The sequence below is a fragment of the Centropristis striata genome, chromosome 14 (genome assembly GCF_030273125.1).
Source record: "Centropristis striata isolate RG_2023a ecotype Rhode Island chromosome 14, C.striata_1.0, whole genome shotgun sequence".
NCBI lineage: Eukaryota > Metazoa > Chordata > Actinopteri > Perciformes > Serranidae > Centropristis > Centropristis striata.
In genome coordinates this window covers 15,574,608-15,696,503 of record NC_081530.1, presented here as the reverse complement: position 1 = coordinate 15,696,503, position 121,896 = coordinate 15,574,608, and the positions used below count along the sequence as shown (strand labels likewise).

General features: G+C 37.9%; 5 protein-coding genes, 1 long non-coding RNA gene and 2 other non-coding genes across 10 annotated transcripts; 3 read left to right on the top strand and 5 right to left on the bottom strand.

Moving 5' to 3' along the window:
* Positions 1-327: 327 nt before the first annotated feature.
* calcr (calcitonin receptor) lies at positions 328-63,736 on the bottom strand. 2 transcript variants are annotated; one of them, XM_059349647.1, is made up of 22 exons: positions 63,578-63,736; positions 32,872-32,939; positions 29,912-30,059; positions 29,515-29,622; positions 26,425-26,498; positions 26,155-26,314; positions 25,928-26,038; positions 25,703-25,815; positions 23,336-23,408; positions 23,113-23,223; positions 22,807-22,919; positions 21,305-21,470; positions 21,113-21,223; positions 20,803-20,915; positions 18,375-18,466; positions 14,992-15,118; positions 10,490-10,643; positions 9,605-9,665; positions 9,358-9,424; positions 8,643-8,861; positions 8,092-8,133; positions 328-2,900 (listed from the first exon to the last, which is right to left on the bottom strand). In XM_059349647.1, the coding sequence occupies exons 2-22, from the start codon at positions 32,914-32,916 to the stop codon at positions 2,679-2,681; spliced, it is 2,430 nt and encodes an 809-aa protein (XP_059205630.1). In that variant the 5' UTR covers positions 32,917-32,939; positions 63,578-63,736; the 3' UTR covers positions 328-2,678. The 2 variants fall into 2 exon arrangements, with proteins under 2 accessions (XP_059205630.1, XP_059205628.1); XM_059349645.1 differs by lacking the exons at positions 32,872-32,939; positions 63,578-63,736 and having other exon boundaries at positions 29,912-30,883.
* On the top strand, positions 30,052-62,615 carry LOC131984719 (uncharacterized). Its single transcript, XR_009395586.1, has 3 exons — positions 30,052-30,084; positions 61,783-61,962; positions 62,047-62,615. It is a non-coding gene; the product is annotated as an uncharacterized LOC131984719 (long non-coding RNA).
* An 11,867-nt stretch (positions 63,737-75,603) lies between the features above and the next one.
* Positions 75,604-77,698, bottom strand: tfpi2 (tissue factor pathway inhibitor 2). Of its 2 annotated transcripts, none has more exons than XM_059349761.1 (5): positions 77,571-77,698; positions 77,165-77,335; positions 76,721-76,900; positions 76,222-76,395; positions 75,604-76,035 (listed from the first exon to the last, which is right to left on the bottom strand). In XM_059349761.1, the coding sequence occupies exons 1-5, from the start codon at positions 77,641-77,643 to the stop codon at positions 75,953-75,955; spliced, it is 681 nt and encodes a 226-aa protein (XP_059205744.1). In that variant the 5' UTR covers positions 77,644-77,698; the 3' UTR covers positions 75,604-75,952. The 2 variants fall into 2 exon arrangements, with proteins under 2 accessions (XP_059205744.1, XP_059205745.1); XM_059349762.1 differs by having other exon boundaries at positions 75,604-76,032.
* Positions 77,699-77,934: 236 nt separating this feature from the next.
* Positions 77,935-79,596, top strand: gngt1 (guanine nucleotide binding protein (G protein), gamma transducing activity polypeptide 1). Its single transcript, XM_059349764.1, has 4 exons — positions 77,935-77,986; positions 78,722-78,806; positions 78,934-79,032; positions 79,252-79,596. Exons 3-4 carry the CDS (start codon positions 78,937-78,939, stop codon positions 79,375-79,377), a joined length of 222 nt encoding a protein of 73 aa, XP_059205747.1. The 5' UTR covers positions 77,935-77,986; positions 78,722-78,806; positions 78,934-78,936; the 3' UTR covers positions 79,378-79,596.
* An 853-nt stretch (positions 79,597-80,449) lies between these two features.
* Positions 80,450-105,845, top strand: zgc:85777 (uncharacterized protein LOC405871 homolog). The gene is made up of 9 exons (XM_059349759.1): positions 80,450-80,669; positions 87,635-87,755; positions 94,273-94,402; positions 97,469-97,575; positions 98,052-98,219; positions 99,079-99,252; positions 99,723-99,884; positions 104,184-104,334; positions 105,472-105,845. The coding sequence occupies exons 1-9, from the start codon at positions 80,469-80,471 to the stop codon at positions 105,560-105,562; spliced, it is 1,305 nt and encodes a 434-aa protein (XP_059205742.1). The 5' UTR covers positions 80,450-80,468; the 3' UTR covers positions 105,563-105,845.
* A 177-nt stretch (positions 105,846-106,022) lies between these two features.
* Positions 106,023-110,001, bottom strand: bet1 (Bet1 golgi vesicular membrane trafficking protein). The gene is made up of 4 exons (XM_059349763.1): positions 109,792-110,001; positions 109,447-109,553; positions 108,682-108,738; positions 106,023-106,737 (listed from the first exon to the last, which is right to left on the bottom strand). Exons 1-4 carry the CDS (start codon positions 109,808-109,810, stop codon positions 106,582-106,584), a joined length of 339 nt encoding a protein of 112 aa, XP_059205746.1. The 5' UTR covers positions 109,811-110,001; the 3' UTR covers positions 106,023-106,581.
* Positions 110,002-112,632: 2,631 nt separating this feature from the next.
* Positions 112,633-112,704, bottom strand: trnae-uuc (transfer RNA glutamic acid (anticodon UUC)). The gene has a single exon. It is a non-coding gene; the product is annotated as a tRNA-Glu (tRNA).
* An 834-nt stretch (positions 112,705-113,538) lies between these two features.
* On the bottom strand, positions 113,539-113,610 carry trnae-uuc (transfer RNA glutamic acid (anticodon UUC)). The gene has a single exon. It is a non-coding gene; the product is annotated as a tRNA-Glu (tRNA).
* Positions 113,611-121,896: the final 8,286 nt, after the last annotated feature.

Below are 121,896 nucleotides of genomic sequence, written 5' to 3'. Positions count from 1 at the left end.
AAGAGTTGAATTTAAGAGCTGATATCTAGCCATTTTCCATGGTTTTCTTGATCTTGTTCTTGGCTTATATATATTTTTTTCCATGACAGTATATATATATATATGTATATATATAAAATTAATAAGCCAATCTTTACAATGTGAACTTACAAGCTGTAACAATCAACTCCACAGCCTTATTCTGTGTGACTAAATGTGCAAAATGTGTCTTAGCGTCACTCTATAGGTCCATGAAGAAAATATTTTTTAAACTGTTCTTTAATATCTCATAACGTCTCATAGCAATCTTGTTCCAGTTGAAGACGACGATGACTAAAAACCATCATGTATATAACGACCAGACATGAAACGGATAATAACAAAGTAGCACCCATAAAATGTAGTGAGTCTGTGAGTATAGGACTAAAGCTGTCATCTCAGCCAAATAAGGCTAAAGTTATTTTTGTTCAAATTCTGTTGTGAGCAAATCCTATAAAAAGGTAAAGACCAACAATTACGTTTTGTCTGTGTATCTGGGTATAGCTTCATCTTCCATTGTTGTACCATAACAATCAATAACACATAATTGGGAAAAACCAATCAGTGTCCTGTGAGGAGCGACTGGCAGCCACACACAGAGGCGACTGTTTGCTCATTAATCCGCAGCTAAAAATAGTGCCCAACAAATGAACTATTTACCCCCCATTTTAGTAATGTTGGCTAGGAACTACAGTGCCCAAGTGTTTCAGAAAACTACTTGGGTTTTAAAATGTTTTTAAAGATTTTAGGTATCGTTTTAGGTATTAATGGGCTTGACTGTGAGAGCCACAGTCGGGATTGTGAGGTTGGAAAGTTCTGAGAGACGCACTAATGCATTGTTGGTTTTGTCTTTTAATGGGGTTTAATAACATAATAAATATAGAAATTCCCCAGCCTTATACTCAAAGATGCTCCTTCTTCATGTCTTTTACAAAGAATTTAGTTTTTCAACCTTTTTGCACATAAACAATGAGAGGCACCAAACTAATCACAGCAGTCTGAGCCAGCTAGGGGCTTTATTGGCTATACGCTTTAGGATGATTAATGTTTTTTTCCCAGCTGAATTTAAATGTCTGCTGATAGATAAGCAGTTTAGAAGCTCATTGGGCTTCTAAGTAACTTTTATTGATACATTTCAAGACACTGAATTCCAAGTTTTGATTATTAAAATGGTGATGACTGAAGCAAATTCAAAGTGGTCTTTTGTTTGACAATGACCATTAAGACTCTTCACTCTAAACCTCTAACATCCTACTAGACAGCTATGACGAAGCAACAACAAAATGACAATCGAGTAATATGAGTGTATTGAGGACAAAAAGTACATTATTTATGTTTGGTGTCTGATCAAGATGGTGAGCAGGATGTGAACATGCCTTTAAAAGATACATTTGTCGACTCTTTCCTTTGCCCTGGATTCTCATTCATACCAAATGCTACAAAATTCATGAATAAATATGCACAGAGGACTGAATGTCACTTATTCAAGAAAAACAAAATAGATTAAAGGCATCGTGAGCGTGACAAAGGATGATTGTGAGTAAAATCGTAGAGTGCAGCTTCCACGCTGCAGAGTTTGTTTGGCAGACTCATTGGCACAACTGATGGCAAACTCGACTCGTACTCAGTGAAACAACTCTTGTGGCTGTTCAACCTCAAAATAAAGTTTTTATTTATATATATTTCTGTGCACTTAGCTTGTTTTTGCTTTTTAGCCCTGTGATGTTCGGCATCGGCACAAATACAGCAACTGCAAAAAACAACAAAGCAGTTGGGAGTGCAGCATCACAGGACACACACTTAGCACGTACTTAGGAATTGGCAAGAATAAAATATCAATAGAAAACAAAAATAAAATCCTTTTAAAATATTTGAACAATTTTTTTTTCAAATGAAACGTGGTGAACATACATTATGTACACAATTCCAGAGCTTCAAGCACAGAGGGCGTTTTTAAATCTGACCTCTATCATGGCACATACGATCAGGTTTGTGAAGTTTGTTGCGTGTGTGTGTGTGTGTGTGTGTGTGTGTGTGTGTGTGTGTGTGTCTTTAGCTTCAGGATACCACATCTGTGCTCAGCTGGACATGGTACACCCCTTCATAGCTGTGACCAACATACAGTACCCTTTGGTATAGGTGACGTTAGGAAGGATTGGTTCTTCTACTTCACCTTAAGAATCATCATCATAACTCCATCAAAAACATCATCCACCTCTACCTCAAGTCCGTCACAACTAACATCATCATCACTGATACATTCAGTGCCATCGAAACGCCACCACCTTCATCACAGTTGCTTCCCTCTCCACACCACCGTCACGGTGAGCGCGCTCACACAGTTTTAGCAGCTTTAGGAAGTGACACACGTCAAAAGCAGCTCTTGTTTCATGCCACAAGTTCTTGACATCAAAGTTTTCAGAAAGCAGCCGCAACAGCAATGTAAAGTAAAATGAAGTGTCAGCCTTGTAGCTAATCCATCTCCGTCTTGATGAGCTCTTTATTTGTGGACCCGTATCATTGTCCGGCTGAACAAACCAGCATCAGCCTCTGAGATTGAATCACTGAGATCTGGCTGGCATTTCTTACTGTACATCTCAAAGGATCTTCTTCTGCTATTCCCACGACTACTCTCGTTATCCTCCGTGCGGCTCGGTGGCTCAAGCAAACGTCTCTCCTGATTTTAGCGCCACCAGTTCGGAGTCCTCAGCGTGGCGCCCGTTTAAGTGTTCGCTGTTACAGTCATGGTGATACATGAAGGCGGGTACCTCGGTGATGGAGGTGGCTGTGTAGGACGTGGAGCGCATCGAGCAGTGGTCCTTTCGTCTCTGACCCCACTGGGTTTTATACTGCATCCACTGTCTCTTTAGAGCTGACTGCACCTGGATGATAAACAAACAAAATAAAAGAAATGGTTTATATCATGATCAGCATCTTTTTAAAACACAATGCGTCCAAAATCACACACTATTCACCACATAGTCATTATGTGGACTATTGCTCTTTGCTTCTGTGTGAATAAACTGTTACTGTTAGATTTACTGAACTATCAGTTACATTACATCACTACCTGACAGCCTCCTTGCCAGTTGGAGAATTGCTCACAATAGTCGCGTTTCCATCAATGAATTTCTATGCACATTTTGAAGATTCGCATGAGAAAAACTTGATGGAAATGCTTGATGCTTGATGGAAACACTCGCTTGAGGTGTTATTTGTCTTTTTCAAAAAATAGTTAATGCACGAAATGGAAGAAGGAAACGTTTTTTTTGAATATGTTCTGAAGTAACGAACATTTAACTCATGACTTATCAGCTGTTTCCGCTCTGTCGGTCAAGACAAGCTGACCAACAATTTTAAGTTTCCAAAACAAATTTTATAATTTTTTCTCTCTTGCTCAATCCATTCTTCTTCTACTGTTTACTGACAGAGTAGCCTACAGCAATACATCACACTGCCATCTTCTGGGTAAAGTATGTTTATGCAGCTTTGTTTATTGGTTCTCAACCAGTTGATGGAACCGTCCCTAATTTGCATTTTCTTTATAGCGACATTTCAAAATTTCACTTTAAAATTTGCTTCAACTTTAATAGAAACATGGCCCATTTTTACCTGTGCCAACCTTGTAGGTTTTGTTTTTTCTTCATCTGTAGGCGTACTTTAGCAGCATTTCACCACATATCGTATGCAATTCACATACATTGTACTATTGGTTTGTAACTAGGGTTTTGGGAATACTAAAAAATATATCATACATATTTAAACATACTAAGCATGTGAGTTTTTAAGTCAAAACCATAATTTTCTTGCTTGCCCATGGTACAAAATGTCCTAGGTAGTTTCATCACTCTCATATAACTAACATTACTTTTTGCCTCTGCTTACCACATCTCAGTGCTAATGCTGTCATTTTTAGTTGTTTTGTGCTTTTAGTTGTCCAAGTTGTCACAAACATTTATCAAAACTCTCTGATCTGCTTCGACCACGAAATGATTCCACCAGACGTCCGATTTTACATGCAAATCACAGTGCGGTTACAGTGCAATGTGAGTGAGGGAAAGCCCATGTAAACACCATCTTGTGACAATATTAATCCAACCAGCGGCGATCTCAACCGATGCACGCATAATTGCTGCAGCATATGTGGATCACTCAGATTTCAATCATGTTAACAGATGCCAGTTATGAAATGTAAACACCAAAGTCACATTTCTTGGAATGTGGCCAAGTTGTGCACGTGGCCAGATAATCATGCAATTTATATTGAGCTATATGTTGAAGATATAATCATGTAAATGCATATTAATTCTCCCCGACATCTGTCATTCGCAGCTGCTCATACGAGATATCACAACAAGTATCCAATTTATTTCTGTAGGATTCAAATATTTTGCTTGCATGATTTTACTAAATCAGAATAATAAAAAAATGTCTTAAATGTGGGACAAACTTCAAATGTTTTCAGAAAACTCTTCTGCTTAATTCCCCAGTAAGATGGTAACCTTTTCAGAAGTTTATCACGCTTCAGAATGACAACAAAAAAACTTTTCACCCTCCAGAAGCCGAAATGCCTGAGAGAACTTAATGCTCCAAATTTTACACCCCCTCCCTCAGTTCACCTACATTACCAACAAAGTTCAACAAAAAAAGCAACTCCTCATGGCCACCTGCTGTGCATTAAATAACTAAAGAAATGCCAAGTATTATAATATTGCAATTAATGACACTTCTATTCTCACGTCAGACACACCTACGTGCCTGAAGAGTAAAACATTTTATGTTTTTTAGACAGAAATTAGCAAGAACAAACATCTTTTTAATGGTGACATGTTCTTAACCTTTAGTTAGTTGTGTGTAATCTGGTAATATGTAGCTGTGGTATTCAAGCACAATTAAAAACTGAAATGCTAAAGGCCATAAAGTAACTCCTACATTTTCATCTAATCATCTGCATCTGTCTTAAAGAGGGGCTCGGCGGGGAAAAAAATGTTAAAACCAACTTTAACATAGCATCTTGTTTGAGACACAGATCAAGGTTAATTACTGTTACAACACTGAGAAGTTTTATAATGAGAACCAGCAGGTTTTACCGAAGATTACAGAAAACAATTAAAAAGAGAAACACTTCTCAATTATGTTGTGTTATGTTGTCACACGTGACCTTTGCACTTTGTGACAGATGACACCGAAACAACAACAAAGCTGTGGGAGTCACATGGGAAGAGAGCACATTTGTCAAACTTCACAAATTCACCTACTAATAAGGATTTCAAGGAGCTGTGGAAACCATGTTCTTGTTATGTGTGTGTAAGTTGGATTGGTGTTCTCAATTAAAGCCTAAAGCTCATTTTTGCCCTCCCTAATGGTTAATTAATTCAGCCCTGCTTACACGCTTGTATATTGTTCTAGATGGATTTGTTGTTTTGTAAATAAAATGTTATAAACCGCTTTCCTTAAAAGGGAAACACAAACCACATAAAATAATTTTATTCTGTAACCCCATAATACTCCTGCAATTACTGAGGGTGTATTAATGATCTAATGACATGAATTATGTCAGTAATTGTTTGAAACAAAAGGGGAGCCTGTGTGTACAGCTCGCATATATAACGTCCCATCACAAAAACAGCATGAAAGCTGTTTGTCTCACTGACCTGACATCACAATGGCGCCATTGAAGAAACAAGGCAGGTCTGTGCAGTTTGGCCTTGAAATCAAAGAACAGAATAGAAACCGGCCCCAGAAACCCGTGTCCTGATTAAGGGAGCTGAATTGGTCTTTATGCAGATGGAGCAAGCAAACCCTCTCATTCACTGGTGATAGTTATTGCTGGTTGACCCCACATCACCCTGAAATTGGAAGCGTCCTTTATACACATTCGCTACACATTGTTTACATTGTTTAAAAACACGCTGTTGCGTTCTGGCTGCTCATGTATGCACTAATACCTGACCTATTTTCCAGGCTGAGCTCCACAGCCGATCGCTAGTTCCTCTGTTCCAGACAGCTCGTGCCGAGTATTTAAATCTACGGCTCTGTCAGTTTTTGCGTCTCTGCCCTGTTTTCTTCTCATGCAAAAAGCCTTGTCTCAATAGAGAATTTCACTTGTTATTTTGAACTCTAGCATATTAGTTTTAAACACACAGAAATAGTTGTCTTTAATTGCCCGCAGTATTCACGCCACCACGGAGACCTGCTAAAAGAGCCTCATTTAACCTTGCAGCATGCATTGTTGCTGCTTTGCTTTGTGGACACCTTGAGCTTGAAAGCATCTATCACACAATGAGTGCTTGGAGCCGAAAGGTCTCCACAACACCATTAACCCCAGATCGGGGCTATCTGGCTCATTCGTTTGTGTTTGAACCAAGTTAAGGATGCTCGCAGTCAGACAGCTGCAGACACACTTAAAAAGGCTGACAGGAGGACTTGAAAGGAGAGTCAATTTCCAGCTGGGCTTGGAAACCACACAGTCATTTATAAAACGTGTCTTACTGTTCACCTGACATGACCCTTCAGCTTTGACTGCCGCAGCATTCGATACGTCCCAGAAGAGACGGGCAGCACAATGCTTGATAACCTGTTACAATTGGACTAATGACAGATGTAGCATCTCTGTGAAGTTACAACTATTTTACACGATGCCAAAACCCAGCTTTGAGTCTGTGTATGGGTCACTTCTTGATATGCTATCAGGCACACATGTAAGATGCCAGAGATCTGACCTGGAAAAACCAAATATGAAAATGTTTTGCCTGATGGATTCTGTTGTCTCCTACTTAATGTCATAAGCAATGAGCGGTTTTACTGCTCCATGGCTGAACAGCTCCCAGAAGAACATGTGCAGGTTGACTTTTATAGAAGGTCAAATTTGCTTTGTCAAAACTACAGGTTGTTCCTGTCACACATGACACCAAAAACTGAACTTTTTCATGAAAACAATATCCTTTAAGGAATAGTTCAACGTTTTGAGAATTTCGCCAGTTATGCTTTATTGCAGAAAGTTATAAGGGAGGATTTTACCTCTTGTCTGTCAGTTAAATCTAAAGCTAGAGCCAGAAGAAAAGCTTAGCTTAGCATAAAGACCTCAAAGCGCCTGTCCTGGCGATATCCTAACTTACCAAGTACACCAGCCAGCACCTCCATAGCTCACTAACTAAAGAAACAAAATATAATGAGTAATTTGTGAGCTTTAGAGGTGCTGGTATAAATTTTTACCATTGGAAAGAGCAAGGTTAGCTGCATCCTCCAGCTTCTAACCTTATGCTAAGCTAAGCTAATTGTAGACTAAGATAATAGTTTAAGTTCTCTTTAAGTCTTAACATTACCAGAATGTTGAATTGCATTATTTGTAATGAACAGCAGGGGGTGACTCAAGAATTCTTTCAATTTCAATTCTTTCAAACTTCAAGAAGTTTGAAAGAATTGTATAGAAGTCTGAGAAAACAACCCTATTTGTCACTTGATTTATTATCTCAGCAAACATTTTTTATAATAAGCTTATGGTCTCAGTCGCTAGTTTCAAGTCTTCCTTAAACCAGCATGATGTTCATTTAGTAAGTTGTGGTCCCATTTAGAGTAAAATAGACAATAATGCAAAGGTATGCTTTAGAGCGTTGCTACTTTATGGTGGATACTATTGTCAGTGTCTTGGAACTTTGGCCCTTTCACAGTAGGTTTCCCTTTAACTCAGCTCCATCCTCATGTCCAAATATGGTCACTTCTGGCTTCAAAAAACAAAGATGGCAACAGCCAAAAGGTCTGATCTTGTTGCAGTGATACGTCTGATCAGAAAAGAAAAAAATGTTTTGTAAAACATTTCCAAATGTAAACTCTATTTAGTCTATTTTAATTGATGTTTACACAAAGTACTGTTATCAAAAAAAAGTTTTGAGCATTTTCTGCGTTTATTGTTAATTTTAAATATCTTTTAAATTGTAGTAATATTTTACTTCTCAATGTGGAGGCTTTAAAACAGTAGTCCACAAATCAATGGATGACGTCACCGTGCATACATCCACTTCTTTTATGCAGTCTATGATCTGTTATATAAATAAATACATGAAAAGTACTTACCTCTCCGTTGAAGAAGCAGAATATTGTTGCCACCAGCAGTCCCTTTAAAAAGCAAAAGAAGTAGACCTTTTTTAGGTAGTGAATAAATTCAATCCAAGAACAGAGAATATGTGTTGAAGCAACATTATCCCATACAGTAATTGAATGAACTGACTGCCTACCTGGGAATTTCATGGCCTGTCTGCCTGTTGTTTAATTAGGTGCCTAACTGGTAGTTAAATAAAGTTAATGGAGTGCCTAACTGGTTCTTTAAAATGTAATTCAGCAGTGAATCACATCAATCAATCACAACAACAACGAGGCAGAAAACAAGCATTTTATGGGTGGGAACCGCCAAGCATGCTAAACGTCTAAATCTCAAGCGTGACAGGAGCTGAGGGCACTGACAAGTGTGGGCTGGGATAATTTTTGCTTGCATACTGATACTGTTATATATTTTTTCTATCTAAAAAGTAAAGCAGCATTTGTTTTTTGCTTTTTCCCCACCTGAACTGAGCTTTACCTGGCTCATTCTGATTAATGTAGTGTTTAGCTGTCAGCTCAGTACCTACCTGGTAATGCATGAGTATGTGCATGATGTACTCGTAGACCTCCCCAGCGAGGCGGTTCTCTGGCCTCCAGGGGAAAATGACAAACTGTATTCCCAGCAGAGGCACCAGGATGAGGGTGGCTCTTACTGCCTTCATGTACATGTTGGACTCTGCCCGGTGTGTGTCTCTCAACTTGGTCACCAACACTCTTATAATATTTAGTAGGAAAAAGAGGTTCACCTGTAGAGAGTAACAAAAATTTAAAAAAGGAAACAATAGTAACTAACTTGAAACTCCAAGCCAGTTTTTAATTTGATGATAAAAGATATAAAATAAAAAAAAGATAAGATCATAATACATGTAGAATAAAAATATAGAACTAGTTATCCTCATTTTATCTGCTATTTGTTATATTTGCATTTAAAATTCTTCACTGAGCATGATTATGTCTGAAAGTTTAAAAAAAAAAAGTTTTTTTTTGTGTGGTGGTGGGCTCAAAATGTTGATCCAGTAAGTCAACGTTAAAAAAATAATTTTCATGGCCTTATAGGTGAGCTTGTGCTGTAAAAACGATACCAACATGGCATCGTAAAAATGAAAAGGATTCGAAAACAAAACTCCAAAGGGCAACAAATTAAAACTATTACAAAAATAACAAACAAATAATCATATATTTCACTCTGAGATCCATCTATACATCCTATGTTGTGTTGAAACAGTGCATTAGCAGACTTACAAGCAGCGCTGCCACTATAGGACCGTGGACCGCGTAGAGCAGATGGGTTTCTACACTCATCCAACAGCTACAGAAGGAAAAACATATCAGTCAGTGCTGTCTGCGGCCCAAAATACACACACGCACACACACATGCAAAAACATGCACATGCATGGATCTGCACGCTCGCGCTCTCAGCCACACACAGACGAGCACGTATGTAAACACCTCCTGTTTATTTGCAGAAGTTTCTGGAACATTACTCACTTGTCGTCAAAATACTTTTTCCTTGCCACGGCGTGGATGGATGCAGGCACTAGAGGAAAGCCTTGGACAGGGGGAAATGATGGCAGGCATATGAGGTCTTGAGTGAATTTAGGGAAATTCATTTGTCATTTATGCAACAGTTAAAAGTGTGGTTAGCTTAGTCAGTCATTTTTTGTCTCCATAAAATAAATTATTCCTTTACAAATATACGTTGTATATATTCTTGGAAAGGCTTTTCTGTTATTGTTTTGCTCCAACCGGAAACACAACATGGTGTATTCCTGTAACAATCCTGTTTAATTTGACATTGTGTCTATTAAAAAAACACTCAAAGGAGTTTTTACTTTTCATCTGGATATAAACACACGAATCCATGTACGGCCCATTTTCAGACCTCATTGAGGCCCTGCAGCATATCGGCCACAGATGGATCTTACTGACTGGCTGCTCTCCATACACACACACACACACACACACACACACACACACACACACACACACACACACACACAGCACAAACTCACTCAAGGTTATCCTCCCATTTTTAATGAGTACCATCCATTTAGTTCCACCACCTACTTGTTTGACAGACTGCACCCATTATTCCTGTTTTGAACAAGGTGAAAAACAGGACAGCACTAAGCGACAGGAGGGCCTATAAAGCTGTCAGCATGTCCAGGCTGAAATACTGTATGATGATCCGGTGGATACGAATAAACTGCTCCTTCTAGATGGTGCTCTGTCTTTCTGAATTGTTTTCAGTGAGTTTTTGAACTGCGACTGACTCAAGCAAAGTCATAAATATAGGTACACGATAGGATACAGTCCGATAATGGACAAAAATAGTGCACAAATTGTGTTTTCATCAGATGTCAATGGACTCACCCCAGCCCAGGAGGTAGTACCAGTGCAGATGCTGCTCCTCTGCAAACACAGCCACCACGATGAGCGTGTGCAGGTAGATGCCTTCACACAGCATCCAGAAATAATTGCAGCCCAGCATGTACATGTGGAAGAAGTGTAGCACTTTACAGCCAACCTGCAGAGAGAGACAAAACAGGAATATTTCTTATATTACTATGTGTATAAAGAGACCTATTCAGTTGATTCAATTTAAGCACTCCTGACATTATCTCAGCAGGACACAAAAACATGTAAAAGGATATTTCTGCACTCGTGGCACAAATTCATTAGCTAGTATTACTATCTGCAGACAGAGATGATGCTTATTTATTTAGCCCCTCTGGAGTTGGGCTGCGATGGCTTGGTTGGGATGATTTTACTTTGCATTCTGAGGGTTTTTCTGACTTTACACAGGGAAGTGAGAAATCATGTTTGGCAAGTGCATATTAGTATAATATAAAATAATTTTCTATTAATGCATCCAGCTCAGTGTGACATGTCCATTTTAGGTTTTCTGTTGTTTTGATCTGATTATTATTATTATTTTTGACTTTGGTAACATGTAATAGTGTCAGTCCTGTCATTCCACGGTCCACTAATGCTATAATTACTGAGCAGCTTGTGGATGCACCAAAAACTATAATTCTGCTAATGACTGCTACATACTGGCTCCAATGAACCCCACTGTGTGCACAAAAGTTAATACTAAGTTAATGTCACTTTTTTTTGAGACTGAAAGTTTTTTTCATTTCTTTAGAGATTTGTTCAGGAGACATGATTTTGGACTTAATTGTTGGCTGCTGCTTGCTCGTCCCATCTCACATGGCTTCCCCAAAGTTGGATTATGTGGCTCCAATAAAAGCCAAGTTAGCTGCAAACCAAATAAAACATCCATCTAAAAACGTATAAGTAATTTAAGTAATTGCTACAACAATGTTTCTCTTCAGTCACATGGTCACAACTTAATCATAAAGCACAAAATCATACTGTATGGTATTGCGACAAATGGTACCTCCCAGGCTTTTAAAACCTGTGATATTTTAGACAAAATCTTATGTGAAATCTATATAAATAGTTTAAAATGCATTGATTTTTTTTAGACTAGATTGACTAACATGTTGAATATCATGAATGAATGAAGTCTAAAATCTCAACATTTTTCTTTAAATAAACTATACTAAAATAAAAAGACCTGTTTAACTATTAAAATAAAATATAATTGAAACTAAGATGAGACTAAAGTATCCAGACGTTTAGTGAATTAAAACTTTATTTAATAAACACGTAGAGGTTGACTAAATATGATGAAAACTAGGACATTTGACCCAGGACTAAGACTTAATAAGTAAATAAAAATAGCCAATGACTTTAACGCTACTGCACATTAAATAACTAAATTATTATTGTTTTAATCTTGAATATTTGTTCTCGGGTCTCTCTCTCAGATCTTGATCACCTTCTGGACACATGCTTATTTATTAAAAAAAAAAAAAAAAAAAAAAAACATGAACTAACTGTCTTATTCTGGCCAAACAAATACTTAATTGATTATTTCCCCTAAAAAGCATACTATATAAGGACAACCCTAAATGGAAAAACCCTTCCTAAGAAAACCTTTTTTTGGTAAATTTTCCCATCAGTGTTTTTTGGTTTGTAGACTTGTGTTAAGAGATCATCCTGTGCAGCCACAGTATAATTCAAAGATGCTGGCACTGCTATAAACTGCTGCTCTCAGGGGTCTTCTTAGCTCAAAACACATAACTGTCTTTCACTTCTAAACTTTTAGCCATATGTCTCTCTCTCACTCTCCTGAGTTTCCTTTTCCTCTTGAGGAATCTCCAAACAGACATGGCCTCATATGCAGCAGAGCGCCCGCTCACTTTACTAATTCACAACTGTTTTGCACCTCCGCAAACTGAAGTTCGTCTAAAGTTACCGACGACGTTCTGCTTTACAAATCAAGCGGCTATACATCATCTAGATGTTTCTCATGTTTTCAGCCTCCTCCCTGGTTTGACAGAAGCTTTGGGGATTCAATCCCCCACACTGCTGGCAGGCTAGAGCAGACTCTGTATCGCCACACCAGAGAGAATTAAATGAGCTTGTATTCTATGTGAGAGCAAATCTCCACCACAATCCACCTTTCCTAAATCACCAGGGCAGAAAACAGGCTCGTAAGTCTCACTTTGGCAGCAGTAAATTTCAAACTGTTTCCCAACAGACACGCATGAAACCCAACCAACGATGCTTGGGATTTGTTTTTATGCATCATCTTGAAAAAGCGGGGCCACGATGACCTTTTTTTTTCTTTTCTTTTTTCAATGCTTCAGCGAGTTAGCACAATTTGACAGTTCTATGTCAGAAAGTATCATTTTTTTACACAAACCTTTTTTGACAAACAGTGAGGTTTGATAGCGAGCCAATGCACATTGTGTATATATTTCTTCACATTGATGATGATGGCTGTCATGCCTGGCTGCTTCTTGGATACATTCAGAGACGGGATGTGAATAAAGAGCCGCGATGAGCCAGACAGATTTGGTAAACGCTTGAAAAAGAAGCAGCAGAATGGAGCCCAAACCGAGCCGGAGACTCCGCTGCCTAGTGGATGTTTCTAGTTCTTTGTTGGGCCAGAGATGCTCCAGCTGAAAGCTGGCTGAGCTCTAATGGGATTGTAGGCGCTGTGAGCCAACTTCTACAATCCTATCTGTTGTTTCTTTAGAGCACTTTGATCATCTGAAGTTCTTTTTTCATTTTGTTTTTGCACATTAACATACTCGGAGGATGAAGGTTTTTATTTCTTTTATTTTTTAAGTTTTAAGTAATATTCTGACACACTTTTTTTTATTACCTTCTGGAGCCTGAATCTGTTTAATTTGATTCAGTTCTACATAAAAGGAAATATATGGTCTTGTTTTGGAGTTGGAAAAACTCTACAATAACATCTTTTAAGAGGCAGCAGGCACCAAGTTAACAGGTTTTCATTAATTTTATTTCCAAAAAGGAGTGCTCCTTGAAAAGTAACATATGAATTTATGTTCAGGCCTGATAGTGAGGCATTCCTACGAGACAGATTTATCATATCCACCAAAGCAGACCTCGGGGTTTCAAAGAATCCACATAATGCATTCAGTGTGGCTCCAAAAACTCTTTGACAGGAGAATGTAGAAGAGAGAAGAAACTGTCCGTTGACCGTGTAACACTGCCAAGATGAGCCACAGTGAGGTAAAAATACTAATTAGGATGTACTTAAAGTCTGCTGTACAAACTTTTAAATATTTAAAATACAGAGCAACTCCATTTAACATTCACATCGCCTGGCCTTGCATAAGCAAATTAATTTTAAAAAGTTCATCGAAACTCTGTTGCATTTTTATCTGGTTTAGCATAAATTGTGAATGCATTTGTATCTCATTTCAAAACAGTGGAACTAATCCTCCTCCTCACACTGTATTCCCCTGAGAAAAAATTGTTATTCTTTTGGTTTTCCAATAACTTCTCATCTAGTGCCATTATCAGGCACAATAGAGCCCTTATCAGAACACATCACTCTAGCGTAACACATGATCATGCGCCCACATCGGTTGAAGAAGGAATCAGAATGGGCTTAAATTAACGAGAAAACTTTAATGACAGGAAGATTTGTAATTTGCAATCAAAGTGGCACCTGAAAACAAATATTCAAGATTAAGAGTGATCATTTTGTCACTACATGCACAATACTGTTACAATAAAATAGTTTTGATTATTATTTATTTTTAGTTCTAGATCCTTGTTAGTTTTCATCATATTTATTCAACCTCAACCTAATTTTAAATCACAATTTAGTTGACTAAAAGTCTTAGTTTTAATTAGTTAAACAGTTAATTATTTTAGTCTATGAAAACTGTTGACATTTTACTCTTTTTAAGTCATTAGATTATATTGAACTTTCTTGAAATAGTCCCATAGGGGAGGAGTCTTTTTTGCTTGCTAGTTTTCTTAGGGATCACAGTGTTTTTGTTGGCGGTCTGTTTTTTTGAACCGGCATTCACGCACATTGTCAATGTTTGTAGACAAATAATTGGTCTATACTTTAGTTTATCACCAAAACCTGCTAAAAGAAGGACCTTACAGTAACACTTTATAATCCATCCAGAGTTGTACACGTCACGGAGTGAATACAAATATTTTGCAGTGGTTGACAGTCACTGTAATGGCGGGTTGTACAGGATGTCCATTTTCATGCATGTGACAATTCTCCCTGACCAATCAGTGGTCTGCAGTGTTTTAACTCCATCCCCCAATATCGCCTCGACTGCGGTGGTACCAAAAAGTCACCGGGTACTATGCACAATTTTGCTAAAAGGAGTCCAAGAAAAAGTGATTCACATTGTAGTATAAATACAGAATTTGTTTCCATCCCCACTCTGGATGTATGGCAGACTTAACTGTAACATTTGTGGTAGCTCTTGTGGTAAATATTGATCAGAATCTGTACATACCGGGTTTCTGGCCACCACTTCAGGATTATTAACCACTCCTATGAGGTAGATGATGGTGAGGGCTGAATTGAGCACATAGGAGCAGAAGAGGTTCTTGTGCAAAGTGATCCTTTGGCAGCTCAGACTCCTGCAACGTACCAGGACATAATGTGACAATTAAAAAAAATAGCCTCTATAAATAACAAATAAAATCAACACATTAAAGAAGACAAAAAAACTTGCAACAGCTGGAGTAAAACCTGCCTGGCGGGCTAATTCGTTGTAGTTTAATGAGGTTGTCAGATGTTGCTACAGTCTGTAAAATATCAAATAAGTGGGATCTTTCATCTCCCAATTCTTTTTTGTTGGGGGAAAAAAAGCTTGGGATCAATGAGCTGGATTGCCTCTTAATGTTCTGTACTGTGTGCTAAAACGCTGTTAAATAATGCATCACAGATCCCAAGGGTTGTCCTCATTACCTTGCTTTGCCACTCAGAATTAATAGCATTATGAAATGCTCAACAGTCAAAGTGAAATTACTATTAGAATCAAAATCGTTACAAGTCCTTCATATCCACTAACTTTATTGCTTGTAATGGTTAAATAATGTTTTAATATCCGGGCAGCCATCAGATGTAGTGCAGTTGAATGAAACCGTGAACCACTCAGAATAAAGCCTCCTATAAATATGTCCTCTGCAGTTTAAGAAGTTATATCCTTTTATTGCTCATGGACATTTTATCTTTGTTGAGCCGTAAAACCCCAGAGACTCGTGAAAAGCAGGAAGGGCGCTACATTTCCTCAAGCCGGGACACAGCAGCGTAAACGACTTTCACCGTCTTATTCAGAGGCCGCAGTTATCTCCGACAGAGAAAAAAACAGTCTCGCTTTTGCTCCAGACATAAAAGGAAATGCAGGAGCTGCTGAATGCTTATAAACAAGGATTTTATCTAAAAGGGGATGTCAAAACACAGACTGAATCCGTATGGCAGCGATGATCGGACCGCCGCAGGTCCTAACGTCTTCGAGGTCGGCCACGTCTGTTTTTCCACGGCAGGCTGGAGTATTTTTATCTGGGAATCCTGACAGTGTTGATGTAGAGTTGTAAATAACAGAGTAGTGCAGCTGTACACCATCGCATACCACTGTAAGCTTCACATCTGGATCTTATAATACAAAATTAAGCCTCCAATATTTACAGTGTAGGGTCTTAGTTAAAAAGAAAAATCGACAAACTACTTTGGAAGCCAATATTTTTGTTAATTTATTGAAATCTTAATTTGTCTAGACTTTGATCTTGATGAATTGTGAATGCCCCGCTGAGTTTTTGTGTAAGTGAGTTAAGAGCTTGAATCTCAGCGGGTCATGGGGTTTTGCAATAATGCACCTGCCCTAAACATGGCCGCTAGATTTACGAGTGTATATAAAACTTTGCAGCAAACTGAGGGTCTCTTACAAGATCTGTTCTGGATAACAGCTGCGTTTAGGAGGTCAACACCCTTCAACACGTCAACGTTTTACAACCGAAGCAGTCATGAACAGGACAAACAATGAAACCTTTCCAAATATTGTTACAGAACATAAAGTTAATTTTCCCCCCAAGGCTCCATTTTCTGGTTTCTTCACAGATTAATGTAGAACCATAAACACTTTCTATGAGGCCCTTGTCTATAATCCAGTTAAAACATACTTATATTGCATCATGATCATCTTATATTACTGTATAATTGTAATTATAAGCAGTCATACAAATTAATAGTGCACATTATATAACATTTCATAATGGCTTCTATAAGTATACTTCTTAATTGTTGGTCACTCGTTGCCATTTTTTGCAAGCATCATAGCACATTATATTTTTTTATAAATTGAATACATTCTAGTCATTTTAAAATACATTCTAATCACTTCCATTATGCATTTGTGTGCTTTAAGTCATGTAATAATGAAATCCCTGCGGTGTAGGCAGATATAACACATTACAAGCTAGTTTCATGTCACTATATATTGTATATATTGTATATATCTATATATATATATATATATATACATATATATATATATATACTATATACACACTATATGTTGTCATTTCTTGCCTTTAGTAAGTGGAAAACAATTGAATTCTATGCAAAAACAACATACAAATCATTGTCAAATTAATGTATTGTTTAACAGGTCATGATAGGCAATGTGTTGTCCATTTTGACAACTTCAACCTTTTGATGATGGAAAACTGAATTATGGACATTTAAATTTCACTAATGTTCACTAACAAAGACTCAAATTACACAAATTATGAATAATACCTGAAATAACTTCTACCTTACCTTTACTGTATATAACAGGTCATAACAAACAATAAACTGAGTAATGGTAGGTACTCCAGTTTAACACAAAAGAAACTCAGTCTGAAGAGTAAATTGACTCAAATTATACACATAATACCTAAATAATTATACCTTATAATTATAGCCTATAATTACCCTATAATTATGCAGTGCTATAAGCAGATTTTAACACATCGGTGAGTGATCAGAAATTATGAAGTAAAATTATATTTGACCTTTAAAGTCTTTCTGATTATTGTTAAAGCATCATGAATATTTATGAGTATAATTATGCAGTTTTATAATGCATTACACGTATGTTTATAACACATTAAAGACATGGGAGTCATAGAGAGTGTTACCCATGACCCTTACTGCATCATTAAGAATAATATCAGTTAAGTTCCTTCCTAAAAATAATCTACAGAGTTTTAACAATGTGCAGTCTGCCTCAAAATATCACAGACATTAAGTGAATATTATACCTAATCTCCCTTTATCTGTTTTGTTATTTTACACTCTAGCAAGTTGAATTTCAGCAGCAGAATGTCTCCTATAATTGTGCACTTTTTCCCTGTGGGATTAAGCAGTTGACAGGATGAACAACCTTAATGAGCAGTGTGCTCAGGTGCACATGTTTCTAATAAAGTGCCAACGCATTCAATGCTTTTGAATCCTAAATATCCATGAAATATATGTGCAGCACAAGGAAACCCAAGTTGGCATGAAATTAGCAACAGTTGAGTTGTGTATAAATTACACTCGGTGAAGCAGCAGAACTGTTTTCAGGTCGATAGTTTACATTAATTTGTGACACCAGCTAAGAGTAATCCTTTTCTGATTACTGTAATTAATTTAAGCTCATTTTTTAAAAACACTTAGGTCATGTTACTTGCCCCAGAGCAGCTCTATGAGTGAATAAACAATTAGTTATTTTGGTTGTATTATAATATCTGACATAAGCACTCATTATAGCTGAGATATTTTCTGTGTGGCTCTAGGGCAACTGTTAAAAACCACCCTGAATATTCTCTTCCACTACATTGTGCAACATCAAACCAGTGAATTCATTACCTGAAGTAGAAGAAGATGGCCAGAGAGATGAGCAGGGAGGCAATGGATAAAGCGTGACCCACAATTGCCATGTAAAACAGGATGTACGCTGACTGTGAAAAATAAAAAAAGATAGAGAAAAGGTTCATAATTACTATTTGAAAGATAAGTAGGTGAAATGTAATCTCTATGAAGTGCCACATGGTTCTTATTAGCATTTTGTGGCCTGAGAATAAACAAATAGTTTGCCTTTTCACACAAAATTCAACATGAACTAAATAAAGTGACATCAGTGTTACATTTATATTTTAAGTTGGACACAGCTCCTGATAGGGACAGAATAAATAAATAAATAAATTATGATGTTAGTGACAGTAAAATGAGATTATAAAGAGAAATGTGGCAGTCAAATCTGAGCTGACGGTGTGGTCCTTACAAGAGCTGAAGTTGGCATCAGCCTAGTCTTATCAGGCATGTTTATTTTGCCTTATTTCTCTTTGGGATCATACTGCTGAGGCTGTTTGTTTTCAGAAGTTTCCTGAAACTGGAAGGTTGAGTCAGCAAAGATCAGGTTTCTGTGGTAACAGATGGAGCGGTTGATCCCTCATTCTGATCGATCAGCAGACTTTTAGTCTTACTTTCAGGTTTGCCAGCACAGCTGTGTAGTACGCTGACTGGATGGAGACAAGACAGAGTTCTTTGTTGTTGTTTTGTAAGTTGCTGTTATTTGCAATTCACAATTTTCAGATGGGAGAGTCGGGTTTCCTTCGATAATCGTGGGGTAAGGACTTTTTTGTCAAACTCGTTGTCAGTAAGATAGAGGGTGACTAATCATCAGTATAAAAAAACTGGAAACATTTGCGAAAGGAAAGCCAGCAAGTTTGAACTAGCAAAGATGTCTTAGGGGGCCTTGGGTTGAGGAGTGGAAATGTTGGTTTTGTGCAAGATTTAGATTGAAGTGACATTTGGCACAGTTTAGTTTCACATCATCAACCAATTACTGTCATCATCATGTGGCATTAAAACATAGACAAAGAGTTATATGTTGCATTAAAACATGAGCAAAATCAATTTCAGTTGTTCAATATTCTGTTTCCGAGGCTATTTTCCAGCAAACACATTAATGACCTCTTGCATCACAGTTGAAAGCAAAGTGCAAGGTTATTGGTTGAAAAAAGGATGGAAATGAATGGGAAATTTAAGGTACATCACACAAAATTGACTAACCTCCTGCAAACATTACAACAGTATAGGACAATTTTCTGTTAACACATACTATGAGATATAATAGGTTGTAATATATATATATATATATATATATATATATATATATATATATATATATATATATACAAATCTACGGAAGCCCAAAAAGGCAAATGGGAAGAAAAAAGTCCAGTGATCCATTTTGTTTTCTCCATTGGGTCAAAAACAGGTTTTGTTCAATTTCTTTAAAAAACAACAACTTGTTTTTAATTATTACCATTAATTTCTATTTTATTTATGCAATGATTTATTTTTTTGTATGGATCATTTTCTAAGTGTTTGTTGTTGTAATATTCATTTTGAGCCTCTGCACCATGTTCTAAATGGGACTAAAATCATTTATATATTTTTCCACTGGAGGGTTAGTTTCTCTATGCACTCAACGCACAAGGTTTTGTGGACAAAATTAGCAGTATAACAACAAACTCATAGAAATATTATTAATTAAAAAACAGTGGCCGTCTGCCTCCTGTTTTTACACATTATATTTTACAGGAGCTTAAAAGGGTTATCCTGTTCTATCATGTTCTAAGGTGTTAAATACAAGAGAAAACAATTGAGACCACTTTAAAAATGGATGACCAAAATCTTTTTTTCTCACTTGCCCCTGAGGACTTGCATACCGATCTGTGAAGTGTTTAAATGAATTGCAGTGCTGATTAAAAGTCATGTGAGTAAATGCTTATTGTATGAGTATCTCTAATGTCCATTCTAGCAAAAATACTGGACTAAGCTTTAATTGTCCTGGTCTGGTTTCTGTGTGTGAGTTGGTACGGCAGCCTGGTGCTGCTGGAGATAAGAAGGTTGTTAATATATGTGATGGTGTTGACACAGGGTTATTTAGGGCGACTTCTCTGCCAGACATTTGTGTTTTATGACAACTGTATAGCCTGAGCTACAGACAGCTTGCATGTTACTTTCCACTTCTAAATATTTCTGTGGAGCTCCGTATAGAAGAGTAATGTGTTTTGGAAATAAAATGGCTGTTAATATTGGTGTCTGGTACAATATTTATGGGCAACTACGTCAGACTACATATTTCCAGTTTCCACAATTTCTCCTACCTGCCCACACTCCAAATACCAGAGGAATCCATGCGAAAAAAGAAAATATTATGCTGACCCATCACACTGTGACCACCATGTATTAGATCTATGATCGCAGGCTATCTGAAATAAATTACCTTCAGCTTTGATTTTGTGTTTTCGTTGCAAAGTGTGTAGTTGGACCAAGTCCTGTTGGTATCAGGGTGGCGGAACCACTGCCCGTTCTCTCCACAGTACTTTGTGGCCTTTTCTGTAAGAAACCATTAAGTAATAAATGCATATTCACATTCATACAGTTGTGTTCATGTATTCAGGTTCTGTTAGCCTTGGTAAATAATTCATCCTCAAAGCAATTAATGTTTCATGGTTGTTGAAAAAACGTCAACAGAGTGTCGGGTGAACTCAAGACCTTTTAAAAGAGTGACTCTCTTGAGTCTTTCCGCTCACCTGTTGGGTCAAAGTCGACAAAATAATTGGGACAGTTTTGAGACGTGTACGTTCCCACCGGAGTGTCGTCCCAGCACAGCCAGCCATCCCAGTTCCGACTGCAGTGCAGCCCTGCAGCACCGACAGCGAGAGTTAAACATCCGGAGAGGAGAAATAACCATGATGAGTCTCAGGAGTAGATAATATCTCTACCTGATTTGTTGTAAGGTGCATCTCGATTCATTTTCTCGAAGCATTTATACTGGCTGTCAAGGATTTTCTTTCTCACAATTTCCTGTTCTTCTGGGTTCACCATGGGGCTGACTGTCGCCTCGTCAGTAGACTCTGCCTCAGTGTCCCCCAAGAACTGCGCGGCTGCCTTCATTTTAGTGACACACAAGCACACACACATTCACAGAGTCGTGATTAATCAGGATGAAGCAATGAGCGGTGAGGCTGGGGGACAAAAAGCATCACACACGATTTTGCAAATTTAACTGTTAAGTAGAAGAATACTTCTGTCCTGTATTTCTTATGTTGACAGTGAAAGAAAGAGAGAGAAAGGAAGGAAGGAAGGAAGAAACAAAGAAAGAAAGAGAGAAAGAAAGAAACTCCTCTGTATTTTTACAAATAAGTATCTCAACAAAGCTAATCATATTATCATATATGACTCCTTTTGGTTGATTGGACTGTAACATAACTTAAAAACTGCAACCTTCCTCAGCACAGGTCACCTACAGCAGCAACAGTGTGCAACATTAGCTTGCTAACATTGTTGCTAGCAAAATAGAAACTGAGTGAATGTGTTAGTTGACTCGCCAAATTACTTCACTAACTTCATGAAACTCACGTTTTTATTGTGACAAAGGCTGTTGATTTTAGCCAATAATAAAAGATGTAATGGTACAAAGCAAAATAACGATTGCTTCCTACAAGCTAAGAGCAGTGCAAGGAATGGCATCCACCTAGCTAGTTATAAACTCAGAGGTGAGCCAGCTAGCTGTAACTTAGCTCGGCTGCTTTGTAACATTTTCTGATAAGGCAAATGGCAAGCTAATTATCGTCAGTCACCTTCAATCTTCACATCACCGTTTGACTGCAGTTCACTTAACAATTAATTAAACTTAAACTTATTAATAACAAGGTTTTTCTTAAAAGTTCACATAGTACCTTTAAGTTTCACTAACAAAGACAATATAATAGAGGTGGGGGAAACGATTCAAACGAAAGTTAAGTTCAATTTGACTGAATACTTTGTTGGTCAGAAATAAAATATAATTTATAAATAAAAAGACTGAAGTGTGAAGAGTATTTTCTCGTATTTGACAAAACAATTCTTTATTTAATTTAATTTTGTGGACACCAAACACAGTTAAACAGTTAAGTCCCAATATTGTATCACAATAATCACCATATCACAAAATGTTTCGTATCTCGGGGCTTCTGGTGATTCCCACCTCTACAGTATAAGTACAATTATTTGTGCCACAAAATGAGTCCAGTAAATTCTTCCAACTAGTATTTGCACATCTTCCTATCTGGCGATGGGTTTCACATCCTCCATGTACGGCTGACCCTGTGCTATTTGAATGATCTTGTCCCAAAAGTGCAGAAAACCTCAGTTACTGCTAAGCTTAGTAACCAATAATCACTATGCAGAATCTGTACAATAAATATTAGATGCATTATTATTACACTACATTAGAATACATTACCTTTAACCTCTCCTTAGTGTTGACAGCACAGAGGGTATAATTGGTCCCAGTCTTGTTGCTCTTTGGATGCTGAAACCACTGGCCGTCTTCTCCACAGTACTTAGTTGCCTTTTCTAGGAGAGAAATTATGTGATGAACATATATGTTACACTCCAATTTGCACTCCTCTTAAAATCTGTGCTGCTGTGTCTTCAAATATTGATCCCTTTCAATTTGCTAATTTATCCTCAAAGCAACTTTATAGCCCATCTTTGAATAAAGGACAATACGTTCAGGTCAACAAACAAATTTTGGCACACTGCTCACCTGTGGAGTCAAAGTCAAAAATATAATCTGGACAGTTTTGGGAGGCGAAGGTTCCTGCTGGAGTGTCGTCCCAACACAGCCAGCCGTCCCAGTTACGACTGCAGTGCAGCCCTGCAGCACCAGCAAAGCCACAAGAACATGATGACAGATGGTTAGAGACCTCTCAGACACACTATCATTAAACCTCTCAAACAGAGTTGAGTTTCATTCAACAGATGCGTACCTGATTTGTTAAAAGGTGGGTCTTGATTTCTTTTCAGGAGGCATTTGTGTTCATTCTCAATCATTTTCAGTTTCTGAAAAATAAATAAAAACATGTTTCAACAACACATACTATTGTTTTGTTAAACTGATAGCTAGCCAAAAGCATGCTGATAATTCCTCTTCAACAATAATCCTCTGTAGCTCAGGGTCAAACTGTCAGGGGAAATTTAGCTATAATTGTTCAGATGAGGGCAGAGATAGAGGGCTGAAGTCTCACTGTAATCCAATGAAACTCGGTAGGGCGGAGTGATGTCAGATGATGGTATAATAATTGGCAATATTGAAAAAATAGTGTAGTGCCTTTTTTATTTTGAGGAGGAGCAAAGGCACAAGTAGAATAATATTGTTACAGCACTGCCAAAGCGTGGTGCTTTGATACAGGAGGCCACTGTTCACAAGCTGTTTCCAAATCATATCCACTCATTTGAAACGGCTTTGGACAGCACTCTCAGACAGCGTCGTGCTGATGATAGATGTGCCAAATCAGAAAACATTCATAAACTGTAGGTCATTTTAGATAGCAGTGGTAAACAGCCCATTTTGTTGAAGTTGGAGGACTCATTGCATGGACAGACAGAGACAGACCAACTAGAGAGGTACTGTTACATTTAGGAAAGTTAATTAATCAGAATATACAATTTACTGTTAACCAACTATAAGACTTAAGGGGAGACGCTACAGGTGAATAGTCATTTTTTAACCTATAGATATCCCAATGAAACTTCCCCAGTTTGTTATTTACATTAAGACTATATTTTTTGCACTTTTTACAAGTTTTTTGAAATTGTATCTTTATGTATGTCAATTAGGTGTGAACTAATTAAATATGCCCCAATTTGCATACATTTCCAAGACAGAAATCTGAACATTGGATAAAGCAAATTTCAAAGCTATTATTTTATTTTGTTGATACATTAGAAATTGGGATGTCTCCTTTTATCATTTCAACAATGGTAAATGGACCTGCACTTATATAGCGCATTTCTAGTCGCTTTGCGACCACTCAAAGCGCTTTACACTACAGACTGCGTTCATTCACCCTTTCACACACACATTCATACTGGTGGCAGAGGATACCCTAAATGGTCCCCCCTGCCACCATTCATTCACACACCGATGAACACAGCATCGGGAGCAATTTGGGGTTCAGTATCTTGCTCAAGGATACTTCGGCATGTAGGCTGCGACAGTCAGGGATCGAACCACCAACCCTTCGGTTGGGTGCCAACCGACTCTACCAACTGAGCTACAGCCGCCAATCTTAATAAATATATAGACAAACCCCTCTGTAAAAACACAAGACACAGCAAGAAGTGTGTGTGTGTGTCAGACTGACCTAAGATTTTCTATGTGGCTTGTGCATGGCAAGAAGGTGTGCATCCATTCATTTTTCAAACTATCATTATTTACGTAGGATGTGTACTGTTTCCGATTAGTTAGTGGCGCTCCGCCCCATTGTGTGATAGGCCTACACCTGGTCAGTAACACAATTCACTCTGGATTTCCATGCCTGACTCATCTCATCTGTAAGTCTATTTAGCCTACCTATCTTTTGGAGTTTTAAAGTGCGCTACAAGGTTTGATTTTCCAATAATATTCAAATAGTTTCCAGCGAATATGTTTGTGCTGGATGGTGTGCGTACCTTATTAAAAGTTTTATGGAGTTGCAGACGTTGTAGTGGTCTGCATGTAATTCACTTCTTATGTTGCATATATATATGTATATATATATATATATATATATATGTATATACATACATATATATATATATATGTATATATATATATATAGATAGATAGATAGATAGATAGATAGATAGAGATAGATAGATAAGTAAAAGTAAATACAAATGAGATGAGCATGTGCAATCACCCATGCATTTTTATTGCAGTAGCTTTTTAAAGAGCTGACAAAACCAACACCAACAGCTACGCAACATATGCCAATAAATAGATATCTGCCGATGCTGAACACAGAAACAACTTTTCCAGGTAATTAACTGGGACTCAGTTGTTTGTCTCTTAATGGCCAACAGTTAATGATCTTTAACAAGGGTCTTCTATTGTTCAGAAGAAGAAAAAAAATAAATTAACATCCCTGATTACAGGTCAAAATGATTATCCTTCACCAGCTCAGAGCACCACTGGTCTCTGCAGCAGACAAATTTATTGTTTTTTCTGCAGTCACAGTGCTAACTTTAGTTCAGACTAAATTGATGCACTTTTGTATCCTAAAACTACTTTGCACTGCAGTAATGGATAATGCTTCCATTATGTCCCTAGTATTGTACATATAGACGGAATATTGAACCTGTATGTACTTTACCCTCAGTCTCCTCTCATGGTTGGTTGAACAGAGTGTATAGTTGGTCCAAATCCTTTTGGACTCTGGATGGTGAAACCACTGACCATCATCTCCACAGTACTTGGTTACCTTTTCTGGAAAGAACAATTATGGGATTAAGTCCAGTTTCTTTAAATACAGTCAACAGAGGATTAAAAGTGATTCCATCAGGGCACGGTAATATGATACAGCAAGTATTTTGCTTACCTGCTGAGTCAAAGTCTTGAAAATAATTGGGGCAGTTTTGGGAGGCGAAGGTTCCTGCTGGAGTGTCGTCCCAGCACAGCCAGCCATCCCAGTCACGACTGCAGTGCAGCCCTGCAGCACCAACATGCAAAAGCATGTTTACAGGCTTCTTGATCAAAAGTCCAACATAAAATCTCATAACGTACAAATCACGTTCATAATACACCAGAATTACTCATAATCACTACCTGATTTGTTATAAGGTGGATCCTGCTTCATTTTCTCTGAGCATTTCTTTTCGTTCTCAAGGATCATTTTTTCCACAACTTCACCTTTTTCTTCAATATCCCCTGTGGCCTCTGTGGTCGGCTCTCCAGCAGCATCCCCTAAAAAAGGGGGGACTTCCCTCTAAGAAAAAAAAAAAGATAGTTCAGCATGAAATTGAGTGTACGGAGCAGCTGAGACTGACTCAATCTCATTCTCCCATCACTGACTGGGAAAAGCCAGTAACTAAATACCTCTAATTTGTGCTGACAAGTGGACCCAGTCTCGATCCAGTTACCCAATTCCGCACAATATTTGGTCACTTTTTCTGCAAAGAAAAAAAACAATTAATGACATAACCGCATCAATGATTACCCCGAAAGCTCCATATACAGTATTAGATTACTCATAGGCACATTATTGCTTCTATTTTAGGTTCGTGTCCAGTAGAGAATCTCTGTTCTTTGCTCTGTCTTTGTTTTCCAGCATCATCCCAACACATAAATCTGTCCGTGAATCCTGGCTTTACTGACCGACTTTGATTAATTTAACTTGGCCTGCATCATCAAACATTATGTCAAATATAAAATTCCCTCTTTGGGGAAATCTTCTGGCAAATTCTCAGATATCAGGCTTTAAACCACATGTACTGTAGACCCATGACAAGGCTAAGAATAAGATCACATTGGTCCTGACAACAACAACCGTTGCCCGACTGCCTAGTCTTCTGCGACAGCTCATCAACTGTTCAGCATCAACATCCAACTGTACGCCTCCTCCCCCCAAAGCCTCATATCAACAGCATCAGCTTTCACATAAGGAGCCATAAGGGGACTCTTAACATCACAGGCATTTTGGGACTATCCTTTACGAGCCATCTCTTACAAAAACACCTCTCTCTTCTCATTCATATTCTCTCTCCCCATCCATCTCCCTGACTCAGACGTCTCTGTCTTTTTCTTATAATCCCTCTTTGCTTCTCTTTTTCTCTCTATATACCCTTCAGTCCTCTCTGTCCTCTCCCTCACCCCCTCTGTCTCTGCATCATATGGCATCTCCTAAATCAGACTTGACACGACTCTGGATTTCTTCAAGTAGACATAAACGAGCAATGCATTCCTCAAAGTGAACAGAAAAAAATGCTCAGGCTGTAGTATACCACAATCCAAACATTAAGTCTGCTTACATAATCAGTTTCCACAGTCAATTTCAATACAAATTACTGTCTGTTTTCATTCAGCCTGATTGGTAAAACACAATAAGCTGCTGATTTACTTTGTATCCAGTTTATAAATCTGTTATACTGGCTGTCCTTTGCACTCACTCTCCTGTAATTCTTTCTCCACTGTGGCATACAGAAGCAACTGGGATTTCTTTGCTATGAAGACAAATGCTGTGTCTATTCGCAGACTTCTGTACTTACACTTGCTCTTTTGAGTTCACAAGTTTGACAATAAGCAGTGCACTATGAGTACCCAGATGTTGCATGCAAAAGACTTAAATAGTTATGTGAGGAACGCCGGCTACTTCTCAGTGTAAAAGGGCCGGATTCTAGCTTTAAGCACTTCACACAAAGTATCGCTGAGCCTGAGGGGAAGGTCAGGAGTTCTGCACGTAATTGGTCATAAACCAAAATACTGGACAAATTAAATGATGGGGCTAAATAAAAAATGAAGGGATCACTATAAAAATTACCAAATTACCAAGAAAATCTCCAACCTAAACGACAGAATAGAACATTTGTCATTACCAGCCATAACTACATATTTGAGCGTTTGTCAAAATGACCCTTATGAGCGTTTTGCGGATCACGTTGTTCTACAAATAGCACACATGTCATTATACATTTGGCTGCAACAAAAGCAGTTGCAGTTTCGGTGAATTTAGGCTAAAAACCACTGATCTAGGTTATAACACCTTACTTCTTGGTAAGGCGTTATAGAAGATAGTTTAAACAGTAAATAAATGCACGTAAATGCCGAAAGTGAAGATAAATGTACGTAAATGCCGGAGGTGAAGTAGTGGGTGACGTGAGCCATGGAAGTTACGTAAACGACGCAAGTTAATTTTTTTAACCCTGTTGTCCTGGGTGAAAGTCCGGCATTTATTCGAAAAAAACAAACAAATGTATATGTCCACCCAGTGGCAAATTATGGTAAAGGTAAAGGGAAGAAAATCATGATATCCTATGGCCCTCTAACCCTCTACTGGTTCAGTAGATATTGAGATATTTCACTGAATAAGTTGGAACTTTGACCTGCTGGTGCCACTAGATGAAATATTTAGGATTCCCCCTCTAGGCATCAAAATATCAGTACCGCATTTCATGACAATCACCAAATAGTTTTAGTCAGGACCCAAGTAATGGACTGACCAATAGACGATAATTCACATTAGAGCCACTAGGGTAGTTGACATGAACCTCTAAAAATAGCAACATACAGAGCATGACTTACTGAATAGAAAAACCCAAATAAATGATGTAACAATGCTTATTGTTGACATGTGATTGTTCTCTGGGAAGGGCAAAAGCTCTACAGCAGAGAATTTGGCAGGTTGCCACTCCTTCTAATGATGGATCAGGAAATCTTCCTTATATGAGTAAATATCTTCATGCTGCTCAAAATGAACCATAAATGCATAGGAGATGATGCATAAAATGCAGTTCCAGTACATTATGCACCCTGGTAGGAGGCACTTGCATTAAGGAATTGATCATTTATAGTAAATGATTCCTCGCTGTGGTTAGATTTTGTGGAAAAGGCTCGGCTGTTGCAGGGAGTGGAAAGAATCTTAAACATCTTAGCAGTAATAGGATTTCTGCTTCGAGGAGTAAACTCTCCTTAAAAATTAAATGGACATTAAATCAGATGTAAGTATAAGGAGGAGGTTGGGGTGGTGGAACAGCAGAGAGATGATGAATGGATTTAATTGGACGCTACTAGTCAGTTAGTAACCACACAGCTCACAGTCAGTGATTTTTAAGCATGAAACAGTGATGCCAATTAGTTGTTTAATTACATTTTAAAACCATCTAATAATGTTATTGCACCACTAAAATACTATTATGAGTTGATAAAACAAAAAAAGCTAAAAACTTTGAATAATGAACCAACTTTCCCCTGACTGTCACACATATAATACAACATAAAATCCTCCAAGCTTTCTGGAGCCCCATGCAAGCCGGCTAGCCTTTTTTTTGTCATATAATCATCCCCATGACCTTTGACCTCTATCACACAAAGAAGATTGGATCATTTTCTGTGTTGTCTGCTGAACTGAAATTAAAACGTTCAGAGAGCTTGTCATTGTCTATTGGTGCGAGAAGTGCACATCTTTCTTACCAGTTGGGTCCAGGTCAGGATGATCTGGACAGTTTAGTGTTACAGACATCCCAGCTGGTGTCTCATCCCAGCACAAAAAGCCATCCCACATACGCCCACAGAACGTACCTCGAGGAAGGAAAAAGGAAAAAAGCATATTGACTATTTTGGGTTATTACCAACACAGATTTTCTACCGTGCAGTTTTCCTCATGCAGTATAAATGTCATTTTCCCGAATTCTAAAAATGGTACATTTGAATATTTCTGCATACAATTGCCCATGGAAGAGACCCTGCGCAGTTGGCTCACCCACGGGCAATAAAATGTAGCATGCAAATATGTTCTAGTCAGTATGAACTTGAAAGGGAACATAATATGTGCCCATTAAGAAGCTGTAAAATTCTTTTGTTCTCTCACCAGTTCTGTTTTCTTGGTGGTCTTTGTTGGACAGCTCAAGACATTTATATTGACCCAGACTCATCGCCTGGCCCTGTCCGTCTGTCATGCTATGTCCAGGCCTGAGTGATGGATCTGAGATTGACTCAGCGCCTCCTGCCACACTGCGCTGTGGAGACAACACGACATAAGAGGTGAGAGGAAGGGGAAAGAAAACATGTCTCATACTGACTTGGAACACAGTATGAAGTGCAGACAGGAAGATGTTCCTGTGTGTTTTGTGCTCTGATCTACATTTCTTTGACTGTCATAGATAAAGCATAAATATCATCTTTGAAGACAAGGTTGGCTAAATTTGTAATACTTCACAGCTTTATCATGCTTAGATAAAGACACACACCCTTATATTTGATAAGAAATAAAAGGGAAAAACAAGCATGCAAAGTTTTTGGGGCTTCTTCAAAGCCGATCTGATGAGGATTTTACTCTGCTTTGAAATTCTACTCACTCGCTATTCATGTAACTCATTAAAGGGAGAGAAAAAAAAGTTAAGCAGCTGATTTTTCTCCAAATGAATCTTATCTACGCTCCATTGTTTGTATTTGGAGGTAGCATTAAAAATGAAGAATCTGTGAAGAAGTGTGAAATGCTGATTTTGATAATGCTGCTCACTGAAGGATAAAGAGCCCATTTTGCTGTGACTTATCTCGCACATTTTTGGGGCTGAAAATTAAGCCCCTCAGAGTGCCGGGCTCATGCACTTGCATTTTCTGAATTATTTAATGAATTTTAATACTTTGCCTGGGAGATTGTCTCCACATGTCCTATCACAGTTGAGATGCAAACCTCCTACCTCTGTTTCATTGAGGAGGCGAAAGGAGTTCTCATTAGACCATTCTTACCTGTCCGGTAAGAGCTTGTAAAAGGCAAAAAATATACAGAAAAAAACTACTTTTGTGAGGATGCCGATGTCCCATGTAGCAGTTTAGCAGCCGTACATATGATGTCACTCCAAACATTGAAGTAAATGACGTCATACATACGACCACCAGGCCACCACCAATATCAAAAGATGATCCTCACCTATTTCATTCATCCATCTTCCTCGATCAACATAACAAGACCACTCAATAAAAAAACTACAGAAAGCAGAACAGCGTGGATACAAAACCGTTGGCAGGGATACTGTTCTGGACCTCAATTTCAAGCTTGATGCTGAACAGCAAAGGAAGTTGAAACTTGCACTTCACACTGACACCGAAGAATAGTGAACAGACTGTTATTTCACGATGACTCATGAAAGACCTTCTTTTTCTGCAGTAAAAGCTTTCAGAAAAAATCCCAAAGAGAACACGTCCCCTGTGATTAATGCCGACATCCCTTAAGCCTGTCTGGAACAAGATGAATATCGGCTCTGAACTTTGCAAAATTTAGAGCCATGGTGGTGGAAATACCATTCATTATAGGATCCTCATTAAGCCAATTGGTATGTTGTAATCTGTAGGGAGAATCCATTAAAAGGGCATTTCCAAGTTTGATTTGTTTCATAAAAGAATGACCCTTTTGTCAGGAAAATCAGTATATTTTTGAATGACAGAGCATAGAGCCAAAAGGTGAAATAGCACATTTGTGTTACAACCTCATTATTGATGTAATTTCTCAAACACTGTGAATATGACTCAAACCTCAAAGATGATTTGAAATCAGATGATAGGTGCCTCAGATTAAAACTGCTCATTTGATGGGCACAAACCAAAAAATTCCCACACCCTGAAAATAAATACACAAAATGAACATACAAACAGAAATACATACAATATGCTTTATGCTTCAATATATGTGTGCGGTTGTGGCATATTATCTCTGGAATCAACACAACTGAAAATGTTGTTAGATGCTCAATTATGCATTATAATCCCTTTAAAATATGATGTTGATTTGGCAGAGACTTTTATTTTGAAGGTTAGAGTTCTCCAAGTATTTAGAATTCATTATGGTTATAAATATGTGCAGTTTATTGGCAAGAAAGAAGAAAAATCTGATAAACATAATTTTTATAATGAATAAACCAACACTAGTTTAATTTTCCCTTTGGTGCACAATGAAAAAGATTTTGAGATATCTAAACAACCAAACACTAATTTGACTTAAATTCACTCACACAAAAAACATTTGTTAGAAAAATAAATAAAAGTAAAGATATATATTTTTTAAAATCCCTTTATATGTTGTTATGTAGACTTTCTGCTCTTTTTTTTCAAAATGGGAATATATTGTGTTTAACAGGAAGTTTATTATTATTTATTTTTTTCAAATCATATGCATTGCACTTCTGCTAGCTTCCACTGGAAAAATTATGTTTTTATGTCTTTACATTAATCAGAAGAAATGTGTTGAGGCATGTGTGTAGCAGGGCTGCACTGTTCATGGTTTTACTGTCACAGAAAGCGTTTATGAAGAGAGTCTGTGAATGCATTGTTCTTGTACAGGTTAGGTTATATTGTTGTCATATTTGGTGCCCAGCAATAAATTGCTGACAGGAAGCAGGACATTTTGTCCACAAGACAACACAATGTAGAGTTATAAATAATCTACAAATGCACATTGGCTTTTAAATACAGGTAAAATTGTACACTGACATTGTACACTGTATGTCATCTGCATAAAAATGATCACATATAGTAACACATGCAGACACGTGCGGTCATGGATCACACACTCTCTTTTGGGTCGTCCAAGTTTGTAATGAACAAGCTGAGCTAACTATAAACTATAATTATCAATTATAAATGGTGAGTGAAAATTAATCATGAGATTTTTTGCTGAGAAAAGAGGGGCACTAGACCACAACACATTACATGTCCACTTAATGAAAATTGAATCCTATGATTAAACACACGTGCGCTGCATATATAATGGGCACAAAGAGAAGAGTAAGTTTACCTTACGGCTTTTCCTTGAATTATAAAATGAGAGCTTACCGCCAGGAGAAAGCAGAGGATCCAAAGGGAGCCAGCTAACTTCATATCTTCCTCTCACAGGCGAATCTCTAGAGAGAGAAGAGAACGACAAGTTAAAAGTATCAGAAAACAAGTTGTCTACCGTGAAAGTGACTGACTGAACAAACAGATGGCTGTTTCAAATCAGGATTATGGCCTCTCAGGAGAAAACAGCAACAGCAATCATTAATCTGAAATGCAAAACACTGCAGCAAAGGCACCGCAGTTTGTGGCATTTCACATTTTCTATGTGTGTGTGTGTGTGTGTGTGTGTCAGAGAGATAGAGAGACATGAAACAATAGCATGAAAGGGAAATGCTATATTGTGTGAGTAAGAGGAGGAAGAAAAAAGACAGACACAGTCAGACAAAAATAGTTGATGGCTATTAATCATTGTTTGCAGAGGCTCCGCTCTGCAGGACGGCAGCAGGAGATCTGCCAGTTACTAACTGAGTGCATGTGAGATTAAAAATTCACTTCAGGTCTCTTTGCTTTGGCTCGCGGAGTCCCTGTTGGAAACCCATCAGTCTGCAGTTTGAACAGCAAGGACGACCTACTGGTAGTTGTCCACACCCCGCAGTGGCTCAGGGGGCAGGCTTTCCAGCTGATAGACATGCATGAGCAAGTCGTATAAGTCCAGCGAAGGTTAGCAGGATTGATGGTATTTGTTTTGGCTTTCAGACGCACACTGATGGTAGGCTACTTAGGATGACAAATATACATGGGACTGCATCTGCCAAGAATTTAAGGCCAGGAGTGCTGATCTCTGACCAGAGATCCCTTCAATCTCCCTCAAATTTCTCATTCAAAATTAATAGTATGATTATTATCAATAACGTGAGCCATATGTCACCTGTCTTATCACTTTTTATTGTCTGTCTCAGGCCCAAATATAGACCTACCAGCTGTATCATTTGCATAGCATAAAGTAGAGCTGAGACTAAATGAGTCCATTAATCTGTTAGTCAATTGACAGGAAATTAATCAATAATTACTAAGTTGAATAATTGTTAAGTCATTTTTTAGAGGAGAAAATGACCACCAATGGCTGATTTTTGCTGCTTTTCTCTGTTACATGATAGTGAACTGAATATACTGTGTTTGTAGGACAAAACAAGTAATCTGATTACATCACGTTGGCTGGTTGGCTTTTTCCACTATTTTCGAATATTTAAATGGGTCAACTATTATTTAAAAAATTAATTGCTTCTATTAATTGCTTTTATTAATCAATCTAGTTTAAACCTGCATTTTCAGTAGTAAAACGGGAAATTACCCACCTCCCCATTTGATTTATTACCTCATTAAACATTTTCTTAATGAGTTTATGGCCTCAATCACTAGTTTAAAATCATCTACAATACAGCTTTATGTTCATTTTAGAAAGTCAGGTCATGGCTACCATGTGATTGAAAGGTCATTACCATATCAACCTGTCAATCAGGATAGAGCCATGTATATGTGTATATATATATATATATATATATATATATATATATATATATATATATACCATATATATATATATATATATATATATATATATATATATACCATATATATATATATATATATATATAAATAAAAAAGTAATTTTAGTGCCTATTACTGTAAACCTCATTTCCAGTCTGAATTCGAATCTCAGCCCCAATGTCAATCGTTGTGTCTACTCAGCCATTTTCAGCCCCAACATGCAAAACTTTAATCAATAATTCCAGTATGACCAATCATGTCAAATACATTAGGCCTATATCTTCCAGCATGTTGGAAAGCTCACTCACTGACACAGAGACAAGTCGACTGCTCCATGTCTCTGCTTTGAAAAGAAGATGGAGAGTAACACAAAGAAGCACAAAAAAACACCAATCTAACACAAAGGATAACAGGAGGCAGAGGAGGGAAAGAATGGATCCCAAAATGGCCTGTAGGAAGAGAAGATCTATAAAAACCATCATTACGCCAGAGCAGAGTTTCACACAAGTCAATTATCAACTAATCACCTCCGGGTTTGCATGGGCATGTGGATTTGTCTAAAAGTGGGGGTGTTCTCTGATGGAAACGTGTTTCTACAAGTCAACAGAGACATATCAAGACAACTGGCACAATGGCTTCTTATGAGCTGCTGTGGAGTGAGAGATTCTATAGATCTCACTGTATTGTTGAGGACAGGGAGAAAAGTGACCATCCACTTAAAGGAATAGTTCAGCATCATGGGAAATGTGCTTTTTCACTTTCTGCTGAGAAGATTGCTGCCACTCTGACGTTTGTACACTAAATACGAAGCTAAAGCCAGCAGATGGTTAGCTCAGCTTAGCAGAAAGACGAGAAAGAGAAAACAGCTATCCAGGCTCTATCAAATAGTATTTTTCAGCATTATAACACCCTCTCACTCCATCAATAATACATTTACTAACGGCAAGTTTCACATTTTAATACCTGCTGCACATTTGACAGCTATATTTGACTTCCAGCGGGAGGAGGTGTGCATTCCTTCTACAGCCATGTCTTTCTGTCTTACCCTTTAGCTCTTCGTACGTCTCTAAACATAGTCCCAGGAGCATTTTGCGGGCCATTAGGTCCAATCTGATATGATCAGCAAGACTTAAAGCATGTGTATCTCATTTAGGAGACAAGACCCCATAAAGAGAAGACAAGGAAAGGCACTCAGACAGGATGAGTGCATAGCATACATGTAAAGCTCTCCAGTCTGCTGTAGATCAAGTGAAAATTCAATCAGTTAAAACCGGGGATTTGAAAGAATCAGATTTTGCCTCATTAATTACTGCTTAGATTCTAAAGCAGACACATTAATTCCTGCGTGGTGACTGTAAGTAAAAAGAGATGACTGTGAATTGAATTAGTGTCCTTGGACAGACATTGCTTTAGTTTGAAAAGCGACTTTTCCTCCCTGGAGTTTTGCACTTTACAAACGTACATAATGAGTGTGTGGCTGATCTTACATATCTTATCTCAATGTACATTCCACCCGTCATCTGCCTCCATTATCTCTATTCTCTTTGGTTGTCAACTGCGATAGCAATCCTTTTAAACTCAAGTCTGACACGAAGTACATTTGTACTTTTGTTTGTGCGAAAAACTACAAGTTTGAAAGATTTTTGAACAAAAGTACAATTTGGGCTATTGCCTTGGGCCTTCTTTTGTTATTCCCATAATCTCTATAAAAACTTAATCAAAGTGTTCTTATTATTTTTATTAGTGTTATTATTCATGTGTTTTTCACCTTGGTCACACCCCCTGTTCCTCTGCCCTCTTTTTCTAACTTTCCGCCTTATCCTTTCTTCTCCCTCTCTTTTTGTCATCATTACATCCGTCTGACAGCAGCAGACAGAGCCACCCATCTCTTCTCTTTCGTCTCGCAGTGAGCGGTCACAGGCACGGTGACAACACAGATTTGTGCTGACATCACAAAAGTGATGGACGATGCAGCAGCTCCATCTCCCAGAGCCCATCAGTCAGTCTGCAGGGAGCAGCCACATGAACGTGATTTGGCGTCCCATTACAAATGAGCTGGATTACAATGCAAGCTCAGGTGGGCTCATTTGACAAATGGACAGGTTGTGGACCTTGCACACAAGGCTGTCATATAATTCTTGTCTAAAGAGCAAAATATTTTCCCTTATCTACAGGCTACATAATCTACAGCCTATGTTAAAGGGATCCTTACTGCTTACTGCAGCAGAAGTTTAACAACTCTACAACAACACATTCATAGTCATGCTTCCCATTTCAGTATGTAATTTAATGCACAGCATGTCATGTCCTCCTGGCTGTGCTGTCAAAGACATCAGGGAAGGCATCAGGTGCCTTCCCTGCCTGTGTGGCCTTCTGGGTATAAACACAGGAATATTAATGATGCACATGTAATATATGCATATACAATTCTTATCTGTGCCCAATGCATTTAAAAAAAAGAAAATGATCAGATTTATGTAGTTTGAGCACATTTTACTCTAGTAAAATTATATTACTTTAGTAATATGATATAAATGTTGTTTTCAGACACTTCTTAGTAAATCAATAAACACGTTCTTAATTGAGATAATATGGCTGATTTAGTTCCGGACAAATCCAGCTACTTAATGAAAACACTGATAAGAAAACCATAGAAAAATCCATATATTTCCATTCTCATTGATTTGAACTTTGGGCTAATACATGGTCGCCTGTAAAGTTGGAATCATTTTGTCATTGTGAAATGTTTGGTAGAGATTGATTAGTAAAGTTTCAAGATGATATAGCCTACACTTTATCTGTCATTAATTAATCACATTGTCACAATCATTTTAGCAAAGAGGTAAAAAAAATATTTTATTCCTACTTTATGGGTGACAGTGTACAACCAGATTAATAAACCCATTTGTGTCTGCAACTGACTTTTTTAATATAATTTATGTGTTCTCTGGGCTTGCCTGGGCACACATTGCAAGACATTTTCCAAATTGGTCAAACTGACTAGATTTGTTTTACTAAATCTAATCTTTTGGCACATGGAATTACTGTTTGGCAAGATATTTTATTTATTTATTTTTTTTTTTAGGAAAAAAAAACGTTGCAATGTGCCCAAATACTATATAATTCGAAAATGTCTGTATCTCAGAAACTACAAGGAGCACAAGTATTTGATATCAATGAACCCATAGCAAGCTGAATATCGAAGATATGCATACATTTGTAGTGTAAAAAACAAATCAGAACAAATGTTGCAACATTTTTCCTTATCACACTTAATACAGTCTGTGGGGACCAATAGGTGAAAGGGAAAGCTATAAAAGTATAAAGAGAGCAATTTAAAGCAACAGCTCACGCATTTATATCAGCATACAACATGAAACATTTTGTCATCTTTATTAAATTATTTTCTCGCCAGTTATTTTTTAACTAGAAAGTAGTCACATCGTTTTTAAAACTCTTCTTAGATGGTGCATTCAAACACACAATCTTAAGCCTCAGTACATTCTTTGTATGGCATTAATGTTTGCTTATGGGTTGATGTCGTCAGAAGGCTTGAGCATGTGAATATAACAAGCACTGAATTAAATCTAAGGCTTTTATCCGGCCAAGTATTAAAACTATGATATCAGAGTACCATGATGGTGGAGAGATTTTTAAAATAAACTACATTATCATATATGACTTCGACAAAATGATGGATTATCACAACTTGTATAGTGGATAGTCTATTCAAGGAAAAAAAAATTTTACTTCTTCCAAAGATGATTTTCTTTTTCTTATCCATTCTTAGTTGTTTTTCAAAGGATTATGAAATGGAATATATAATAATCTGAACCGGGGAGACAAGAACTTGCCACCTGATTTTTCTTTTCTAAAAAAAAAAACGAACATAAATGAGATTTTTTATTCAGTTTGCATTTTCTTTTGTTCATTTCGTTAAACTTACACTTTTTAACTTCAAAATATTATCTTTTTCTTTTTTTCTCTTTTTTTTGGTTGACTTCTAATTTTGAAAAAATAATGGATTATCACAAATTGTACGCTGAAAAAAATCTGTTTCAACTCTCCATAAATTGATGGTTAACCCTTAATAGGACACTCATTGAAATACTTGAAAATTCCAAATTTCAAATCTAGAGAATATTGGAGGATATTACATACAGCCAGAATGTGGACTGTGTAAAAAAAACAAAAAACATATGGACCCGGGGGAGGGGGGTCAAATTTTGAGAAAAAAATTTACGAGATTAAAATGGCAAATCTATGACAAAAAAATGTGCAGATTTCTGAGATTTAGAGTGGTGAATCTGTGAGAAAAAAGTTTATTTTCCACCCACTTTTTTCTCGTTAATCTGCGACTTTTTTCGCACAGATTTGCCACTTTAAATCTCTTAAATCTGCGACTTTTTTTCTTGTAGATTTGCCACTTTAATCTCGTAAATTTGCAACTTTTCTCTCTAAATATTAATTATTATTACAAGTCACTGAAGAATAACTGTTTGTACGACTGTTTTTCTTGCAGATTTTTTTTCAAAATTTTTCATTTTTACATTTGAGGTCAAGGTCAATAAAGTTAATATTATTATATTTTTATCATACTGATTGGTCAGAGGTCATGGTGTGATGACACCATGATCTTTGCTGATTAGCTGGAAGAAATCCATGTGGTTCTACGACCAAACAGAGAGACATGGGGACCTCATTTTGGATATTCGCTAAAGTTACCAAATATAGTTCTTCGCCTGATAAAGGGTTAAATAGAACTGAAATAAATGACAGCATGGCTTCCTGGAAGTAGATAATCAATCTTAAAACGTGTACTATTTTCTGTTGGCTGTAGTTTAGAGGTATCATGATAAAACGGATATATACGTAGAAGTGCAACAAAATGTTTAAAAATAAGTAAAAAATGTGGACCGACTCGGCTCTGAGTCACGTTTTGAAGTGAGCATATTTCTGTGTTTGAGTCAAGCTCGGGTTGAGGTGAAACAGGTAAACAGTGCAATCGCTGAAAGCTCTGCAGCTCGACCTCTTTCATGTTTTTTGGCATTATCATCCATCTAAAAATACACCAAAATGCCAGTCTCTCCAATTAAGGTAAAAAGAACGCGCTTCCTCACATGCATTTACCTCCTCCTCCTCACCCAAATCCCACTTTTGTCTGCATTCTCATTTCCTCTCTGGTCTCTTTTCTCTTTCACTTCCATATATCTTCTGCTCCTTTAATATATTTCCCCTCTAACCTCGTTTCTCTATCTCTTTCTCATCCACCCTGTCTTCGCTCCAACTACCTCTCTCCTTTCTCTCCCTTCCTTCTTCTCCAATCTCCCCCCTTTAAAAGCTCTGCCCTCCTTCCCCTTTCCAGTGGCTTGTTTCTCTCCCTTCCTGGCTGCATTTTCAAGCCTTCTGCTCTGACTCTGGGCAGATTCAACACATTCATCAGCTAGCACATCCTTTAAACATTAAACAGGTTCCCGTTATGGTGACACATCATATTTTCAACTAATCTGTCTGTGTTCAGTCCGTGTCCTTTTATGTGTTCTACTGTATATGTAACCAAGCAATCAGACGAGACACAGAACTACTAAAATCATAAAACAGCAGGAAAGATTTTTTTCTTTTTGAAAAAAAAAATTGGGGATGGTCTATAAGTGGATAGGAGACCAGTAACAACACATCTGGAGAGCTAACAAACCACCACTTTCGGATGTAAAAGATGTTCTTCTTGATTTAAGTTTAACCAGCTGTGTTGTCCAAAGTTAGAGATTAATGGACTTTTAATTTCTCGGGGGATAAATACAAAATGCATTTCAAGTTGGGGGCTGGATCGTCTGAGGGCAGTGATCCCCGACCAGGGCTACTTACAATTCTTGTACAGTTAAAAGGGAGTATGGTAATGGTAGAGTAGCTCTGCAGTTTTCATACTATAGAAATAATGTAGGGGAGTTGTTAGGGTGCACACCACTTAGGTGCAAATGCCCTGAACAGCGAGATCCTTGATCGATTCAAAGCTGGCTGGATAGTGTGCTGCATGTCATTCCTCAACTCTCTTTTTCCACTGTCACTATCACATTATTTGATTCAAATAAAGACATAGAATGCCAAAAATATCATCTTCAAAAGGCAAGACCTTGCACAGTGATTAATATTTTATTTCAATCCTCCTCTTGACTTAGAAAAAGAACTGCAGTACCCCTCCCCCAGTATCTGAAAATAACTAAATATGTTTATTATGTCATACTTCTGGCAGCCCAAGTGGGCTTCGACTAAACCTACTGGGAAAAAAAATAGACTAAAACTTAATATTGACAATTGCACGGTTATAGATGTAAAAATATACATTTTTAACATTTGTTTTCAAATGTATTCAAAAGCACACATTTGGAACATCACAGATGGTGTTTTTTTTAGTTCTTGAGCTCATCAATAAGACCTGCAAAAGTAAACCACTGTTTTATAGGACCTGAAGACCGAGCTGAGCCTGCATCTCCTATGACACAGCCCAGCCTCACACATTGTCGTCCTAGAGCAAAGGAGGACTACATTTCTTGGACATATTCAAATGTGCCTTTGAAAGGCCTTGTTTAGCATACCAGAGAATCCGGCACCGCTGATTCAGCACAGCTGTAGGCGCCTGCCGTTAATAGAGATTTAGAAAATAATGAACTTGTTTTGCTGTGTCAACTTCTGCAAATCTAAACTCATTTTCCACATTTTGCCAATTTAGGCAATTTATGACTTGATTTATGCTTCTTTTTTTAAAACCTCATTGCATGTTGAGTTTCTCTGATGAGGCCTCAAGTGCTCAGCAAATAGCCACTCACTCAGTTAGTTAGCAATGGCTCAGCACTGAACCAAAACAATGACACTCATAGCCCATCAGGCAATGTTATTGTTTAATAATGCTTTTGATATGATGAAATAAATTAGATATTCATGCAGTCTGTTGGCTTTATTTGTAAAAGCCCATCATAGACACAGTGATTACTTTTGAATGCAGAGTTAGTGGCTTATCGAGCCTTGAGCATAGACTGTATAAATATGGTGGACACACATCACCCATTGGTTTGTGGACTCAAGGTTTCGAGGCATTAAGATTTGCAATTGTTTGTCACCATCTTGGATTTTTGCAAGCAGCACATCTGCAGAACTGATCAGGATCGTAGACACTAAATGATCTACTAACACTAATGCTAGCTTGGTTGTTTAGCAAGCAGGCACCTTAAGATGAACAGCCAACTCCCTAGAATGTCTTTTAGTCCAGCCAAGACACTTTCAATCAACCACAATGTTGCAATTAACTTCCGTTGACTGAAACCCCCCTGTGAAAGGGTCAAAATTCTAAGACACGAACACGCAGTACACTGTGGTAGCGACTCGTTAATCACAAGGCAGCCTCGCTCTAAACCATTCCCTGTTTTATCATCTATTTTACTCTAAATGCCACCGTAACTTATCATGCTGTATTGAAGAAGACGTGAAACTAGTGAGTGAAGACATGAACTTTTTAGGAAAGTGTTTACTGAGGTTATAAGTCAAGGGTCAGAAGTAGGGTTATTTTCCTATTTACTTTTATACAATCTGACTTATTTTTGTAACCAGTGGAGTCGCCCTCTGCTGGCCGTTAGAAAGAATGCAAGTTTAAGGCACTCAAGCATTGACTTCACTTTTTTAGACCTAGAGGTTGTTGCTTGGTCTTAATCAAAATAACAATGAGTTTCCCTGCTACAATGAAGCCTGATTTACTGTCTTAGCATCCTAAAGAGCCAAAGAATGTGTTGATGGTTGACCAGTGGAAGTCCAAATACATTTTGACAGGGAAATTCATCTCCATGATGAGTAAACAAATTAAGATGCATCTGAATACACAAAGCCTTCATAGTCTGGATTGATTGGACCGTTATCTCCTCCAACATAATATGATTCATCTTCAGGAGGTCAGCGTATTTAATTGCAGACACAGTCTCCCCAGTTACATGCAATGCATTCTTAAGCCTTTTCATTCTCAAAATTTAAAACAATGATTACCCTCCAGTGAGTGCACAAAATTGATTTTTATTTGAAGCTGTGTTGGAGGTCACCAGCATGCATGCCTTTTATTAAAAGCTCTGGCCTTAAATAGACATTTAGTGCTGTAACTCACCCTAAAGGAGCTATATCGCCTTCCAGCATTCAAGCTCAAGCACGTCTCTCAAATCCAGCCTGTTATTCACCAGTGAAGTGGCAGCAATATGGTTAGGGGCGCTGAAGCAAGAGTGCATTGTGTGCTTCACTGTTCCAGCTGTTCAAAACAAGCCTACTGTAATAAGAGGACTCTCCCTGGCTCTGTGTAAACAGTTGATTTATAACCGATCTCTAACGCCATGACATCCTCCATACTTCCTCTGCTAGACCTGAAAGGAACTGAAGAGAGAGTGGCGGAAAGAGGTGAGAGACGGAGAATAAAGGGTAAAATGGATAGCAGTCATAAGCTGTGTTCCATCAACAAATTTTGATGCACATTTTGAAGATTTGCATGAGAAAGGCTTGAAACACCAAAATAACAAAGACATTCAAATATATTCTTAAAAAAATCTTATGCTTGATTGTGGTGTTTTTTTTTTCTCGTTTTTTTTAAAAAGTGAATGCGATAATCGGGAGATGTAAACACTTTTTGCGAATAAGTTCTTTCTGCTCTGCCGGTCAAGACGTGCTGAAATGAAAGAACAATTATAATCCCAATTAAATCTAATTCCCGAAGACATATTTTCTCTCATGGGTGGCCAAAGTTGTCCGATAAGCCAACCTATTTTATATGTTTTTATTCTTGCTTGCTCAATCTCTTCTACTACTGTTTACTGTCGAATTAGCCTACAGCAATGCATTATTCTGCCGTCGATGATGAAAGTACGATTGACACTACATCATCGGCTAACGCTAGCTAGCTTGCTTGATTAGCAAGGGACAGTCATTATTCAAAATGAGCAGTCTTAGAGCGTCTTTTCGCCCAAACGAACACTGAAACAGACAACAATGGAAAGTTGAAGGAGACTTGAAACTCACAATGAAGAACATAAAGTCATTATGAAAATGTTTACTGAGGTAATAAATCATGTCATTCAGAAGTATGAGCATTTTCTTATTGATTTACATAAAAACAGACTTGTTGTTGCAACCATTGGAGTCGCACCCTGCTGGCCAGAGATTATGAAGGTTTAAGGCACTTGTGCATTGGCTTCACTTTCAAGGCCTGGAGGTTGCAGCTTTACGGCAGTGTAGCGAGACTATGGTGGATATCATTTCGCCATAGTCTAGACTTCCTCCAGATACATTGGCCCTGCCTTTCATTTTTCTTTCAAATGGCATGGGCTACTTTCAAATACTTGAAACATACATCACATGTAAATTGGTGTTATTCAGTGTTCGCCAGGCAGACTCATGGGAGCCATCTTACCATTTCCTTCTCTCTTTTTTGACCACATGGAACATGTTGGACTCTTCAGCTCCAACAGCTAATAATTCAGCTGTGGTTAATAGTCTCAGGTGTGCCCATGCATCTTAGGATAACTGCTTTTTTAATGTTAGGTAACATCCCAATGTGAACATGGTTTTTCCATTTCTGTAACATCCCTGAATGAGGCTAAATTTGGCATCACAGAAGTCTTAGCAATCTGTCTGGAACAGTGTCTGTCTGGAAAAGTTGTGTTGTGTACTAAATATTACCTGCCATAATATCTCTCTTTTTCTTTACTTTATGTCTTCTGCAGGACAACCTATTATTTAAATCCAGAATTTCAGAAAGGGAAAATGTAGGACAGAAGGCAATCACAGCAGCAGCTCTGAAACTAGCAGTTATTTACTGTCTGGCTGATGGACACTTCATCACAGCAAATATTTGGCTACATGAAATCAACTCATCTGGTTGGTCTGTAGGCCAAACAAAAGTCTGCTTAAACCTGCAAAAACAGTTTTTTGAGGCCATCCTGGGCAGAAGCCTTTAAAGATGATACATACATCCTCCCACTGCACTACTGCACTGCTAGCAAACAGTTGCAGCTGTTTAGATATCCAGCAGATGTAGGCCATCTTTCTGATCACCAATTCCAATATTCACTCCCCTTTTTTGCTCTAAATAGGGTCTCTACTGACTCCTGAGGGAAATATCTGGCTTAATGCTTCATTATGTTCACTAACTAGATGCTAACTTTGTCTGTCTGAGATTTGATACTGAATAGGTAGCATACAGTGGGCTTGGAAACTGAAAACACCTGCCTCCTGCAGCTGAAAACAGCGCTATGAGATCATTGCGACTGAGCAGTAACAGAAGGAATTGCAGAGTTATAATTCTCTGTGGGTTCATCACCATGAGCGCACCACCTTTTACAAAAAAGCTGATTATGTGCGCTTTAAATTGAGCTATAACAATAACTGAAGTCTGGACGAAGAATCGTACTTGATTTCCAAAAAAACAACCTTCTTTCTGCACTCAATTACATGCTCCATATGCATCCTGGCAGGTCCTGCACCCATTATACTCTGCTTTTTGCAAACTTCTTCCACTCTTCATTTCCACTTCTCTTTCTCTGTCTGTCTCTCAAGGTTACAGTCATGGTGGTCTTTGCATTAATCTGCAGCGGGACCACCAGGACTCTAAAGGCAAAAGATCCAGAGTATCCCCATCTGTCTCCAACAGCTACCGCTGTCTGACCAACTTTTGTTCATTTACACAAGCTTTTTCTGTTCTCTTTGTAAATACCATGAAGTAATACTCTTTACACATAACAATGTGGCATATCACTGTATGGTCCATTTGCTTCACATATCTTATAATGAAAGCTTCACATGATTTATGGCACTAAATGACATTTAGAGGGAGGCATTTCTCATTGGCATTGGAGAAAGAAACCTAAAGGATCACTCCACAGATTTTACACAAGGTTTAGTTTACACCTCACCCCGAAGACCTCAGTTGATTCCAGTTCTATACATCACTGCTGCATTGGTTTTGGAAGTACAGTACTAACTGAGTGCTTCTTCAAAATCTTACGTGTACAATGCAGTGTCATTCTAAACAATCGGTGACAAAATACAGCCTTAAACATAACCTTATAATTTAATCTGAACCTTTTGTTGCGGAAAAAAAATAAATCCAAATATCAGGTTTCACAAGTGTGTCTGACATAATCATGTTTATCTTGCTGAAATTATGGGTGTTGTTTCCACAGTTAATCAGAGATTCTTTCATTCACATACTTCCATTCTCCTAAAAAGCTTTGGAAAGTTTCTACTCTATTTTCGGCTACAGCAGAACTGCACACATAATCACCTGCTTTGATTTTCCCGAAGCAGCAAATCTGCCAATCAACGGAACTACATCATTACAGAATATAATAATCAGATGTTAAACAGTGTCAGCCATGCAACCAGCCTGGCTAACAAAAGGAAAACACTGACGTGATTACTGCTTTCAAAGATTCAGCTGATTTGCATTCAGGTGATTAATTCACGCTAATGTCATCGTATCCCAAGGGTCGCTGCTGAGATGGTGTTTGATTAAAGGCTGAGTTTCATGCCAATATTATCACTCTGATTCTGGAGCAGAACGGTATTAGGCTGAAGTAGAGAGAACTTTTTGACTTGTAGGAACACTGCACATTGAAGAAGCTTTTTGTTTCATAGCATCATTTAACAATAAGCGATCACGAGGACAGCTGTTCCTTTAATTACAATGCAAATCTGCATTTCCTCGACACATGCCATATGGGAATCTGAGGCGTATACAGCAGAGTGCACGACCAATAGTAACAAAGCCTGTGCTATAAAACTGCATATTTTGAGCACATTGGTATACATTTCACGCTACATAGTTGATGATGCTTATTTCCAATCAAATATTCTTGCAGGCTAGACTGTCACTAAACATGACAGGCTTTCCAATAACTACAGAGACCACTCAGCTGTGTTGCCAGGTTTATTGAGTATATCAAGTCTGTTATAAAATCCCCTGAAAAACATTTTCTCCTCCTGATACCAGTAAACAAATGAGTCTGTTTACGAACTCAGGCTTTGTTCTGTCAAATGAGCTGCTCCCTCTCTGACACTGACATCTTCCCGCTAAGTTTTTGTTTATTTCCTGAACCGATTAGGTGTCACTTTATACTCTCCATCTCTTCAGGTGCTTACAGACATCTGCCACTGAATAGAGGGTATTTTCAGGGGATCAAAGTCCTTTCATCTGGCAACCTTTTCCTCTCTCTCTGCCTCTTGATTTTCTCTTGACATTCCACTGAGTGTACATCTCATCTGTCAAGCCAACCAATGACGTTTGTTTGTCTCATTTCCCAAAAGCAGAGAGCAGAGGACAGATGGTGTGTGCTGTATGACCTCTCCTAGGCTTGAGCTCAGTGTTACAGAGAGGGGAAAACTCCCCTGGACTCAAAACACCTCAAATTAAATTCTAGAAACTGAAAGAATAGTTCGAAATTTTAGGAAATATGTTTATCCCTTTTATTGATTAAAGTTGAATGGGAATACTGATCAACTCATGTCTGTCATTTACAAAAAAATAATTATTGCTTTAGGTGCTAGTAGGTGGATTTTGTTGCCCTTGGATAGAGCCAGGCTAGCTGTTCCCCCTTGTTTCCAGTCTCTATGCTAAGCTATGCTAATTTTCCAACATGTTCTAATGAATCGTTGATTCTTATCTTACGAAAACTTATGCAGTTAGTATCATATCTTATAAAATATTACCATTCTATTTAACATTGTGAAACAGTTGCATGATCATTTTCTTAAGCATTTGACAGTCGCTGTTTGAAACGCTTTGTTAATGTTGTGAAACAGAACTACATTGATAGGTTTAGGCCCCAACACTATTTGGTTATGGTCAGGAAAAAGGATCAGGGGTTTGGTTGAAACAAGTACTTCCATGCGTAATTTCTGGACACAATTATGTAGGTATCATAACATGCAATATATCTATGTACAGAAATTAATTTACAGGTTAACTTAAAATAACAACCTTGACCTTACCCTCAACCTTACCTTCAAATGAGGCACAAACAGTGTCACCAACTAGGTTTATTTTATATAAACGGCCTTTCTTGTTCTTTATACTGTGCCGTCTCATTTTTTACTTTCTCGCATCAAAATTACTGAATAGACGTATTCCCTAAAATATCTGAAACATTGTCATAAATTAAAGAAATTGGCCTAGTAATTGAAAGTAATAATTTCCTTCTTCATCCACTTCCTCTTCCTCTTCTTCCTCTCAGAAGACCTAAGACATTTAAACAGGCTAGAAGTGAATATAGACTAGAGTTTATGTCCTCTTGATGTCCATCTGGAGATTCTTGGGAATGCTCTTTTTTTCCCCAGCTTCCCCTTCCTATTTCAAACATTTTAAGCCCACGCTTGGCTTTGCAAGTTGAGTCCTCCAGAGATCCTTTGCTTAAACAAGATTAAAGTTTATATCGTTACTCTGAAGCACCACATCGAAGGCATTACTAAATGATAAAAGGGATCAAAATGCTCCTGTATGAGCTGTAGAGAAGAAGAGTGGACACTCTGTACAATATGGCAGCTTGCCGAACTGTTAGCAGAGAAAAGGTGATACAAATCAAAAATAAAAGATAAGCCCCTCTGGATCAAGGGTCAGAATCAGACAGAAAATAGATCCCCGAGGACAAGATCAGAGACCCTGGGGGTAGAGATCCAACCTAATCCTGCTACTCAATCTCAAACTCAAACAAGACAGTTCAAAAAGCATCAGAATTAAAGGGCTTATTCAGATGGAAAACGATCTGCACCTACTGGAACAACCGATAGCACTAGGATGTGAATGGAGCAACCATTCTCAACCATAAATCAGGCTAGGTGGGAGGAAATAAGAAAGAGGTTGACAGAAATAGCTGTTTCAGCAAGCAAAGCTAAAGCACATCGGAGACACACAGCACAGTCATTTGAGTCAAGGCTCAGAGGGCATATCAGTTCAGCATGATCCAATAAGACTGCAAAATAAAGACACATGCACATAGACACACTGGGGGGAAAATCCATTAAATGGGATTTTCATAGGAAAATCTTTAGCAAATATGGAAATATGTTTCCAAGAAACCCAGGACGAATTTCCCAAAACCAATAGACAGTTAACCTTAACACAAAACTTCTACTGTACTGTAAATATCATTACTGATAGGCTATGCCTGCAGGAAAACAAGTCACAATGCCAATGATGTCCATAAATATTGGGTTGGCAAAACAACTGCAAAGAGGTGTATAATACAAGTTAATCAAACCACAATATGCCGGAAAGCAACTTGTCCACAAGTAACTAATGTGCAGTAGCCTATTTTATTAAGTAAACTATATGCAAATGACTTGAGATGGAGTGGGGAGAAGGAGGACGGAGTGTTATCGAGCATTTCTTCTTCAGGCTGTGTGAGAGCAAATGTGAATGAGAGGGATTATAGTGTCTCATTCTGTATGTGTGAAGGCAAAGCATAAGTGTATCTATAATTATGCATTGGCTGCATTTGTGTCTGATTAAATTCCAAAGTGTTACAACCTACTTAACACTCATATAAACACATTGGTGGTGCCAGTGTGTGCATGACAAAAAGAGAGATATTAAGGAAGTCAGAAAGCATCACTCTCACTCTTAACCCTCAGGAGTTAATCTATTTATTGAAAATTCACATGTTTTATTTACAGTCATAACTTTATTTATATATGATATGTTTACAAGCTGAGGAAGCTAGTTAAAGGTTGCAATCATAGGAGCTTTCACAGTGTGCCATTTATGTTTTTAGACCATTTTTAAATTTAAAATTTAAAATGTTATTCCTACAATGAAAACTAGTACTATTTTTAACACCTTTGTCTTTTGTTTGTATTTTCAGTTCCTGGCAGCTTTATACTTTGTTAATTAAAATAAAAGGAAAAATCTGACTGATAGCCAAGTTTGTGTGGAGAAAAGACAGCCATGCATGTGACATAAGGACAGATTGAAAGATGCTAAACAGAAACAGAAATGAATGCATAGGAAGTTGACAAATTTGAACCAAAATCTCCTGGACTTCAGAGGTTTAAGGTCTTTACCAAGGTGGTGTGACTAATAAACGCCACAACAAAAAAAATGCAATACTCACCTGCAAAATTTTTCTCATCAAAACCATTCATACCAGCCGCTTTGCAAATTTGCAACAGTTGTTCAAGAAAGGGTTGAAATAGAGACATCCTATTGACCCTGAGCCGCGTCTAGCAGTCAATTGTCAAGCCAATAGTCTAAGCTATACTGTAGGAATTTTATTGAGTCTCCTTTGAGCAAAATGCTAAAAGTGAATTTGAGTTTCCTGCTTCTGCGGGGTATTTTATGTCCAGGACTTTTATTGTTAAATTGTCAAAGTTTGCCATCTTGGCTCCGGAACTGCTGTTTTTCATTTGTTTTATAATATTTATAAGTAACTTGATCGATTGATGCCTCAATTTTTTCTTTTTTTCTGAGAAAGATCAGAAAATTTACCTTACTGCAAAAAGGAAAAAAAAAAACGATGTTCCTTTTAGCTACATTCAATTTGCATTCTGTGCGAAAGTACTTAAAAAATAAAACAACAAAAATAAAAATTAATTCACAACAATAGCAAATGAAAAACAGCTATTTAACAAAGAGAAAAATACAAAATATATTTTATAGTATGTACAAGTAAAGAGTTACAGATATTCACTTTCAGGCTCCTTTTTAATGTATAGTTCATGTCAAAAATATTCCATACTGTGACCCCTCTGTTCTGTCTTCTACAAGCTCAAAAGTCACTGTATTTACTGTATATATATATATATATATATATATATATATATATATATATATTTTTTTTTTTTTTTTTTTTTTTTTTTAAATGTTGTCCGTTATCCCATATCATTTCTACGCTGATGACACATTTATTTAGTTCTAAAATCAGGCAAAGCACATAATCTTCAATCTTCTTTCAAGTTGCCTTGTGTTTTGCTGGATAGCAAAAATATCTCTTAATATAAGTGAGACAACATGCTGTATCCAGTTTTTTTTATTTGGGACTCTGAAAATCTCTGAAAGTTTAAACACTGGAAGCACCTTGTGGTAACCTTCTGCACAGCTTAATTAACACTCACCACAAAAACAACAAATATTTTTGTGTCATGGTCGCCATGTCAACCCCGCAGTCCAACCAGCATTACTTTCAGTTCTGCTTTGACCTAAACCTCTGATTGTTGTTTTATTCTATGTTGAATTAATGAGCAACAATGCCCATGACCAATTCCATTGTGCTCATATTGATGCAGAGAAAACAACACTGTTATGAAAATGTCATTATAAAATGTCAAGTCTGATTATTGAACACAAAGGGGGAGGAAAATAATCACTCGGGAAACGTATAAACAAGAAAACGGTCTTCATGACAGAAGAATATTTTTCTTTCAAATTTTATAATAACAAGCAGAGAATTTTTTAATTATAGGTCATTGAATTTTGAGATAATTATGAAGTCAATAACAACAAATCATGCCTGATGTACGCATACAGCTTTTACAGATGCAAAGTGGTGACAGCAGAATGATACCTGGGAGTAAAGACGGCTACCATTGTTTGCCCCAACCACTTTTTTAAACACACACACACACACACACGTCTTTGAAAGACTTCTGCATTTATTCAGCTATTCAACTGAATATAAATGTCACCCAACAAACATTTCATTGACATATTTCTTACTTCATGTAGTTAGGGCATAGGGTCAGAATGTTTTTGTCTGGCGAGTGAAGGGCAGAGAAACAATACAGAAACTTTTCAGAAATGGTAAAAAAGGAAGAAAAAAAAAAGATGTTGACTTTGATTGGAGCAGCAGATAATGACAGGCCTGAATGCTGCTGCCAGAGCTGAATTACCTGGAATAAAACCGAGCCATTTGATCAGGTTCCCAAATCATTAAGACACTTTTTTTCTTCTCCCTCTATAATAGATCTAATTCAATCATTGAGGATGGAAAATATACAGTTCTACTGCACAAGGATACAGATTTCCAGATTTTATTCACTCTACATGTCCAAAGTAGTTTGTAAAGTTGATTGACTTTCTAAAAACATTGATTAAAGGTGCATAGTTTTGACCTTTTTCTGAATTATGCCTCAGAGTCTACCTGGTGCAATATTTTCACACTGCATTTGCTATTCATTAGTGGCTGCTGCTAAACGTAATGTAAAATGGGTTATTCCTTCACACCCTGTGATTGGTTATGCTCCAGCACTAATAGTAAAAACCACATTAAACTGGCTTTAGCAGAGCATGGATTATTGACTGCAGTTCAGAGCAGTGGCGATAACAAAACTCTATTTCATGTGCAAGTAGCCGCCTCCTTAATTTTCCCACATTCATCTCCTCACCCATAAGGAATAGTTTCAGCTGCAAAAATACTAATGGTGTGATTCTAACAGATATATTACACAGTCTTGAGATTTAGCCTAAACCTCAAAATGTTTTGTAAATCTAGTCATGTATATAAATAAAGGTAAGACATTTTGTGAAACATACTTGATGAGAAGAACACTCCATCATTTCAGAATGTTAAATGTGAAGCTACATTAGCTTACTTTAGCATAAAATCCTCGAAACTGAGACACAGCTAATCTGGCTTTGTCTGAAGCTAAAAAAATCCACCTACTAGCACTTCTAAAGCTCATTAGCATGTTTTATGCCATTTGTTTATTAAATTTATACAAAGTTTGTAACAACATGTTCTTATGTTATGCACTTTTGTCAGAGCCAAGCTAGCTGTTTCCCCCTGCTTCCAGTCCGCTAAAATAAGCTAAGATAAGCTAAGTGTATCCTGGCTTAAACTTCAAGTTTAACCATCATATTTGTCTTATGCAAATATATATCACATGACATATTTGTTTTGTTTTGTCGGTTTTCAAGTTAAAAGCTTTCTAGTCCCCTTCTGCCAGTGAAATTAATTACAAAAACACTGTCAAAATTTGCTTTTGTTGCTGAAGGGCTAATCTCATGCAGTCAGCAGCTCCAAAAAACATTGGTTTTATCCAAAACATTGTTTGGATAAACTGAATCACAGTTTTTCAGCTTTAAAACTTTTTTGGGGCAAATAAATTAAGATTAATTTATTTATTAAGATAAAGTACAATATTTGCCTCAAAATGTGGTGGAGTAGAAGTATAAAGTTAAATAAAATGGAAATACTCAAATAAAGTATAAGTACCTCAAAATTGTACTTAAGTACAGTACTTGAGAAAAGGTACTTAGTTACTCTCCACCACTGCAAACCACATATGATACTATATGCTGCTCTTTGATCCTTCAAGTTCTGTAGTGGTGAAAAAGAGAAGACACGTGTGTGTTGCTGTATGAAGTATGTCCACTACAATCCAGATATATCAGTCACGTTGCTTTCAGGGTACACTCAGCCAAAGAATTAAAGATGCATTAGGTATAATTTCTTCAAAGTGATGGATGTAAGGACTGTTTGGAAAAACAGCAGCATGAATACTTCATCAAAAGTCATTGTCATGCAATATCATGCAAAGGCAATTAATTAAAACGTTGACTCAGACTAGCTTGACGTCATTGCTCTAAAAATAAACTAGATAATTAGGCTTTATTTCAGGCTTGTTTTCAATATTCTGTCTTTGCATTTGAATTTCTTATTCCAGAGAATAAACCAGGGCATCTGTACAATGGCGTTCTGCCTGTGCACTCATTTGGTTGTTGAGTTCCAAGTGGTTTATCACGACCCAAGTCCTTATCAGCAGCGTCTGAAGGTATTCTCTTTCACATGTGTTGGCAAGAGAGGAAATGTACACTGCTGGCTACACGCCAGTCCACATGCTCCTGTATTAACACACACACACACACACACACACACACACAGTCACGTATATTCACAGAGGTGAAGAGAGTCTCCCATTTCCTCTCTGTCTGATACCATTACCATTATCTGTGCCATGCTCATGGCAACCATTTAGAGCCCAGGAAGAGTCTGGCCAGCAAAGTACACTGCAAATTGCCCCACTATTAACTAATCAGGGTGCAGAACATCAGGTGCATCAGTGCATCTACCACTAACTATCACAGCCAGCCTCATAACAATCCATTAAAACTGTAAAAAAAAATAAAATAAATAATAATAATAATAATAATAATAATAATAATAATAAATTAAGTTTCAGCATGAAGACGTGCTCCCACAACACTACTTTGTGTACATTTCACTTAATAAGTACCCAATTATTTATTTAGGAATAATTAACTATTACATACCATTACCAGTATTTTCTTTATATGCATTATGTATAGCTGTAGTTTTTTTTACTGAATACAAGTTCTTTAAATCATCTACATAATGGAATCATGCTTACTCAGTGTTGACTTAATATGACAAAAAATATTTAATATGTAATAAATATGATTATGACTAAATACTGCTTTAAAAACCAAGATGTTTAGGCATATTCATAACTACTTTTCCTAGAATTTAGGGGAAAAAAATATGTTGAAGACTTTGACTGGCCAACACTTCTATAATAAATACTTTTTTTTTCAAATGTTGTTTTTTAAATGTCTTTCTACAGCATTGTAAATTTCTCTCAACATTGTATGGCATATTAGATTTAATATGCCATAAAAAATTACAATCCTGATAAAAATTAAATTGAATTTATGTGTGTTTTTAATGCATAATTCATATTTAATTATTTTTATTTTATGGCAAAAACTATGAGCATCTGCTGTGATTAAAAAGTGGCTTATGAAGTTTAAATGTATGTATAATAAATGTCACAATTATTTTTATTCTAACTTATTACAATAATTATATGTAGTAGTAATTTTGCTTCCAGAATGTATTGTCCTATTGTAATACATTACTGACTTGTTACAAATTAGGATTTATATGACTTGTAATTAATTACTTATTTAATTATTATCAATTATAATCATGATATAATCAGTTTAACATTACAGTTTAAGAGTTACAATTGTCAATTTAACTGCAAATTAACTTCTCTCTTATTAACCAATATATATTTAGTTAAATTAACTTAATTGTATTGAATTTATAAAATCTCTTCTCTCCAGTATATTGAAATTAAATTCCACCCACAGGTCTGTTTTTCATATTAAAACGTTTTTAATTATTATTAATTATAATTTATTGTTTTCCTAAGACATGACAAACATTTTTATATGGCTCAAATTTCTATGCCTGAAACTCAGTATTTATATGTTTTTTTCATGTATTTTTTAAAATTTAAATATTATCCTGATTCCAAAGATAACTTCCTCAAGTATACGGTTTTATTCTCAGCTCTTTTTTCTATAAAGTCACTTTCATCTGCCACTTTTAAAATAACATTCCAAACAATTTTGAATTTGCATGAACAGGAAAACATCCCCCTCAAGATCTTAAGCGCCAGTTCAGAGTGAAGAAAGACGGCGACAGATGGGCTGAGCCGAGGCCTACGCTGTCATCTAGGTGACTTACTATACGGCACTCTCCACCCCCCCACTCTCCATCTGCAGATCATAATTCACATCTTAAAAGATAACCTTGCTTTTTCAGCTCCAAAGAACGAAATAAATAAATAAATGCACACATTCTTCCGCAGTATGCTCTTAATTATCGCTGTGAGGGAGAACCCTTTCCCAGGAAGCCTCCCCCACACAACCTTTGCTCCTCTTTCCGCATTAAATATGTTTTTCAAAAGAATTTAAATTTTCTATCAGTTACTGAGTCAATCGGGCAGAAAAAAAAGAGAGGAAAAAAAAAAACAGCAGGCATTTATGTATCCACAAACAGCCTGACACACATCAAACTGGAGGCTGCAGATTTGTGTATTATTTTCTTAGAAAGTTTTCAAAAAAGTTTAAATTCTGAAGTTGTAAATGGGAGGAAATCAGGGAATGGATGACATTAACTGACCATCATAGAATAGTAAAATAGGCCAAGATCGATGTGATTGCAACAAACTATGCAAAGATGGATATCTGCATGCGATACAGATCCCATTAGGATACGCCTTTTGTCCTACATCGCTAACTCCCACTTGCATCAATAGGCAATTGGAGAGGAAACACACTGCAGCTGAGGGCTATGGGAAAGCAATTAAAGAAGTATTTTGTCGTTGGACTTCAGCCGAAAGCAATTCCCTCCTGGGCACAGTGTTCCTAGTACGCTCTGATGGGTCAGGGGGTGGGCTGTGTCTGGGTGCTACAAGCTGTAAACAGACTGAAAGAGAGAGAGGGATAGAGAGAGAGAGAGAGAGAGAGACAGAGACAGAGACAGAAAGACAGGCAGAGGGAGAGAGATGGGTGCTGTTATCACAAGTACGCATGGTAGCCTGCAGGAAAACTAAAATAGGAGCTCTAGTGTGACCAGAGGGTAGAAATTGAAAGTGGTTGTCATAAACAAAACAATAAACATTCAATTAACATTAGGAGTGATAAGAGACACACTGAGGAAGAGGGAGTAGGATAGGAAGCAAGGAGAAATAAAGTTAAGCAGCAACTGCGAGCGGAGAGCTTTTGAAGAAGAGTGGTTATGTGAGAAATCACTCTCTCTTTGCACAACAAGCCCCTGAAGCCTCATTCTGATGCCCCTGAAGCCCTCTCATACCCTCAGAAAAAAGAGTCCACCTGGACCGCTCTACTTCTCTGACTCACTCTTACATCGAAGGGCATGTTTGCCATGCAAGCAGAGTTTTATTACAGTTCCTCACTCTGGAGTTTCTGGATGTCAGATCTGTTACGTTTTTTGTAACATTTATGACGAATCCAGTCTAGCAGATCAAGGAGAGGGGGAGGAGGAGTGTGTAATAATATCCAGAATCATAGACATCATTGCTGAGGCTGTAGAAAGAGCAGTGTTTGAAGTTTCAAAGATGTTATGCAGAGTGTGTTTGTGCAAATACCACTCTTGTTGTGACAAATGGTATGGAAATAAATGCTCAAGATTTGGTGCTTTTTCAACAGCTTCAAGGTTACATCTGACTTAAAAACATCTCCAAATTCTAGGGAAAACGGCCTAATGCAGACACCAACAAAAAGAAAGTGAATGAGTTTTAGAAAGAGGAGAAAATCATTGTCCACAACCTTCAAAGTCAGCGTAACGGCTTTTCCTGGGTGCCACCAATCAATCATAGGAACCTTAATGGGGGGTGTTTACACCTGGTATTACAGCTGACCCTGTGAGTGGTCTGGTAGTCTAGGGATATTGTAATAAGTCAGAATTACCAATGTCTCACAGCACACACACACACACACACACAGAGCTGCCCTTGGAGGGAAAAAGTAAGCTACATTAATTACTGCCAACCACAGCAGGATTTGCTTTCCAGCCCCCCTGAGAGTGAGGCTGTCTAACTGCAGGGGGTCTTCTAGATGGACCTGACGTGTCACTAATGCTGCTGCTAGATGTCTCTCTGGGCCCCAAGATGATTTCTGAACTGTACTGTCAAAGCAGCTGCGTAGCACTTCAAAAGCTGCACAAACTAAAGTGCAAAAAAGCTTGGCTGTTTCCGAGCTGGGAGCAGGAAATAGCTTTAGAGGGACAAGCAAGTCCATTTTGTTACCTTTGGGCAAACCAAGGCTGTTTCCTCTGTTGTCAGTCTTTATGTTCGAGCCATGGCTGGATTGTGAAATAATCGGCCCCTGAGCAAAAGGCCCACCTCTGCTACATCCCATTATGAGTCTCTTTGTCGTTGTTTTCGTCTCTTTGTTGTCTCTTTGTGGTATTTTTGTGTTTCTTTGTAGTTGTTTTTGTCTCTTTGTGGTCTTTTTGTGTTTATTTGTAGTTGTTTTGGTCTCTTTGTGGTATTTTTATGTCTCTTTGTAGTCTTTTTTGTCTCTCTCTGTAGTTGTTTTGGTCTTTGTGTCTCTTTGTAGTTGTTTTGTTGCCTTTGTTGTCTCTTTATGGTCTTTTTGTGTCTCCTTGTAGTTGTTTTGGTCTCTTTGTGGTCACTTTAGTCTCTCTGTAGTTGTTTTGGTGTCTTTGTGATCTTTTCATGTCTCTTTATAGTTGTTTTGTTCTTTGTGTCTCTTTGTGGTCTTTGTGTATCTCCTAGTAGTCTTTGTCTCTCTCTGTAATTGTTTTGGTGTCTTTTTGGTCTTTTTGTGTGTTTTTTTGTAGTTGTTTTGGTCTTTTGGGTCAAATTGTAGTCTTTTTGTCACTCTGTCGTTGTTTTTGGTCTGTTTGTAGTCTTGTCTCTTTGTAGTCGTTTCGGGTTTCTTTGTGACCTTTTTGAGACTTTGAGTAGCATTTGTAGGTGCAGGCCAGGGGGCCATTGACACTTTGGGCCCCTGGACCTGTACCCCAGCTATATACTGTATAAATCTCACAGACTTGACAGTGGCAAGATCTTGGTGACATTTTCCCATGTTCACGTTTTTTTTTTTTTTCTCAAATTTGTCTTCTACGTAATGCAAAATACATGTTCTCATTAATAAAAAGATCACTATCTTCGCAATGACAGATTGCAGGCACGTATGCAGACAGATGCATCAGCACAGTGTGACAGAGCCAAATCCGGAGAGTCAGAGCCAAAAATATTCCAGTGCGTCACTCTAAATGTCAGTGTTTATGAAAAAAAATAAGCATGTGCATATCTGGAGTGATAATCTAGACACCTGGCTGGTAAACAACAAGGGAGATCTAAGGTGAACACAGACAGAAAGGTAGAGAAGCAGCAGCTGATTTTAATGGAGATTAAGGACATCATGAAAAGATGAATCCTCTTTTTTTGCTGCTCTAAAATTAAAGACCTTGAATTTTCAGCCAGACCGACTTGAAACGCTGAATAAAAAAAAACTGTTTTAACTATTAAAGAGGATGTTTTTTTTAAACAAGCCATCACTCTTCACATCAGCTCTGTGATTCTGTGTGTCTCCCCAAGCGACAGAAACCGATCAGGGGTTGACACTTTGGCATGGAATAACCCCTCAGGAAGTGTTTTCCAACCAAGGACGGAAGGGGGAAGCAGGTGAAAAGATTTAGAGTAAAAGTGGGAGGATGGAAGGAAAAGACAAAAGAGCAGGATAGACTGAGAATGCAATTAACTGTGAAGGACAAAGAGTTAAAGGACAACAACAGAGGGCAAAGATGAAGAGAGGAGAAGACAGACAGAGACAGAGAAAATGAAATCAAATAAGAGAAGGCAGGCCGGTGTATCAGTCGGGCTTCAGATAAACACAAGAAAAAAGGTTTAAAAAAAGAAAAAAGAACTGAGACAAGAGACACTCTGAAGATGAAATGAGATAGGTGGGAAGTAAAGAAAAAAATGCCAGCAAACAGGCAGAAAAGCAATGCAAATATTGACAAAAAAGGATAATAAAAGTGAAAAAAGAAATCCTGTGAATGGAAAAAAAATGCCAGCAAGATATAGAGAAAAAATGGACATGTCATTTCTTGTTGCTGACAGCAGAAAATAGAAGTGTGGACATTAGCATGCTAATTGGATTCTTTAGACGTGTTTGTTCCATTTACTGTCAAAGTCACCCAGAAGGATAAAGATGAGTCTTCTGTCAGAGGTTTTTTGTTTTACAGTGTAAGTATATTGCAGATCTTGCCAAAATAAACCTAATAGTTATCTCTGAAACAAATGAGTTCACTATCAGCATTAAACATTTAGCACTTCTTTGTTTTTGCCAGGAGTCACTTGTTAAAGGAAGCCTAAATAGAAGATTTTGGATGTTTAAGAGTGTTTCTTAGCCTGGTGGATATGTAGGAATCATTCTGAGGAATTTAAGTTGCATTAAAAGCCCAATTTAGCAGCTGTAAGGAGGCTTTAATCAGTCTTTCACACACACTAACAGCTATTCCAAAAAGAGCTACCTTAACGGTTAAAACAGGAACAGTCCATTAAATTATAAAAACCCCAGCCACATTTTTTTTTTATCCCTTTGACAAATTGCTTCTTGTTTCAAGACCTATAATGTGATTTTTAGGACCATAGGGTAAACCTGCAAGATAAACACTGTAAGCGTAATAAAAGTGAGATGTGTGACTGCACGTTTCTCAGCTCTGCTAACAAATCTCATGATTTCAGACGGGGAACCTTCGATCAATCAAGGAAGTATGGGAGCACGGTTTGCTATTTGCTGTGCAGCTGCAGCGCCTTTGAGTAGCTCTGTCGCAAATTAAATTCAGGTATTAGAGGAGGGAATGATGTCACATGTCACTGCAGACACAAAGACATTTTTTATGAAAATGTCAAACTGTCACAAATGTATCTGTTTGTATCTCTGTAATTGTCAAACACACAGACTACTCATGCGGTCTCTGATGTGTAAACCTCCGTTTACCAAGCCAACGGCCATTCACTCTATTCTAGCACCACCTATTGATACTACTATAAGAAGTGCTGTAGATGCAGCACTATCTGCAGATGTATCACTGCAATAAATATGTAGAAAAATCATATTTGCGTCTTTTTCCTGGAGTCTTGAGTGAGTCCAGTCCCAAATCAAATGCGGCAAGCTTTTAATACTCCAAAACTGCTCATCCAACCACCTGCACTTGGTAAACAGCTCAGCCGGGCAGAGATAACTGCAACAGATGACTGTGAAATTGAATTTTACAACAGCAGATCCCCTTGTCTTCATGGAAAACCATAAACAAGAACGCTTGCCTGAGTAAAGTTCATATCTGACTCACTCAGAGCACCCAACATGAAAGATGGACAGAGTTGTGCAGAACGGCTCCAGCTGCGCTGCACATATTGCAACACTTAAGTTTAATCGCAGCCTATAACCAGTCCAGCTCGTTTAATAGTTTCAGTTAAGTCAACTTGAGCGTCTCGTGCTACTCTTTTAATGTCTTTATCGTTTTACACATGCCCAGCTGTGTGCTGCTCTATGGTAGCATGAGATGCAGAAGTAAAGCCTGACCTCTGGCTCCTACAACACGGTCCAATTTATTTTGTAATGGAAAAGGTTAAACCACACCCTTGGATCTGTCTCAGCCTGATGTATGGCTTGCTAGCATGGGAACTAATGTGTGACATTTCAACGTTAGTCCAAATTATGCAGTTTCTCCGAACATTCAGCCCGGCTCCTCTTTCAAGGTTTGCAGCACAGCCAATGTAAGTAGTTAATTGCATGACAGCAAAATTGTCCTCAGTATTCACCAAGCTTAAGACAGCTCGGGGTCAAAGGAGAGGACTTTTCCACATTGGCAATTCTGGAGCACAATCGTGTTAATTCATGTGATTCTTGATTCCTCTGATTTGCCAAGGGATCAGTGAGCAGCAGGATAAGAAGCACGATTTATCAGCCAATATTGGCCTATCACTGACATGTCTGTATATATCAGTATCTGTATTTATGTGTCTATGAAAACATATTTTAAAGAACATATAATGCAGAAAACAATGCATAGGGGATCTTAAAAAAGAGATAGATATTTTTATTTATTTATTTTATTTATACTTCATTTTTTTTTAAATTAGCAAAAAAAAAAGTCAGCAATTGGATGATACTGAACATATAGTACTGATGTTTGTTCTCTATTTTATTTTTATTTTGTCTTTATTTAAATGGTGAGAAACTGACTGATACTGAACACATTCTGATGTTTTTATTATATTTATTTTATTTTTTATTTCTATTTTTCTCAGAATTTATGTTTATAATTGGTTGACAATGTAATAAATCGTACAATGTATACATAGTGTATAATAATGTTAAATATTCTTGTTTAGTTTGTTTAAGGAAACAGAATTCTGAGTGCATTTGTATAGTGATATTGGTGCAAAATTGGTGTATACTCCACATAGAAAATGATTCCAGGTCAAAAGGGCACTGTATCTGCTGCCATATCAGTTATTGGACAACTTTCTTCCTCTTTAAAATCCGGATTAGTATCGGTCTAAAAAGATCCCGTATTGGTAATGCGCTTATCTTACCGAATAAATTGAACGTCTTGTTCATGAACACGATGATAATGATGCCCAGGCAGAAAAAAGAGTGACATTTTGGGTCACTACATATAGTACGTAGCTATGAATAAAACATGGACCATTAGCTTGATTAATATTGGGGTATAGGAAGCAGTGGATAGTCTGCTGACCTTCTTTGAGTGATGGCTCTCAATTGCATGATTCGGTGTGCGTGTGTGAGACAGGGATGGAGAAAGAAACTGCCGTGCAAGTGTGTGCAGCTGTGTGTGTTTGTGTGTTCTTCCGTGGCAGTTGCTCTCAGTGCAACACAATTACAGGAGCATTGTAGTCCAAAACCCCGAGAGCACAAAGATGCTGCACAACATCTCTCTCATTCATCCATTTCTCTTTCATCTCGCTGTTCCTCAAAAGCTTGGACACCATTGATATCAAACACACACATTTTAATTTGTGACACAATGTCCCTCCTAAGGCCTGTCTTTCCTTTTTCATCTCCTCATGCAGACCTCTTGCTCCTGTCCCTTCAAACGTGGTGCAAATTTGCCGCTTGCTGGCTCGCTCGCTCACACGTCCCCGACCAGACCGACAGACACCATGTGGGGATGATGAATGACGAACTTATCTCTGAGACTCAGAAGGCAGCCAGACACGATGAAAACCCAGCCCAACTCACTGCAGGGCTCTGTATGTATCTCAGCCTGCCTGTCTGCACACATCTCTTCATTGCTGTCTCTCTCATTCTGTGCCGTTTCTCTCTTTCTTTGACAGCCTCGCTATGTGTCTGCTGCTATTCTTGTCTTCATCTGAATTGCACAGTATGTGTATATCAGTATGTGCTGAGAAGCTCTTGCAGCCATATCAGCTTCACTCACCATTGCCTCTATTAAACCCCTGAGATGACACATGCCATTACTCCAAACACGGTTACGTAAACACAAAGGAATCCCCAAAAGAAGAATCCCAATTTAGCCGCAGACATCTTCAAGGCAGGCACTTCAGCTTTATGCTCTGTTTCTATGCCACAACTGCAGACTGAACTGAGGCACGCAGCATTCGGCGATGATTTTGGCTTATTTTGTTTCCGGATTGCGGGCCGGTAGGTCCATGAAGGAATGCTTATTTTCCCTTACTGTGAATTTGCTTAAAGCTGTGTCAAAAATTCTCACGGAGACGAGAAGAGAGAAGAAGTCCTGGGCGGATCTGGCATGTGAAAATATGATATATAACTTTCTGAGAGGAAAAGCAAGCAGCTTTAACCTCCTTCTCCTTCCAGACAACGTGTGGCAGTGTGATTAATACAGTGCAGAAAGGTTGCATGCATTGACCTTTAATCTGTGTCTACCTTTGTGCATTGTGTGTTAATGATTGCTCATTTGTGTGTGTGTCTTAGTGTGTATCCATTAGCTAGTAAAATTATATTTATTGCTGGGAAAGTAACAGATGCCTCTCCATTTTTGTTCTGTTAATTTCTCTGAAGAGAAGCAGGAGCCTATGTGGCTACAACACAATTGTGTGTGTGTGTGTGTATGTGTGTGTGTGTGTGTGTGTCTGTGTGTCTGTGTGTGTGTGTGTGTGTGTACACTGTGTGTTTATGACATATGGTTTCATCTACAACGCACCCCTTTACATCCCTTTGGTTGAAAATAAGAAGCCAAGGTGCCTTATGTGCGCAGTTTTCACTATTATGAATAAATACCTCTATAAATTTGCATTAATTCACAAAAAAGTACCCAACCTGCTTGTTGTTTATGTTGTTTATGGTCTTCCTGCAGCTTTGGTGAATTTAAACGCCCTGTGGATCACTGCATTTTGCAGAATTCCTTCAGGAGAAGCCCAAAAACCACTGAATAAAATTTGCTGTACGTATAAAGCACGGACCCATTGCAATTCTAAATCTACGGAATACTCTTCTCAGCCTTTACTTGAGTTTTTTATTTTTACCATATAAACAGAGCATCACAGACAACTGTACAGCACATGAGAATGAGTCACATTCTGCATTTTCTCCCTTGCTTAAAATAATCTTGAGCTAAGCTGGTGTTTAGAATTAAACACCTCTTCCACAAGCTACACAATAATAATCCTTTTACAGCATAAACACAGGAAAGTGAAAATCCAATTGGGATTGCGTCAACAGTCACGGTCATCCCATGCAAAGAGGAAAATGTGACACAAAATAAGACAAATTGAGATTTAAGCTATGACTGACAAACTGAAAATGTGACCCTCTAAATTGACTAATCTGTCCATCAGTAGTAAGTTAGAGAAGTTTACATTTAAACCTCAGTGAGTGACTTACCTTACTTGAACAGATTTGACAAACAGCAGCCCCAGTGAGACAAACAGATGCTGAGGAGGTTCAGAGAAGCCCGCTGTTGTCCGTCCTCGGAGACTGCCTCGCAGCTTCTGCGCTCCTATTTAACGCAGCGTCAATAAAAAACTTTTTCCCCCATCCACGGAGATAAAACCCATAATAAAAATCAATCAGATGGCTGCTAGTGCCGCGGCTTTGCCCAGGTGTCTGCCTTTTTATGGGATGGATTAATGACCGGCGGTGCGCGCGGTAGAGGAGCGCGGGGCAGTGCGCCGGTCTGAGCCGTTATGAGCGGTGACAGTTGACTGCCCGGTAATCCAAGTGCGTCTAACTGCCTCCCGTTTACGCGGACGAGCGTGAGGTGGTGGAGCTCCTCCTCGTCTTATCTCTGTGTGTGTGTGTGTGTGTGTGTGTGTGTGTGTGTGTATATACACTAACACAGCGAGGGAGGCAGCCTCTCCATGGCGTGCGTGCGCTCGGTTTGGACACTGTTCTGGACTCCGGAATCAAAACAAACACCATTATGACAAATTATAGTAAACAGGAATATAATATGATTTGCCATATACAATATCACTAATGGTCAAATGATTTGTAACAAATTACATAATATGTGGTTTGGTTATCAAACTGATTATCTAATCACCATAGGCTTATTAAATGCTTCTTTCATATTTCAGTCCAACAACGTTATAAGCTGATCATTTTTGGGTCAATTTATATTATTATTTCTCTGCAGATAACATTAAAGACCCCATTAAAACATGTTTTATGACATACAAAATAATATGCCTGAAGTTAGAACTTTTGACTGAAAAATTCAATACAATCATATTTATATTAAATATCTATTTTTCATATTTAAATGTAATTAAAATAAAAAAGAGACTTAAAAAGTTACATTATAAATTAAATATTTTCTTACAATTATATACACTACTTTTTCCAGAAAATCCCCCCACAAAACTAACAAATATGTGAATATTTTTGGTTTTAGACTTTAAACTGCTGGACAAAAGATGTCTCCCACTTCACTGAAAAATCATACTGGACCATGATTGACCTACACTTGAGTCACTACATACCGCGTAAATGTAGACCTCTTAAGATTTAAAGGTTCCCTGAGTTTTAAACCAATAAACAGTCAAACCAGGCAGCAACCTCCTGATCTGAGCAGGGAGGCAAACCAGGAAGTGCCTTAAGCTGCATTCTACCAAAAATTCCAGCAGGGGGCACTAAATTTGGCTGCAAAAACATTCTGTCCATTCATTTCAGTGCAAAATGAGAAAACTTCTCACTTGATTTATTACCTCAGAATTTTTTAGGACAACACTATGGTCTCAATTGCTAGTAAAAAATCTTCTTCAAGACGATTTGATGTTAATAGTTCTAATAATGGCCCCATTTAGAAGAAAATAGAAGATAAAGGATCGTATGATTTGGGGCGTGCCTACCTTTGATTGACAGGTCACTAACAAGATGAGCCGTCATCAGGAGAGAAGCAGAGCAATGCGTATCCACGTGTCAATAAAGTTATATATAATGTTATATATATATAAAAAAGGATGTTTACCGGTTTGGTCTCATAACTTTGACCCTTTCACTGTATTTTCACTTAATGACAGTTTATTTGAACGTTTTGTTCAGTAAAAATGTTGTTTGTTTGGACTAACAGACACTCCTAGGAGTCACTGTTCAGTTTTCTGTGGTCAGTAACATACATTTTGTTTTTGTTTTTTGCTAGCCAAAACTAACATTGTTAGTTAACGCTAACATGAATTAGCAGCGCTTTCGCTCAGTCAGGTCTCCGGTGTAGAGAGGTGTGTAGTTCAGTGTCATCAGATCCCTCTCGCTCCTCCATAGTCCAAGTACTGTCTGCTCCCCGTATCGGAAACAAGATGGCGACACAAGATGGCGATGAGTGTAAAGATGAACTCATTGCTTCCAACGGGCAGTCCACAAACCAATAGGTGACGTCACAGTGACTACGTCCATTATTTGTGTACAGTCTATGAGTCAAACCAGTGATGTCACACTATTCCACTGATTACCAGCTGGCGGTAATACGCCAAACGATGAAGCAATGCACCAGCAAAGACAGGGAAGAAGAAGACCACAAGTTTGTAAACATGGGGTATGTAGGCTAATAGTATGCAAGAAAAAGATTTAGTATGTCCAGAATGTCAAATGAGTTTAGAAATTAAGGCTACAAGCCTGCGAGATGCAATGTGCATATAACCACCAGGAGCAGTGTACCGGTGTATGGGACGGTATGCCCGTGCGCGGTGGAAAATGATGGATGGGACGGTGCAGATGACAAGTCAACAGACATCTGAGCTGGCTAAGCAATTTTATCAATCACCTTTTGCCTTTTACTCCACCATGATCTGATAATTAACACATTACACAATGCACATTCAGAAGCTCTACTTCAGTGTTTTATTTGAGACCTTACGCGGTCTGAAGAGAATCCACGTATGCATGGTTCAAAAGCAAGAATATTTAAGCCCTAAGACAGCACAGATGACATGACCTTATTTATACATACTGCATGCAACAATATACACTTTGTAAGGGCAGCTGCAGTACTAAAAGTAAAACATGTGATTTAGAACCCAGAAATAGATGTCAACAATGCTGGCTTTAAAGCACTAGTGAAGAAATCAGCTGTTCAAATGTTTAATGAGGAAGGAAATGCTCTCAAGGACACACACAATGTGCTCAACACTGAATGTAAACATAACTTTTGTTTGTTTGGAAAAAAAAACACTCCACAGGGCACCTTTAAGGTGCGCAAGAGAAACTTTCCTCTGTAGATAAATGTGAAAACAGATGTTTCATGTCAAACTAATGTTATAGTGGAGGGGAAAGCCAGACCTCAACCAAAGAGTAACTTTATAGTGGCACCATTATCAGCAGTGGGCCCTCCAAAATAAATGTGACGATAATTCAGGCATCATGAAAAAACAGGAACTTGTTACACCAGTATGTCTTCAATATTGTGACAATAATTGATAACTGAGAGCTAACAGGAGCTTTAACTCATCACTTCTGTTTATGATAACTCATATCAACAAAGCTTCAGACCAAGATCTCAACTTGAAAATTGATTGTTGCTGCCAGATGTTGTCCAATTTCCAAGTTTCATTTTCACATTTTTTTCTGCAGATTTGAGATGGATACATTTAGTATAAGTCTTTAGGTGGGATATTATTATTACTCTGTTTGTTTGTTTTTTATGAAAGTGTGATGAAAAAATAGATGACTGAGAGCATAAAAAAACTCAACTAGTAGATAGTCAACTAGTAGACTGATTTTTTATTAGAAATCTGTTAATGTGATGCCTTGTATCATGGATGGATTTTAATGGGCCTGGCGGGCATAGACCCAGGGGACCAAAGTTTCAGGGGCCCCTCTAACCTTCACCAAAATGTGAAGACACACACTAACCAGGAAGACTCAAAATGACCACAAAGAAACATAAAACAACTACAAAGAGACGCATAAATACAAAGAGACAAACCTACTACAATGAAGTGCAGAACAGCTGCAGAGTGACACAAAGCAACTCAAAATGGATGCAAATTGACACAAAACAGCTACAAAATAACACAAAATGACAACTAAGGGGCAAAACAAAAAAAAACAATTAAGACAAAAGATACAAAATGACAACAAGAAAACATAAATCACAACAAAAAGAGGCTTGTCTGTTCTCAGGGGCCCATTTTCTCATTATCTGTCCATGCCTGGTAGTCAGATGTGTTCAGTATACTTACACAAACAGGAAGTGTTCCTTATTGTTGTCTTTTTGTTGCGCAACTTTCTCTTTACATTTAATTACAACAAAATCAGCTGTTTGTCTGCAGTTCCTGCCATCCCAAATTTAACACTAATTTGTTGTCATCTCACACACACACACGCACGCACGCGCACACACACACACACACACACACACACAGACAAGTCAGTGCATGTTGCTGCATACTTGCAACACATTATAACAGTGGATGACATGATGAGGCTGTCATCCCTAAAGCCAGGAGATCTGCAAACAAGCAGTGCTGCCTTCAAACCTGCAGAAGAGACAGAACATCCAGCCGGGGGGAGGAGAGGAGTGGACAAACACAATCTACTTAGAAATGTTAGTCATCTTCCCTAGCTGCTGAAAACAACGCTGCCCTTGTCAGGTATGTTTGACATGCACGTCTGCACACATAAGTTAATTAGATTAACTCTAAATCATGCTTTATAATGAAGAACGTGACTCTCCAGTAGCACTGATTTCTGGACTGGGAAAGAGAATCAATTTTGTCAGTGACAGACTTTGCACCTAAAAGTCATTCTGATCATGCAACACCATAGTTGTACCATAACTCCCTCCTGGTCACATTTGAAGTTTCGCTGCACATGTGGTTAGAGGACGCTTCCATGAAAAAGCAAGTCGTCTTCGCTGAATTCCCTCATTATGGTCAGTCGTGGCGGTGATGATGGAAGTTGGGGGATGAATGAGGAAAATGGAGCTGGAGGGACGCCTGTTTTGTGGGACATGCTGTGATGTGAATCTAGAGTATAATGATGCTGGAGAAAAGGCCATGTGTGAGTTTGGTGCCAGTGTTGGCTGTGTTTGTTCACAGTATGAATTTAATAGGACGTCACTGCATCGCATTCTGGCATGAAGGAATGTGATTTTTATTTTCCTGGAGGACATAGTAGCAACAAATGAGGCTGGAATGATTGTTAGTGCTGAAGGTGAAAGACGGTGCTTTGCTTCTGCTAATTTCTACATCTATTCAAAAGCGATTACTGAATATCAACTGAGAAACAAAACCCAATGTAAATTACAATCATAGTATATTTCCATTGAGTTTGCACACACACTTTAAAGGTATGTAATTTTGTTCAATTATAATCATAGACTATATAAACATCACCCATTAGTTTGGCTAGTTTGGTGTTAAAGATGTCGCCATCTTGCTTTATGTCTGCTGCCATCATTGGTAAATGGACCTGCACTTATATAGCGCATTTCTAGCCGTTTTGCGACCACTCAAAGTGCTTTACACTACAGACTGCGTTATTCACCCATTCACACACATTCATACTGGTGGCAGAGGCTACCCTAAATGGTGCCACATGCCACCATTGGGAATTCATTCACACACCGATGAACGCAGCATCGGGAGACTACTTCTCACTTGATTGTATTGTATTTTGGCTTCAGTATCTTGCCCAAGGATACTTCGACATGTAGGCTGCCATGGTCAGGGATGGAACCACCAGCCTTCCGGTTAGTGGGCGACCGCTCTATCAACTGATCAACAGCCACCCTTGGTTTTTTTAAACTGGGAGAGACCATATTTGGACTGTGGAGTAGCAAGGACAGGTAGTCACGCCCCAAAATCATACCCTGCTCGTATTTTCCTCTAAATGGGACCATTATTTACACTGTTGGCATCATATTGTATTGAAGAAGACTTGAAACTAGCGATGAGACCACAATGTTGCCACGAGAATTTTTTCTGAGGTAATAAATCAAGTGAGAAGTCGTCTCATTTTGTATTAAGATAGATAGGACCGTACTTCTTTTGCAACTTACAATTAGTGACCCCTGTTGGACAACAACACCAATGTTATATATTTTGTTGACTTGTATACTTACATTATCCTAAATGTTTCCAACAATTTGGATATCCATAATTTTAATCAGATTTATTTTGTCGTAGCCCCTCCAGGAGATCATCCATCCTGGAGGGGCTACCAAACAGCAAACCAAACTCTTTTTGTAAAACTGCTTTATTCTGTGTTTGAACCAGTTTTGATCACCTGGTCCGTTTGTTTTGCGGTTTTGCGACCTCTGTCGATGATTCAGCTCTCAGCTAAATTATAAGCACTGAAGGAATCCTAACCCAATGAAGCTGGCAGCAATAACAACAATGGTGATGAAGACTCCCATGATCCATTGTTATTTCACGTCATCACCAAACTCCATCATTTGTTTTTGCTTTAATTGAGAAACATCTAGCAGCAGAAAATTACATAATTTTTCTTTAAAGGGTAACTTATTGGATGATAAGTGAATGGGTGAAGTCATCAGGGAGCATTTTTTACAGTTCGATTCTTGACTGACTCTGTGGGATTACTGAGTGCTTGTCTGTGACATTTCATTCATAAATGTCTGCTTTTAATGCAGGCTTCCAGCAGTGAATCAGGAAGTGTGCCAGTAAAATCACCATGGTTGCTGTCGTCTTTAGTTTCTACAGAGCAGCTTCACGATTTGTCTCTAGATGACATAATCACTTTAGTCTCTCTCACTGCTACTCAGCTTCAGCAAAGATTTAGCTGTTAAGTATTATTGAAGTGACATTTATGAATTCTGTCTCTAGGGAACCTTTAAGAAGATTAAAGCTCCTGCAATCAATAGTTTTGTATTAACAATCTATCAAAAGACTACAGTTTCTACAGTTCACTTTCACTGCTCCTTTATGCCATTTCCAGCCATGAAAGGCAACTTGTTTGTTTGTTTGTTTGTTTGTTTGTTTTTTATAACAACCTTACATTTACCCATTTTACGCTACTTTCCCAGCAATAAAAAGTAGATAGACAAAGTTAGCAACTAGCTGGTGAACATAGTGGAGCGTGCAGCTACCAAAGAAACAGATATTTCCCTCAGGAGTTAATAGAGTGCAGAAGTGTGAATATTGCAATTACATTCAACAGATGGCCAAAAACACAACTCCAAATGAATGATAATGATGCTCTGTACCTGCTGGAGGTGTAACTGAGCAACTGTTTGCTCACAAGTTTGCTTCCTTGTGGCCCGGTCGTGATTCTTATGCATGGATTATATTGTTTAATATCAATTTTCTTTAGGTTTTTGTTACAAAAATGTGTCCAGAAGTGAGTCAGAGTCATTGATATTCTTACCAGCAACCCAACGCATTCTTATCCCAATTCATCAGATATCAGTGCTCTTTCACGGCCATGGGTGTGTGATCCTGACGCACACTGAACCCTTTCGCTTCGATTTTGGATTTGTCTGGAACAGTGTGTCACTTTCAGCAGTCAAGTGTTAGGACTGGCCAGGACTCCATGCTCACACAAGATACCGATACTGATACCTTATTTTTTTTTTTTTAGATCTTATCATTTATCATCCAATCAGGCTGCTATACAGGGTGGGTTTTGCTAAGAAATGCAGTGGGGGCATGTCCTGGTGGATCATCGGTAGAGCGCAGACCATTACGGCTTAGTCCTTGAATCGCAGCTGCCCCAAATCCAGCTCGAAGCCCTTTCTTGCATGTCTTCCCCTCTGTCTCTCCTTTCACTGTCTATGTCTACTACGATAAAATTAAGCTGGAAAAGACCACAAAAAGTGAAAATAAATGCAGTGGGATTCATCATCAGGTGTTGGGATCTGCTGATGTGCCGTGTCCTAGACTGTTGGCAGGTTTGCATACACTTGTAATGAATCAATCAAGCTTAAAAACAAATGGGAGCTTCCCCAATATCAACAAAAATGCAATTATTATCCAGTATTATTATTAGTATTCAGTCATCTATTACAAGTCAAAGTCACCTCTCAAATCATCAATACAAAGTTAGTCAAGCAAGTCTCAAAGTGCTCAAATATTTTGACTTAAATCAAGTCATGTGCATCTGATTCCCCTTGTCTGCAACTGCAACTTTGGAAAATACCCAAGTTATTGTATTAGCTGTGTCATCAGTAGGTCCGTATCATTTTCACACATCTGTATTCCAGTAAGTGTCTGCTCATATCCTTAATCAGTCATCAGAAATGCATTTAGTATACTTTTCAGCAGGTTTTTCAGCTCAACCCTCTCGTGGGCCGCATGCGGTGGGTCAGCTTTCATAAATGTAATATATATTAAAACCCCATTATTAAGTCGTAAATTAAATTGTGCCAATGTGTCACGGTGCCAGGCCTGCAGAGAACTGCTGAACGGGAGCTTGATATAAAGTATTTAACCTCTGGGAAGCTGGTAATTGAGGCGTACAGGAAGAGGGATAAGCTTTATTTTTTAATTATTTGTATTTCAGTGCTTTTCAACTGTGCTGAAAGAAAAAGAAAAATCATCACCTGGCTTAGGGGGAAAATAGGCATCTGAATTTGTTCGTTCTGCTCAAATCACTTTTAATCTTCGAAACCTTGATGAAAAAGGATCGTGGCTCATTTGGGGGTGAAAGCAGTAGGTATATTTACAGCTATGAGTCATGGCTGCTGTGCAAAACAGATGGTATTGTCCAACAACAAGAGCACAGTGTGGTTGTTACAGTAAATACATGTGGAAAGAGAGCAGGATTTGGTCAATATTTTGTTAAAACCAACTCTTAGTAAAAATACCACAGAAACTGAATAAATTAGTACTCACATCAAAATCAATTGCTGCACCACTATCATAAAATTACATTTGGATGGGTAGTGTAATGACCATAAATAAACATATACTACATGCAGGCGCACAGGCAAACTAATCTCTTCCTCGTGGCATCTCTCTAGAAATTAATTGATAATCTACAAAGGCTTCCAAAACGTCTCAGAAGCAGAAGTACGGAGATGTCTGACATGTTTAATTATACAACAGCTCTGTGTGTTTGGCAGCCAGATGGACAGAGAAGAACAGCCCACATTCTCATCACCAGACGCATCAATCTTAGGTGTGTAAAGGAAGGGGTGGGGGACGGAGATGTTCCATTTTACCCGACAGAGGGTGATGGATGTTCGGGAAACTCTGATGCCATGTCGGGGAATGACATGTTTGGTCTACAGTTTAAGAAAGAGTAAACTCTGACGGACAAGGACTGAATCTTAAAATAAAAGTTCACTGAAATTTAACATGCAGTATGTTACTCCTGTGGCCAGAGTTTAATTTCTGTCAGCACACTTACAGCAGCAGCAGCTTAACTATTGCAAGATAAATCAAACAAGTCAAGTGGTAATAGAAAAACATGTATTACTTGAGTGTTTTCCCTCAGAATTTTCTATATCTACTTTTTTTTGTAAAACACTGTGAATTTAGCTATGAATTAATAGGAAAATCTGTGAAGAAAGAAAAAAAAAATCTGACTTTGGTAGAACTGGTTGGTACTGCTAGATAAATCATTTATTTAGTGGACATATATAACATTTATAGGCCTGAGTGCCCACATCCTGTTATTCTAAGTTTTCATGAGCAATAACAAGGTTACCCATCAATCTATAGACAGGGCTGTTTTGTTTGCTGATAATATCATAAATAGCTATAATGGATTTCCTGTTTCTAGCATTAGGGACACACATTGGACAATATTGACTTGTCTGAAGCAAAAGCAATATCATCTATGTTGTTTCCTTTTGAGGAGCTGTGTCTTTTAAAAAGTCAATTACTGCCTGAACATCTTCCAGTGTCAGTCTTCCCAAGATGAGCTTCTGGTTCTGTGCCCAAACAGAGAGGAAACTTGTAAACCATGTAGCAGGATCTCCACCCGGTGGTTTTAATAGTCCCGTGTTGCCAAAAGCTGTGAGAGCACTCTTAGGCAGTGCTCTATTCAACAAGCCAGATCCACCCACAGAAACAGATTGTAGTAGAATAAATGCTGCTGAGTCAACACCTGAGCTGCATGGCGTGGGAAACATATAGTGACTACAGGTGGCTGCGAAATCTGTTGTCTCTGCAGTTCACTAGTTTAATTAAGGCAGTCAGAAAACAAGCTAATTTACTTCCAGTTTTGGCATTATACAAGCTTTTATTTTTGCAAATAAATATAATTTATTGAACACAAAATAAAAGTGTTGCTTTTTTGATGTTGCTAGATGTCTAGATCTGCCACCAGGGGGCGTCTAAGACACTCCTCACATACACACAGTATGTTCAAGTCCCTTAAAAGCAGTGTGTGTTCATTTAAATATTTAATTAGCATACTTTATCTCCAGCAAGGGACACATATTCACCATTAACTTCTTGCTTATTAGCATGCACATTAGTAGCATAAAGGCTGTTTATTAGTCATTACAAAGGAATTATTAATGCTTTATTCTGCATGACCATATTCACTTAAGAACGGGGAACATATTCTGAATTATCTAGAGTTGATTTAGAGTTATTATGTTTTATTAAGCGAGGATGACTATTCTTACTGCCGCCTTATGATGCCCATACTGCAGAGCATATTTACATCGTAAGTCAGGTAAAAGTCTCTTATTTACTATTGATATGCAGTAAACGGAAGGTTATTGAGGGAAAATTGTTAGATAATGGCCTAGTAGTTCTAGAAAATGATCATATAGGATAATAAGTGCTTTATAATGACTAATAAAGAGCCAATATGCAACTAATATGCATGCTAATAAACAACTAGTTATAAGTGCACTCAGCAGTACACAGGCGTTATACATCTACCTGCTTTAAAATCAGGATTTTATTTTGCTAACTTTTTCATATCAGAAATACAAAACAATATTACTGTCTGACAAACGGTCAAAGCATCCTAAATAGAATTAATCTCATTTTAAATGAGACGCATGCTTCAATATAAACGTCCATTAATCACCATTGAGAGTGAGGGACAACATTACCCTGCCTAATGCACTGTGGCTAATGAAATAACCAGAGCAGGATCAATTCATCTCAAGCCCTCTGAACTACACCAGATCTTTGGCAGTCAGTATTATATTGCTGTTCATTAATGGTCCAAGATAGAGCTTTGTTATAATTAAAAGTTAACCAGCTGTGTCCATTTATAGCATCTCACACATTTGTCATGTCTGTTGGTGATTAAAATAAACCATAAGACTATGTTGCTGCAAGGTGTAATTGAACTCAAAACAAAAGATCTGTTTGCAGAATGATCAGGTTTAGTATCACCTGCGCATAAAATATGCTGTACTGCATAATGCTTCTGACATGTGCTGGATGAGCTTTAAGCCTCTTTCGCTTTTCTGCTTTCTACAGCTTTTAAATATAATATTCCTCGTCTTTTCATTGGTTGTAAAGTTCAGGCAGCGAAGAAAAGTTTACCTCAAGGAGGAGGAAGTCAAAAAAAGCTTAACCTCAATTCCCCCAAACCACAAGTAGTGATGATTTTAAGATTATGTGGCTTTGAGAAGCAGAGTACAGACAGACTGTGAGGATGACATCCTCTCTCATATCGCTATCGAGTAGGTGATTTAGCTTTGCTTCTTAATAGCAAAGGGCCTAGCCAGACGTATTACCTTTTATTGCTATTTATAGCCAGGCCGGATGGGTGAGCAGTTTCCTTTTGATATCTTCCATAAATATTTATTGTCTGAAAAATCACACAGTGCTTCAACTATTCTATTATAGGAGATGGAACAAAGCAGAGATTTAGGACAGGCAGGATCTTCACACAGAAAAGAAATTTCTTTACAAAGAAATCTGGTTTCTCCTGTGGAACATATAGTATATTATCTGAGAATACTGGTATTATTGATCAAATAAAATATATGTGCATACATTAGCTTGCATGGATGTATTCTGGTTTGTACTTATAATTGTTTGTGTATCACTATAATTACATTATAATTGCTGCAAACATTGTTGGAAGCTCATTATTCATATTTTGTAAACCTGCAGTTTTCTCTCCTCTAAACATGCAGAAGTGTGCTAATGAACCTGCCACGGTTGCGCTCGCTTCGCCATGATTGCTTCCTTCCTGATTCAAGGCAATGCTGAAGCGACCGAGATAGGCTCGAGTGCGTTGCAACGTATTACCAGATAAGGAGGGAAGACAGCAGCATTAGTAAGGAATGGAAGAGGCCGGGAGATAAAGTGAAAGTGACTGTGAGAAAGGGAGGGAACCAGCCAAGCCTGTTTTTTTTTGGCTGCAGTGTTGTTGTGCTTTAGTTAAACTAATAAAGACATCTTTGAAGGTTAAATGCAAATTCTGCGGTGGTTGATGAAGTTGTAGAGGCACATTTTGAATTAGCTGGTTGATCAAATAGCACACAATCAGCAGCACAAAAGTACAAAAAAAAATGCCACAAAAATTCATAAAATTCTGTTTATTTTTATTAAAAAAATGTGCTTATAGACAATACAAAATTTCACTATCATAATGAATTACTTATATAAAACATACATTACATACATACAGTATCAAAAATACAGTCAGAAACATTAGTGCAGTAGTAACAAACTTCAGCATACAGTGAAATCACATTGGAAGTTGCTCGTAAAGCATTTCATACAGTGGAAATGTGTGTATGTGCCACAATAACTCCTCCAGTAACAACGAAGAAGAGCTCGTCAACAATTTTGGCATTTTAAAAAAATGTCTGTTTATTAAGTGTTAGTTTCCATTAAGGGCTTGTCCAAGTCAGAATCCCTGAGTGGCAGACGTCTACGCCTGCAAGAAGTTGATGCGTTTATTTCTATTCCGTCTCATGCGACGGACTTTTCCTTGGGTTGAGTGCTTTTTCTCTGCTGGAAACAAAAGTGTACAACAACTGATTAGTATGATTACCTATGATTCTAAACTCATAATTAAGCAAATATAACTTTCTATAGAGTCAGATTTTCTTTAATTTCCCCTGATATTGGATAATTTGGCGTTTAACTTCAGTTACAGGCTTCGCTGTGGATAGTTAGAGATTCACCCCACTCACACACCTTTAACACACACGTCCATGCAGCTCTGCCTCGAGACAAAGTTGTTGCTGCTCCCGCCACAGCCAGAGTAGATGAACTCCTCGCACATTTTAGAGGCTTTGTTGTAGTAATAGCGAGGGATGGATGCTGAACACCTCCCTTTGTCCAGAGGGTCCAGGCACAGCACAGGAACAGCTGTAAAACAAGACACATTATGTTATAAAAGCAGAAAGATCAGAGGTATTTATTGCATTCTTATAAAAGTAAAGTAATAGTTTAATCATTTCCTCTTAACTGAAATTGTATTACCCTATTGTGCATCCTCATAAAGGCATGATATAGCACCCTTTTCACACATACTGACTGAATGAAGGTCTTTCTCAGTTGTACCACTAAATTACATCTAAAATGCCATTTTTAATGACAGTATAATTCAAATGTATGTAATAAAATCATGTATCCTAGTGCCAGACAGCATCATTTCAGGATTACTCTAACATGTCAGAGTAAATATACTCACTTTTTCGTGGACTGCAGTACTCCTTGCAGGAGGTGAGGTCCTGGAAGCGGTTTGAATTGCCCTCGCAGCCTCCGTAGTAAAAGGACTCGCACTGCATGGTGGTCATGTTGAAGAAGTAGCGGCGAAAGAGGGCCCTGCAGGGTCCCTCCTCTTTGGAAAACCTGCAGATCTGGGGAACCTCTGGAGGGTAACAAAGACAAAATTTCAAGTTTAGATTACATCAAGTGGCATCTTGAAGCATTTGTGCAACTTTTGCAAAAAAATAACCAACTTTAACAAGACTAGAATCAAATATACATTAATTATTTTCCTTATAGTCAAGGTACAGTATCAATAACACAGAACACCAAGAGTAAAACCACACCTAGTGTACATCCTATAACTTTCAAAGGTGGACAAGGTCCCCATTATCTTAAGTGTATGCTCTTGACATTGAGAACTTACTTGGGATTCTGAAACATGTTTTGTGGCACGCCTGATAACTCTTGAAGTTATTGGCATTCCCTTGGCACCCTCCATAGTAGAAAATCTCGCACTTTTGGGTGATAGTGTTGTAGAAGTAGCGTTCAATTTCTCCTCTGCAGGGTCCCTCGTCCACTTGAAGGAGACACGAGCCTGAAAGCAGCAAAAATAAAAGTTACCATACACGAAACCTCCACAGAAAAAAAACGGGATTTAAGATTTAAACATCGCTGCGTTTAAGAGACGATCTATGGTGCCAGTGGGTCTTAACCGACTGTGGTCTTAACGCCCGAAGTCATGTGATGGACAACAATAGCAAAACTAAAAAGTGTTTAAAAGAGTTCGGTAAATGACTGAATGACGGAGAAAAAACAAGCTGTTAGATTACCTTTAGGTGCCAACGCGAAGACGTTGTAAAAGGAGGAGAAAAGAGTAAACAGCGCTAATATGCAAAACTCCATTGTGCAGCTTTAACTCCAGTCTTTTCCGCTTTGCCGACCATCCAGCCACATCCACTTTTATAGTTGACTGAAGTGTTTCCCTGGGGGACTTTAGGGGCGGGGATGTAATGACTCATTTTCATACTACACTGCAACTAGATTGCAGTGGTGATTAATCCATTTTTTACATCAGACAGGCTCGTTATTACGTTGTTATATTGCGTATAGGGGTGTTAATGCAGTGACTAAGGGTAGATTTAACCCACAAAAAAAAATACCATGAGAGAAAGTTGACTTCCCTCAGGCTTCCCCGGACACTGAGGATGATGATGATGTACAGGGATCCAGTAACTTCAGTATCACTGTAAGTTTTCCAGAACTCTGTTGTGAAACATTAACACATCCAGCCTGATCCAGCCTGCCACCTTACCATCACACACCAGTTTGACAGGATCCAACACACACACACACACACACACACACACACACACACACACACACACACACACACTTTCACTCAAAGCCCTGAAAGCATTGACGCCTACATTTCCAGCCTTGTGTCATTGCTACTTTTGTTTTGCTTAATACTTGCAAGATTCTTTGAAGGGAATTAGTAAAGTATTGCACCACTCAAGGTCCCCATTTATTAGGCTTGAAAGCAGCATTATCTGAAAACACCAGGAAAGCTTTTTCGTTTCACATATCTGCATAATTCGACCCCACTGGTTTGCTGCAGCTGTTATTTTGGATGTTATTGGGAAAACTGCAGTGCAGTCATGTTCAGAACAATGATGTGTCTCCACCTTGACAGGTGGAGGCTAAATACAGATTAGCCGTCTTATCAGAGTGACCTGATACATGAAGCACCACCCCTTAACCCATTTCTTAATATAAGAAAAAGTCACACACAAACAGCACAAATCCAAATTTAATCTGCAATATACAGTAAAAACAGCTTCTTGTTTGACATAAAATTCAAAAGAACACAAACAGACACCTGTGGGATTCACCGTCCTGTTTGATTTACTTCACATACTGGCTTGATCATACAGTAGGGTCTTGTTCTAATCAGATTAACAGATTAGGATTGTTTATGCAGATTACTTTATAACCCAGATTGAGGGAGAGGAGAGGGATTCTTCAGCAGGATTTCAGGGGTGAAGGACTGCTCCCTGTAAGCATCCGTAAGTGTGTTTCTCTTCTTTTAATTAAGTATCATGAAGAGTGAGACAGAATCCCTCTAAATGTTTTATCAGTCATGTTGCACTGAAGATTTTACAAAAAATGCTGAATGTTTCCTGTTTTTGACAGAAAATGCCGGTCATAAACGTAGATGACCTGACGGACAAGGACAAGGCTGTAATGGAAGTAAACCAACTTAAAATTGAAGTGAAACTTGAGAGGTGGTTGGTAAGTTGTTGGTCTTTTTAACTGGGGATGAATATGTCAGTGTCTATATTGTTATCGAAGATACCAGCAAATGACTAACGTTTTCAGACTTTCTTCGTGTCAAGTAAAAATAATAATTGTCAACCCATTTGAAAGTAATTGTACCAATTACCAGGAAGAGCATTTGAACTGAATACATTTCTGGAGAATACTCTTAACACCTTTGTCTGATTGCTTTAGACATCTAAATGCTGTGAGGAAATCAAGGACTACATTCAGTCTGGAGAGGAGGAGGACATCCTCGTCAAAGGCATTCCAGAGGACAAGAACCCCTTCAAGGAGAAAGGTGGCTGTGTCATCTGCTAGACTGGACCTGAGGAGCTTTTCATATCTCTGATTAGCACCCAAGGACATTCTCCCTCCCCTCTTAAAATGGATTTGCAGAATGAGAAGACTAGAGGGATATAATAAAGATAAAATTATTTAAAACTTCCCATGTTAACAATTCCCCATCTTCAGGCCAGATTTGTAGCCTCATAATTTGATTCTTTGAAATTATGCAATAAATAACAATTGTATTGGCAAGGATCATGTAATGCTTCTCTCTCATGTGGTGTATATAGTCTGAGCAAACGGGGCCATGTGTTGTTTCATACAAAGAAACACCTGTCATTAAATGTGCTTGTTTATAACTCAGCCTGTCTCCATCGTTCACTGTGGGAAAATTTCAGACAGAGTAGAGAAACGGATACATGACTCAGTTTGCATAAAATGAGTTTCCTTTTTTTGTCATTCATTTTTATGGGATCATTAACATTTTGGATACTTTTAAAAAAGACCATTGTGTGAAGATTTTTTTTTGGCAGTTGTCCTTCTCTTTTCTGAATAAGTTTTATATTTGTTTTGCCTGGAACACAGTAAAATGCTAAAAAAAAAAAAAAAAAAAATTGTCTAATGACCACTTAAAATGAAGCACGTCTGGTCATGATCTTTTTTCACACATTGCATGTGTGTGACAGGAATTCCATCAAACTTAATTTTACTTTTTTAACCGATTCATTCAGTGATTTCATATAATTTAGGAGTCCAAAGGGTAAAACTATCCAGTATTTCACGATAAAATAGCAAAGATTAGAGAGAGACAAACAAATATGGACTTTTGTGTGGAGAGATTATGCTGTTTTGCTTTATTTCTTATTCAATTCCCCAGCGATTCAAGCATGCATGGATAATTGGTAGAAGGTTTTTTGTTGTTGTTGTTTTTAACTACAGGGTTACACATTTTCTATTTGTTTAATGTCGGTATTTCCCCAGATGAAAATACCCGTTGGGAATTAAACACTACCAACATTTACCACCTGGATTAATATTTTATCCCTTTAGGGAGGCCAAAGGTTCCCAAAGTGGGTCACATGAACAGCACCACCGTGCGCATGCGCAAACATTAATAAACAGATATGGCGCTGCTTGAAGGAGCTCTCCGGTTAAACCTGCTAGCTAACAGCCGTAATTTCTACAAATTCACCTCATGTGTTGGTGTCCGGCCGTTGTCTGACCATGCGTCATCTAAACCCGTAGCGTCCAGTGCCCCAGAAACCGCCAGTGACCATTTAATCTATACACGAGAGCACTTTGCATTGAAGGAGTCCCTCAGAAAGGTAACAGCGATGCTCACAACACAGCAACCTTTGGCGTTTTCATGATAATAACAAGGCTGTATTTTGGTTTGTTTAGCCGTCAACAGGTAGATGTGTTAATACCCCGATATATTGCTAGTAAGCAACAAAGACATATCGCTTTATATAACTGTAAGAAGCAGCTGAGGTGCGATAAATTAAAGTGGGTGAGAGGTCACTGCTAACTTGTTAGCTATACAATTCTCCCTGAACTGAACTGTGTTGATGTTTTTGCAGAAGCTGCTCTGCATTATAGCTTCACTAATGACAAACAAATCAACAAAATTGTTTTGACGTTGGTACTACTATTGTTAGGCTGTGTTAATGCATCTCTACATCCTCAAATTACTGTACAAGCCTATGTGTTTGTATTTCCTGCTGCCTTAGGTTATGTGAAATTGGTGAAAGAGGATAGCAAGACAGGCTTCACTGGTTTATAATACCAAACAGCCTCTGGCTTGCGTGTTTACATGACCCATCCTACACTCCCACATCCCACCTGATTAATGTCAGCCCTGCTTATGTCAACGTGTGCAGCATCTCTGCTGCTCCTGCAATGAGATTATCTAACGCTATAGTTACATTTGTCAATTCATTTTTTTTTAAACAAATTGATTTATATGACAGGAATCAATGGGTGACTGACTGGTCTGGATGCACAAAACATGTTTATCTTGAAAAATTAATATATTTAGCAGCTGTGGTGTGGAGATGTGGCTCCTTTGACACAAATAAATGTCAATGCTGCAACACTTTGCTCATTTGTGGCTATTTGTAATAGCATTGATAGTGGCACTGGCAGGACATCTGAGGTGATGATGGCATTCAGATGAAAATGCCACTGAGCCAGTGGGGAAAATCAATGTAGTTTGGCCATCATCTTGTTTTTCTAGAAGCCACAAATCTTTTTCTTTATCACTTTTAAGAACTCTCATTCTTCCTCTGGCCATTGACTTTGGCAGAATCAAAATTTGAGTGGCATACTACAACATTTTCTGCCATTTTTGTATAAAAAGTACTTTTTTTCATCAACTATCAGAATAATTAAAAGATATTCAGTATAAAAACAGATTGTGTGATATGGGCAAATGTTAAAACTCCAACTTTCCTTTGTAATGATTTTAGAACGGTATTGTTTTCTATGAACTCTCTTTAAAAAAAAACCCCTGACATATTCAGGTTTAGAGATAATCATAAATTGCAGTAGCTGTTTAATTTGAATGTGTTAAAATTAGCTTGCTAATTTTGCCTAAAAAGCCTGAAAGGGAAGACAAGATGGACTTTTTATTTACTATTAGCCCCAGTTTATCCAGTGTGGTATCATAAATAGATTTGTTATGGATTTGTGAGTTCTGTGAGTTCTGCAGCCAACTTTACTCTTTATTGAGAAAATTTTGCAGATATTCCCTGAGCGAGAGGTCTTACTCCTCTTTTCAAAACATGTTTTCTGTTTTTCAGCCTCTTCTACTTAAACAGTCTGAATTGCCTTTTTTTGGCTTCAATTAGCAATTTTCTGACATGCAGAGCTTTGATTTTTGAAGAGCTAAATATCAGCAGCTGCAAATTATGGTTGTAAAAATTCAAAGCAAGCATTAGTAATCAGCATGACTCAGTGAGGATACTTATTGCTAGACAGACATTGGAGACAGGGACTGCAAAAAATAAAAACGAGTGCCTAATTTAAGGCAGGGAGCAGAAATATTGCGGTAAATGGAGGGAAGCTCGTTGTGTGACTAAACCTTCAAAAGGATGCAAGGAGGTTGAAAATAAACGGGAATAATAATAGCACTGGGAATAATGGGAAGGATGAAAATGTGAAAAGGAAATGCAGAACAATATGTTGGTAGTGCAGGAAAGGGAACTTGAGGCAGTGTGGTTTATTAAAAGAATACACTGTAGGATAATGTGTTTATAGGTTGTACACAAATGGGGTTATAGGAAATCCTTTAGTGACTGTCCAAGGTCAGACGTTCATGGTGCCAATGTTTCCACTACCAGTTTTCTGTTAGTGGGTGGGGAGTGTGTAGGGCCACGGTTGTCAAGGTAGCTGTGTGTCGCTTCATTAATAGATGAGACCAACAACTTCCCATACTGAGAAATTAGTCAGGCTTCCAGTCTCCCACATGAACAAACCACCAAACCATCCAAGGCTGCATGTGTGGAAGGTCGACTTCTGTCATTAATGAGAACCAAAAGCCAAAAGAGATTTCCTCAACACTTCTAGGAAGAGGCTCCTCATGTGCAGCCCCCCATGGTTTCAGACTGGGATTTCCCCTACACACTCACTCACTCACACACACACACACACACACACACACACACACACACACACAAACAAAACAAAGCCATTGTAGACAGAACAACATTGCTGTCCAATGGGCTGTAATTCTTGACTTGCTTCCAGTAACACATAACCATTTTTCATCCAGTCTGACAAAATTACTTTTTAAAGGCTTTAATATAACTTTCTTTCTGCAACAAATGACCAGTATTTGTCTTGAATGTAACATCAGCAGGGAACTCTTCAGCATCTGTAGATTTTTCAGAAATATTTGGCTACAGGTGTCACCAACTACTTAAGAGGCATTTTTGTCACTTTCTGAAGTAGGGGTGGGATAATTGATCAATATCACAGTTTACCATGATAAAAAAGATTATGACTGGATGTTTACTGTTTTCTTGCCCAACCTTGTGATAGTTTATGGCTATTGCTAGCTGGAAAGACTACTTTGGGACAAGTTTTATATTTTTGCCATAAAGGTCTGGAGCTATATCCAGTTTATGCACTGATTTGATCAATTATATGTCCTAGTCCTGCCGTTTCTTCTTCATTTACAGTATATTGTGATGTATCCTAGACTGACTGTATGTCATGAATTGCCGACTTGATAACACCACAGTTATTATTGACAAAAGGGTTAAGAAATTTGTATCTATAATCTTGCAGTATCGTTTGCTTTTGTTTGTGGTATGGTACATTTACTGGAAGTGTATCTATGGTCCCAGGGTCCTATGTCCCCCAGCTATTAATATGACATATTACAGAGACCTTTCAAGGTTTCAAAAGTTCAATTTTTGTTAGCCTGCATCAATATGTTGAAATCACCCAGCCACAGCTTATTCCAACTGCCGTTCTGAAACCTACACCCTTAGATTTGTAGGGAAGACAGTTTTTGTAACATTAGACATTGATGACTCGATAGTTGCTTAACCGATTATTACTATTCAAACTGCATTTGAACCAGAAATTTTATATTTAAAATGTAAAGATATCCCTCACCAAAGTCTTACAATACTGGTTTATACCAAGAGACACATGCTCAAAACTCAATACAAGGCTAGACTAGACCTTTTGGCATATAGGACTCTGGAAACAACACTTTATACATAAAATAGCCAGTAGTAATGTATATTGGTCTATTGCTTTTTAGCCTCTATATGTCAATAAATATGATATATATCCAAAAATGTCAGCTTCCGATTTTAAAGGGACAGCAATTATATTGCAAAATCTGTAATGGCTGAGAAATTTATATTGCCTTATAGTATATGTAGTCATATTTCCCAGTTGTGGTGTAGTAGTGTACCAGCGGAAACACTCCTGACTGGACGTTTTGAAAGACCTGATGTGCAATGTTCTTGACCCTTTCCTATTAGTTGACAGTTCGGTGATGTGATGTGATGTGAAATTTCTCTGGTATGCAACACAAATAGTCCACAATAGAGTTTTAGAATCACTCCCTAATGACCTTTATGCTTCCCTTTCCAGCAGCTAGTACTCATCCCTCCCTTTCCCTCCTCACGATTTGAACTTTGCACATGGATGAGTTTATTGCAGGCTAAAGGGGACCAGTACCTGCCCCTTTATACAGTTTAGTCTTGTGTTTAACTCTGTGTAAGTTTGCCTGATTTTGACAGATTCAGGTCCAGGCATGTGTCCCATATATCTGCTAAAAGTCTGTTTTCTGTTTTGAGTGATAAAAACATGATGTCCATGTTTTCCATCCGCCTCGTACTCAGATGTTTCTGAGCCAGTGTGTTTTGCTTGGCTGGTTGAGTGGTCGGCTGGTTTCGGTTTGTGTGTTTTGGAATGAGAAAACCAGTGTGCATCACTTTTGCAATCCTGGAAAAAACCTGTGAATTCTTCTTCAGTACTTTGTTGTTTTTTTAGTTTGAATGGTAAAACATAGCCCTCATTGCTGGTTCTGCCTTCACTCTCAAGCAGATATTTATCCAAAGCTACGTGAAAAAAAAATCAAATAGTGTTTATCGTTTTTCACAATCCGCATTATTGCACATGGCTCATTTAACTTCTTTCATTGGCTGAGGCTTGAATTTAATGTTTCCTGTTTTCATTATATGCCTCTTTTGTTTTTATCATTACTTTTTATTGGCACTATTTAGAACATATTGTACTAAGAAGAGAAACACATTTGTGAAGCAGATAGTCATGGGCCTGTTGAAACAATTGCCCATTAAAAATACTCAGCATTAAAGTGAATAACACCAGTACAAATGCTGTTGTAGTTGTCTGTAATATATTTGTGAACAAATGCAAATCCACTTGTTGGAAGACATTTTTAATTTAAATTGAAAAGCACTCAGCAAGAAACAAACAAGGAAAGTCACAGCTCATTCTTTTTTATATATGTTTGTTAATTTATTTGGTTTAAATGGCAGGTACACTGCCTAATATCAGCATTTGTTGTTGACATCCTGTGCACTAAACACTTCCTGTTGACAGAGTCTTCTTTGTGAGGTACAATTGTTAAAAGAATCTGCAAGATGCCACATGAGCTGTAATCCACACTATAGATCGGCAGCCTATTCTCTGTGAGTTCCCGCAAAAATAGCACTGTATGAGCGTCTCAATAGATTTGTAAGTGCTTCTCCAGCTGTGGACCACTTCCAGGTGCTCCAAATGAGTCACGGCACCAAGGTTCAACTCATTCCAAAGTCTATTTCAAAGCCAGGTTGCTCTCCGCTCTTCACTCCCGGCAGATATTTTGGCTATGACTCACACAACCAGGCACTAGTGATAAACACTGATAACGCACAATGCTGCTAGAATATGGTGTCAAGAGACAAAACAAACTGCTCTCACTGTTGAAGAATATTATATAAAATTGTGTGACGAGATTACCCAAATCCATTTGTTCCGCTCTTATGAGTTCATTACTTTGATAATTTTCTATTTAACTTTTTTTTATTGTATTTTGGCACTACAGTGAAAGCCGCAGAAAGGCACAACTGAGTACACTAAACTAAATAAACTAATATGTTTATTTATCATAAGTAATATCAATAATCTATTATTCAGCCTAGGGCTGTGCGATATGGCCCAAAAGTCATGTCCCGATATATTTAGGCTGAATATTGATATACAATATATCCCGATATTTTTAGCGCAAAGTGAGAGCAAATGTTCAGTCAAAGTTAAAGCCAAATATGACATGTAACAAGAAGTTTTATTGACACCGTTTATTAAAGTAAACATAAATACTGTATAACAACAGGAGTACCTTTTTTTTTTTTTTTTTTTTTTTTAATCAAAGCTCCATAAAGTGCACATTTAAATAATAAACTATCTTAAATAAAAAAAAGCTTATGAAATAAAATAGGCCAATGTTTTTCTGAAATAAATATATTTATATGAGAAAAGAATAACGAACAAAATAACTAAATATGACAAATCCTAGTAAGGGCAGCATTTATATATAAAGAAAGAAAAAAATGTAACTATATCGATATATTGGATATGGTCTAATTCCATATCACATTTAAAAATATATAGATATATATTTTTATATCAATATATCGCCCAGCCCTAATTCAGCCATGTTAACACATATTTTTCTCATACTGTGCTGCCCTAGAGAAAACCATTTCTTAACCACAGCTGCACACTGTTTCTTTTTCTTCTTTTTTCCAGTCTTGTGTATATAATAAAGCCATCCTTCATTTTCAGGCAGTTGTGTGTCCCAGGCTCTGTGGCTGAAGAGATGAAGTGGCTGCTAACCCAAAAAGAATGCCATTCGTATGGGTTTCAGTACCGAGATTTATTTTTGCATGCTGTTCTAAACATTACTTGTGAGGTTTTTCCCCCCTGCCAAAAATAAAAATGGTGGAGGAAACACTGAGTCATTAAAATATTAGCTTTCAAATGGTTGAATGCAAAGTTTTCGAATATCAGCACAATATTGCTTCAGTATTAAATGATCTGTGTCATCCCTTAAAAACCCATATCCCCAAACCCTTGTGTAATTTGCACTCTAAGTACCACTTTGTCTCACCAACATCACCAGTGAATTTTGTTACAGATTTGTTTTTAGCACCATTTTTCTGCTCCAAAATGACACAAACTGGGATTGAGGCCAAACTGCAGCCATTGTTTTATGAGCCTGCAGCTTGTCATATTGTAAGTGTCACTAGCCATGCCTTGGTTATCAGTAGGGGACTGATAATATGTACATATAGGAAATAGCATGCCATGCATACTGTCACTGTATTGTCATCATTATAGATTCACCATGTATTACATTTTCCAGCCTGCTCTCTATTCATTGATATGTAATACCTTATCTCGCTGTCTGCTGGAGATAGATTACATAGTTTTAAGTAGAAATGTGCACCGCACAGCAGGAAACCCATGTATGCATCACAGTCATTGTGTGTCTTTTTTCCACTCATAATATAATCTTCTTCGGTGTTAGTTATGAGACAGGAGATAGAAAAGCAAGACTGTCATTTGTTGTTAGAATCATATTGAGGTTTTAAAAAAACGCCAGAAAATCTGCTGCGTTTACATATTTCTGTTTGCATGTAAACATATGCATAGTTATGCTTAAAATACACCAGAAAAATGCTGAAGATGATATCATGCACATTTTTATAAACACACAGAGATAAATTGATCCTATCTCTCCCCTGTTGTGTTGTTGTTTTAGATCATCGACCAGGAGATCAACCCTCACGTGGATCAGTGGGAAGCCGAAGGGAAGTTTCCAGCCCATAAAATCTTCAAGATCTTAGGAAGTGCTGGCTTTCTGGGAGTCAACAAACCCGTTGGTAAGAGTGTTAGATGATCTGTTCTTTTAAGAGGATTGAATTCAAAAAGTAGAACATTCATTTCCATACACACATGAAACAGACTCCTAGATCAAATTTACTGCTGCTTTTGTTGTGGAGTTTAGCTCGATGTTACCCATTAGAGTGAAAGAAAGAAAGAAAAGAGAAAAAGAAAGTCATCTGAATCTTTGTTAGGTCTGTAATTGACTACCAGTGCTTGCTGGGATAGGCTCCAGCCCCTGAGACTCTGAAAAGGAATTTCTGGCTGCCTAAATGTGAAATTATTTTGTTTTTGTTGAAATCAGAAACAAATACAATTTTTCCACCCCAAAAAATAGTTAAAGGTTTAATTAATCTAGTGGGTTAGTGCATTATCTGAAGCAGAGCAATTATGGAAAGGGTTTGTTTGATTTAGAGACCCAAAGGCCTTTTTTTTATATTTTGGAGGAGATTTGTTTTCCTGTGAAAGGATCTAAGGAGATAATAAGCCTGCTGAGAAATGATAATAATTGTCATATCAAGGTGCTAAACCTCACGTCCTGTTGGAAACAGAAGCTATTTTGCCTGATTGGATCTTACTGACAATATTTATATATTTGTTTTAGAATAATAATCTCGTAGATTCTCATATAAATTAAAGTCTCTAAGGCACTATCAATGAATGAAGGTTCTATGCACATTTTGAAGACGCTTGAGAAAAGCTTGACGGAAACACCAAAATTTGCTTTAAGTGGTTTTTGTCTTTTTCGAAAAAATTGTTAATGCGCTAAACAGTAGATGAAAAGGCCTTTTCTGAATAGGTTCTGATGTAGCGAACATTTAACATTGTTTTCTCTCTCGCGCGCAATCTCTACTTCTTCTGTTCACTAACAGATTAGCCTACAGCAATACATCACACTGCCATCTTCTGACCAAAGTGTGTTTATGCAGTTTGTTTATTCGCTCTAAGGCAGTTGATGGAAATGTCCCTAATTCGCATTTTCTTTAATGTATCATTTTAAAATTTCGCTTCAAAATCCGCTTCGACTTTAATGGAAACACAGCTCCTGTATTAATGACATAAAAAAAAATGCTCTTGGGGTGTTTTGAGGGCATCTTTTGACACAGACTTTAGTTCATTTGTATTCTTGGGCATCTTAAACTGTAATCCATAAAAATATGGCCACTGATTAATCAGTTGTGAATCCATCTACATGATATATGTTTTTGGGATGTGCTGGCTATGCTGCCATCGCAGAGATAATGATAAATCTGTAACATCTGAAGAAAAAAGGCCCCTTGCTTTTAACGACACCCTTCTTTAATCCAAGAATACAAATGAAAAACAGTCTCTCAGAAACATAACTCAGGTTGTGGTTAGAATTTGTCTGAAGGGATAGGTGGATCGAAATGCGTCCCGCCTGACCAGCTCCGCTTCAAGGAGCGTTTGGCATTTCTTTTCACAACTGAATTCACTTTCCATTCATTTTCTCTCAGTTCGACAGCCATACATTACAGTTGGTCTGGTTTAGAATATGCTCCCACTGCGATGATGGGTGCTGGTGTCACAGCAACATCCCACAACAGCTGTCTGCTACAGTATATCCCATTTCCAGATGTGTACCCAGCTGTGTCACTGCTGGGGTGGGGGAAAAGGCAGAATAAGAACTCTGTAGTACACGACCACAGAATAGTCATGGTTGTGATGTGTGATTCATTCTGAGTAAAAGAAAAGATTTAAAGGGTGATAATCAACAGCAGAGATCTAAAGTTCCAAATTAAACTGCATCCAGTCACAGTAATAGATCAATTTATCTAAATTATTTCGCCATTGCTCAGTTTTTGTCTTTTACTTCCTGCGATAACATCCCTGTGATAAAAACAGCTGTTACTGCTAAAAAAGAACAAATCTGTGAATAATAATGTTGGATGCTGAGCTCTGTGGAGAAGATTGCACTGCAGGTCTGTAGGTCAAAGAAGAGGGAGGGCGGGGGAATTAAAATGTGCTGAGTATGCAGGTCTATAGCATTAGTTGGCCAGATTAGAGAGGAGGAGGAGCCCGGCAGAAGACACAATTAATTATCAGGTGGTAGATTACCTAGGTTAAGTATATAGAAACAACTGTCAGGGTTTCATGCTGCAATTTAATCAATCAACCTCATATACTTACACAGCTTATAGTCACTGATTCTAGTCTTTAAAGCTAAAAATATAAAAGCCTCCTAAAAAACGAGTGACATTTCAGACTATTGAACCTAATGGAGAGGCTTTGTAATGTATTCAAAAAGACTGTTGCTCTTTTATCCCTGAGGAATCTGGCTCCCTCTGATAAGTCTCGCTGCATTTGGCTTATTACTTGCAATAATATTATGAACAACCAAAGTTGCTGTGGTGCTATATGTCTTGGGAAAAGTGTGCAGTTGGAGTAACAAGAACTAGACATGTTGATTCGCTGCAGTGCTGACTAATGAAGCAGACTGGCAAAGAATTGTGCACAGGGTTAATTGATTTAGAGGCTCGGATTACAGGAATGGGAATGGGGATTTAGGAGTCTGTTCAGTGAAGAAATGATTCATCAGGTGGAATGAGAGGAGAATTCAAAGCCAAATACAATAAGGAAATGATGTTGTACAAAGAAAACATGTTCAGGGGTGCAAAATTACAGGAAGATACAAGGTAGGACTCTTCCATGGAAGTTAACAGGAGTTAGTGACGTGAAGTGTGCCATGTGGTGAGTAAACTAGCTTGCCAGTTAACTGAGCTGTGTGCGAACCTTTTTATAAAGAATGAATGGTGAGAAATGTAAAACTCCTCATTTATCATTCTCAGTCAAGCACTTCAGGCACTTAATTTCTACATGTGATGAAAGTGTGTGCTTAAGAATGCAGTGCCAAAAAAAAAATCACTCTTTTTACATGGTGAATGCGGCCATTTTTATATTTCATGGAAATTTCCCAGAAATATTCCAACAGTTTGCAAGCCTAGTCATGCAATATGTGGTGGGATAAAATAATCAACTCATAATATAACTAACCTTATTTCAAGAATTATCTGGAATCAAGTCTAATATGTCTTGTTTCAAGAGAAAGATTAAGGTGCTTGGAGAACAAGAGAAATGACGTCTCCTTGTAGTTAGAGTTGGGATAAAATTCTGAAATTTTTCATTGTATTGTGGGGAATATTACTTAATTTAAAAATTGTTTTTTATTCCATAAATTATCGTTTTTATGTTGTACAAGTCATATTGTAAAACAATCTAAGGGGTGCTCCTGGATTAGGGGTTAAGAAGCTGACCCTGAATTGCAATGTCCCCCATTTGAATCTGGCAGAGGACCTGTTGCATTTCATTCCCGATCTCTACCTGTCATCTCTCTCACTACTGAGTAAAGGCATAAAATGTCCCCAAAAATAATAAAAAACAAAACTAATCTGAGCCTAACAAATGGACCAGGTCTATTTCTTGGCACTTATTGACTTAGAGCTGAGAATGGATTTAATGGATTTTTCCTAGGCAACAGCATCAATGCTCTTGTTTACACCTTCTGGAGCCATACAGCCTGTTCCTTTATTTAATCCACTGACAAGAACACTCAACACTTATTTTCAAGGAAAGGCATTATTACCTTCAGAACATGTGAACAGGAAGTTTTCCTAAGGCCACTATGTTGAGGAAGAAGACAGGGATGACCCTTGGCTCCCTGCCTGTTTTCCTGTGCTCTGACAGAGAGGTATCCGCGGTTCACACCATGGCAATGGCCTCTCATCTCCTGCCTGACAGATAGAACCTGGCAGCCTCGGTACTTTTCCCTTTTTACTGGATATTTTTGAATGTTTGGATGAATAACTCTTGGAGAGACTGGCGCGTCCAGGCTATTTCCTTTCTCTCAATTTCGACTTTCGTAACACTATGATACATGCATTACACTGTTTCCTCTTTTTAATATAAAAATATTACTAACACGGTGACTTTGTGGATGTTTTATCGTACATTAAAGTTATGGTGATGCACGCTTGTGGGGGTTGAGTAACAGGGGCAGTTACGTTCGTATGTCCACTGCAGTAATTGTTGCAGAATGCAATGAGTTTAAACCAGTGAATCATTGGCCCTCTTTCCCTTGTTGTCCTCCAGGGAGAAGTGGTTTATCATCAGGTCACTGTGTTGCTGAGCACATAGAATAGGATCCTTCTGTTACTCTTTCCGGCATTGCCAGTTTCTGCCTCTTTTTTCTCTCTCAATCCTTCAATATGTGCTTCATATGGAGCTCCACCCGATGAGAACCTACACTGAGTAACATCTGGTGTTCAGAAGACACACGTGTGTATAGGATTGACATTTGTGACAGAATTCTGTTTGTTTTTCTTCTGCTTGCTTGTTCAACCAGACAGCCTGCTGTTTTGCTTAAAGCGGGATAAACCTTGGTGCTTCCCTTGGTCCACATTATCCACCGCAGGGTTTCCAGTGCTCGGAGACTTATCGCTGCACGGCTGCACCTGCTTCCTCTTATTTTTGGCTCCCCCTCTCCCTTGTTTGCTTGTCCCACTATATCTCCCTCTTTCTCTGTCCCCATTTATTTGACCCTTTTTTTTTCTCTCCCTGTCTTTTTCTGACTTTCTGCCAGACTGTGCTTTCCATTATTTCGATAATTCGTCTGGCAGGTGATATTAAAATCACTCCACAAGATTTGCAGACCGCCATGCAGTAAATTTGCTGATAATTATTCATTGTCACTCAGTGCTAATATCCATCATCCAGTAGCTGACATAGTCTATTTAGTCATGGGAAAATTGAGCATCAACCACTTCACAAATGTTCAGTCTTGTTCCTTTTGGCTGGCCGGATGTTATCATCAAGAGATTTGTCCTAAATGAATAATTGTCAGGCTGCATTTGCTTGACCAGTATGGGATGATGATGTCCAGTTTTTTGTGCTGCAGAGAGACCACTCTTTTGCATATTGTTTTATTTTGAAAGGATCCACATGTGTGGTTATGCTTAAATTACTTTTAGAGAAATGCGGTGTAAAAGCGAACACATTAGCCAGCTAATTTCATGAGTAGTGGACAGAAAATTGGCCTTTAGCATTAAGTATATTAGTATAAAAACCAGCCTATTCATTTCATAATAGATGTTGATGATGAAAGGCAAAAGAAAGGAAATGAAAAGAGATGGCTCTTTATGAGGAGAACTGACACAAAGTGGGGTTTTAAACATGTTTTATAATGCACTGTTCAGCTCCATTAAGGACCTAAGGTCTCTGCAAATGCCTCCACTGCCAGAATGGAGAAAATAGACATCCATTTTTTGACTTTTCCAGCAAATGGGTTGTTTAAGGGATCAAAATCAAGTTTGATATACTAAGCAGAACAGATGAGATGACAGTGAGCCGTATATCGGCGCCATGCTGCTGATCTCCCAGCAGTGCTCTTTACACATTATTACAGATAGTGCAATTAATGATAACATCCTGTAATTATTTTGAGTGCACACTCCGATGCCAACAGATCAGTTCTGAATGTTATGTGTCTAAACTAGTGTGTATGTTTGTGTACAGAAACATGTTAAACAGTGATTTTATCACAGAGGAGACTGAAGGGAGACAGGGAATTATGGATGCAAAGCTAGTTTAAGGCTACTAATGTAGTACTGGGGTGTTTTTTATCAAAGTGACATTTGTGAGCCGTTCTTTCTGCATATTTTAGCTGACCAATAAAGGTTCACATTTATTATCAAGTGTTTTATAAATTAGGGATGCACCAATATATCAGCTGAACATCGGTATCGGCTGATATTGGTCTTGATGGCTGCAAATCATCTGCAAATAGGATGACATTCACCGTTAGTTGGGCTGATGTTTATCTGTCGCATCAATTCGGCTAAATGTTGTGTTGGTTATTCATAGTCGGACTCAAACAAAACAGTCCTTTAAAACAGTTCAGTCAGACAACTCAAGGTGAAATGTTTATTGCAATAGTAGAAAAAGATTTTCATTTGTCGTCTAGACTCCGACCTCATCACTCCTCACAGGCAATATACATAAAGTATTGAGGAGTGATGAATATGTATATTCACCCCCAGTCGGAGTCTGCAGGTGAACAGACAGGCAGAGGGAGAGGTGGGGGATTTTACAGCTTAAATAGTGAGGGTGTGTTTTAGTGGAGGATGTATGAGGAGTGAGGCATGTCCTGTGTATTTAGCAGAGCCGCTCGAGTTGCCTGTCTGAACTAGCCCGCACACATTGCTACATTTATTTTTTTATATGAAAAATGACAACAAAAACTAAATAAACAATACCAGCAAAAAGTCAGCCTTGACTTTTGGCCAAATTGTTATTACAAACAAAGCATTGTCCCAGAATCTCACTGTTGGTCCATCTCTAGTACAATCCTGATGCCAAAAAGGTTTGGACACTGTAAAATGTAAATTTGAAAAAAATTATAAATAAATAAATTATGAAAAAGTAATCCAAACGCAATAATCCACACAATGTGCAGACAAGAGTCAGCAGTAGCTGAAGGACTGTGTGTTTTGTCCCTTGCAGAGTATGGAGGCTTGGGTCTTGACTTCAGCTACAACATGGCAGTTTCAGAGGAGCTGGGCAACATCCGCTGTGGAGGAATACCCATGGCCATCGGTGTACAGAGCGACATGGCTACGCCTGCGCTGGCCAGGTACAGTCCCAAACAATGATGTTGATGTTAATTTGTTTAAGGATAAATTATTGTTCCATAACCGAAATCCAGTCTTCACTATTCCCTTTAAACACATCCCAGCAGTTTGGGTGGGACCACTTTATTTTATTTGTGCATTAGACTGACATGAAGGAATCTGAATTAACCTTAAACCCTAGCCTGGCTAATGCCAGACTATATCACAAATGAGATCTAGTCTGGCAACCAGCTATTCATTTCTACGTAGAGGAGGCGTGGTTTACGATCCTCCAGAGCCGTTTATTGGGCGCTATGAATGTCTATCAAAAGCGTCTGTATGTAGCTTTTAGCCAGTCGTATCAGTTATATCAGATGACAAGCGACAGAAATTGATGTTTACGTAGCCAGACTAGCCCATCTCTACTTTGAGACTAAATGCTCAATTCTGCTTCTGCAACGTTTTTCTGCAGCATGTTCTGTCTCTGGCTGCTCTATAGTTTAGGCTCACAGTCTACCGACAGTGTTGGTGTGTGTGTGTCTGTGTCTGTGTCTGTGTGTGTGTGTGTGTGTGTGTGTGTGTGTGTGTGTGTGTGTGTGTGTGTGTGTGTGTGTGTGTGTGTGTGAGAGAGAGAGTGTTGCTTGCTGCTTTGCTTCTCCAGTTCTTGTTTTCTGCAAGATTATTTATTTTTACGCCTTATTTCCCCTCATGTCATTCAGCCACACACATCCACTTATTTTATGGGCAATAGACAAGCTGCTGCGGGTCTCTCTGCGGCTCTGCTGTCCCCCGGCTCGTAGCGAGATCACTGGCGTTACAGCAGTGAGCGGTAGCGGGGCTAGTTGGTAGATTAGGCTTTTGCCAAATCGTGTCGGAAGCAAGGCTAAAACATCCTTTTTCGTGGTGAAACAGGAGTGTAAAGTCAAATGTTGTTCTTCTTTTAAAATAAACTTTGGCTCTTAACTATCTAGAACACTGTCTAGAAGAAATTCGTGTTTGCACACCCCTCCAAATAAAATGGTACTGACATGTTTTTATGTTGAGGTACATTTTGTTTGCTGCCATACTCTCCCTCCACCTTCGCCTCTTCTTACCAGAAGGACAACAACTAATCAGTGATTCAGGCAACAATATCTGCTTTGTGCTTTTTTTCCCTATGTGCCCAACCACTAGCGCCACTTGTGTCAGAGCTGGAGCACATTTTCAAACATTCATCCTACATGGGTGTGTTTCATTCTGAGGTGATAAAAGTGCTTGTATTGCAACCCCTGGCAACAGGCGTCACCCTGTTTAACATGCTGATAATTATTACATTGTGTTCTACGTATGAGTTGTTAAAACAAATTCCCAAACAATGGTAGAAGCACCTAACATTTACAGACATTTACTTCATCATTTGGATCAGTTCTTCAGTAATAGCCGTCTCCAGCTTTTCTTAGCTTGTGTTTATTTTACTGCATTTGTATTGGTCTGTCATGGACAGTGATTATGTTACCAGATGCACTCAAAACAAGTAGTGAGTTGCACTGAAAGCTCTTAATGTGATGCAACTAATGAAACCTATTTTTATACTGCTACAAATGCTATAAGCTTTCACATCCATATTGTGTCTACTACTTCTTCGGCCCACAGCTAAATAAAATTAACATATTACCACAGTGTTTTATACAAAGATCTCTCAGTTCTGACTATCTAGTTATGGCAAAGCAGTATAAACTGGGAGTAGAGTTTACAGTAAATCAAAAAATTGATTATTAAGAGGTATTGTAAGACCACCTGCTCATGCAATGCTACTCTGACAGCACAGTGGCAAAATATTGATATTATAACATGGTATGAAATTAGATGTCATCTTTGGATATCATAACCTAAATGTTTCTTTTCCTGGTTGCAAAGGCTACATTGCAATATTGTTATCAACTTGCCAGACTCTTAATTTTTTTTTGCGGTGACTCACTTAATCTGTCAATATATCAATAACAACAATAATATCTAACTCAACATTAATGTTTTGTTGTTTAATGAAATAATTGATTGTTCAATAAAATAATTAAAACTTGATAAAGTTCTACTTACAAATAAATATGTTAAAATGTTTATATTTATGTTTTGAGATGATACAGTTTGTTTAAATTACCCCCAATTTCCAATTAAATTCACATAAATTCCCATAATCCCCATTCCCATTTCCGATTTGGAATATTTCCAAAATTCCCTAACTTAACTTCCCATGGAAAGTTTCTGGAAATGAATCGGAAATTTTCCACCCCTTTGCACCAGTACTGATAACTGTTTATCAGAAATCTCATTGTGAAACCACCGAAAGTCATCCTACAATATGACTGCAATATTGTCATTTATTAGGTATTTTTTATCAGCAATATTAAGGCACTTGTTAAAAAATGTTGTTTTATTTTTTTGTGAAACAACTGTTTCACCTCGGGTGCTTTTTACTGCATTGTGTAACAAAGATATTTTTGTTGGCCAACATATAAATATGCAGATATAGGCTTAACTCTGACCAGCTAAGAATAATAGTCATCTTGTGAGAAAAAAAGTCTGTTCTACAGCCTTTTATGAAACTACACTCCCTAGAGGGAATGTGTATTAATATCTTGGGTAATTGTTTGTCTCACCCATGTAGAGCATAGGCCTGTTGTGTGATATCTTGCTATGAAACAGCTGCTGGTGGTGACACAAGACAGAATGCAGTGAAATAGACAGTAGGAGTCTCAGGAGCTTAATTAGGGGATCTACAGTAGCTTGCAACGAGGTCTAAGTGCTAAGAGAGCAGCCAAAATACAAGGATACCATGGGAGCTTCAGGGAAAGACTCCCTCCTCTGTCCCACTGGAACAGTAATTGCCTAAAACATGGCAGTGTTGTTTTAAAGCCCACAATCCACTGCTCTGCCTTGCTGCAGTTACACAGTACAGTTCAAGAGTTTCACACAACTTTTACAACACAGTTGCCTGAAAATAATTTGTAGATATAGAAAGTATTGTTTTCTAGTATCAAAGAGTAATTGCTAATTAATTGTCACTGATAGTTAATTTTTTTTCTTCTCTTTGTGTATGTGTGTGCCTGAAGGTTTGGTTCAGCTGAGCTAAAGAATGAGTTCCTCCTTCCCTCCATCATGGGGGACAAAGTGGCCTGCCTCGGAGTTAGCGAAGTCGGAGCCGGCTCTGATGTCTCAAGTAGGTCTCTTCTTCATCATCTTCTGGTCATTTATTCTCATATCATTTCCTTTTTAGCTCCTGAAGGACCATTTTGAATGAACTCATTCTGCAAAAGTGATTGAGGAGCCAAAATTACAGCAGTTTTACAATCTATTTGGCGCTGATATTCTCTCAGGAGGGAAGCATGGTGTGCTGAATGCGACATATTGCATAAAGGCCGAAGTTCACCGCCATTAGATTTCAACACCTTTGGCTTCTTTTTTCTGGATAAGTGTGTTTGACACCTAAGACGAATAAGGCAGCTTTAGACACAGAGAAATATCTTTGGTGAAACTCCCTGCTCTTCAGTCTTTTCATTTAAGGGCAAAAATTGTGTTTCTTGGATCCGTTGAAACTTTCCATTTAACCTTCTGTCCTGAAACTCATCTTCCCAGTTTTCTCTCTCTCTCTCTCTCTATCCATCCATTGACACACTCCACCACACACTGTTTCAGGTATCAAGACCAAGGCAGTGAGGAAAGGAGATGAATATGTGATCAATGGGGGAAAGATGTGGACCACCAACGGTACCCAGGCTGACTGGATGTGTCTCCTCGCCAACACCAGTGACGGGGCCCCGCACAGAAACAAATCCCTCATCTGTTTGCCCATGAACCTACCAGGTAATAATTATAATAAATACTATTACTTTTATTTAAGAAAGCACTTTTCAAAAAGACTTACAAAGTGCTGTACATACAGTTAAAAAAGCAAACAGTCAAGAAAATGTGACAAAATACAACAAAAGATAATGAAACGAAAGTAAAATCATTAAGAAGAAAGTCTTCAAAAAATGCCTGTCGCCTTTAGTTATAAGGCTTGACGAGGGAATGGCCAGCAAAGACATAGCAGAGGAATTCAGGTTACATTCAGGGTCTTAGGAGGTCAGGAGGTGGGCTTTATATTTGAGAATTTATATTAAATTTTAAAACCTAGATGGACTGGGAGCCAAAGAAGTGATTTGAAACTTGTGTGATGTATTCTCTCCTGGTTATAAGTCTGGCTGCAGCATTTTGAATCAGCTCAAGTTTTTTTTTTTTTTTTTGTTGCCATTAGGAGAGTGTAAAATAGAAACCAAACTGGGGTGGAAAAAAATACAGGAATTTCTGTCTCTAAGTTCGTGGCGGATAAAAAAATTTAAAAAAGACCTGATGTGGGAGTCAGTTCAATATTTGTGGGGTGATTTCCCAGTGAAAGCAGAAGGCCTTTCTTGAAAAAACCCCCACTTAAGCTGAAAATGAAACTATGTAATTGACATTCATCATTTGCGATTCAAGTACATTTAAAAACCTTGAAGCCCTCAAATATATATATATATAAGATTCTGTTTTTTTCAGTTCTACTCAAATAGAAGTTTTATCCAAACACCCTCTCTGCAGAATGTCTGTATCCGTTCCGTCAGTGGAGTTTGTTATAATTAGTGTGCCTTTGCCAAGTTGCACTATGACGTTTATTTCTGTTTTCCTGTTCTTCCCACTGTAGGAATACAGATCGCTCGAAAGATTGATAAAATTGGCATGTGGTCATCGGACACAGCCGAAGTGTTCTTCGATGACGTTCGTGTGCCCTGCAAGAACCTCATAGGCCAGGAAGGCATGGGCTTCACCTATCAGATGCTTCAGTTCCAGGAAGAGAGGCTTTGGGCAGTGGCCAATGGTGAGTGAGCGTTCCTGTTTTATCTCCTCCTCAGTCATGTCCAGTAATCAGACTTCACCTTTTTTTACTTCATTCTTCACCCTTTCCTCTGTATTTTGTCACAAGACCAACCTCCCACTGAGCTCACTGTAAGTGGCAGTTTTTTCAACAAGGGGCTTATTTCTGTTTAACAAGAATAAGGGAGTTCAGGTCACCATTTAAGCCATTAATCTACTATAAATTAGTTATTTGCTTAGGATTTTGAGCAACAAATATGCATCAATATTTTCTTGGGCAAAACTTGTGAGAAGCTCTTCATGAGAAACTAAACTTTACATGCCGTTACTGAAACTGAGTGATGCGTCTGGCCGGGTAAAGTTTTTTTGAATCGTTTCATAAATCACAGACACAAATAACAAGCACACTCAGCTGTGCATGCAGTGTGAGTGGAAGTATTTGTAGTATTAAGGTCACATCTGTCTATCTTCCAGTCCTGACCACGATGGACAACATCATCCAGGAAACCATCCAGTACACGCGGCAGAGGAAGATCTTCAAGCAACCCGTCCTCTACCACCAGGCGGTTCACTTCAGGTTGGCTGAGCTGCAGACGGAGGTGGAGCTGCTCCGCTCCCTCATGCACCGTGCTACAGGTGGGTACCCTTTATATTTTTTTTAATCACCCATGAGAACAAGAAGCCTTTATAAAAAACTGAATCAGCAAAACAGGAACAACACACAATAAATAAAGTATTTAAGAAAATCAGTTATGAGAATCATAGGAAACCTCAGATTATAAAGCCTTTTAATCACCAATTGCAGTTTATTCCATGATGATACACACAGGGATTAACAGCGTGGCTCTACAACATATCTCCATGGTCAAGGACAGACATTAACTTTGACTGCACTATAGTTTTGTTGGCTGCATTAAATGACTGCTCCCTCTTAATGTTTGGCTCTGACAATGGAGGCACAGAATGCGTATAGTGGTAATAAGGACAGCTGTTAGGGTGCAGTTTGTATTATCACAGCACATGGGTCATCTATGCAAATGTGTGTTTCTTAACTTTGTTTTGTGCACTTATTTATTGTACTTATTATTTTATGTGTGAGGGACCAAGATGGAGCACATTGTCAGTTGCACAAACAGTGTCTCATGTACATGTCTCAAGTAACAAATTACAGTTAAAAATCTTAAATCAAGGGCGTCCCGGTAGCTCACACTGGTAGAACGTTACCAATAAGGCCGAGTCCTTGCTGTGGCGGAGCTGGGTTCGAATCCAGCCTGTGCTCCCTTTGCTGCATGTCCTCCCCTCTGTCTCCCCCTTTTTATCTGTCACTTTCAATAAAGCATGAAAAATACCAAAAAAATAATCTTTAAAAAAAAAAAAAAAAAAATCTTAAATCAGTGTATATAATAGTCATCAAAAACAATTACAACCTTCCATGACAACACATAAACTTTCAACATTCAAACAGAAGGCAAAACATTTATATGATAAACTTACACAAATGACTATGAATAATCCTGGCAAATGTGAACCAGAACCAGGAACAAATATTGAATATGCTTTATGCTGGCTGCTCATTAAAAGGTTGTACCATTAATTGAAAATACAGTTCAGTGCCAGTAACAGAATTATTAAGCCTAGTTATGAAAGTGTTGAACGTGGTGAAAACTAAATTTAAGTATGGGGGGAGGAGTAATTAATGAAATTGACAAAGATAACATTTCTTAAGTATTTTGTAGTCCAGAACTGTGATAACTTGTAAAGGGATGTGTGGTTTAATGGTGGAGGCTGATGCCTGAGACCAAGAGGTTCTACAGTATAAGAGATGCCTGCATGCCTATATTTAGAGCTTTATTAAAATACAAGATTATCCCTTAGAAGATTAACCCTTTGTTAATGTATCAGTTGCTGTTTTTCATGTCTGTTTCTACTTAATGATCCACCGACTCGTATTGGCCTTGTTTATTATTATAAAAAACATCAAAAAATACATTTATGAGCAAACTCAAGCTGTTCTACATTAGTTTTCTTTTCTTCATAATAAAAGGTAGACATATTTCACCTCCAGATATTCCATAGCCAAAATACTAGGAATGAGAATAATTAATCAATGACCGATTAATGGTCTTGAGAATTTGGTCGATCACGTGGCATTTTCAATCGATCTGTGTATTTTTTAACTTTAATTTTATCTCTGACTGTGTATCAGCACTCACTGAACTGAAACATGGCCAAGCGTTCAGTTCTGCGGCCGTACGTGAATAAGCCAATGAGCTGAGAATTAAATTAAGATAAAGCTACAGTTTGCAAACTAAAAGTTGCAATAACAATTAATATGCAAGATTACTGTGAAAACTAACCTCATGTCTCTTCGGGGGCTAAAACATAAAACATTGAACTCCTTGACATTATCTTTTACAGTTAAATCTCACGTGAGTTAGTTTTACGATCGACAGAAAGTCTCTTTTCATCCTTTCAAAATAAAAGCGTCTGTTATCAAAACAGGCTTTTTTTTATATATATATATATATATGTCTTTATTTTGCCCATGTATGCATGTTTTTATACATACTAGAGTATGTATAGCGATTAAACGATTGATTGTTAACGTTATAGATGATCGAGTTGTCAGGTTTCTCCCAAAGTGTTAAAACTAAAACCTATGGGGAGGCAGCATTCAGCCATGAATGGCTGGATTAAGGCTCAAGACCCACCTGTTTGGTCTAGCTTTTACCTGATTATTTTACTATTTATTTATTTATTCACCTATTTATCTATTTACTTATTTAGATGCTCATCACATCATTTGTATTTTTTTTCGCAGTTGTATTTTAGTTTTTTATCAGAACCTGTTGTCCTTTAGTCTTTTAAATGTTTTATCCTGTCCTGTTGTATTTTAGTCTTTTAGTTTTTATCCTGTCCTGTTGTCTTTTAGTCTTTTAGTTTTTATCCTGTCCTGTTGTCTCTTAGTCTTTTAATTTTCATCCTGTCCTGTTGTCTTTTAGTCTTTTAGTTTTTATCCTGTCCTGTTGTCTCTTAGTCTTTTAATTTTTATCCTGTCCTGTTGTCTTTTAGTCTTTTAGTTTTTATCCTGTCCTGTTGTCTCTTAGTCTTTTAATTTTTATCCTGTCCTGTTGTCTTTTAGTTTTTAACTCCAGTGTTCCCTCATGGAGGTCTCCGCACTGGGGGGTGTGTTCAGTCTGGGATGTCGTCTTGGAGACTCCCTGGGCCCGGGGGACTAGGCGGCTCTGCACCATGTGTGGAGTCCGCCCCGGTCTACCCGAGTCGTGGTGGTCTACCCGGGTCGTGGTGCTCTCTGTGACGGCGTCCTCTATGGCTGTGGGCTCTGCCACCTCTCAGTGTGGATGCTCCCACAGGTTGCTTTTTCCTCATCTGGATCCTCGGTGCCTTGCCATGTCTCTACACTGTCAATCAATATGTGCTGTGTGCGAGTCTGAGTGTGTGTTTTTGTGCATGCGTGTCTATGTGCGTGTGTGTGCATGTATGTGTATGTGTATGTGGGGATGGGAGGGGTGGGTTTTGTCATTTTTATTGTCTGTTTTTATTCTTATTTTTTGTAAAGCACTTTGTGTTGCATTTATATGTATGAAAAGCGCTATATAAATAAAGTTTGATTGACTGATTGAACGCCCATCCCTACAAGATACCCTTACAGTCACGGCTGTGGATTTAGAACAAACACGTTTGGATTTGCGTTTGCAGTATTTTAGGAAAAATCCCCCCCCCCCCAAATGAAAGCATGCAGCTGTCCTCAAGGCACTTAATACCACAGATAAGACCTCAGAAGCAGAGGCCACAGTTGACTCAGCTCTGTAAGAATGATGTGAATGCCAAACTAGCCTTGAGTGGGTAATTTGTCCATGTGCAATGCAGCAGGTTGGTTTCAAAGATAGAGGACACCGTGCAGGCTGGGAAACAATGTGGTGGCTTACTATTGAGTAGTGATAAGTTAAAAGTAAACATGTGTGGCTGAATATAGAAGAACAGTAAATGTTTGCTTTAGTGTTTAAACTGTCTGCCATCAGATTGCTAAAACAACACAAATTTCATGGATGAGCGTCCTGAATCTGATGATTTTCACTTCACGTTTTGGCTGGAGTTCAATTCTATCCTACTTATGTGGTATTTGATTTTTTTTAAGCCATCGACGCATTTACCAGCTATGTTGTTAATATTGTCTTTTTCCTTGCAGGTACAATTTAAATCTAGTAGTAATAATATAGTAGTTGTTTTGTGTTGATCTATAGTTCCTTCTAGGAGAAAGTAACTTTTTTAAATAAGTAAGTGGTTATTGAGCATTTAAGTTTGAGTGTTTTGCTCAAGGACACTTACATGTGGACAGGAGGAGTCGAGGTTCATTGATCACAAAGTGCTGTTGTTTTTGTGTTTATTGGCACGACTTCATACCCCACAGGCTTAGCCACCTGAAAACTGGCACATCCCCAGCTCCTCCGAAATACATTCCAAGTGCTTTACACTGCACTGTTTATGATATGAATATGTGGGTGCACCTGGTGGGCGGGTGTTCAAGGTCTTGTGATTTTCTCGTTGTGTTTTGTAACCACTTCAGCGGCAAGCAGCTTTGAATTAATTCCGTCTAGCTGGTCCGATTCGCTTGCCCAGAAACAGATCAAAGCTTTTTACATCTGTTTGGCACAGACAGATAAACACACAAATACGCATATGGCACACAAACAAACTTCTCTTCACACTGAAACAGGAAACATCATGCAGCTCGCACATGTTCCTGTGGAGGGGTACCTATAATACAGCCACCGGTGACTGTGAAACTGAACCACATTTGTTTATTGACTGTTTTCCTCTCCACATTGTTTATAATTCCTTTGTATCCACCTGGACATGTTTCACTCTTCCATGCCTTTGTCAATACTTATGTTCTTCCTTTTCTTTCTGCAGCATTGTACATTAAAGGCAATGATGTCACCAAGCTGGCATCCATGGCCAAATTAAAGGCAGGCCGTCTGGCGAGGGAAGTAGGCGACAGCTGTCTCCAGTATTGGGGAGGAATGGGCTTCACCAGTGACGTGATGGTCAGCAGATTTTACAGGTGAGGCTGAAATATTTTGTCTTTTGTTCAGTGATCTGGTTTGAGTGTTCCCTGTTTTTTATTAGTGATTTATAGCATATAGCACCATGGTTTTTAATCATGTTCATCCCTGTGCACTTTGTTTATCTCATCAGAAAAAAAACAAATATCTGACTGCAAAACCGTGACATAGCAGCAACAATCACTGACACAGGTTGCAAGCCAACGTTGGTTATATTTGGCTGCCAACTATGCTTTTTGTGAGCGTATAACATTTCTGCGGTAAGAGCAGCCTCACCAGTTGGCAGCAGCTTGACAAAGCTCATGTTCAATGTATTTTTTACAAGGAAGTTAAACCAGATTGTTAGAATCACATTGATTGATGGCTACATAAACAAAGCATGTGATCGAGTAATAATAACTCTTGAAGACATGCAATTACGCTCGGTCTCCAGTTCCAAGTTCATCCCTTTAATGAGTGTATAATCAAGGAACACTGATCTCTAAATCCTTATTTTACACGGTGCTGACATCTACTGATGGGGCAAATAATGAAGCTGAACTGCAGGCTCGATGCTGCTTTCAGTAAGAGAAAGAAAACGTGTGTGATTATTTAAGTGAATCAGATGTTAAAGGGCATTTAGATGATGTTACATTAAAAAAAAACTGTTTCTATTTTCACTCATTTCAGGTCACTTTACTGGTTTATTTGCACTCTGTTTACATCTGACCTTGTTAGGCCTATATTAGGCCTTCTGTATTTTTTTCCTTTATTATATATGTCATATACCACTTATACTATACTGTGTATATCTCTGCATATATTTAAATATGTTTTCATTGATGTTCATACTACTACATGCAACAACTTATTTAACACCCTAAAATATATTTTCTCCAATGTACAATATCTGTAAAATGCTAAATACTATCAGGACAACAAACAAACACAAAAATATATATTAATAATAAATGCCAAATAGCAGACATGTATGTATATAATGAATATAGGATGTATGTACATGTTATTTTTTATATTCTTATTCTGTCTTCTATATTTATGTCTGTATCTTGAGCTGCTGTGACAACTAAATTTCCCCACTGTGGGATAAATAAAGTCGTATCCTATCTTATCTATTAACCTTGTCCTTTCTGCAGAGATGCCAGGTTAATTTCCATTGGTGGAGGAGCTGATGAGGTCATGCTGGGAATCATCTGCAAGTACATGGACACTCTACCCAAGCAGTGAAGTCATCAACGCCTGACCCAGGGACAGATATCTGCTGCTGATAATGTGCTGATCATTCATGATGAATTGCTTAACACAGATCACCTAAGTGCAATTCTGACATGGTAAAATGCTTGACATGTTCAAGGAAGTTTGTTTCGCATTTTGCCTTTGATTGTTTAACTAAACTGTATGTAATCAGAAAGAAACTCTTAACTCAGACACAAAATTAAGCTTGTGTTGTTTTTCATGACAATATAAATGTGAAAATCCTACACCTGAACTGTAATATATAATTTCTTTTGAGTCCATGTAAGCACTAAATCTATTTTTTTAGAATAGAGTAGGTTTTCACAAACATGAAAAATAATGTAAAATATGCCTATTTAAGTGTCAATGACAAATGTATTAAAGCAGTATTATTGTCATGTTTTCAGCACATTATTTGTATGTGTATATAGCACACTCCCACACTGGTCCATTCAGACATAAAATTTGTTTATTTACATTAAAAATATTTTTACAACAATTATGAAATGATGAACACTGATAATAATGTTTGTACGGATGCCAAATGCTGTTAATATACCCATTCATTCTTAAAAGCAAATAGTAGATTGTTTGCTTTATGATGCATTCTACAGGTCACTTTTAACACAACTGGGACTGTATCGACTGATTTGCAATTTCATCAGTCAGTTCATCATAAAATGTGCCCACGACTGCAATAAAGTTTATCATCTTCTCATCCAGGTAAATTAGGCTGCTATCAAGTACACACATTTACTGGCAGTGTCTACTTCAGATATACATATGATTCATACTTCACATGGTCATTAATCATCTCAGACTGTTACACTTTAAGATAGCATCAGTAGGAGTCCTTTTATAACTTAATTTTCAGAGACATGTTGTCATGTAAAGCTGAGAAAAAAAAAAATCAATCAGCATTATATTGGTTTTGTTTTGATGCATCAGAATGGCACAGATTGGGGATGAAGATGTGGAGTTAAGATGCCAAGTCCAACAGTGTCCTCATATCACCTCAGCTTGATGAACCAGTAAAGGACAAAGAAGACAAAGAGGCAGAAGAGCAGCATGTAGCACAGCAGTTTGGTCTGACTGCCTCTGGACAGCTGCTTGACTCGGCCGATGGTGGCACCAAGCAGGCCGCCTGTCGAGTCAAAGTCTGAGTCCTAGTGCAGGAGAGAGAAAAAGTTTGAAGTCCAAGGAATATACTGGAACACACAGATGTGCTGAAGTATAATTTGGAGGCACTATTTCCTACTCCACAACATTTGAGAGTAAAACACTATCCTATTTTTACACCATCTAATTTCTTTGATATTTATGTTCATGATTTTACATATAAACTATATGGTCGTCCTATCAGCAATGTATAAATGTTATACTATGACATTTTATGGGACTTCTTAAGGCACATTACACAATTGTAATTTAAAATTTGACCTTTTTTGACAAAAATCGGCATACTATAGTGTGACTTTTTTTGCGTGATATGTTGCTTTTCTGTTTTTTGGGGTCATATTTTGCTCTAATATGTATCAACAGGCTATACTTGACCCATTTGAAGCTTTTCAAAATTTGACCATTTTTGACAAAAATCGGCATACTATAGTATGACTTTTTCTTGAGGGGGTCATTTTTGGACATCCCATAATATGGTGTTTTTCTGTCATTTCTGGCCATATAATGTTTTAATATGTATCAACAGGCTGTGGCACTCTCCGTTTTTGATAAACTATACAATGGCTTCACCCCCCATTTTTGCATAACATATTAGGAATTTTATACTATGACCCATTTGACACGTTTTAAGGCATGCTATACTATGACATTGTTATGACTCATTAAGGCATATTATACTGTGGCATGTTCATGACATTTTGTAATGTTTCTATACTGTAACATTTTTGGCATTCTTTTTTAAGGAAGATATGCTTAAGACATAATTTCTAATGAAATATGAATCATTAAATTACCCAACAGTATTGTTAAAATAATTGATTATTTTCTATATTGGTAAATTCTTTTATGCTTTATTTCTGCTTCTCTGTCTCTGTTCTCTGTGAGTGACGCAGGTCACTATCAAAGGTCAAACCTTGACTGTAATAAATATCTCTATGCATTTATATTAAGTCAGACAATATGATTTGATACATTGATTGTGTTTGTGTGTTAATATTGATGTAGAAAACTATGATTACTTTAATTACATATATTCCATTTGCTTAAACTGATTAAGATTCTATAAATCACAAAGAATGACATCCAGATATATTGATGCACAGTTTTTGCTGTGTGTGTATGTGCATTTGTGAGTGTGTGTGTGTGTGTGTGTATGTGTGTCTGGAGAGGGGAGACCACAGAAGGCCGAATGAAAATCCCGTGTGAGAATCTCTGTAAGTCATAACAAGGAAAAATGTTTGTGCTAGGCCAGGGCAAGGCCTGGTTTCGGCAGCAAGCAACCAGGTGGCATGACGTGCCGTTGTATGCATTAAAACTGGCGAATGAGCGGATCAAGAAGGCGGAACTTCCTGGAAGAAATCGACCAGCATGTTTTGTAAACAAATGTTAGTATTTTAATGGGTTCCAGGGAGGGAGTCGTGGTTCAGACTTCACGAACTGAAACACGTCTGTTTGTATTCAGGGACATGAGTTAATTTTGAACCCGGAGATCTCTGTAAAGTGCACATTTTTTGACGTATTGTAATAAAACTTTTGTTAAACTGAGAAACTTGGACATCTCCAGCTCTTCATTTCCCCATCAATGAATGCGCAGAAAAATGGTGAGGTTTTTTCTGTTGGTGACAGATTTTTTCTGTCGGTGACAGATTATCAATTTTCAAGGTTTCCTCATGCAATTTTTCTAACAGTATATAGGAAGTATCTCCCTTCCCACCAGCTGCAACATTAAAATGTTGGTTTCAAGTTAATTAATCAATAATCAAATAATATAAGTGCATTTTGCTGGCAATTCTTAAGTGCCTAATAAGATTTGAATATAGGACCTTTTTCCTGGCAAGAAGTATTTTTAAATTGTGGTATCACTATAAGTAAAGAATCTTCTCATATTTGGTTACAGTGATTGGTTAGTAAGAGAAGAAAGTGAAACTCACCATATCCTCCAGCACTTTATTCTGGTATTTGACTTCCGTTCCAATGTCAATTGACAGCTGTAAATATATAAATGAGATATTAACATGTTACATTTAAGATGACTATACCTTTTTTAAAGTGGTCAATCAGACAACAATTCTTAAAACACAAGACACACTGATAAACTTCCTCTTCCTTTTTGTCGCACTACACTAGCTCAGTTTTCTTTTGCTTACAGAGGCTCCATACTTTGGAATTATCATATTCATTTAGTTAAATTATCTTCACCCCTCAATAATTTTAAGTTAAGACTGAAAGCTTACCTGTTAAATCAAGACTCCTAATAGTTTCTTTTCCAGTATAGTTGTCATTGGATCATTATCTCTTATACATGCTCATACACTTAACACTCAATACAATTATCTACCTTTGTACACACCCATGTTTTTATTTCTGACTTTTTTTGTGCTATAAAATGGCACTTGTATTGCTTTCTTTTTTGTCGTTATTAGTTGTTGCTTTCTCTTGTTGTTGTTGATTCATTTTTGAATTTTTGTATATTTCTGAGTGAGGTGCTTTTTATAAGCCCGTATAGGGTTTTTTTTAACCTCTCCCGCACTTACTATTCTTTTTTCATTTCTGTAATTGGTAATTGTCTTTTTTATGGTGCAAATAAAAGACAATAAAATACAGTAGTCAAAGAACTCTGATCTGCAGCCTTTTTTCTTTAGTATTCACAAAAATGAAAGACATTTAATAGCTAAATTTCATTAATAGTTACTTACACTTTTCAAAGCGTTGACTTTAGCTCTCAACCCCTCCTGTAGATGTTCATTTTCCTCTTCGTAAACACTGTATCCACTTGCTACATAATTCCCAGGGCCTCCTTCACCTGGATAAAAGACAGTGTTAATAAATACACCGTTAGTTAGTTAGTTATCTTGTACGTTTTTGCCATATAGAGTCTAAAGAAGTGTACAGACTGAGACATATAAAGTTGAGTACACAACAGCAACAACTACCATTCATTCACATTTGTTAATAACATTAGCTAACGTTAGCTTGCTGTTAGCAAACTAGCAAGCGGGCTGAATACGAGTTTAAAATCCAGGTGTATGTGTGTCTCTTACCCAAACCGCTGCGCCTCATCTTGAACCGTTGAATGTGTCACTGTCCGGGGATTTGTGTAACGCTTAAGAAAACTGAAAGGAGCTCGGAATCACAGCAAATTAACGGTAACAGGGTAACTGCTACAAGTTGGTGCTCATCAGTAAACGCCACGACATCATACGGTGGCTGAAGAGGACAATCCTTGCCTGACGAAACCGCGAAATGCAAATACCGATATACATGCCATATAAGACCACTGTTAAACTCATTATAATAAAACTATTTTTTTCAAGTTTTGCAGGAAACTCAAAAACTTAAGTGTAACATATGACATTTATTAATAATTTCACTCAAAAAGGATGTAACAAAGGATGGCTATTGGCATTGTAATAACACTGTGTGTAAATTATGTAACTTAAGAGAAATAAATGACTTATATTAGGCAATTTTTTTGAACATGCTTTTGTGACTTAAGCAAGATATGGTAACACTTTATTTTGAAGGTGTCTACATAAGAGTCACATAAGCCTGTCAGAAACATGACATGACAAGTATCATGAGCATTAATGTTACTTCAAAGTGTCATTAATGTTCACGACACATCCCATGTCATGTTTATGACATGCTCATGTCACTCTTATGTAGACACCTTCAAAAAAAAGTGTGACCATATCTTGCTTAAGTCACAAAGGCATGTTCAAAAAATTGCCTAAGTCACATTTTATTTTGACTGAGGCATATTAAATCTGCTTAAGTCACACACTTGACATAGGCCATTATCTTAAAGGGGTAAAATCACATGATCTGATCAACTGAGGATGTAGGCGATTTTACCATAGCTGGCCGGCGTCATGAGGAGATGATTTAGGCAAAAAAAACTATTTTGACAAAAATGACTTAGGGATTATTTTAACAGTGTGGCGATAAAAGACCACTGTTTGGACGGCATGTGCGCTGTTTTTTTATACAAGATAAGTTCTTTTAATTATTTTTTAAAAAGTTTATATATATATATATATATATATACACACAAACAATAACGGATTTTATATATATATAGGCCTATGTGTATATATATATGTATGTATATATATATATATATATATATATATATATATATATATATATATATATATATAAAATCCGTTATTGTTTGTCCTTGTGCAGTTTAATGTTGAGTGTGTGTAGCTTATGTAACATAAAAGCCATGTGACTCATCATAGAAATTAGCATGTAAGGAGACAAAGTCACTACCAAAGAAAAACTACAATCATCAGTAAATCTCTCAGCATCCATCTCTATTGACTGCCTCCTCATATGCATTCTGGACTAACAACATTCATAGCTACACATTATGATTTACATTTAAGTAAATCATTATGAGTCAACAATAAACACACTGCATGGTCTTTTTCAATTAATGTGACAGTTTTGATTAGTGAAACGCTTTCTATTCATTTTGCTGTCATGATCATGGGGTTGTTATTTAATGATTATCATAATGCTAAGTAACTATTATAGATTTTGTGTTACAAGAGCAATATCACAAGTTGTCACAAGAATCTAAATGTCTTTTAGATTGTTGATTCTCCGATGCAAAGGCAAAGTCAAAAGAACAACACAAAGATTGCTTTCTGTTTTTTCAACAACAAAACTATTCCACAAGTTCCTCATAGAGGCAAACATATCCACATTTGAATCTGAATCATGTAATTATGTTTTTGTGTCTCTTTTTATTGTTTGTACATGTGTAGAAGCATACCCAATATATTATCTGGGCCAAAAGCTGCACAATGGATTCATATGACTGGTTGTCAGGCAGACTGTCCATGGCCCAATGCATGATTTACATATAAAAGAAAATAATTAATTATCAAAACAAAGCACTGTTAAAAAAGAAAACAACTGATTTTCTCATCTTTGAAATGCAGAAGGTCCCAACAGCAATGGGTTAAGCTTCCTTTGGTGGGAGAAACATATTATTATAAGGAGAAAATTGCTATGATGTTCCTTTTAGACACAGACAGATTGTTTCCTTTGAACATTTTGAAATGTGACCACCATAAAATGGAGACAAATATTCTTTGTGGATTTAATAACGGGGCTTACTGACGCATCCATCTGTGCTGTGTAGGATAGAAAAGAGTTTCTCAATATTTCCAAAATCCTAGAGGTGCTGTTTAGCAGTGATTAGCTTTCTTTATCCCCTCATACATCATCCCTCACCTAGCCTTGTGCCAATATTGAAGGAGACAGCTAATATGATATAGGAGATTAAAATGACTCTCATGATGTTAATTTATTCCAATCCAATATCTTATAAATAAATACAACTTTAAGCTCCTATCTACCGTAATGCATTTCAATGCCCCAGCACTCATCTTTTTATGTATCACCTAAAGGCTTTGCTGTATGCATGACCTTGACATGCATGTCAGAGAAACAGAGGATATTGATTGAACAGAGCGCGCGTTTCAGCCTTTGTAGATTGCAGAGGATTGAATTTATCAGATGGGTCTTTAGGGTGGAGAAAGGCATTTGGATGTTTGAAAACTGGCCTTAATCCTCCAGAAACTCTGTGGATCCAGAGCACCTTCAGTGCAGTGATTAACATTCACACATATGCCAAAGCAGACCTGTGTATGTTTACTCTAACATATTCTATATATCTGCTTCTTCTAGTTTAGTTTATGACATATGTTGACATGTTTTGCACTTCTTGCTTAAAACGCATCATGAATTTGAGGTCTACGTAATCTTATTTCACTGTACAGCAACACATCCACATAACTCCAATTTCAAGGGGCAACTTGGAGCCAGTCTTGGAGCGGCCGAATACTTGGAAGGGCCCAAAACTGCAGTTCCCATACCGGGAGTCGAACCCGGGCCGCCTGGGTGAAAACCAGGAATCCTAACCGCTAGACCATATGGGACCTTATAAACCAACCAATGAACTTTGGTATAGACAATACACAAACTGCTATCTAGCCTCTGGCAAAGGTAGCAAATACCACCTATCTCTTTTACAGCTCCCTTATCAGCAACTTGTACCTTGTTTGTGTGCTCTGTACAAATAGTCAAGTATGTGAACAGTAATTCAGGAGAAACAGGAATATTTTCACCGTAGCATGACATCTTTCATTTTCACATATTGTTTTCTACTGGCACTTTGCAGAGGTACTGGGCTTGGCAGATTTTGTTATCTTTAGACGGAGCCAGGCGAGCTGTTTACTCCTGTTTTCAGTCTTTGTGCTAAGCTAAAATACAGTAACCTGTTGCTTATCCAGCTTTACATTTACCCAAGCAGCAACATTCAGGGCTGAAGAGTAAAACCAATGCAGAGGTGCACAAACTGCATTTTCTCGACTGGCTACTCCAAGCTAGCTCGCCTCATTGACAGACCTGTTCAATTTCCCAACTGTACAGCATGTTTTAATTTACTTGTACAAAAATGGTTTTGGTCTCTAAAACCAATCTCTCCCTTATTGACAACTGTGAGGGGAATTTAATTTCCACTGTTTCCTCACCTGTTTTATTTATATAAAGGCTTAAAATTATACATAATTAGGGAAATGGCCAGTTTGAACGAGAGCTGGCTCGGCACTTCTTCCAACCACTTCAGCTAACACCCGCTTCACATGACTGCAATTTCCAAGGGCCACTTGGAGCCAGTAGACCCTTTTGGTAATCTACCAATGGCCCTAATTGGACTCAGGCACTGAGGGATTCTCTTACTCCCTCCAGCACTGAAGGGCCCAAAAGCTCAATTCCCATACCGGGAGTTGAACCCGGGCCGCCTGGGTGAAAACCAGGAATCCTAACCGCTAGACCATATGGGATCTTGTGCTAGTCACAACTTGCTTTCAAGGCTTGTTTCAACTGAGTATTTTCTGAGTACTTTTTCCAACCACAAGTAAATCACCCTCAGCCTCTGTTCCCATACCTGTATACTTTTGTATCGGCTAACCAACAGAGTTTGAATGTGACAAAAGACCAAAGCCGTGTTGCCAACTTAGCGACTTTGTCACTATATTTAGCGACTTTTCAGACCCCTTTAGCGACTCTATTTAAAAAAAAAGCGTCTAGCATTAGATCTAGCGTCTCTTCTGGTGTTATTGGAGACTCGTTCCTACCAGGCGGCAATCTCCGTGTCTGAGCATGGAGGCAAACCAGGAAGTGCCTAAAGCTGCATTCTAACGAAAATTCCAGCAGTGGGTGCTAAGTTTGGCTGCAAAAAAAATCTGCCCATTCATTTCAGTGCAAAATTTGAAAACTTCTCACTTGATTTATTACCCTTGTTTTATTACCTTATTTTTTTCAGGGCAACACTATAGTCTCAATCGCTAGTAAAAAATCATCTTCAAGACAATTTGATGTCAATAGTTCTAATAATGGCCCCATTTAGAAGAAAATAGATAATAAAGAATCGTATGATTTGGGGCATGGCTACCTTTGATTGACAGGTCACTGACAAGGCGAGCCGTCATCAGGAGAGAAGCAGAGCAATGCATATCCACGGCAACGCGTCAATAAAGTTATATATAACGTTATATAGATAGAAAAGAGGACGTTTACCGATTTGGTCTCATAACTCTACCCTTTCACACTGTATTTTCACTTAATGACAGTTTATTTAAACATTTTGTTCAGTAAAAATGTCTTGTTGAGCGTTTGGTTGGACTAACAGACACTCCAAGCTGTTCAGTTTTCTGAGGTAAGAAAGATACATTTTCTTTTGGTTTTTTGCTAGCCAAAACTAACATCACAGTTAATGCTCCAGTTAATGCTAACATGAATTAGCAGCGGCTTTGCTCAGTCAGGTTGCCGGTGTAGAGAAGCGTGTAGTCAGTGTCTTCAGATCCCTCTCGCTCCTCCACAGTCCAAATATGGTCTGCTCCGCGTATCGGAAACAAGATGGCGACGCAAGATTGCGACGAGTGTAACACTGAACTCGATGCTTCCAACGGGCAGTCCACAAACCAATGGGTGACGTCACGGTGACTACGTCCATTATTTATATACAGTCTATGGTTCCTACTCTTCTTAACTTGTAACGCCGTCCCAAAGCACTCACAAGCGGCCGAGTCCTCCCGCATCGGCCTCTCCCAGCTGCAGTCAGAGGGAGCCGGAGCTGTTAACCCCTCAGTTTGCACCAGTCTGCAAATGAATCATGCATGTGCAAAATCGGCGCTCAGTAGCGGCTCAGTAGCGGCTCCGAAAAGTACCTATCCCGAGGCGGGTACTTTCTGAGCCGCTAACCACTCACCACTTCATCTCCCCACCTCTTTGTCAGGCACTACCAAGATGGCAATGGCTGGAGCAACAAGAGCCATCCACTTTGAGCTTCAATTCAGCTCTTCAGAAACCATATGGGTGATGTCATGGAGATCTCCATATTATATATTCTTTGCCTTCACCATACAATGAATGGCAGTATCAGTCTTCTCATCTTATACTCTGCAAGAAAGCCAATATTTTATCTGAAGATGTCAAACGATGATTCCTTTAATTAGTAAGTATAAGTGATTGCTGGGGAATTTATGCACTGGCCACTCTGCACATAAAGTTAGGAAAAATATTCCAATAATTTATCTATGATGGGCCAGGATCAAAGAGACACTCCCCAGTATGTATGCTGCCATTTGGCGAGACAGAACTGTAATTAGCTGAAAATGAGAAATGCTCATCTATCTCTGCACTGCACCTCTCACTGGATACTGCTGATGCTTAACAATATCTGGCTTGCCCTGATTAGCATAATTTCTCCAGAGAATGGAGCCATGATTGAGTCAGATGACGGAGGAGTAGAAGTGTAGAGGGAAACATGCTAGAGGAAAGATCAAAAGGACGCTATTGTGCTTCCTACTATTAGTCTCTGGAGAAAGGATTTTGATTCCCACACTTAACATTGCTTTGAACCGTAGTTAAAAGAACTCTGCCAGCCCTTTAGCCATGCTCGAAATTCTCTGGCTTGTAAATTGTTATTATATGAGGATTTGGAGCCTGAATAGATGGTTGTGTTGTTCAGGATGGACCTAAATCCTTTCATTCATTAGTTAATGGGCTTTAATGAGATGTGGAGAATAAAATTGGGATTTCTGGGTTAGGTGGAAGACAGTGAGAAATTACTATGGTGTGAAAGAGAAGATGGAGGCTAAAATTGTATGTTATTCTTTAAAGATGTGTAGATTTGTAATGCTGAAGAGGTAGCCTAGCAGTAAAATAACCAGCTAGCTGCAAAATAAAGAGCTCACATAGTCTGGTTAGGTAGCATCTAGACTTGTTTAAAAGGAGAATTGTACAGCAATGTAACTGTTGACTGTGTTTACTTACAGTATAATAAAAAAAACAACAACCTTTAGAAACCATTTTTGTTGCTCCAGCTAAAAGGAGCGAGCCTGCAATGTGATTGGCTGAAATATCAGGGGGCAGGCACTGGTGATAACAATGAAATAAATGTGTCATTGGGTAAATTGCCATTACAAAATAAAAGCTAATTTTAAAAATGTAATAAATAATTGAAAGAAATATTTTCTCCTTTAATTAAATAAAAAGAAAAAGAAATGACATTTCATAATAATTTGGTTTTCAAAGCTTGGTTTTGAAAATAACACATTTTTTAGAAATTAGTTTATTTTTTCTTTTATTATTCACAATGTATTGGTTTGTATATAACGTATACAAATATACAGTTTATATATATAAATATGTATGCAAAATATGCACTCTTTTTACACAATTTTATTGTTGTATTTATTGACCACACAGTCAGATAGTAATATAAGAAAAGGGGCTATGAGAAGAGGGAAAGTATGAATGTTTGAGGACATCAGGACAAAGATAACACCACATGGTTCTAAGCTGAGAGAAGCTATCCAAACTCTGGATCAGTATGGTGATAAGAGTAGGATTTCACAACGGAAGGCTTGTGACCACTGGGAAATTATGGAGGAATCTGTGTAATAAGCAGCGTTTCAGGCAAAATATTCTCCAACATCATAAACGCCAGACTTCTTAGCTCTCCAAATGTAAATAAAAGCTCAAAGAGAAGCTGTCTCAAGTCACAGAACTGCCATCACGCCAGAGAGAACACTCTCTGTTAAACCTTTATCTATACACATTATCTCATGAGCACATGCAGATATATGTATATGTGTGTGTGTGTGTGTGTGTGTGTGTGTGTGTATGCATATACAATGTGTCTCTCCAGGTTCCCCATGTCATCATTTCATATTAAGATATTTTTATTAAAATCATTGTATAGCTTATGTATTGTCATCTTGCATTAGTCTGTATAGTCACAATTTGTCATCTCATTGCTCTTGCATGAACGGCTACTGGCCATTTGTGCCATAAGTGAAACTGAAACAGAGAATTAATATTGAAAGAGAGTGAGGTTGGTGCAGGATCAGGGCAGAGCACGTTGCTTTCTCAAATTCATCTATTTAAAATCTCACATTTGAGCTTCATGGCTATTGCATGCTGCTGATTTCCTCCAGGGGATCCCCCGTCACTCCTAATGAACAAGACTATTACTCAGACTAAAATAAGTTGTCACCCTGTTGGATCCGTGTTATTATTCCCTCGTCTCATCTGTGCGTCAGAGCGTTTGCTGGTGAGTGTGCGAGTGTCTGTCTGCAACCCGTCCACCCCCCTTGAATCTCTTGAAAATGCAACAAAATTCCCCCATTTTTCTGAACACATGAGCTCTTTGTCTTCCTTTCTCTTGTTCAAAGTGAGCTTTGATTCATGGGTTGACACTGATTCCCTTGACAAGTAGGTGCATGCAACAGCGTTTACAAATGAAATGAAGTATTGATTCACTTTAGCATTGCTCCCCCCACTGGGAGCACGGCTTCAGCAGCTTTGTTTTCATTCTGATTATGATGTACACAAGACTATTTAGTCCTTTCTAACAGGAGACGTTTTATCAACGCAAGTCATTCAAAGTGAGCCTGATTGCAAATTACATCATTGTCTTCTTATGTTAACCCTTGATGTAACGTCGCCTGACTCCAGGGCTTTAATCCTTCCTTCGTCACACACATACACAACACACACGCATGCATGCACGCACGCACGCACACACACACACACACACACACACACACAAACACACACACACACAGGCACATCTGTAATAATCAATCCTTTCTTCTGTATCTACACTTAATGCACAGCAAATATGGTATCAGTCTGGTGAATAAACGATCGCTGGGAAGATTTTCTGAGCTGTGTGTTTACTCTGGAATTAGTCATTAAAGTTATTACTATTACTCTTTGGTTCACTATGGAATGAACCCACAAAAGGGAAAATACACGATATAATATAGTATAGTTGTGGTATGTCTACATTTTATTATTTGTAACACGCCTGAAACATAAGTCAATTGATAGATTTTGTTTTTGGACTGACAATGATTCACTATGTTTATTTCTAATTAGTCATTTAGATCTAAAAGCAATTTTTTAGATTTTAGATTTTAAAGCAAAAAAATAAATACATAAATAAAATTCCAGTACCAGCATCTATCTTTTCTTGCTGCACATTTCTACTTCTGAGTCATGCGGAAAAGCACATTTGGTCACTGACTGAACTTTCCTGACCGAGGCGGATTTGCAGAACACACTTTCATGTCCATTAGCTTCACAGATGCATTAAGATTCAATCAAGCCCACAGTGGGTTGTTTACCTCACTGCATGATGCAACAGAGTGTAAGTGAATCTACACCTGGTGGAAATTATTTTCCATTATGGTAATTATACTGAAATAACTTTTCTCTTTGCATCATTCAGTCTGGAGCTGATTGCTCCAGCACAGATGTTAAAAGTAAACAGACAATGTGTACTTTTGAAAATATTTTTTAAATATATGTCAATATAAAATGACTAATACACTGACCATTCTATTAACTTTCTTATGTGAATGTGACCTGTGCTCACTCCGCTGTTCAACGCACTTGTGTATGTAATCACCACTTATAAAAGGGCATTGAATGGTCTACCACCTTGTACAAACCACAAGCTGCCAGAGGCCACTGAGTGGGCTAAATGCCAGGATGTCAACACATATAACCAATAGTGTATTGAAAAAAAAAAAAAATTCACTTTGCATACAGTGTAGCCTTTTCAACATGTTTATCATGTCATACAGAAGAGGCGTTTTCCTCAGTGGGGCCCAGTCACCATGGTTACTTTCACTTTCTATGTTGAAACAATGATTTTTTTTTGTAGCCGTTGATACTTTGTGAGCCTCGGCCTGTTTTCTTGTTGTCCTAAATGTGCTTTTCTTTCAGATGGATTTTTTGTCTGTTAAAGTGGAAGAGGTGTGGACACAAGTCAGACTCAAGTCACAAATTTAATGACTTTAACTCAGCTTGACAAAATCAAAAAAGACTTACAATTTGGCTGTGGCTTGAACTCCATTGACTCACGACTTCACTTAGACTTGAGCCTTGTGACTTGAAAATATTTAATACCTTCCCCCAACCCAAAGATTAAAAAAGGTGGGATTTCAAAATAGTGCCATCAGTCAATTAATCTCCCTTCATTTCCTGAATCAGCTAATGTTAATTATATTAATTCCCTAAAACTTGACATTTAATTCCCTAGATCTACTTTGATCCACGAATCTGTCATCATCCAATCAACCTGCAGGAAAGAACAGTGAAGAGTAAATTAATACAGACTTTAAACATTGTGATTTTTGTAAATGTAATATATTATTTCTCTATTGTTAAAATTGCATTACATTTGGTGAAGATTATTATGGCATTATGACTTTTTTTAAAACTCAAATGCAGAACTTTGGACCTGACTTGAGAGAAGTGTTGGTGCCGAATAACATGTGAATCATTTTCTAACATACTCTGTTATTTCCTTGATTCAGCCAAACATCTATCTCAGGATGTTTGTATATCACAACCTGTTTTTGGAAACGCTTCCAGTCATCAGCAAACATTTATAGACATAACAAATTTAATGTCCAGGAATTTATTTTTGGTACTTTACCTCAAACAGAAAAGAGGAAGCTACGCTGAAATCTTGTTGGTAAAAGGGCCCCAAAATATCACATAAGTGATGTATTTATTAGAGTACATGGTGAGGAACTGGCTTGCTAGTAAAAATCAATACACAGGAATATAACACAAATGGAAAGTTATTGGTGAATGTGCTTGGCTGCTCTGGATTTATCTTAAACCCTGAACTCTTGTCTTTACAATTCCTTTGTTTTTCATTCATGACCACCCAAGCATGTCCGCTGTGCAGCCGACTTAGAATAAAACGGCAACATTGTAAATTTATTAACTTGGTAGAAAGTAATATTTCCCTCCACAAAGGATGTGACCTGTCTTTGTGTTTGTTGATAAAATACACACTTGTTATATCTGCTGTATTGTCTTTCTTCTTCTGTTCCCACTTATTTAGGTTGGAGCCATCGCACAAAGCACAGTATGTAACTCTAAACCCCCTTTGCACAGCTACAATGTGGGCCACATCAATAAAAGGCATTGCTTTTATTGGTTTCGACTGGTCTGCAGGATCACACATGGTGTCGCCCACACACAAACTGCACACTGAGTTTCCCAAATCTTTATAATTCACTTTAACTGGTTTACAAAATCTTAGGGTTGGGGAAAAACAAATTAATTTACTTAAGCAAATCCAATAAGGTTGGTGATTGCATTTGTTTGGGAGTCATCCAAGAAAAACAGCATAGGAGGAAGCAAGTGTTTAACTTTATATATATATATATATATATATATATATATATATATATATATATATATATATATATATACACATACATATATATGTATATAAAAAGGTGTGAATCCATTCATTCATCCATCCATCCTCTAAAACATACATCCTGTTCAAGGCTACGCAGGGGATGAAGCTTTTCGCCGCACACACAGATAATGAGTCATAAGGATGAAAAAGCATGTTTAATAATACTAGCACACTAATTACCTTTTCCTGTATGCCCACTAGAAGGGGAAAAGTTTTCAAACTGAAGAGACACAATTCAGCTGAGTGAGTCATCAGCCAGCCAGGAGCAGATTGAGCTTGTTGTCTTTGATCAAATTGAGAAAACATTTTCTGTCATCTCTTTTAAATCCTCCAGCCAAGTTGAGCTCTTTCATTTCAGCACGGTTAGACAAGAGCATTAATGTGCAAGCTGGTTTAGCTCTGGCATCATTCTCACATGAGAGCCTTGCACTCTCAATTTTAATGGTGGTGAAAGTTGGGGAACTGACCGCGCGGACGTGCTGATACACCGCTGAATCATGTGCTGCTACCACAGGCCTGACAGCTTTCTATTAACTGTCATGAATAGGACTTTTTTTTTCTCTCAGCAAAAGAGCAAACCACACAAAGCCTACCCTGATGTGAATTCCATTATAAAGGCTTACCAATGCACCAAAAACAGAATCACAATTTTATGCACTGCTGTGTCCCTCATGTCACCAAAGCTTTGGTCTGCTGCACTTCTCCTCCCAACAATATGTCACCGCACTGCATGCCTTTGTCCTGCTATAATTGAGTATCACCAGGGCTCAATTCCAGCACCCTCCTTTACCCCCAGTACTCGGCATGACAAGCTTTGACAAGTAATTCATAGTTTGCTGAGTAGTACTATGAATTACTTTCCGGTAATCTCCCCTCAGGGATGCACCATAATGTCAAAGCTGCTGTTTTGTTGCTCTTGTAGAATACATATTGCGACCGAAGCTGGCCTGGCCCAGGTACAGCTGATGCATTTATTGTCCAGGCAGGAATCGGGTGTATTCGGGGGGAATTTGGAGAGAAAACTTCCACTTAATCTCTGCAGAGGCAGATGCGCATAACGATGAAGGAACCATATGGTGAACATAATGAGGCTTGTTTGCAAATTTCACACAGGGAAAAGCATAACAATCTGCTAAATTTGGCAATGTTTGCTATTGCATGCACTAAACTGCAGCCTGTTTATTACGATACATTATTCTCGCAACGCTAGTGCTAACATTGTCCCAGTGCTCTGTGGCCTGCATAAATGCTCTGCTCATTGACACTTTACCACAGATTACAGGACTGCTCTATATAGGCTCATATCCATTAAAGTCAAAGAAGAACACAG

Bases quoted from the DNA above. Each gene is read 5' to 3' on its own strand.
- calcr (XM_059349645.1), bottom strand. From the start codon at position 30,116: ATGAGACATGTTTTCTTTCCCCTTCCTCTCACCTCTTATGTCGTGTTG. The intron at 29,623-29,911 runs GTGAGAGAACAA...TCCTTCCTCGAG, and splicing joins CCACCAAGAAAACAGAACTG to GTACGTTCTGTGGGCGTATG. The intron at 21,224-21,304 runs GTAGAGATATTA...TCGGTGCTGCAG, and splicing joins TGCACCTTACAACAAATCAG to GGCTGCACTGCAGTCGGAAC.
- tfpi2 (XM_059349761.1), bottom strand. From the start codon at position 77,643: ATGGAGTTTTGCATATTAGCGCTGTTTACTCTTTTCTCCTCCTTTTAC. The intron at 76,901-77,164 runs GTAAGTTCTCAA...GTTACCCTCCAG, and splicing joins AACATGTTTCAGAATCCCAA to AGGTTCCCCAGATCTGCAGG. The intron at 76,396-76,720 runs GTGAGTATATTT...CTTGTTTTACAG, and splicing joins GTACTGCAGTCCACGAAAAA to CTGTTCCTGTGCTGTGCCTG.
- gngt1 (XM_059349764.1), top strand. From the start codon at position 78,937: ATGCCGGTCATAAACGTAGATGACCTGACGGACAAGGACAAGGCTGTA. The intron at 79,033-79,251 runs GTAAGTTGTTGG...TGATTGCTTTAG, and splicing joins TGAAACTTGAGAGGTGGTTG to ACATCTAAATGCTGTGAGGA.
- zgc:85777 (XM_059349759.1), top strand. From the start codon at position 80,469: ATGGCGCTGCTTGAAGGAGCTCTCCGGTTAAACCTGCTAGCTAACAGC. The intron at 87,756-94,272 runs GTAAGAGTGTTA...TGTCCCTTGCAG, and splicing joins GGGAGTCAACAAACCCGTTG to AGTATGGAGGCTTGGGTCTT. The intron at 99,885-104,183 runs GTGGGTACCCTT...TTCTTTCTGCAG, and splicing joins CCTCATGCACCGTGCTACAG to CATTGTACATTAAAGGCAAT.
- bet1 (XM_059349763.1), bottom strand. The intron at 108,739-109,446 runs GTAAGTAACTAT...ATATATTTACAG, and splicing joins AAGTCAACGCTTTGAAAAGT to CTGTCAATTGACATTGGAAC. The intron at 106,738-108,681 runs GTGAGTTTCACT...CTCCTGCACTAG, and splicing joins ATAAAGTGCTGGAGGATATG to GACTCAGACTTTGACTCGAC.